The following is a 144,179-nucleotide window of genomic DNA, read 5'->3' as shown; positions in this document are numbered from 1 at the left end:
ATCATTCTTTCACAGAAGATAATTTATTCAGAGGAATTTTCCAAGTCAGAGGAGCTTCTCAGTCTCAGCTGAGCTTCTTGGTAAATTTGTCCTATGCAGAATAGCAAATACAAAGAGGACAAAGCTGAGAAGTGTGCAGCTGCCACAGTAAAGCACGCTCCAGGGCTACACAAACTCCTCGGCCTCACTTGAACAAAGAGTTTAAATTTAAGGGAGGGTGACTTTTCTAAATCTGGGAATGAATGGATCCTATGCGTACTGTAGTTTCATCTATGATTTTCCCAAGGCCACAAAGAAGCCCAGACAGATGCTGATTTGGAGAAGTCCATACCAGTTCTGCCATTCATTAACGTGAACAGTACTGAACAGGGCAGCAACCACAGCCGTGCTGTTTTCACCTCTGTACACAGGGAATGCACACATAACACAGCGAATGCGGACACTTTTATACCATCTACAGAAATAATAAGGTCATTCTCAGGAATCACTAGGAATCACACTGCCAGCTTTACACATCTTCACAGTGAAAACTGCTTTGAGCAACACCATGGATCATGACCAAGGTCAGCAATGGTACGATACCTGCCTGTTTCCTACTCCAGCACGCAACAGTAACTGAAGTTTCTATAAAACCTGTCCTTTCCAGACATTCCTAAGACATACCCAGAAACTGAAAAATTCCAGTTGCTGTTTAAGTCCTCAAGGTTAAATTCTGCTACTGTATACCTACATACTTCACTGAAAAGCTCAGTATATTTATGTCAGGTGAGCATATGACAGTTTCTTTCTTCCCCTTATGCATCCTTACCACAGACACACCAAGCACCTTTTTGAGAAACTTGTGTTTTGTGTAACAGTTATAAAGGATGTTGCTAAAAAAAAGCAATCTTCATTATTCACAGGAGCCTATATAAGTTACTAGGTTAGTCCTTCAGTTATCCAGTGTTATTTTCTGCAAAGAATATACCAGTTAATATGACCTTTTATAGCATCTATCCTTAACATGCCTCCAAACTACGATGTAATTACAGAATTTGAAATCTGCTGAAGCAGATGAAACGTCAGAATGACCTGAAAAATACAGGGTATGCCCATGTATTCCCTAGAAATTATCGTTCAGTGGGTTTTAGATTTTTTTTCTCTCTGCTGATTTGCAGACCCTTAAGCATTTCCCCTCGGGTCTCCCAGTGTCAGCATACTAGTAATATCCTTGCCTTTCTTAATCACCTTTCTCAGATCTCTTAGAAGCAGCTAATAGACCTCCAGGGATCCACAGAACATAATCTGAAAATGATGAGTTAATAACCTTGTAAGGACAGACCCTTAAGTGACTGCCCTTCAAAGAAGGACATACTTTAATAACATTGGATGTTATATACTAGTTGCCTGTTCTTCTATCTTGCATAACAGAAATAACAACTGCAATCTCTGTAATCCTTTGAAACTAAATTAGTTTAAAACTGTCACAAAATCTGCCCAAAGCACACTGGGGAAGTCAGGGTCAGCAGAACGGTGAATCCCAGGCTCAGTAATTACACACAGCTACAGTATGCAAAATATACCTGATGGTAACATTTATTTTTATATGGCTTCCTCCACGAGGAAGGTTACAAAGTGCTTCATGCAGAGCCAATCATTCATAGTTCAAGCAACCAGGGAAGGCACTGAATGAAACCTCATTTCAAAAGGAAAGTAATATAGATTTTAGTACTGGAAGTTTTAACGGTAATGCACACTAGAGAGAAACAGCACTTAGAAAAATGTACTAATGATACTGTCTTCTCAATAGAGACATCGGAGCAATGATTTCTATGGCACTTTTGATTCTGGACTCTGAAGGTGAAATTTTCTATTCAGGAGCTGATGCATAAGTTTTTATAAGGCTCTCAAGCCTTAGCTTGAAACTTTCAGTGGCGCACAGGCATTTTGCTAGACACTATGCAGAGGTAAATTTGAGGGTTGATGAAGTTTATTAAAAAACAACAACAACAAACTACAAAATCAACTCATCCACTCAGGAATTTTATATTTGAACTCTCATTTGACGACTCGCAACTTTTCTTAAACCCAAAGGTACACTCACGTGGAACATCATGCGAAGTACGTTGCAGACACACACAACTCTGGTTTGTGAAATCAAGTCTGGGCAACAGGCTTGGCCAACATGCAAAACCCAGGGTAGCTTTCTACAGTGTTGGGACATTGACCTGTGAGAAAGGGAAAAAAAAAAATAAAAAAAAAGGAGAATTCAAGACTACTTCTTAAGAGGGTACATAGAAACAGATTTTCAGGTGTTAATCCTCAACACCTGGTGCCCAGTTCACAACAGCCTGGTTGTGACTTTAGCACCTCAGCAAGCAGGAAAAACAGTACTTGTGTTCTTTTAAGTCTTAGTCCTGCTTGTGGGGGCTGAAATCTTTGAAAAACCTGGTCCTTACTGACTAAACAAATAAACTGTGTAGTGTCAGCTATAATCTGCAGCTGAAATGTGTGTTTAAATTATACACAGAACAAACTCAAATGCCATCCATACTTCAAAGGGTTTTCAGGAAGGTATTTAAAAATTTCTGTGAACAATTTGCAAAGTGAAAAATTCCAAACCTGTTTCAAAAGTTCTTTGACTCAGGCACCAGCTCTATCTCTACATTAAGTTTCCATACCTCCATACAGAGAGACAGAGAGCAGATGGCCACCGCAGGCAGGCAGTTTTCGGTAGGGGTGTCTCAGTCTCTCTGTAATCTGAGCAGCCAATGCTATTCCCTGTTTGACAGAAACATCCTAAGCCCAAAGATCAGGATGGCTTAACTATTTCACACAAAAGATGAGGAAAAACCACAGACAATAGAGGAGTGAATTGAATGATGCTGTTACTTGGCAAGAGTCATCTGTTGACCTGCCACTGGCATGCCTGCTGAAGAGTAATGCAAAAACTGCATGTCAGCTGGTGGATCTAAATGACAGCAGGAGGAGGTTTAGGCTGACTTCTCCATGGAATAAACCTGAAGTATTTAAACTTTCAGCACAGACTTTCAAACTGCTCACTGGCCTCTTGCCCTCACAGTAGAGACTGTGTGGCAGCAATCATGTAGTCTGTGACATGTTTCATCACCAAAAGGCTACTACCACCAAGGGCTCTCCCTCTTTAAACCAGCACAGTGGTTTCCCTCTTCATCTAGAGTTATGCAGTTGCTCTACCTAAAGCCACATTAGGACAGACGGTGAGAGTAAGAGATGAAGTGGAAGCACGTCCATAGTAACTTTCAGCATTCACATCTGTGCTATTGCACCAGTGGTAGCTGGACAGGGAAATAATTTCAGAAAGCTGTCAGTGTAGGAAAGGCTATAATGAAGGGACACTCACTGTAGGTGTTTCATTATGCAAGAGATAGTTTATCATGAGTTGGCTGCCATCACTGTCACGGTGATAGGCAGGAACACAGGGGACCTCCGCTGTAATTTGTTTTCCCTTGCACTGAAGAATACCAGGCAGAGTAAATAAATATGAACTGTCCTCTGCCCAGGGGTATCTGCCATCTACCACGGGTTCATAGCAATAATGTTTTTCAAAGACATTAATAATTGTCATACTTGCCTTTTCTTCCTGTCCATCAACTTGCATTTCTATTAAGCTTAAACAATAAGGAAGGTGGAAAAGGGATAATAAAAGAAGGGAAGAGGAAATTTTCAGCTTGAAGGCTGAGCCATTTTCCTCCCAAATGACAGTCTCCATTCAGAATACTGAATGTCTGTGAACACGACACACAAGCAGCACATACATGCCATTTTGTGAGTAGCACAGAAAAATATGCCAAAAGTTGCAATTCTGTAAACAGAAATTGATACTTAAGAAAAAAATAAATAAGATGGTTCACCTGAGGAGTACTTCCCAGCAGGAAGGGAAGTACTTCCAATGGCTTCTCTGGCTATTCAGACACCTGCAAAAGACCTGTTTTCACAGTCCTTCCGTGAAAACCTGAACACCATTTGCTCTGTGCTGCACATCATGTTGGAGATCTTCTACAGCTAAAACTAACACTTTTGCCTTTCCAGTTTTTCAGTTGGCTGAATTCTGACTTCCCAAGCATCACTTCTCTTTGCAACTTTAACTTGGTATAATGCAGATGGAAATAGTGCAGAATACTTCAAGCTGCCTGGGTCTGAAAGAACAGAAAGAAGTTAATCTTGCAGGTGGGAAAGGAGGAAAAAAAGAAATGCTTTGTCATAACACACTCCTCCTTGTTCAAAAGACTGTGCGACAGCTCAAAGTTTTGACAACACAGCTGCATTTATATCTACTTGTGATGAGAGTTCCCATCAGCTCAAACATTGTGTTATGCCTGACTGGTAATTCATTACTTATTATAATGTAGAAGCACTTTTTAAATCATAGCAGTTCCTCTTTAATGTTATCTTTCCCCTCCACCCTGAACATGCCAACTAGCTGACCTGCCTAACTGGAGATGCGCACACTACTGAGCTCCAGGGCTGCCTCCCCTAGCTCACAAAAAGAGACAGCATGTTTATCCCAAATAGGGACCTGAGGTGGCTGCTCTAAATGGTACTCTGAAGCAGCCTCTCTCCCCATCCACTACAGAGATGGCCAAGATCGGTAAAATGAATAATGAAGGAACAAAAGCATAAAGCAGGGCTCCACTCACGAGTTAATGTGCTTATTTTAACTCAACAAGCTCCATCTTCCCTATTTACAGTCCAAATTATCTCCTTTAACACTGAAACAATAGAGGGAGAACACTGTCACTGCTTTCTTCATGGAAAGCAGACAGGTGCATGCTGCTTGTTGGAGGAAAAAATGAGTCTCCTGATAGGATAATACAGTGGGTTATATTAGTTATGGAAAAATTGAGACAAGAAAGCCTCAAGGGCATAATTATCAGGAGACACATGGTTGATTACTACAAAGCGCTGAGCATCTGCAGTTCCAGATGAAGTCATTGGATGTTACATGTGCTTTATAATATGACCCCTACGTCCTTTCAAAAATAATGGACAAAAGGTAGATTTTCCTACAGCTACACATCAAAGTTTCCCTCACTAAGTATTTTTTTAAAATACACATTTTAAAAATATGCAAGTGATAATTCTAGCCATTTCAGCCTCTATGAGTGCACAGAACAACTGTACAATTATTTATAATCCATATACAGAGTGCAGAAATTGTATAGCACTCCATGAACATGCATTACTGCATATTCATACAAAGCAACAGTATTATGGAGACATTTCTTGAATGAAGATCAATTCTCTTGACCAACATAATGGAAAGAAAATTAGGGCTAACGAAAAGATCAATCCAACAGAATTCAAAGACTTCCACGTATTTCTCAAATTAGAGATCAGAGGAAAAGTGCTTTTATGTTGCTGGGATTTTCCAGTGTGTCTAAGGGACAAGAACACTTCACTCTGTACAATTTAGGAGGACCAGGGCTATATTCTGATGGTGGCACATGCTCACACCTTTGGGGTAAACAATGTATCATACAGTGCTAGCTGCACCTACCAGTGAGCTTGGAAGCCTGTACTATTATCCTATAGTGTAAATAAAATTACTGCAGTGTAAAGGAACAAGATAAAAACTTGGAGATCGAGAACATTCTTGAAAAACCTTTGTACCTGTGCCGAGGGACCATCTCTGCTGGTATCATCCCAGATAGGAGTCCAGAGCACACAGAAGGAAGGGCAAAAGGCAGAAGTTCTACTAGAAATTCCAGCAATGACACTAAAGTGACTCAAACTGTGAGCCAAGAAATGCATAAATTATAACATCATCAAAGACTGAACTCATATAGGTGACAGGTTGCTAAATTAATACTTATTTTATGTTGGGGGAGCTCATTACCCACAGAAAAGTTTACATGCTCTCTAGCAAAAAAACTGCACTTTCTTTTTTAAATTACTGTTATTGCCCCATCTACTGATGGGGAAAAATACAGAACCATGCAAAACTGCCAAAATCACAACATAACACTTCAATGTGTCCATCAGCTAATGCTCATCTATAATTGACCACTATGTAGGTACTCATGAAATCCATTAATCTATACAGATTGTTCCTTCAGGATCAGTGCTTCAGGTTACTTTACATAAGGAAAGGCATTCAAGGTCTACAACACTGTTAAAAAGCCCATGGATCAAAAAAATTTTCAGAAATACTCACTAGGTATTTCAGGAAAGACACCTGACAAGTAGGATGCTTGATAACTTCAGAAGGAATACACTTACTGAAGATGTCCACCACAGAAAATGTCTACAAAGACCTAAAAGGATTTGATTGGTTTTCAAAATCAGTCAAAATTTATTCAAAACTGTGATCCCAAGGTTTAACTCTAGCCCTTTCTTTTCTTTATACAGATGGCCCTTCTGTTTGACTGTTAAACAAATTTGGGAGGAAGGCAAATATATTAAAACTCAATATATGTTTAAACAGTTTTTAATGTTATTTGCTAACTATCTCTACTTACCAAAATGAAGTTGTAGGGTAATAAAATTGAGACAAAACCAAGCAAATCACAATTGAAAACAAAAAAGGAAATCTTATATCTCCAGTAGAGAGGTACTACTTCTGCTTCCTCTGAGTCAAAATGCTTTGCTGTGAAGACCTACAACTCCCATCTGCTTTTGAAACAAAACTCCCAGCGTTCCCTGATGATAAGCAAAACATCAGAATGGGTTCAGTGGTACGCCCAAATGACAAGCACAGGGGAACAGGGCACCATTGGTACAAGATGGAACAGATGGGAATGCTCTGCAACACAGAAGTAGTCCTCATATTTATTGAAAAACACATTTCTTTGCAACACTACACTGTAAGCCAATTGTTATCTTTCCCAAAGACTCCTAATTTCACAAGTACTAGTTTTCTCCACGGGCCCCAATTGTTCGCATGCATTGTCATACATACAGTACTCTGACTTGCACTTCTCTATTTTGTAAGAAGTTGGAGATGAAGTCTTTTGAAATCTTCTCACTGTCAGAAGAGACTGACCAATGAAAGCATGACCTTGGTAACATACCAGAGGAGAAAAACCTTGTTTGAGGACACAGAGAATCATGTGCATGTGTGACAGCAATCCAACAGAGATTTTATTAATTTAATGGCAACATACAGATTTATTGCTGTGCAGCTGAGAACAGAAAGTTCTCCAGTTTGTGTACACACACAGTAGTTTAGAAGAGTCTTTCCTAGTACATCAGTCAGCACTCGCTGCGAATTGTGGGTTGCTTGTTTTGATGGATGGTTCAGGCTCGCTAAGATAAGCACTCAGTGACCAACTCTACCTGGAGATTATCTAAACAACTATGCCAAGTAGTATGTCTACTGTCATTGAAAAGAACTAGAGCAACTGAACTTCTGCTGCTTCTCTTGGATTAAGACTTCAAGAAAACTTCACAAAAACAGTTCTCCAATGTAAGCAAAAAGATGACACCAAATCACTCCATGCCTCACAGATGTGCTGAGAACTTGGGGATGAGGATTGATAAGCAGACAGTTTATTTTTCTTATTAGCAGAAATGAGAAATAACGCAAGTTGGAAAGGGTATATGCCTTAAAAGTGAACCGTGTTTAGAAGGCCTTGAGTACAGGCTCCATGAGAGCACTCAGAATTGGCATTCTAAAGGAGCTACAGGAAACTCAAATTATTAGTCTGCTCTGAAAAACAAAACTGATGTGCTTTAGCCTAAAAAATGAAAATACCATGCAGTTGGCAGGACAAAGCTGAAGTGTATCAGCAAATCTCTTACCTCCTCTACAACCCTTAACTCTTAAGCATCTTAAAATTTTAAAAACTAACTGCTTATCCCATGCTTTATCTGAAGCAGACATACCATTTCACGAGACCTATGCATACTCCTATATATAACTAGCAGGAGATCTCTAGAAAATACTATTTGTAATAGCAATGCTAGTGTGCATCTGTTCTTTGTTCCTCTTCTGCTTTGCAGCGTTTCCAATAATAGACTATATCTGAATTTTATTTCCTACTTCCACTGGTCTCCTTGGTACTCAGAGAGCCAAAGTCACCACTGAAATCTTGGCAGAGGCCAAGCTTTAAGGTGGAGTAATTCATCAGTAATGCAATCCATTAGAATTGCAGATAAACAGCTTAAGTGCTGGATACATTTATGCAAGTTGTATATGAGAACTTCTTGTCATTGATTTATCCTTTGCCAACCAGTTAAGCCCTCTGGAACAAAACATGGACTTTCAAAAAGCTACTATTATTCTATTCAGCAACACAACATCTGTGAGTGAGAGTAAATGCTACTTTTACAGGCATTGTTCCTTGCCCTGAAAGGGAAAGGAATACGAATTATTGGTATGGAAAATTTTTACTGTTTACTTTTATTTCATTTCTTGACTTAACAAAAGCATAAATTCACTGAATTTTTAAAGTAAAAACCTCTGATGAAAGGGTATCACCCTTTACTGTACTATAAAGTGCTGCCTGCTGCCCTCCAAAGGCACTGCTCCAAATTAAAAGATGATTAGACTTTCTAAGGCGACCTTGTGAAATAGCAGTAATGTGTTTACTTTCTCTGCCTTTCAAATCAACCTTGCTCAATTTAGAAGTAAAGAAAAGATGGTTTTCCTAATTGCCAGCCCTGAAAACTCAAACAGTTTTCTGAGACTCCAACGGAGTATGTCAGGTTCGTGCATCACCAACAACAATAAATACAGGCAAATAGTTAATGCTTCTCAATGAAGATAGCAAATAGTTAATGATTCAGGGAGCTACCTGCAAGCAGAATAGACTCCAGCTCACTCATCCACAGCTGTGCTGAATCTGCAAAGCTGACAAATAAAAAGCAGTAAAAGTTTATTTTTGTCACCAAAACGATCAGGCATAATTCACAACACACAGATATTTCAGAGCTGCTCTGCAAGGTGACTTATCTGCAGTTTAATTTCATACAGCAATAAACCAAAGGCTTTCTCTGCCTTTTTCCTGAAACAGCACCCATTATAGGAGATACCTGTTAGCATGGGCAGCAACTCAAGAAGTCCTGGGATGTGAGGCCAATTGGTTTTATTTTACTGGAGTTCAACATGATGCCTAACAGTTGGCTTCAGTTATGGCCCATGCAATTGGCTATCTATACTTGGGAAAATCTTAAATTCCCCTCCACAGTGAAAGACTAACATACATTCCCAGCAGGCTCGCAAAAGATAACCAAGAATCAGCATTCTTCTAACTGAGAAAATGGAGCGAGAGGAACACGGCACCGAGTCACTAGTTAATCTCCTACCGAGACAGGAAGAGAAGTAGCAGTTGTCAAACCTGCTTTTCTACCATTGAGGTTCAACACTTTGGCCATCACAAAACTGTCCCTGAGAGAACTTGGGTGAAACTGCAAAGAAGAAAGTGCAGCATTTGACTGGATTGCACTCCCAGACACTGCTAGCAGTCCCTGAGGACTCAGCACTCACTGGACAATGGTAGCTGCCTTCGTCCAGAATAAAACGTCTCTAGATTACAGCCATTTTTTATCTACACATCAAAAGTCATAGGAGTATCTTTTCCATGACATCACTTATCTACCTTTGTCCCATGCTGCTCCCAGCAGCAGGAGACAGGCTTCCCTTCACAGCTGAAAGACAGCCACTGGAAAAGTGTGCCACTGAGTGGCAATTACAACTGTAGTAGCCATTAAGCTGGGAAAAACATATTAATTTTAAGAGACAAATGTGAAAAGCCTTATTCCGCATTTTTCTACACAACACTCATTTATGTACTCCTAACAAGATGCGTGTTTCTTGCTCACACACATACCCTTCCACATTCAAATACACCCCCAGCTTGATTCCAAACTGGTGCTTGCATCAGCAGGCTGTGGTGTATTTTGAGACTGGTCTTCTTTAACCCAGCCTACTCGAGAGGGAATACACTCTACATTTCCATGTGCTGCATAGGTGGAAAAAAGCATTTCCAACAAAAGAAATCTATCTTTTTGCCTTTGTTGCCAACATCTGAAACAAAAGGTCACATGGAATGTGCAATGTGGAGCAAAATAAGGTATGTCAGCTTTATTTTTTCATTTTGGTAACTAGCACAAAATTCACACACACACGCACAGTTTTTGTTGTTTGTTTGTTTTTTTTAATTTAACTAACAGTCTGCTCAATTTTAGAGAAGGCTACCAAAAGGAACTCTGACACCACTGATTACTTTCACATGGCATCCTCTTAAGCCCAGGTGCAAGTCAGAAGCAGACCTGGACATTCATTTTCTCTTTATTTTCAGGCAAGCAGGCCTATCTGTCTAACTTTATTCACCACCCTTGGGATGTAATCCTGCTGCCTCAATTTCAGGATGCCAAAAGGTAGCCTCTGTGAAGAGATTAATTTCCATGCAGATAAAGGAAAGAAAGTTCTCCTGGAGGGTAGTTCAGAGCAGGACCTGTAACTAGGCCCTCAGAGTACCGCTTCTGATAAAGCTCTTTGCTCCCACTGAGTAATCAGGGACAGTAGAAAGGCTAACTTAAATTATGTCCCTTAAATTAGGCAGTTTCAGTATCTTCTTACGGCTGAAATAGAACATTTTGGGGTTTGAAGCTTTTCCTGATTTTTTATCCTTGAATTCAATCAAAACCAATCTATTTGCATAAAAAGCCAATTTGAAAATAACTAGCTAGAAGTGCCAAATTGTCAGCCCTGGAGGTGAAGCATTTTTATGAGCAGTACAGAATTCTCATGAGCAGAGGCAATGGAAAACTGTCAGCATAGTTACACTTTCAGTACACTTCTTATATGCCTGGCATGTAAAGACCACCTAAAGTGATGGGAGGGAAGGATTAATTTCAATATTCTTTGAAATTGTAGCATCTCTGCTAAAATAGGTGTAAAATAAGTATCAGCATGGGGCTGTCCTTTATTAGGAACTAGGAAAAAAAAAAGATTCATTTCCCACAGAATTCTAACTGGCAATTACCTTCACAGAGACCACAAGGTATGTAATGTAACTTCTGACTATTACCACCTTGAAATGTATCGGAAAAACAGGGAACATGTGGTAGAAACTTTTTGTAACTCATGGTTGGTTTTTGGATTGTCAGAGTGAAGAATAAATGCAGTAGCTTAATGGGAAAATATAACAGCCATTATGTACTTAACAATAGCTCACGTGCAGCTTCAGATTTGAGAATATCCTCATCCAGTAAAAGCAATCAAATACACGCTTAATTTAAGTAATCCCACTGGAATCTACTACATCTAAAAAGTAAGCAGTAATCATGAAGAAAAATGTTACTCGTCGTTCTGAAAGAATATTTCTATAACTGAATGTCCTAAATGAGGCAAAGGAAGAAGACAGGTTAGATAGATGGGCCGAGACCAATGGCATGAAGTTCAACAAGGTCAAATGCTGGGTCCTACACTTTGGCCACAATAACCCCATACAGCGCTACAGGCTGGGGGAAGAGTGGATGGAAAGCGGCCCGGTGGAAAAGGACCTGGGGGTCTTGGTGGACGGCTGGCTGAACATGAGCCAGCAGTGTGCCCAGGTGGCCAAGAAGGCCAACAGCATCCTGGACTGTATCAGGAATAGTGTGGCCAGCAGGACTAAGGAAGTAATTGTCCCCCTGTACTCGGCACTGTTGAGGCCACACCTCGAGTACTCTGTCCAGTTCTGGGCTCCTCACTTCAAGAAATACTCTGAGGTGCTGGAGCGAGTCCAGAGGAGGGCAACAAAGCTGGTGAAGGGTCTGGAGGGTCTGACCTATGAGGAGCAGCTGGGGGAACTGGGATTGGTTAGCCTGGAGAAAAGAAGGCTGAGGGGAGACCTTATCGCTCTCTACAACTACCTGAAAGGAGGTTGTAGTGGGGTGGGGGTCGGCCTCTTCTCCCGGGCAACTAGCAACAGGGCTAGAGGGCATAGCCTCAAGCTGTGCCAGAGGAGGTTCAGGTTGGATATTAGGAAAAATTTCTTCACAGAAAGGGTCATTAGACATTGTAATTGACTACACAGGGAGGTGGTGGAGTCACCATCCCTGGAGGTGTTTAAGAGAAGACTAGATGTGGCACTTAGTGCCATGGTCTAGTTGACACAGTGGTGTTAGGTCAAAGGTTGGACTCAATGATCCCAGAGGTCTCTTCCAACCTAGTTGATTCTGTGATTCATTGTGAAATTCTCACTGTCAAAATTATTTGCCTAATCCTTGAACTATTAGTTTAAGTGAAGTATATGTGTATGCGTCTATGTGAAAGAGGAAGAAAAATGCCTTGCTTTCATCCTGGAACCCATGTGCTTACATGGTGAAAACCCCAGAGTTTCTGGAAAGTGAAGCATGGATTACAAGAGACCTCTGAATGTCAACAAAATTAGTGGCAAGAAAAGTATTTTGCAATTACCTTTCTCAAGTACATTCCTAATTCTGATTCTAGGTTATCTTAAAGCCCACCCACTGACAGCCTTGGCTTTTCCTCATATATCAACTCTTCTGCGAAACAGTTGTTTTGTTGCACATTATCCTGTTCAGCTGTGGTTTGGTACAACCATTGCCTTTTCTCATAGCACAGCCAAGATAAACAGCAAGAATTTCTTTTGCTTTTCTGTGATAGAATTACTGGATGAAGAACTGGGGACACAGTGTGTGGCCATCTTATTTAAATAATGGATGAGGGAAGATCCCCATGATGGATGAGGTGCTCAGTGGACTAGCTTCCCTAATAACTCACTAAACCCAAACAGCTCTTGACTTCTTTTCCGTGAGTTGCTCAGAAAACCATGCATGATTCTGTCGTTCAGTTGCTTGGAGAATGAACCACTGGGGGGTTGATAGAGTGTGGTAAGTTGACGTTTCTCTCATAGGAGTTTTCTGATAATAGCAAGTGTAGAGAATACCCAGGATTACAGAAAGGTTTCTATTCTGGGTTATATGAGATGATTACAGTCAGCATTTTTTATGCACTGAACAGATCATTCACCCATGCAGTAAGGTTTGGTGAGAAATGAGAGAATCAAAGATTGTTCTTTTGGTTGCTACTTGGACACATCTGAGGTCAGGCCTATATCATGATGTCCACTTTGACAGCACAGTAACATCATCTATGTCCTTGCAAAACACGTACCTTCTACTCTGCATCACAACGCTCCTCCCCTGGTGCATCTGGGCAGCAACCATTTCTGTCTGTAAGCCAGTGACAGTAGTGAACAGGGTCAGCACCACCAGCAGTCTGAAACGAAGGACAACTTTGTCCTTATTCAGAAACCATATTTATAATAGCAAACTTAGAATCAGACTCATGTAGATTCTAATGAGTCATAAATCAGGTCCAGAGTGTCACAGTAAGATGCCACCATGGTGGCTTGATCTTGCAGGTGGGCATAGAAAGTTCATGACTCTTGTTGTCCCGGCAACTGAAAACTCCTCTTTGAAAAAAAAGTGACAACTGTCTGATAACCCGCTTAGGATTTTCAGTTACTACAAATCACACATACTGCTAACAAAGACAACACAGGGCAACCACCTTAAAGATAAGGGTACTTAGAGTTAAAGCTCCTCACATGTGCCAGATCTGTTGTTCTGCTCCTGCTATAGCAACACACACCTTGGGGTATCCCCCCCCCACCCCTAGCCCCTTTTGTCATATTTTAAAAGATACTGAGTCTATTAATTAGTGTCGAAGAAACCACGAAAACTAGCTGAAAGCAGCTCTTCTGCCACTGATCACTGCCAAGCTATTAGGCCTGACATTTCCTTCAGCACAGTATTCCTTTGATTAATGCAACTGCACAATTATTTTTTTCAAAATTTGTATAATACTCTCCCATGACAGGAACTGGTTTATAAATATAAGACAAAGATTAAGAAGAGGTGGACTTTCAGTACAGGGAAAAAAAGTATAATTAGGTTCACAGTCACAGTCAGGGAGGCTGTTATACTGGCTGTGAATCTTAGACAGTTTATTACTGGCTAAGGTAATAGCAAGGATCTCTTAAAAGGCAGAGAGGGGTCAGCAGCACTTTCCTGTGATGGGGGCCTGTTAAAAATGCTCAGAGGACAGGAGAAGCATTTCACTTGTGGCAGACCACATGCAGCAATTCTTCTTATCAACTGGACTATGAGAAAATGGCAACTGGTATGGGAGATCCCCTGTGGGAACTAAGACAGTCAGAAACCAGCAAGCAGCGCTGCAAGGACACAGAACACATTAGACAACCTAATATTTACCTAATGCATCCTTACTCCTTCTCCCTTCCTGTCTACTGCCACGTTTCTTTCCTCCCATCTTTTTCTCTCCTACCCCTAACAAATGCTAGGGTCCTTTCCGATAGTCAAACTAGATCTTCAAAAATAACCCCAGCTCGCTCTCTCTAAACCAAATTTCACATCAACCCTTAGGACACTGCCATACAAACCATGACTTTATGAGCCATACAGTCACATCCCATTTTGTCCTACTGCTGCCCTTCCAATGGCAAAGTGGGAGGAAAACAACTGCCTTACGCACTGCAGTCATGCTACAACTCACAAGGCAATCAGGATTCCGGCTCCTTTCCCTCCCTGATGAAGTTCTTTTCTTTCTTTTTCTTTTGCCTGTCTGATTTGGGCTCAGCATAAAAAGGTTCACAAAGGCTCCCTCCTTGACTGATCCCTTGAACACCCTCCCAGCTCTCTCTTATGTGAGACTGCCAACACTTCTTCAAAGGACTTGCACAAATAAAGCCCTTCTTCAGAGTTTCAATCTGAATTATTGAAAATAAGTTGCTATGTTTTATTTATCTTGTTGTTCTCTGCTGAGTCAAGCTGCCTCCAGCTGTCTATCCCAAAGCTGAACGTATGCTCCAGCCTCCTTTGAGCAAAACAGATTTTCTTGTCTTCATGCTTATATACATGAAATGTAACAGAAACTTCACAGTTACTCTGCACTTTGTATTTTCAAGTCTGAATGAATTTGCCATATGAAAAAATCAACCAGAGGGGTTTGATCTGGATTTTTATCTTCACCTTTTCTTTGGCAAAAAGCCACCACCCTCTCTCCATGTAAACATGATACCTTGCCCAAAATCATCAACTGGAGATGTTGGACTGAAAAGTGGAACACTTGGTTGGTTGTTGTTTCTGAAGTTTCCTACATTGGTCATGGTAAAACCAAAACCCTCTGATGACACTGCCTGGGGTTCTTGAGGAAATATATCATACATGACCTTACAGTATGCTTGTGTCCATCTCTCCTGCTCTCGTTCCTTCCTTTCCTCAAAGTGTATTTTTAATCCATTAACAAGTTTGTAATATAAGCAGTTCCAAAAAGTTGTATGAAAAAGGCAGCGACATAGAAGACAGTCGTCTTAGCTGTAAAGCCTTAGACCCCAATGAATTTTTTTTCCCTACATACTAAAGGTATGCAAGCTATGAAATCCACTCACTCCTGAACACACAGAAAATACAATCCACACCAAGGATCACCCATGGGACCCAATTTTAGAAGACTAAAACACTTCACTAGACTCACTGGTCACTGAGATACCTGTCTGAGAAAGGCCTTACTATGTCTGACAGGTGGGTATGTCTAGAGACAGGGATATACCCTTGAGAGACCCAGCTTCAAATTCCTTTTCACTTCAGGCCTAAAAGTGAAACCTAGGTCCACCCTGTCCACACCGGGTACGCTTGCCATCAGGCTTCTAGCTACTCTTTTGCTACAGTGTCTGTCATTTTAATTTGCTTCTGGATCTCTATAATTTCCTGGACACTAATGAATTTCCATGAAAGGTTTCAGTGAATCAGCTTTTTCTAACAAAAAAATGACACTGACAGAAATTTCTCTGCCAGCTCTCACATTGGCTAACCTTCAGCAACTCAGTTCACCTCTTTGTTTCTCCATCTTGAAACAGGGTAATAATAGTGACCTCTTTCTTATAACACTCTGAGATCTATGGACAAAAGCATCATGTAAAAGCAAAGTATGATCATTATTTACTATTCTAAGCATCACAGAGATGATAAAGGCAAAGCAAAACACTAACTATGATAGGCACTGAGGTAACAAAATAAAGCTATTCCTCCGGCAGCACTTTTTAATGTTACAGCTCGTGCTTTTTTTTCCTTTGCATAGCTATATAAAGTGGTGGTATAATTCCCCAATATAAAAACTGAAAAAAATACTTCATCCCTTAAAGTTATGCAGGCAAAACAAATAGAAAAACAAGCATCTTTGTAAGCATTCAAACAGCCACTGATGCCTTCGTCTCACAGCAAGATTTCTTTTGTTTCTAGCATTTTCTTGAGCACACAAATAACCAGTCATGAAAAATATCTCCATATTGCAAACACCATATCCAGAATTTTACACTTTATAGGTAAAATTCCTTGGTATCTCAGAATAAAACTCAAATTCTAGTAACAAAAGCAAATTAAGCACTCAGTATCCTGTCACCCATATAATCAGCAAAAAATCCACACGGAACAATGTTTTATGGAATAAATTTCCACATCAATAAAGTATCCATGTATTTAAATATCATTCAGCAGAGATTACCACCCAAAGTTATTTCTCACCACATTTCAGCTAGACTGTAAAATTTTACAAGGCACAGAAACATTCAAGACAAAAAAATCCTGTTCCCTTCTGCAGATAGCTCTGGAGGTACAAAAATGCCACCTAGGCTAGTAGTAGTGACACTTTTTAAACACTGGTCCCATCAGGCTGAAAGGCCTGTAGTCACAGAGAGATTGAGAGCTTCTCTATAGCACCACTCTGCTAGAAAGGGTTAGATTTCTCCATCACTTAAAAGGAACTATTTTTCCAGTAATCACTCATCTACTGTGTCAATGTGTCTGGAAGATGAGCTCTGGCAAATGTTGTTGCAGTGGTTTAAACCAGTCCCTTTTATCGCTAACTGTACCTGTCCTCACACCCTGCGCTGGGATTGTAGTGTGACTCTAGAGGTGCTTCTGCATGGGAAACATCAGCACCAGCCCTGGCTGCTCCACTTGAAATCCAAACTGTTACCTGAAATCACCAAGAAGGGCAGCTTTCCATTGAATGCCCAGACTGTGAAGTGGGTCAGAGAAGGTACAAGGAGAAGTCCCATCCTAGCCAACCTGGCTATAGGAACTGGGACCTCTGTAAGAAAAGCAAAGTCACAGGAGTGTGGTGACACCTGAAGCCCCCACTGTTTGGTGACATCAAGATAGATAAACTAGTTAAGATTGAGGCCGAGTGCCGACAAGCCCACTAGTTTGAGATACCAAAGCACACACCACCAAATCTCAAGAGATAAGGGCTACTTTACTTGATACAGTTCTGACTTCCTCTGGAACAGGACAGAGACTACAGCTGACATTAGTACTTTATGTCATATTTCCTTGGTGTTTCATAATGATCAGGACTTAAATGTATAAAGTCTTCCTTGTAAAACCTCTGCACAGAGATGGTGCCAAAAAAGCCCCCAAGGCCCTGCAAAAAGAATAGGATGCTACACCTATCAAAATACTTTTGCAAGCATGAAGTTCCAGCTTACATGTCAGCACAGAGAAAGCAAGAACACCTAGCAAGGAAAGAACAGTATTATATTCACTGACATTCAGGCTGCTGCAGTGGGTTTTGTTTTTATCTTCCTCTTCCCCACAGTTCCACAGTCTTTCAATTAGCCAATTGTATAAAAAGTATAAAAACCCTTCTAGAATCATGGAAAATAGAACAAATTATGTCTCCTTTGCTACCTACATCTTCCTTTGCTACTTCTTCCATTTCCAGAGACTTTTTCAATTAAGAGGCAATATAGCATGACCACAAAAATTACAAGAGACTCCTAAAAGATCCACTTGGCCTTGGAAAGAACCTTTAAAATGTTCAATAATTTCTGTCAGTGTTCAAAAGTAATTCAAAACCTTTGGAAAAGATTCAGACTCTATATCTGAAAGACAGAATTATTTCTGTAACTGAAAGAAGAACAGCAAAACACAAGTTCTGTAATAGCATATGGACTCTTGGGAGATTAAACAATTAGCTACGTTGTCAACTCAAAACATAAATTTGGGCTGCTTTTTCCTGCATTTGTTGGTTTCAAGGTGATAACTTATTATTTAATTAAATACAATTAGAGCACTTTGCATAGGAAGTTCCATATCCCTAAAGAGCTGCATGTAGAAGCTAGTGAATCTTCACACAGAGATTAATTCATAGAGAGGGGAAATGAAAGTTAGCCTTCCTGCCAGCCTGTAAGTAGTTTCATACTACCTACAAGCTGAGTGCATGTGCTTGTGCTGCCCTGTGAGTTACTTTGCATACCTCAGGCACAGAATAGTTCATTTAAAGAGACTGATTTCTAGCTACCTATCCTTTCTCCCTAAGGTGGTTAAGTGGTTTCTTTGTGGAGTAAAAAGCCACGCATGGAAAGAAAGATCCCTAAATGCAATGACCCTCCTAGCAAAAGACATTGATCACAGCAACAAAATAGGTCTCTGAGGAGCAGCCGCATTAAGATGACATTACTGGGCCATATATCTGGTCTTTCGACACCTTCAGATACTTTACTGAATTTAATTTGTCAGACAAGTCCTTTGCTTTCCAGCTCTCAAACACAAGTACAACTATTTCCTTTCTCATGTGTGTTAGTCAGTTTCATCACTTCCACTCTATTCTGGGCAGACAGCTAAACATATGATGAAGTAGAAACTGAACATTTGCAAAGTTCAGAAGTAATTCAGGTTCAATTTCTATCCATTTTAGGCATAAATGGACTTGTTTGTTTCCTTGTTTTGTTGGGGGTTTTTGTGTGGTGGTTGTTGTTGGGCTTTTATTTGTGTTTTTTTTTGTTGTTGTTGTTGTTGCTGTTGCTTTGTTTGGGTGGGTGTTGTTTTTTTTCTTTGTTTGTTTTAAAATCTTGGTTTATCCAGCCCTAAACAAATCAAGGTCTAGTCTGTCTTTTCTGGGTGTCTTTCTAGCTAATGTTCTAACTTTCTTTGGTAACTTACTGCAGCTTTCAGTCTCTAAATAGGCATGCAATCCATTTTTTACAAATATAAACAGGTTCCACTGACATTAACTGGAGCCATATTTGCAGAATGAAAGATGAAATGCACCCATTAGTGGTTTGTCAGGTTTTGCTGGTTATGCTCATTCACTGTTCATTGTCTGCAAGGCCGCTCCTGCATGATAGTACTAATTGACAGGGGATCAAAGCACTGCATTTTTTTTTTAAATTCAAAGCTTGTCTAGTGCTATTGTTCTATGCAGCTTTTATCCTGCAATATATCCTTGCAAGACAGAGACACAAATATTAGAAAGGTCTATAGGGATGCATATGATTGCTCTCGTATAACAAATTCATTGGCCTGTGCAGTTTGATGCCTTTTCTTCATTAACCAGCAAAATGAGGAGAGATTAGTAAGTACAGAGACCAGCGCAGCACAAGTAATCAAAAAAAAAGTGCTGAATCAAAGGTTATAGAAGGAAAGAGGGCAAAATGATAGAACAGTAAGCATAAACTACCACAAAGCTGTGAAAACCAGATACAGGAAAAAAAATCATGATCCAGAAGACTTGCTTCCACGACAGGGATATGTATTTGAGGTAGCTCCTTAAAAGAGTGCTGCTGTCAACTACAGAGACTGCGACTTGGTTACATGTCCTTTATCATCACTTTTTGCATAGTGTTCTGTTTTTTCTCTCTTTCAAAGTGGGAAGAAAAACTATTCCAAGCTAACACTATTTTTGGGGGGATGGAAGGGAGTTCCTCCATGATTAGGCTTTTGAGCATGTACCCATAGCATCTTCTCAACAGTTCTGAAGAGTGCAGTGACAGGGTATTCTCAGCCCTCACTCACCTCACTTTAAATCAGAGTCAGAGAGTACTAAAAGGACTACTCCATGGCCACAATGTCACTACAAAAATGCAGCTGTATTTCTGTTATAACCAGAAGGCCCTGAAAGTCATTGCTTCTTCTGAACCCTGCACTAATTTGATAGCACTAAAATGCAAACACAGGTAATTTCAGATGCTTTATTTTTGTAGCCACCCAAGTACTCTCTGGCTGGTTTACTGTCCTCCCACAGGCTTCCCAACATAACTTCACTTACATAAAAGCTCTGTACAATCAGCATCCACCATTGCCCACCATAGCTACTCTTACAGAAAATGTCATCTAAATTTGTTGTTTAGAGATTGTGTAACATAAAGATAAAAAAAAAAGGCCAAACTGAAAAGCAGCCTCTACTCCACATGCATGAAACACCATAGTCTCCAGGACACTTAGCATTTGTAACCCTTTGACTATCTCACAAAGCTTCAAGGACACTATGCAGTGTTACAGGAGAATTTCAGAAAAGCTGAGAATCCCTGTCCTTAATCTTCTTACACAACTCAAATAAAATACCATCACAACCATATCCAAACACTATGCAACATACTCTAAACTCCTACTAAAATAACCAAACAACAGCCTTAGACACAGCTAACACAACCACCACCACTCTGTCACTTTGGTTAATAAAGGACACTCTCTCTGTGCTGCTTCTCCTTTATATCTTCAGATTATCAAGGCTACCACAACCATCAGCTAGATTCTGCAAAGCCTAATGACATAGATTATTCAGATTCTCACACTGGCAAGTGTCAGTCCCGGACAGAATGAATCAGTAGCTTAATCCTTTGCCTCGCCCTAGGGCTTTACAACATACATGACCCACAACACCGTGCTCACAGAGCTGGTTCAGAACATTCAAGTCTCATGAGCTTGTTTCAGTTTTTATGTTACTGCTCTATGACAGTAGGTCGCAGGATATTAACTTATCTGGAAATGGCAATGTTCAACTGCACCGCAAAAAAAAAAAAAAAAAAAAAAGTGGAGGGGGTAGAAATACCCACCAACATTTACAGGTGCTGCCTGGAGTAGTCTTTTGCCTCTGAGAAAAGAACAACCACACCCTTGAGAGCACTGAGTGAATAGTGCTGTATTTTGAAATGCTTCCTATTACACAGGACTGGTTTTAAGGCTGCTTTCAAAAGAAAAGGGGTCTGAAGTGAAAAGGTAATATGAGAAGAGTAAAAGCCATAACACAGAAAACTAGAGAGAATCTAATAGGAGAACTAGAAATAGAAATTAGAAGATAAATTAGAAACCTAATAGCTAAACTAGAAAAGAATCTAAAGAGGAAGGGAGGAATATAACAAAGGAAAGTAGGCAAAGAGACAGGCAATTTAGAGTTAGCAAAATGTTCAGAAAGGGTTCATTTTTATCATCAGTAAATTATGAAAAAATGCAAACAAGCCAAAATGTAGAGATGAAGGTAAATACATACACAATGTGCTGACTGTCTGGTAAAACACATACTGTGTTACATAGCAAAAGCTAAGAGAGATACAGCTCTTGCTCATCAGGCACACAAACTACCCTATGTGTATGTTACAGCAATACATTATATTTTGATCTGCTGCATCCCAGGTAGAAACCTGCTACAGACAAAGAAATGACCCTATTTGAATATTTTATCAGTGAAACATGAGCCTTTGGGGGGCTTTCCATAACATTCACATTCAAACCTTAATTTCAAATTTATTCTGGCTTTGAGTCAAGTGCAGTGCCAGAGCACTTGAAAAACTATCCCACATTAGCAACAACAAGGCTTCTGCCTACCAAAGTCTCTGAGGGGGGAAGAATATTTATTTAGTGTAACAAACCGCAGCCTCCCCACAACCTTCTCTCATACTTTCTCCTTTATGTGCAAGTGAAAAAGGGTGAGGCAGAGGATTATAAAGCCTGCTTTACCACGACGATTTCTTTTGATCTCCTGGTTCACGTTCAACTTGGTCAACCAGGACCCCCAAGGCCTTTTCTGCCAAGCTGCTTTCCAGCTGCTCAGCCCCCAGCACATACTGAAACTGAAAATAACACTTCTCAGGATTTGCCTGGAGGTTATTATTACCATTTAAAATCAAGTCAATTTTCAGAGGGCCGAGTATTAGATCTGACAGGAAAGGTTTAGTATTTTCTGTGCAAACTGAATTTTCCATGTAAAACCAAGACCTTTTGTAGAGTTTTCATAATTAGAGAAGCATATGCGCTCTAGAAGAGTTAATAAGAATACGCAGCATTATTTAGGATCCAGGTTCAAGTCTCTCCAGTCCTTACCACAGACTTTCAACCGTTTTGATTTCTTACTGTCGAGGTGAAAGCCCTGACCATAGGAGTCCTGATTGTTCTGCCTGATCTTTTCCCCAACACAAGCACACACTTTCTCACAAATTTTCCACAAGGCTGTGTTGCCTTTCAGGCAATTGCTTATTTACCAGTACCAGAAGCAGAGAAAATATTACATACATCTCCATGAAACCACTCACGGAAGTCTCTCCATTGACTTCAGTTAACTTGGGCTTAAACTTAAACGATGTTGGACGCATTTCTGTGTAGAGCACAGGATTCTCCGCCTGTCTTGAAGCCCTGAAGATGAGCATTTCAGCATCAGTTTTGCATGCTTTCCAATTCAGGACTGCTGAAGCAAGCTAATACACTCACTTGGAAAGTATCAAAACCATTTTCAGCTTTGTATCGAAATATCTTGGGCTAATTTTTTTCAGCTAAAAAATGATAATTGAAGGGTATTTGCACAAGCGGCTACCTTTGCTCAGGGGAACATAAACAGGAAACTATCTGTGCAGCAAACGAAGAGGGGGCGATGTTAGCGCAGCTATATGGAGGCCTGTGATTTGGACAGGTTTCAGGGAAGGCTGTAAGTCAGGAAAGTCTACACAGCACCTGCCCCTTATAACAGAGTTGTCTCCAGCAGCAGATGTGGTATCTCACTTTTCCAAGTTATAACCTCACCCACACATTTTTCAAAGCGAGTAAAACCAAGTATTTTATTGACATAATACATAAGATAATGGTCTGAGAAATCCAATATGCTATTGAAAGATGACTATTATTGAATATCCCAGCAGTTCAACTAGACACTTTTCAGAAATGAATCTTGAAACTGCTCATCCCCTGCCCCTTTATTCTTGAAGTGCCCATTGATTGAGACTATGACGTGCATCCTCAAGCACAAAGGGTTAATTACTGTGTACCACTATTACTTAAAATAATTCCAGTAGAAAAGGCAGCTGTAATAGCCTATTGTGTACTTACTTTGAAGAAGTCTGAGCACATTTTCTTTAGAAACCATAGCAATTTCAATGTTCCTGGCAAACAAAGAAATAATTACCCTTGCAGTCATTGGAATCAACGATGTGCACATGATGAAAAGCACAACTAGAAAGAAAAGCATCCATTTCGGCCTACTTAGACTGCAACAAATTGCCCAAACTTAAGGTATAGCCAACTTTAGCAAAAAAACTTGACAATCCTTTCTCTCCCTCCCTGTCTGTCTTTCATTTTATTCATTTTTTAGTAAAATACAGCTAAAATTTCTGCGAAAAAGCAAGGTCCTATAAATACATACAGGCATTTTAAAAGCTACCTTTCCATATATTCTATAAGTCAGAGACAGGTAAAGGAAAACACAAAAGGAAGCTAGAAAAACAGAAAATGGAGGAAAACATAAAGAGTGAAATCTTCTGAAATAAGCCTCTCCACAGCACTTTCTATAAAACTCTTGGTTGCTTGGTAGCTTGAAAGCTTTCCTGCTTGTTCACAGAAACAAGAAACCCTCTTAAATGTGAGAGTAATTCCAAGGAAATTCACAAATCCCACTGAGCAGTTCAGAGAAGACAGGGACAGGCTGTCCCTGCGGTAGGACAAATATTTGCACAGTCTGGAAAGCAATGGCAATAATAACAGTAATAAACAGTAATCATTCCCAGGTTTTCTTGGTTTTATTCTTTTGCTCTGCAAACTTAGAAATGCTGGAGAAAACAAATGTTTAGCTCTTCATTAATTCTTTTGCAGTAATTCCTCCAGCCAAATCACAAAATATAAACTGAGATAGAGAATATAGTTGTCTCCCATAGAAACGCCAACAGCACAGAGCTATGAGCTCAGCAGAGAGAACTGGATATGTACTACTGAAATTTAATGGAAAACCAGGCTTCTACCACTGCAGCTCCTCTGTTCAGCCAATGCCTCTCTCTAACAAGTATTTTCCCCAGTTTTACCTCAGATGACCTTCTTTGCTGAGGATGAAGAGCAACCGTTCTGCCATGTTAGCAAAAAGTGCCCTGCTTAATAATGATATGCAATAAGAAACTGCTCCTTGGTCCCAACAGCATCAGGTGTCAGTGAGGGTCAAATATGCTTTGCTCATACACAAAGTCAATGGCCAAGCAGACTATTACCTCTGAAGTCATTGGTAAGTTCAAATCCAACACATACACAAGGCTTTTTACAGAAAGGAGAAACAGGTTTGAAAAAGTGAACATCAGTAAGAATAGGAATAATTTATTTTCTTAGGGGAAGCAATTGTGTGTAAATGATCTCCCTTGTACAATTAAACTTTTTTTTTCTTAGCATGCTAATGTAAAAGGATGGACAAGTCAACAAAATGCTTAGCAGAGAGAATGGGAAATAATACAGCTTACTGTATTTCAGATTAGCTATGCTTTCACAAAAAGACTGCTCCAGCATGCTCAACAAAACACCACTCCCTTGTGAGTTAGATAGGAGAAATTACTTTTTCAGGTTTTAATTTTAAACTTAAATTTATGAAACACTAATCCATGCTCCATTAAAGACAGCATTTGGCAGTATCGCCAACAAAGCAGGAATGCTTATGAGCTTTCGGAAGTGTATTTTTAAAGGAGAAAAATCATTAGTCAGCCTTTTCCATTGTTCACATAGTTCTCCATTTGGCAACACTCCAAAAAGGAACTGGCATACGCAACTGTACAATCTGTTCTCCTTAAATCAGCCAGAGATCTGGCTTTTTTCTTATTCTTCAGTATATAGGGACTTTTTGCAAGGGGAAGGGGCAAAGTAGAAGTCAGAGCATTTTTGCTTCTTTTCATTTTTTTTTTTTATATACATCCAGATATAACTACAGATCAGATCAAAGACCTGCCATGTCCAGTGGCCCAACCCAGCCTGTCTGATAGTGGAGTACATTACAGAAGAACAACTACATCACCAGACAAATGTAGTGTTATTTCCCCAAAATACCCAGTCAGTCTCCAGCAAATCACAGTTCAGAGATTTCTTGAACCAAAGCTTTGTCTTGATACTTACAAGTCCTCAGTGGATTTGTCCCACTGCTTTTCTGAACTCATGTAAACTTTCAGCATTCTGAACATTCTACATGTTGTGTGATCAACTTCTGCTTTCTATCAGTGCTGAACTGACCACCTTCTGATTTCATTTGATATCCCTTAATTCTTGTATTGGAGGAGAAAAAGGTGAACAAACTGTTCCCTGTTTCTGCCTCTCCATTATATTCCGTCTCAGCTACCTCTTTTCTAAACTGAAGAATCTTTCTCTTTATCATTGATTGTGCAAAAGTTTCAGGATGTCTTTAACACCTTCCTATGCATCTTTTCCAGTTACACCCAGAAGCCTATTTCAATGTTGAGGAACGAGAACCAGGAACAGGCACAGTATTCTGGGTGGTTTTGATTTGCTCTATTTCTTCCATAATATACCTAGCACATTATTTGCTTTTTAGGATAGTACTGAGAATTGACCTAATATTTTCACCACACAATCCACACCAGATTCCTAACTGGAAACAGACAGCTCAGAAGCCATCATTTATATGTATAGACAGGATTCTTTTTTTCTCTTATGTGCATCACTTTACATTTACCTGCAGAGTTTCATCTGCCATTTCTTTCACTCAATGACTTCAGCTCATAAGATTTCTCCGCGATTCTTTGCAGTTGGCCTTTGTCATTAATATCCTGACATTCTTAGGACTGTCAATAAACTGTCACCTGTCTATTCACTCCTTTTTAAAGATTATTTTGACCATGATCATTTTCAAGATTATATGTTGGTCAGCACTGACTCAAATACAAACTTCTCTCTAACGACACCAATACTTCACACTTCGAAAACTGATCATCCATTTCTATGTTCTTTCCACTTTTTAACCAATTATTTATCCATGCAAGGATAAGGATATGCAACTTACGGCAACCGAGTGGGCATCTTCATTCCTTGAAGCCCCTTTACTGAAGGATAACCACGAAGCACCTTTTCAATATTAAGGTAATCATTGGGATTATCCTTATCCACTTGCTTTTTGGCTACTCAAAAAAAAATTGACAAATTTGTGGGGCATAACTTCCCTTCACAAAAACTACACTAATTCTTCCTCCTTTTCAACCCATTTCTGCAGAGTGAACTCTTTTAGAGCCTTTTCAGTGCCTCTCCTGGTCACAGGGTCAACAGCTGATGTGGACTGATACAGGTTCAGTTTGCTCATGAGACCCCAACTAAAGAGCTACAAAAAACTAGGAAAGAGAAAAAACTGCAAGCACTTAAAGGGCGGGGGGGGGGGGGGGGGGGGGGGGAAGTAAACAGCAATTATAGTCTTCCAGATGAGATAAAAGGAAGGAAAAAAAGGTAATTCAATAATCTTTTTCTACTATAGCCTAAACCCAGCTCCACTTTTGTGTACTACACATTCATCAGTCATGACAAGGGTTTGATCTTCACTAATAGACAAAGGCACAGAATAGCAGAGTATTTAAAGGATCCAGCTGGCTTTCCTGTAGTAGTGGTGATGACATCTGTCCTTCTGTTACCACCAAAACTGAGTCAACAATAATAGTACTTGCAAATAATATCTCACCCAAATACACTGTATGCTATCAACAATCAATATTTGCAAAATATCTGACAATAACCATCATGCTGGACAATTTCACAGGAACAAGAGATTGGAGAAATTTACTTTTCGAAGATTGATACTTTAATGAGCACAGTCAAAATTACCTATTTATCTGAAAATGCATGTTTCTCAAACACATCTAGAAATTATCTCTATATTTTTATGACATAATTAAGTAGCCTCAGTTTGCTAGTACTTGCTCACAAGTCTTTGATGAACAGCTGCTCAAAGAATGTTTAGAGATGTTATTATTCTTTTAACTACTGTAGTGGCATGGAAGCAGAACTGCGCAAGCAGTTAATTTTATTTTGCCATTAGTTTTTAATTATTTAATTGGTTAAGGATAATGCACCTTATCATCTCCCCCAAGCAATACAACCCCAGTTAAAGATTACATAAAAGAGGAAGTATCTACTTCAAGATGCAACAGAGAATGCATAAAACTGGTTGCTTGTGTCTCCATTTAATTACTGCTTAGATTTTTAACTCAATACACAACTCAAAATATTCGTGCCTGAATATCAAAATTCAGAGAATTAGACAGTCCCAGACAAGTTACATGGTTTTCTGTTTTTTTCTGGGGTACAACAGCAGCCAGAGAAGGAACTCTTTGAAAAACTGATTGTTCTGCTTTCCCCCAAATACCAAAGAGAACATCTGAAGTCCCAGTAAAGTTTTCCAATTTCCTCTAAATATTGTCTCTCTCACTTTTTTCCCCACTTCTGAAAAATTCCCTCAATGTTTCAAATGCACCACTCAACTTTTTAATAGCACCAACTGAAAGATTCATATAAACTGTTGCAGAAGAGTCTTGGCAAAATACATGCTGAAGAGCAAGCGAGCCACTGATAATGATCTCATCTCGATGGCTTGGAGCTTAGTCTGAGGTTTCAGCATACCTTACCAGGTTAGTCAAATGACCCCATCTTACAGTTTGGGCTGCTGGACTGATACAGCTGCAAGGCAGTTCTCTTCTCTGTACCAGGACAGGAACAGTAGCCTTTGGCAACAGCACAACACAGGCATTTGCTAAACAAACATATGTCTGAGTTACAGTCACTAGTAAAAGTATGTCTCTAGCTTAGCTTAACTGGCTTTAGAAGTGAATCAAGACTAACTGAATTACAGTTCAGTTAATTATGTGTGAGAGCCTCCACAAAGGGATTAATGTGAAGCAACTATTCCACTCCAGAAAGTAATTCAGATTACTCCCTTTTGATTGTGTCCTCCCCGCATGAAGAAGCGGTTTAGAAATCAACCACCCTATCCCCCACTCAGCTGGACTTTTAAGAATATATGGTTTAGAAACACAAATAATTCCATCAACTCCAATAACCCCACCTATGTGCTTAAAGGTGTTCACCTCTAAATGAACTAAATTAGACCTTATACTTATTTTGCATACCTTTCTCCTCCCCTTGGCAACAGGAACTTCTACATTAGTATTCAAAGAAACTAGAGAAAGGTAGCAGTGCTGTGCATTTCCACTCTAGAGAACACTCTTCACATCTTGTATTATTACCAGCATACTCAAAAGCCTGTCCTTTTAAGAGAAATGCTCTAGTCAAAACAGAAATTATTGTTTCACACAGAGATTACTAGGAGATATGCTCTGGTCCGTATTGTGAGGCAGTCTGATCAGACCCTTGCAGCCTTCCCTTCCAGCCTCAAATCTCCAGGGAATCACTGGAAAGCTGTTATTATTTTAATCACAAATTTCAATTTAAATAACCAGCCAAACTTATCGCAGCTGCTGTCGAGTAAGGATATAGCCTTCCTTAAACTCTTCCATTAATGAAATCTGTCAGAAACCACAGGAAGCAAGCATGGGCACTATGTGCAACTTTAAATTGCACAAAAGTACGTAATGTGCTATCTCAAAGAAAGATAAAGTACCAAAATGTCTTCAGCTCCTTTTGTTTTTCTTTTGCAAAGCTGGAAAGCAAAGTTTGTCAAATATTCATACCTTTAAAATGTACCTACTCAATGAGGAGTGCAAGCCCAGAAAAAATTCTAAATGCCAGAAGATCAGTTTTTTAATGAAAGAGAAATCAATCTGTCCAAACCCTACTGGAAGACACTGTTTTTAACAGTCCTGTGGCACATGGTAGTACTCTAATGGATCTTCCAGTTGCCCATGTGTCTAATTAGTCCAACTTCCTAAGCTTTTAATCATCAGTCCCTCTGACTGGATTGGTGCTCATCCTACATTGACAGCACTCAGGCTCCCCCAGAGCCTGAGTGTCTAAAGGCACCGGCTGAAGTTGCAGCTGTAACACCAGTACACTGTGAAACCATCTGTGCAGTCTCACAGCAACTGTTCATCTAAACGTCTTCAAAATGCAACACTGATGAGTCTTTTCACTTCTGCTCAGTGGGTGATAAGAGAGCATTTTACCCCAAGCCGTGGCCCAGATGTATTGTGCATTAAACACATTACTTTTATTTTTATTTCATTTTAGAGTGAGAATTAATAAAAACTACCCTTTGCAATGGATCAGCTCCATCATCTATTAGCTGCCATGGCGTTTGCTGTGACTCCTAGTCACACACTGACACTAAGCTACTACAGGGTCATTCATAAACTTCCAAGGAATCTTCAGGCCACAGGTCACTTTGCTTATTTTAAGAGTGAGTTTTCTGTCTGTATTGGAAAATGCCTGTACTGTTCCCTGCCACCTCCTCTTCCCTCCTTCCCGCTGTCTCTCCCAGCTTCCAAAGCTGACGTTGTTAATGTGCTCTCTGGAAGAAAGAAAGCTTTCAGAGGAAGTCACTGTTTCACTAACTGGCATCTCTGTTCTCTCCTGATATTGCCTGAACAATTTTATTCTCATGTACATACTTATCTTCCTATTGCATGTAATTGTGTGCCTGAGTGGTTAATGCAAGTGTAATGATGCCAATTTCCAGCCTGTCAAAGTTATTCCAGTGATACAGGTCAGTGGCTCTCCTATTCCTCCTCCTCACTGAGTTGATTGTTACAAATTCACCCTAGAGACTGTTAAGCTGGAGGAGAGCAAAGGTAAACCAGGCAGCAACTAAACCAAAAACTATGGAGAGCAAAAAGAGCTGGGAAGGCTGGCAAAGCAGTTCACAACATCACAAGCAGGTGACTGGTTGCACAGTGAGACTCCATTTTATGAAATATTTCATTCATTCATTTTCACTCCCCTTACTGTTCCTACTTACTCTAAACCTCAGTTTGCTCTGCTTCCTTGGTTTTCCTTTTAATTCTGGAGTAGAAGGTGAGAAAGCAGCACATGTTTTTTGCAACTAAAGATAAATGGGTTATCTACCTGAACACTAGACATTTGCAGTTTAAGGACCAGCAAAACGACGCTATGTCTAGTTTCAGACTTCCTTCTTTATCTAGAACGGCAGTAGAGCCTCCACAGGAGTGTTTTGCAGGAGCTGGGCAGTAAAAATCAAGAAAATTGGGCTACATGGGCATGAGAAATAGCAAGTTTGTAGCATTCAGTGGCATGTGGAAAACCTCCAGGAAGTATTTACCTCATTTACATGACATTTACCAACACCTCATGGAGCTTAGAAACAGACAGCATCATGACTCCAACAACAGAGGTAGTTTTCAGTGCAGAGAGGAACAACTATATGCCAATGCATAGACTGAAAGATGGACACATAAGGTAAGAGCTCAGATTAAGCACTGGCAGCTATGGAGGATTCCAACTACAGCCTACTACTCATCTGTCAACAGCTTAATGGCAACTATCTGTTCCAGATACGAACAACCCACCCAGATAGCTGAAGAAACATCTCTTTTTGCAATCAAACTGTTCAGACAGGCCTTCTTGCACTCCCCTGCCAGAGGGGGATGAAGAGAGCTGAGGCAGAGCATTAGAGGTTGTTTTTTTTCCCCCCTTCTTGACCATCTCAGGAGTCTGTCTTTCAAAGGATTCCAAGGAACTCCCTCTGTAGATGAAACCCAGTGCTTTCTGACAAAAATCAAGCAATTCCTCGACTTACACTGAAGATAGACACAGGACTGTCCTGCACTCAAAAGCTCAACAAGAAGGACAGGAGATAAAATAGAACAGCATTACAAGAACAAATTTGTAATGAAAATCTCCAAACATTAGAGTCTTACACCTCTCTGTGCTCCTATGGATACGAAAAGTCATACTATGAGGAGAAATAAATAGCATTCTTCCTCAGCAAGGCAGTTCCAAACACTTTCCCAGACCCTCACTATTCACTTTTCCTTCCGGAGAGTAATAACCTGTAACAGTGAAAGGCTAAAAATCCATACATGGATCCATTTCTGGTAACCACATCATCAGAATTGCAAAAGGAGCACTGGAACTTACAGTATGCTCCACTGATCCTCACCTTCTATTCAGATTGCCTGTTTAAATAGTACTCAGAGCTTATTTCTTATCAGGCTCAAAGGCCCCACCTAAAAGCAGAGCCTATTTGTGCTCAATAATGTGAAAATACCTAGAAAGATGTGCCAGTCAACCATGATACCCCTCAGCAGGAATGGTTCACTTGATCAGAGAGGTTAAAGTGTGCCAGCTACTCAAGCCAGGTGGTATGCAAGGGAGCAAAGTGGCTGTCATTCATATCTGGTCACCTTTAACTGCTCAGGCCATATAACTAGTAGCCATTCACAGGCATGAAATTGCTTAATGTTGGGGCAACTTACTCCAACGCTTCTTTCATATTCCAAACTTTTTGATAAATTAAGTAGTCAAGACAAAAAAAAAGTTATCCTCACTATAGCAATGAGGGTCAGGCGAAGTGATGTAATATATTGCCATCACATCACACATAGCCCACCAGAGATATAGAAACTGATTCCAGATTTCTGGGGGCCCCAATCCAGTGCCCCACAACATGGGACTCCTTTTCCCTCACAAGCAGCTTTGGCTTGTGAATTACAGCAAGTCACTGCAGTTCCACACAAGGGGCAGAGTATGCGCAACTGATATATCAGGAAGAGTCATTAGGTTTTTGGAAGTCACTGGGAACAGAACTCAAGACTATACAAACAATGCAGACTCTGATAATTTCCCTTAACCTAGTAAATCTTCTCCACAAGAGAGAGCACAAACATGTACAGTGAATCAGAACGTGCCAAGTAAATTGCATTTGTTTTCCTCAGACCAAGATAGCAGAGGAATATTTAGAGCTGATTGTAGACCCTGGGTTAATCTGATGCCTGGGTGCAGATTTATTGGCTAAACCACTTTGGTTCTCCTGGATACTGGAAGACCTTTGAGTCCACTCCCTTTCCAGTCAAGAACATCTAGAAAGGCATCATGATGTCATTTCACAATTCATAGAAAAAAATTTATTATCCTCCTCTTGTAATCTTGTAAGGTCCAAAAAACCAATTATACCTCATGTCAGAATTTAACCACAGGTGTGACAAAACCAGCTACTCTCAAAGGCAAGAACACCTGAAGATGACAATCTGTTTCCAGTTCCTGTTCAGATTTAATATATAGATTTTTGATTTCCCTATGTGGAATAAGATGCCACAGGAAAAAAAAAAAGTCTCTCTCACTCCCTATTTGAATTTAGGAATTGGAAGCTTGCCACATTTTCATTTGCACTAAAAGAAGTAACAGCAAGATAACTTCTAGCATGTTTCTGCAACTTTGGATGATGTAGTAGGTAAGGAGATCTTCGGACTTTGGTCAGAGAGTCTGGAAGCATAAGCAATGATCATGTTTTGACTTTTATTCCCCACTGTTGGTAAGATACTGCTTTATGACAGACAATGCATTAGAAAAGGCAACTCTTGGATACCTGTAGGGACTACAGGGACACAGAGAGTAGCATAATCAGGTCAAGTGTGATAAGTTCTCTCCCTTTCCGGAGTGATGAATGGGATCGCAGCCCCCTTGTTTTGGCAGAGGCTCAAGGTTCTAAAGTCCATGTCCCAAAAGTTACCACAATTCAGCCTGAGAAAAAGTTAAGACATCACTCAGATGCTCCTACCCAGGCCCAAAAGACAAAGGTGACAAATGCAGTTCCTTTGTCTGCTGCTACCATTTCGATCACTTTGCAAGGAAAGAACATACCCCATCTGCATTCACTTACAGAAATAATAGAAATCATGACAGATAACAATGATAAGATGTACCAAACTACCAAGGAACATAGATACGTAGATAAGTAAAACCTAATGCTCTCTACCTAGTACCTGACTTTTGTCAGAACGCACATTGCCATATTTTTTTCTGAGCTTGCAGCCTCACCCAAGACACTGACTGGGAGAATACAGAAAAACACCTAAACAAATAACTTCCTTCAAAACCAAAACTCCTATTAACACTCATGTAAAATGGCCAATAGACAATGAAAATCAGAGCAGAGTAGCTATATCATAAGCCAGTAAGAACGAGGGCAACATTACAGACAAGACTATTAAAAGCAGAGTGCTAGGCAGTTCCAGAAGCCCCTGGCCAACACTGCAAGTAAGTGACAGGCTATGGTCTACTGCGAAACAACTAGGTTAAGTTTTATGGAGGACTCCCCCAGAGCGAAGCCTTTCCCACCCCAAGAAGAGAGATGGAGAATATACAAAAACTACACTAACTCTGGGGAAAGTGACACTGTGCTAATGGGTTTTGCTGAATTCAAATGAAATGGCAGGATAAATCTGCTGTAAGAAAAGTTATTCCACTCTGCGCTGATAAGGACTTAGTGATTTAAACGCTCATCAGAAGAACAACCACTGAGGTCTCAAATTGCCTGTTTGGAAATAAGTTGAGGAAACTGTGATTTACAGAGATCACAAAACTTGCCTGTTTGGGGTTTGTTTTTTTTTGTTTTGGTGGCTTGTTGGGTTGGGGGGGGTGTTGTAATTTTTTTTGTTGTTGTTGGGGTTTGTTTGAGTTTGGTTTTAGTCAGAATTTAGTTTTATTGGTTACTATAAAATAATGGTTTGGGGTTTTTTTGAATCTGATACTATGTAGCTTTTTTTTGTTTGTTGATTTCTTTGATTGTGTTTATCTCTTGCCTCCAAAACAATGACAGCCACACCTTATACTTTACATAGTCTTGTCTTGCAACCTAATATTTATAGTATTGATATCCAAATCTTTCATACCAGCAACTGTTGAGCTATCTCTCTACCCTTGACTGTATTACATGCAGTGAGAACAGGGTGGATCCCAGAGGTACTATATGCTCAGTAAAAAAAATTAAAATCACACCCTTTTTGTCACAGGCCTCACATCTCACGTCTTATGTCACATGCAATGATTTGTGCATTGCTTATTTTTTGATTAAAAACTGCATAAAGTCAAGCCTCTGATGTTCCTCCCCACCACCAGATAACTATAGTCTAATGGGTCTGATACACAGACCACATCTGCTGAGCACACTTATGCTCTTCACAGGGAAAAATGGTTTCTGTGAGGTTAGTTTTCTGCCAGTTTAGCTCTTGGAGCCAAGCACCACTGCACATGTAGGACGGAACACTACCTGGGGGAAGGGAGGAAGCAGCAGGTAGCTATTCATTAGACCAGGTGTGTCATCAATCTGCATCTCTCACAACAGCTTTACTAGAGACACGAGGTATCAGGAAGATGCCACTGCATCTCCTGAAGGGACCTGGTCACTGAAACTTTAGCTTTGCACTGCTGTGGCTCAGAACGCCACCTTCCTTCTGTTCTATGTGTCACAGTCATCACACGGAAGACAGCAAAGCAGCCAAAGAGTCGCTCTGAAAAGTATGAATACTTTGGTGGTATGACCTTGCTTATCAGTAGGACTCAACAGACAGACTGTAATTGCCCGATTCAAAATGCCACTAGTACTAGCAGGAATGGGAACTAATGGAATTGAGCAGTCTCTTAAGATCATATTTGCACATGAGGCTTGGTATTAGAGACAACTCAGTGGGGTTTTCTTTCTAAACTACATATGAACGTTGATTAAGCAAATGAAAATCTTAAATCTAAGCTTCTCTAAGAGCAAACTGAGAAATGGTTGGCACAAGGAGTCACCCATAGAATCACTGTTGCTCACGCATTAGCAGACAAAGCACCAGTGACTAAGGGTGTTGTCGTAAAACATTTCTTAAAGCCATTTGCATAATGAAAGCACTAGGTAGTGTTTTATAGAGTTTGGTTTTCCCTCTGCTTTTATGAATTGCTGAATGGCTGCTACTTCAGGAAACCATTCCAAAATGGTTTACTCTTCTAAGTAAAGCCAGGCTACCACCACGACAATTTTCTTCCTTCTGTATTGGTCTTTTCTCCTCTTCCTCCTTCTCACTCATTGCTTTACCTGTTATATGAAAATCACACTTTATGTTTTATTATTATAGAAGTTACCTCGGAAAACTGCTAGATGGTGCTAGAATATATACATATGCAATACTACGCTAATACAGTGGTTTAGGCTACAATCCTCATCCCTAGATTTGGTCTTCTGATGCAATCACCTTGTGATTGCTTGTTGTATATAAACCAGAAAGCTGTGTCCAGGATAGCAGAGTCTTCTTTCCTCATCCTCTGGGGGGCGAAAACAAGTGCACACAAAGGCTCAGCTGTAATCACATCAGGGCCCAGGTCAAGGAGATGAACTGACCCATACGCTACATAGCTCACAATTCTGCACGCACGTAAAGCAAGCATGCAAGTGCATGAATTCTATATTCCCAACTGCAAGCCATCCTATATAAAAAGAGCATCTTCCAGACATCAGTGTGTTCTTTCTCAATGCAAATATTCTCGGAAGAAGAAAAAAACAGGAGAAGAAGAGGAAGAAGCAGGAGAAGGGAAAAAACCCAAACAAATAACAAAACAAAACAGAAAAAAAACTGCTCTAAAGCAAGTCTAGAGCAAAAGAGGATTTTGTCAACAGACACCTAACCTGTCTGCGACTCGTGTTACCACTCTAACTGATGTTAGTGACTTTGGAGTGGTTGTGTGGGGAAGTTTAAACATGATATATCATAAATATACGCGATTATAAATGAGATGCAGTTAAAAAGAAATACCATAACATACAGAGGAACATACAGTCATTCTGGAGCAATTGCGATTACACAGTACAGACTTTGTCCATAATCTCCTAGAGCTTTTATATGGAAAAAAAAAACAACAAAAAACCACATTTAAAAATGGTAGTAATATACTTGATTCTTAACACTAATGGGTAAGCATGTGGACACTGAGGGAAAAGAAAGCCCCAAGCAGACTAAGCCCAGCTTAATTACTGTTAATCCGCAGAGACGTTCACATCAGAAATGTCACCCTGGCATTTTCCTGTTTACCACCTGCAGATCAAGCTCTGTAACATTTAATCTTTATAAGCACTTGCCCTTTGAAAACCTTGCTTTCCCTCATCTTTCTCTCAACAAATCACCTCCTCTGCTCACAGTGCACAGCAGCTTCTGCCAGTCTCTCCCTGACTAGTCCCCTCACCCCAGAGAAAGCTGGGCAGAGCTCTCTTTCCTAAACTCTCTCCCCACTTTGCAGCTCTTTCTTTCTGGGGTCCTACAGCAGTGTCGGGGATATCAGCTTTACCCTGACAAGCAAGAACCCTGGGAGGCCAGGGCAGCCATGGACACAGTCCTAGTGGTGGGCACTGAGTCCGGAAAAATGAAAATTTGCCCAGCACAATTGTATAACTGTCATTAAAAACAAAGTAAAGTGCCCAAAGAGCTGCTGAGGTCAAAACAACACGTGGACCAGCCTAGAAGCACACAGGAGATCTAGAGCTACTTCGTTCCTAGATAAAGGCAAGGTTAGCACCACCTCAGTTTAATAAACCTACACTTAATCGGACGGCAAGCACCAATGACCACACTGGAACAATGTTTATCCTTTAGGCTAGCAACATCTGAGAAGGCTAATACCTCTTCATATTCAATTTTGCCAAGCTACTGTATCCAGTAAGTTTTGATTTGTTTTCAGCTTCATATGTATGGGAGAATCACACAAATAAAAGAGAGTTGTTCAACAGAAAATTTCAGAGCATCAGGTGCCCTGAAATCTTTCAGAATAAAAAGTAAAATAAGAACAGAAATGGTAAAGCTAATTCACTTCTCAGAAGTAACAGTCCTAGTTAATTGTAGAAGATTAATCCCTTTTCTCTAGGAAAGTAAGCCTGTCATCACATAATTCCTATCTCTTATGCTTTTTCAGACCCATAGGTATCTGGACCTATGCCCAGAAGAGTGCTAGAAGTTTCAGCTATGCTTCATGCTTTCCAAGACCAAAATTACATGGAACCATTTTCCCTTGACCTCTCCTTTTCCTACATGCTATTTCTACATTTTTGAAGGAGCCATGTATAATGATGATAAAAACATCTATTAATACCTATTTCTATAAGTATTTCAACTCGAGATTTTTAGTAAAGGCTGTGTGACATTTTCCAAGGAAGAAAATCACTGGCATTGGATTTATCAACTTCTTTTTGTAGTTTCAACATGAAGTATAAGAGAAGATTTTAATTTCCTGGGAAAAAGTAATAAAAATCACTGTTGCCCTGTTGCTACTTCGACTGAGGTGAGCATTTGTTCTTTGCTCTAAACACACAAAAAAACCCCACCTGAATGGGGAGAAAAAGCCCATAAGATTAGCACATTTTATCAAAAAACACAATTGCCAGCAGAACTTCTGATCAAAAAGCATCTCAGGAGTATAACAACCTTATTAGCCTTATTGACACTGTGACATTATTATCTGCAAAACACCAATTAAGAAAGATCGGAATTATTTTTCCTCTGGAAAATAAAAAAAAAAATCCATTTGTTCAAACAAGTCAAAATTGAGGACACATGTCTTTATTTAGCAAAGCATTCAAGCACATTTCCAGCTACTGCTCTTTACTTATAATTGTTTTTTTGCAGTAATGCTGTATCAGCCCACATCAGGCAATGTCTATTTCCCATAGCTACTTTTGAGATAAATGGCTGTACCCTGAGACAGAAGCTCCTTTTAAATACAGCAGAGAGCACTTAAGTACAATAAAACATCTGAATTCGGAGAACTACAGCCTCTGGATGGTCAACAGAACTTTACAGAGACTATGAATCCCCAAGTTACACAGCTAATGAAATCAGCACTTCATTATCTGCTTTTCCAAATCAACAACCAAACCAGCAAAGGAAGTTCAGCTGGCAGCTAGTAGAAGAAAATCAAGCTCATCTGGCACTCTTCAAATTAAGACTCTGTTATTCCCCAAACAGTCTTTATATAAGGTTAATTCAGCATTAATGTCAACACATTGATATTTCACTCATTTTTGTCAATTCTGCCTGATATGTATCATTACCTCAACATCAGCTAAGCACAACTTCTCTTCTTCCACACATCTGCACATCCTGTGGCTATGCTTTTTTCCCAAGTGATTAAAAAGAAAGTAAAAAACATTTTGCCACAAGTGAGTCTCTCTGTCCTGCTCCAGTCTATCCCTCTTTGCAGTTTCTCTTAGTAAAAGTGTAACATGGATCAAACAGCAGTACTAGGCTGTAAACACTACGCTCTGCTAGGCCCTACCTTTGTGCTCAGGCTCTGCTGGCTCAGCAGCTTACTGCCTTAAAGAAGACAGGGTACTTGTTTCATTACACAAAGCAGCTCTCTCCACAAAGCTCTCTAGAACCCCATCAAGAGCTGGGAGATGCTGACTTGCAGGGAGCAGAGAACTGGCTATATCATGTGGCACCATGAGTCAGTGCTTAAATGGAGCTGCCTTATCATGGATGCTTCTCCCAGGAGCCCTGGAGCTCATCAGAGGCTGGCATGGCCCTGTGCAAAGCTCCTGGTCTGCAGAAACATACCAAGACTCCTGCTGAGTTTGGAACCCTCCTCTTCTCCCATCCCATTTTTAACAGCAACTTCCCACTGTTTTTTCCAGACCATGCAAAGAAACTTGTTTTCTCAGGTCACCATCCTCCAAATCATATCTCTTCACCCTCCCTGGCAAACCCACCAGTAAGAATTACTTATCACTGGGCAATATGTAACCACAGGTCTTTTAAGTATCTAACAAAAGCTGAAATATCCAAGCATGAAGTTTGGCTCTCTTTTGTTTTCCTGTGTGGAAACAGCATGTATTTTCCCCCACTGACAGTAGTAAAAAGACTAGGCAAGAAAGAACTTCACATATTTTAACTAAAATTGTCTTAACTCCAGTGCTCTAGCCACAAATGTGCTTACTGCCTTATTGCTAAACCTTATCTTGCTGACAGAAGTTTCCATAACAGCCACAGGATACACAATGGGAAGTATATGCTCTGAACAGTAGCAGTTCCTAAAGGGTTACTGGAAGGCCAAATCATCTCTTTCAAGGAGTGACTTGGAAATAAAAGCCTGAATGACTGAAAAGGTGGAGAAGCTCTGGGAGTATCCAAGACTGGGAGGACATGCGGAGAGGTAGCAGGGACATGGGTACCAAGAAGAAGGGAAGGCTGAAAGCTGCTCACAGTGACAAGGAATAGTCTCCCTTGCACAGGAGAGAGATACCACAGGGGTTCTGGCCTACCCCAAGAGAACAGGCCTGAATTACTCTAGTACTCCTTACCCACAAGAGGAGGAAAAAGTGTCTGGAGGCACACAGGCACTAACCAGGATAGCTGCAGACAGGCCCAAATCCAGACACATGGAGTTCTCTGTGCCACATCAGGGCTGCCAATGACAAGCACTAACTTAGCATAATGACCCCCTGCCACATATACTCCTATTCCCTCTCGCTTGGGAACAGTAAGAGAACTCATCAATACAGAAATTAATTTGACAGTAACCTTGAGAGACTTGGGGAAATTCTTTTGCTTGCCTAATGACTACAGAGGGACTTTTTACACTGGGATTTCACATAATCTAACTGTTTGCTATTTAAACAAAAAATAATCTTATAGAGCCTGCAACTACCTCAGACTTTGAGTCCCCTTGCAATTACAAAAGTGATCGTGTTTGAATAGCTGGCTTTCTCCTTCACTGCTCTGCTTCCCTCCACTCTGGTGGCTTCTACAGGGAAATCATCTTTTGGACATTACGGTTAGCTGCTCCAGGAGTTACTGGATTGTCAAAAACTCAGCATCTCAGCGTTACTGCTAGTACTAGTAAGGGGAGAAGAGAAATGGACTGTTGCAAAGAAGGGCAATTCTTTAGATACCTTTGAGAGCCCTTATGCACACTGGAGTAGTCTCCTTCTATCAGCACTCATAACTAGGTGTCACTTAGCCTTTAACTGTTTTAAGGAATCACATTCCGTGATTTATTGGGTTGCCACTGTAGAAATAATTAATGAAGACAGCATAGGAAATAATAATTTACACTTGCATGTCTGCAAACCCAAGTTCTCAATGTGTTCTACAGCTGTTAATGAAAAATACACAAAAGACAATGGGTTATGTGCTTAAATATGATTAATGTTAAAGTCCTTCCCAGTACAGAAATGTCATGGAGGGAGGATGACACCATCAAAACTGAACAGAGAAGGGGGAATGCCTGGTGTAACAGAATGCACTTCTCTTGTTTTACAGATGTTACGTACTTAGTTTCACTTTAAACAGGAGCAAAAGGTATGAGGCTGTTATTTCATGCAAGCTTGCAAAGTTGAGTGTCCTTATAAAAAGAGCAATGATACACACACTTTAAGCACGAAGCAGCAAAATAATTAAATGAATAATTACCTTCCCACTTTTAAGCTGCCATGCAATTAAACTTAATTAAACATTCTCTATACTTCACTGATCTTACACAAACAGAAAAAGGTAAGAAGAGTGTGGTGAAGAAAGGGCATTTGGCATAAGGTTGAGCCTATTACTCTGCCTGTAATAAAAAAAACCACTGAATGGTCAGCACTAGATTCTCATGTAATTTCCTTGTTCGTAGTCAGAATATAACCTGGCCTGAGCTGCAAGACAAACAATAGACTGAGACAATACAATACCATTAAATTTATGTAGCATTCTTATATGTAACATTGCAAAATGCTCTTCAGAAGAGACAATTTCAAGGAAAAGAAAAATGCTGGCATTTTAGAGCAGAGGGAGTGAAGAACTCCATACAGAAAGGCCATTGCAAATGTAAAACAAAACCTTTAATATAAACACAAGTCCAAGGTTTCTCTTTTCACCAGCAGAGGAACATTTGCAGAGACACAAGAGAGGAAGGGCCAAAATAAGACAGGCATTTTGTTGACAGGGATACAGACAGCTATGGTGCAAGAACAATCATGAACTTGCTCCTATCCTGGTCTGAAATTCAAATGAGCCTTGTAAGGGCACAGCCTACATACTTCTGCTAATTATTCATTCATTCACAGACAGGCTATATCACATATACTGTCTCTAGCTGCATGTTATTCTTACGTTAAGTGATAAAACTTAAGACAAAAATAAATCCTCTCAAGAAACAAGAATCCTCTCTTCCATCACTCCCTGAGGCAAAGGTCAAAAAAGGTACCAAAATAGGTACATCTAGAAGCAAACCTGACCACACTCACTCTGCAAATATAATGTTTGTTAACTCCAGGTATCCTCAGATTCTGGCCTACCCTTGTACCTACATGTGTGCATGTGCCTTTTTCCTCTTTTTCTTTTTCTCTTCTTCACTCTTTCTCTCTTCTACTGAGTCCTGGTTGCAAGTGCTACAAAAGCAATTTGAGCACATCTCGGGAAAAGATAGCTGGGAACATCAGTTTTGCCATTTTCCACCCTCATTTCTTCCAGCACCCAGAGCAGTTCCACAGAACCTAAACCTGTCATTAATATTAGCAGAGGGGACTTAAACATGGGTTGAGCCTATCAGCTCAATGATGGGACAAAAGCAGGATGCTTGAAGATAAATGCTGTTGTCAAAGTTAGGTGTCATTATGAAAACAATGAAAAAAAAATAACAATACTGAACAGCATTCCAAAACACTGAGTGTGACTGAGTGCTGAGAAGCCTGAAAAACAGACGAAAAATACTGTGCTACACACCCATCCCTGCTGCCCCATACAAAGAAACTTTTTTAGTTTATTTGCCATTGCCTGACGATAAACGGTAAGTGTGGTTAAAACATATCAAGTAAAGTTTAAAATTATGTTTGGTTCTCATTCCACTTCCCACAGCAAATAAAAAAATTTAGTTTGATAAAGTCTAAAATACAAATTGTCATCCACATATTTGGACAAGAAAAACTTAGGGAGAACATGAAGCAAATGCTATACAGTTTGTTCCCCCCACCATGAAAATCTAAATAAACATGCAAAAGTGAAAGATTTTCATCCATTCCTCTTAGTATCAACTTTAGTTCAAATCACAAGTAAGGGCATTTTCAGGATATCTAACAGCAGGAGTCTACTTGCAGCATCACAACACCGATACACAATGCCACTAGTATTGCCTGTGGGTTTCAAAGGTACGTCACGTGGAAAAAGAGCACTACTAAACAAGGGAAGTTACATATGCGCAGCAGAGCCCAGAAAGTCTTTAAAACAACTCCTGACCACACAGGACTTATCCCACTTTCAAAGCCCAAATTATTTCCAAATAACACTTCCTAACACTATCAGTAAAAAAAAAAAAAAAAAAAAAAAAAAAAAAAAAATCACAAATTTAAAGCAACTGGTAGAGAAAGGTTTCTGATCTACTAACCAATAGAGCCTTCTGTGATGCATTTCTCCCTGGAAGACAACACTGTTTCTTATGCACTGTAGGCCAAAAGAAGTAAACAAACATCCTGAAAAACATTGGAAGGGCATCATTTAGGAAAACACTGTTAACGGCTAGTCTGTGCTTGCTTGCAAACAGGAATGACAGCCCAGGGAACACTGTTTTTGCCTGCTTTGACCCTGCTGTCAGTCCTCTGTGCAATCAGAGGTAGGCAGTGCCATGCAGCCCCTGCCAGGCACGCAGCTGACAGGGCCATTCCTCCAGCTCCCTTGCTGCTGATTTAGAAGCTGAGGACACTGGGTCAAGTCCCAGCTGCTGCACAACTGCAGGGAGCCTTCAGGAGCCTCCAGCCTCAGCTGTTTAACCCAACCTGACAAGTTCCAAGGGATATTTTATTTACAGTCTGGGACATTGTATCATTTTGTTAATGGACTGGAAGTCAACAGTTCTCTATAGCTGACAATGGTTAAGTGCTGTGTGATTTAAATTCAGAATCAGCAATATAGAAACAGTATTAATAAAGTTACAGTTTCTGCCTTATGATCCATTGCCGCTCCCACAACAGCATGTCCAAAAAGAAATCCCAGCAGACCAGAACTCATCCCCAACTAATACGCCCTTTGTTTTCCATGATTTAGGCTCTGGTTTGGAATTACTGGTTTTAACTTTTTTCCCCTGCTTGTTTTGATTCCACATTTTTCTGTTCGATTTGGTAATATTACCTTAACTCTTCCTTCTGTTTTCTGACACACATCCAGCACAGCTCCTTCCAGCCTCATGAGTGTAACTATCATCTTCCATGTTCCCTTATCTGCAGGAGCAAAGGCAACAGTCCCATGAACCTAACTTGTGAATAAGAACCCAAAGACAGCGCACCTCTCTCTGCCTCAAGGCAGTGCTATGGAAAAGCGTGGTGAAGTAACCCACGCCATTCTGCATTGCTTGTCGTACCCAGCCCAACTCTTTCAAACTTAGTCTTAGCATACTCAGAAAGGATGTGAGAGAGATTGTTTCCATGCCACAATTTCCTTTTTGCATGGTTTCCATGATGGTCCTGACATATTTTACTGCACATCTGCAAACGTCAGAAAAACCACCCTCCTTCTGGACTACAGTATGAGATGACACTGAGGCACAGGCAGCACAGGGTTGTGTTTAATGCTGTGGGGGCTGCCACGGGGATGTGTTTAACTCTGTCAGGGGTGGTTGCCTCTTGCTGGTAGGGGCTAAAAGTATGGTGGGACTTGTTATTTGCTGGCTTTCAAGGAGTACTTTGATTTATATCAGCAAACTTTGCACCACCACTAAAACACTTACACAATGAACAGTTGGAGCCTGTTCACACTAGACTCAGCAGCATGCCTCCCTCTCTGCAATAGCTGTTTCCTCCAGATTGCTCAGAAGGCATAAGCAGGCTTCATTAAACATATCAGTGGGCTTTTTCTTTTTTTTTTTAAATCAACTGGGCTTTTCATACTGGTTCTCCAAAAGGCACAGGAGCTACCAATGCGCCATTACGTTGTACAGCACAATCATGGGAAAGCTAGAAGCAAAAAATACAGAGAAAATTAGTCCGGGAGGAACCCAGAGCTCATCTAGTGCAACCTCCCACTCAGTGTAAGGTCCTCTAAGGGCAGGTAGGTAGCTGAGTTTGCTCTCAGGGTAACCTATTCTAATATTTCACCATCCTTATGATCAAATTTTCTTTCCCAATATGTAATGAGAATTTCCCTTGTTGCAATTTGTCTCTGATGCCTTTCATCCTGTCATTAAACACCTCCAGGAAGACGTTGGCTCTGTCCTTTGTACACTCTCCCTGCCATTAGATTGCAGTCTGAGCTCCTCATGGTCTTCTCTTCTCCAGGCTGGAAAAACCAAGCTCTCAGACTCTCCTGCTCCAGCCACCAACCAGCTTGATGGAAACTGTGGGCAGACACTACAATTTACCTCTGAGGAATACAGAATCCATGAACAGAGCAGGACTTCTGTGAGGCTTTGCTCACTCTTTGCTGAGTATTTCTCATTGCCTTTTCATCTGAAAACTTTTCTTAAGACTCTCCAGCTTTCCGATAACAGAGCCTTAGCTTCTTATAGAAAAACATTGTGCTTCTGAGTTGAGGTCATAGCAAGACAGACCATGTGGGAAACAACCCACACTGCCACTTCCATCTTTACGGTGTAACTGCCATTCCACCACAGACTTGCCTCTAATGTGTCTCTTTTTCCAGTGCACATGTAGGCAAGCCCTTGGACTGTGCTCTCCTTGTGACAGCTCGACAACCTCAGCTCTAATCACTAGCTAAAGAGCTACAATGATACATTATCTGCATTACGCTGGGAAACCACTGCGACTTCACAATTAAAACTGCACTGAACATTAAGTGAGAAAATACACAGACATGGATATGCCCTGCTTGAAACAATCTCCTTGCCACATTAACACGTAGAAGAACAGAGTAATAAAGATCCCTTCTGGCTTCACTCTGATGGAGTGATCTGTGTATAAGCTGTTCTCACAATCTTTGTTACTGCAATAATAAATACAAACCTGAAAATAAGAAAGGAAAAAAATCCACTCAGCTCAGAGACTACTTCTTGGCAATCGATACACTCTGAATGACCTACAAAATTGTGGTATAAGAGGCGGTCAGTCAAGTCCCACTGTCCATCTTCCTTTGAACACTGACCTTCATAACTCCTCTTCATTTAGAAGTGTTCACTTCCACCACTGCTGCTCAGCTCCATTCTCCTTCCCCAAAAGGGAAGGAAGAGTGAACAGACTGAGGCAGCCTTTGACTACATACTTTCACTTACAAGGCAGTTCTTAACATTGCCTCTCCAAAGTCTCTCTCAGCTGATTTGAAGAGATCCAGAGGCATTGAAGATGAGGCAAAAACTGCAGAATTACTCAGATAATTGCTAATACAGCTCAGTAAGAACAAGAAAAGCTTCACAGCTCTTATTTTTTTTAAGCCTGGTAAGTTGGTCCAGGGAAGAGTTCTTTCTTTGGAAGTCAGTGGGACTGGATCATGAAGGCTCATTCTTCAAAGCCCAGCCCAGGATGTTAGGATAGAAAAGCACACAAGCTGAAATCTCTCAAAATAAAACCCAGAGAGATTGACCTTTTCTTAACAGTCATCCAGAACTCTAAAGCATTCTTTAATGTTGCTGGAAAAAAGTGTTGTTTCTGTAGAGGGAAATGACCCCTTACTCCAGGAAGTGGTCACTGCTAAAACAAGGAGAGGCAAGTGTTTAAAACAGTTAGTACTGTTAGTCCTAGCACCACAGCCTAAGACATGTGTACTAACCCTTCTTGCAAAGCATGAGACAAGGATTATGAATGATGTTTCATACTACCCAGCAATAGAGTGTTCTCTGTTTTTATATACTGCATTTTTAACTTCTCCAAGGTGCCTTCCTATATAACCCATTAGGCTGCAAAAGGTTGTTTCAAACACGCTAAGGATCTCTCCCTGCCACGCTGTCTCATACTGCACCTAAACCTTCAGTCCCACAAGCCCATGTCTTGCTGGGGCACTCCCTCCAATCCTTTAGACGTAGCTCTAGGTACAGATTTCTCATCTTTCTTGGCAGTATCTCCTACACAGTCCCATTTCCAAAGCTATTAATGTAGTGTTAAGCTCTCACACGCACTCCAGCAAACCCAGAATTCCCTTGCAGCAGTTCCCCACCAAGATTGTAAGAGACCAAATGCTAGCCTCAGGCGCAGAGCAGTTTCACAGGCAAAAGAAACTCACAATGCAAACAGGAGCCATTGATGAATGCGTGTTAGATGCCCACGTGCTTTAACAGCACGCGTGAGCTGAAAGCTGTTTAAAGAAAGACACAACAAAGAAGTGCCGAAGAGTCAACTCAAGGCAAGGAAAAAGAATATTTTGGGAACCTTCCAACAAAAAGCTGCAGACAAGCAAAACTCCCTTGTGCCTCCTGTGGCCACCGGGATGTTAAGTGACCGTTCTCTCCACCTGCCGTAGGAGTGTGGGCGTCTGTGGACAATGACTACTCATTAACATCGATTCATTAACTTGGAATTAAGGACATTGTTCATCACAGCAGCATAAACGCTAAAGAGTGAGAGAAGCTGTGCATCAGGCAGCATTTGCACTGATCAGAAAGGCAGGTCTAAGCTGCAGACAACTGTCCATGAAAGGACTGGCACAGGTCATAGGTCAAAGCAGCAGATGGACCCAGGTCTCACACAGCAAAGCAGATTCATTATTGACCCAGGCTCAGTTCTTAATCACTTAAGACAGTAATTTAAAGGTGGTAAATTTGATGTATCACAGTCCTAATTCTCTAAGGCAGCCAATCCACAGTTAAGATTTAAATTCAAGGGAATGGTCCAAAATGGTGTTAAGACTTTTATTCAGTTGGCAGCTCTTCACAATCTAAAACTAATCAGCAAGCCTGGATCCTTGAGCATAATTTGGTCAGTTTAGTTTACAGAAACAAAACTCAGGGAAAACAGACAGCCCTGGTTGAGGACTACTAAAATAACCCCTGGATGAGGGAAAATAGAGCCATGCATCTGAAGCCATTTCAGAAATGTGTCTGACAACGCCCCTATGTGCTGCCAGCCCCGACACATGGCTCAGCTGTGAAAACGGTGGCAGCAGCCAAGAGCATGGTAACAGGGACTTCCTCGACTGGAGAACAGCCCGTTTATGCCATAGCCTGTATCTTGCACCATATCCAGGACTAAATAGCAGAGGCAAATGAGAAACATATGTATGCAGCTCACACAGAAAGTAAGTTATACCTAGTTGTTCCATGGGGTGATGCGGTGACAATGGCCGAGTTGTAAAGCACTGCCCTCTTGTTTGGCTGGATGCTCAGCTCTAAGTCCCTCAGCTCCTTCCCATGGAGACTGAATAAAAATTTCTTCTTGTGAGAAGAGTACATCATCAGTAGCTTGCTGTCAAGGGGTGATTAGTTGAATACTAAAAATGACCGTTTCCTGTTTGAACACTTTAACCTTGCTCAGGCATATTACTTTGACACATTATTAAATCTCTGTCTTGTATGTACCCACAATCAAGCTATGTGGAACCTAAGAACAGCAACAACACATTTTTTTCTTTTAAGAAATGTGTATGATTGACTAAAAGAGGCTACTATCTCCCATCTTATTATTCTTTATAAAAGTCCTCCTCATGTTTTCAGGATGGCAACAAATATACAATACATGCCACTAGTTACCAGTAGGTACCTCCTCCTCTAATTGTCCCCATCTTTGAGATGATATAACATCTTACTTCCCTTAAGTTCTGTGAAGTCCATGAACAGAACGACCTGTATACACACAAAAATATACCATCGAGTAAGACGGAATAAGCTTCTAGCACTTGTTCTCACTCCAGGACTGAGAACAATAATGAAATCAAACACAGACCTGAGTATTCAAAATTCAAAAGGAAATCAGTGAGTAGCTTCTGGAGACAAGAAGGTCATACAGTGTCAATCGCAAGATTTGACCCGTTAAAATGGAACTGACCACTGATGAATCACACACAAACATGAAAAGATTCATAGCATCAAGCACAGGGAAAATCCTATAAACATTAACTAGCGCTTTGCAGACTGGTTTGATTACCTTGCTGATAAGTACACCTCACACAGGTTAAACTCAGTTATATTGCAATTAAGATGTCAAAAGTAGCCTCTGAAACGGACATCTATTATCTCTTTCAATAGCCTAATTAGGATTGCAAAACAAGGCAGACATCACAATGTAATATAAGTCTCAGTCAGCTAAAAGCAGTAGCTGGCTGAAACTGAGATGACATTACTTTTTTTTTAACAACTTCGAGAGGAATCTCATAGGAAGCATTTCAATCTGGAATTTTAAGTTACTTCTTTCAAAAACACTTAGCAAATTAAAATATTTAGAGATAAAAATTCTTCAGTGAAGTCATCTGTCTTACTTGACCCTTTAATATAAAATCCTAGTGGTTCTATTCAAGTGCTACTGCAATCCAGTTACTCCATTCTAATCAGGTACGGATTTAGCCTGTAAACATTCTTCCCCTAGAAAACTTCTCTTCCAGCTTATACCAAGAAAGTCTCTCTGCCATTCATCCAGTGGCTGAGGTCTCTCCAGTTCACTTCGTATTTGGCTAAGACACTTTTCAGTTAGAAAACCAAGCCGAAAGCAAATCCATACTCAGTTGTTGTCAAAAGTGGAGATCAAAGATCGCCCAACAAGTAGTTGCTAGGACTACATCTACCTGGATAACTTGTGTCACACTCTTCCCACAGTGATTGCACCAATGCTGGCCCTGCAAATTTGCTGTTTTCAGTAGCATGACGAACGACGGCCACGCCGATACATTAGTACCGGAGAGGCACTACGGAAAGGCTCAGAGGACGAGCAGTTTGTGTACTAAGCACACTGTCACAGTTGCTCCTACTGTGCACAGGGACAATCCGCCAGCACCACATACCTGGAATTTAACTTCCCTTGACCTTTTTAGGTTTTCAAGTTCAGGATTTAGCTGTGCGGCTCCGTTAGGAACAGCAGGAAGCGAGCAGTTAAAATCCCTAAAAAGGCTTTGAAAGCTACTTGCGAAATGTTCCAGTGCCTCCCTGCAATTCAGCAACTGGCAAGAGGGAGGGAAGGCTGAGGAATGGGGGAGCAGTTAGGGCAGGAAAGGGGACAGGAGGAATACAAGAGCGACATTTGGCTGTTACAAAACCAACAGCTCAAAAGAGACCTTGAGGAACAAGTCCGGCAGCTCCCCTTCATGCTTCGTTACACAGGGCCCTATTCTTCTGCTAAGCTTCCCAGATGTGGCAAAAGGTACTCAAACTTCAAAGCTGCAGTTTATTCTGTTCTTCAAACACAGATGGATTTGGGTTTTTTGCCAGCTTTCTGCCCACTGCATCATGCATTTTTACACTTGGCTGTGTTTGGAAGTCCTGCAATGCATGTCTCGGCTAGAGACTCTTCTGGGTTCTTGCTTCACAGAGTCAGTTAAGAACAGGGAGGAATGTATTCCAATACAACACTTTTTAAATCCCAGAGAGGTGACGTGCCATTTTAACAAGGTCGTTATCTCAGATACAGACATGTCTATACCCTCCTGGGCAATGCCAACATTCTTCTTCTCACTGCCTTGGAGCCTCATTTGTCTCTGTTCAGTACACCTCAATTACTTTCTTAACCTATTTGTAGATTAATTCTCCTGATTGACGTAGACTTCTGGATGCTGGGAACAAACTTTAAAAATCTGCATTGAAGGACAAATTCACATTCATTGTTACAGAAGCAGGTTCCCAGAAAGATCATAACAGAGACCCCACCATGCCCACTCCTGCAAAGGTGGTCAGTTATTCTCTCAGATATTCAAGGACCTGCTGAGAAGTCCAGTAATGATTCCCAACAACACAGCAGGCAATTTGAAGCCACAGGTTCTACAGACATCGGAAATTTGTTTGCCTCTGTTGTAAGAAGGGAAGAAAAACACCAATATATGTAAAATGAGACACAAGTTTTTTTTATAGCAAAAAATTTCTTAAGAGTTTTTTATAGTGATTTCTGAAGTTTAGTTCAACCATGAGTGGAAGGAGACAGACATCTCTTTGATGAGAGAGAAGTTCTGAGATAAAAGACTCCACACAGTTTTTCTGCCAACCTTGTAAGCAGGATTGTAACAGATGTTTGAAAGCAAATGATCAATCTGAGGTATGACAGACACTATGGACCTGTAGAGGCAATTTAATCAGGGCAGCAACAGTTTAAAATACATCTGCATTTCTGAATCAAATGACAAGTTTTCTGTCCAAACCAAGGTCAGTGGAACAGTAATCAACACAAACTGCTAATGGCGACAAGTCTGTCCTCCTCTGAAAAACTAATTCAAACTACTCCATTCTGGCTGAAGAGGACTGGACAGAAGGAGACTGCCCAAACCACCAACAGAAAGAGGCCTGATGGAACACATTCTTCCAGCCATGCAACAGAGAATGCGTGTCTGTAAAAGACATACATACATCATGTTTAGTAACCTCAAAAAGCATTTTCACGTCAATGCTTTTATCACAAAAAAACCCATTTGTGTGCTTTATAAAAAGAGGGAGGATCTCCAGTGAATGCAATTACTGTCCCTGTGAAAGAGCAGATTTATCTGAAGTACAGGAAGCACGCTCATACCTGTAGACATAACAGCTATGCAAGCCAAAGGAAGTACAGTCCTACAGCTTTGCTTACAGTACAGATAAAGGAAATCCAGGCAAAGAGGGAAGAATTAGAGATCTAAGACCTCAGCACCATTGCCCCAATAAATATACAAACCATTCACTTTGCCCTAATACTGCTGGTGGAGGTGTCACTGATCAGAACCATTCATACATGTTTTTGTTAAACACAAACTATGCAACTAAAAGCAGATCCATGTCTGAGCAGTAATAAACATAAATCACATCCCGCTCCCAAACAACTACCTGCCAGACCAAGCCAGTTTATGAGGCATCCTGAGGATTTGCTGGTGTATCTCATCAAGTGAGCCTGGCTCAGCACAGGCTGATGGGCTGTAGGTAAGGGATGATTCCCCCCACCATTTCCCCAGGTATCAGATCACAGTAATTTTCCTTCACAGTGCAGTGGGCTACTCAAAAGAAATGGAAGGCATAGCGCACTGGTAAGCTACCTTTGATCTCTCTCCAGGTTGACTATTGCACAGCCTTTTCTGCAAAGTCAGCAAGCAGCAGGATCTGGAATTTCTGTCCCCAGTGATGACTAACCATAGTAGCTGCTCCTCCAAGTTTGTAGCTCCTGCAGATATTGCAAGACAAAGGACAACGCCATGTTCTGCACAATCTTCAGCTTCTGCTCAATGCACACACACCAATGCTAACCAGGGGACTTGGCCAGGGGACTAAAAGAGAGTAGGTGTATGTGCTTGTTAGCATATTATCAGTTTTCAGCATAAAACTTGTAATGACAACTAGTAGAGGCCAACAAAAACTACCTGGTCACCTGGCAGTTAAGCTGGTACTAAAGATACAAGTAGAGCAGGTACTCCTAAAAGAATTTCACTTTGCATATTTTTCCAATTGACAGTCAAATCAGTACCTTGCTTGATGTTCCTGCTAGTTTTTCTTAATTTCAACATCCTCATGTGACTTCAAAAATCCTTTTTTCTTTGTCTGATGAGAACACCTTCCACACATTTGTACAGGTTTGCCCCTGGCTCCTTTCAGTGTCGCATACATATATATCCCTTTGAGAATGCACACGTGCATACACTTGCACACACTTCAGACTCCTGTCCCCTTAAATCTATTTAATCTGTATGTTCTCACAGATAATCAATAGCTTCCCAGAAGTGCTTGCAGGATCCTGGCCCGCAGTCTCTGCTACGGCTCTCTCCTTGAAGGCCTACTCAACTTTGTTTCCATGCTCTGAACTCCTTCCAATTTACTCACTCACTACAATCCAACAGTGAAAAAAGGGGACTGCAGCTCTGCTTCAGATGGAGTTCTCTCAGAGCAAGTACACTTGACACTCTCAGTAGAAGAGGAAGGATAACATAACACCGCTATTGGCATTGGCCAGACTGTACAGAAAAATAACTGTAGCACTGATTCTGCAACCCTTCTTATACTTGATTCTGAGGCTCCCCAAATATATTCCAAGAGGAGACCCTTGCAACGAGCTCCATGCAAAGCCCAGGAGGCAGCCAGTAATTTCATATTCTGCACAGGGGTTGAAAAGCACAAGGTGAGAGAGACCTGAATTCTCAGTATTAAAGTACTGAATTTTGTTCAGTGGGACTAGCTTTGCAGTATCGCCACACCAGAGGGAAAAAAGTGTGTGAGATCACGTAACAGACTACACAGGCAACCAGCTACAGCAGTTTCCTAATTCTGAGTGCTCTGCATTGCAGTCTTAGCAACAAGGGGAGGAAGTTACTGGGTTTCTTTTAATTATTATTAAAATTAGGCTTTTCTCATTGCCAAGGAAATATATACATGTATTTAAATCAAGGATTCCCTCCCCTCCACAAATGCATAAGTTCTTATATCACTAAGAGTGGCAATCTCAGATACTTACAGGTAAAATGAAAGATCTAGGATGGTTCAACATACTTAATAAGTTCAAGTTTTTTCCCCCTGGTTAGACACAGAGAGTATGTCTAACACAGCTGCAAAGCCTCACTGGCTGCTCATAGGGTCATGTAAAGCTCTGATCTACAGAAGCTGTAAAAGGAAACTAACTGCTTCGCTGTGTAAATCTTCACCATCAAAACAGAGCTCAAATTGACAGGTTCCAGTTCATTTCCCTCCCCGGTCTCCATTAATTACAAGGTCTTCTAATTACTACAAGCACACAAGAGGTGGAAACAACTTAGCCGCTCCTCCAAGATTTAATTACCAAGCGCACACGGACAGTGACCCAGCTTGGCCTAGTGCAGCAGGAGCTGCTTCCTCTCACAAAATTCTGTTACTAACACAGCCGGTCTCCAACACAGCAGCATCTTCCTGCTGCACTCAGCCCAGGCAAGCAATTACTGGTGAAAGTGGGGAGAATATCTCCTGTCTGCCTTTTCCTCTTCCCTTTCAAGCAAGGGCTAGGCACAGCTGGTCACCCACACAACTAGATCGCTGTTGATGGTAAGGAAAATCTTTGCAACCTTCTGGATGGGCAATGTCCATATTGATTCTCTCTCCCCCACTTCTCAGATTCTCTCCTTATAACTCCCACAAAAGGTGGGGTACGATGCTCAAAAGACTCTCAAAAGACTCATGTACAAGCCTGACTTCCAACAGCATGCTTTTTCCCTCCTGAAATACACCCATGGCTGGTGTCTGAAGTGGACTTGGGCAAGAACAGAGACACTGATGACGGCTCATCACCCTGAAACTGGTTACACTTGGGAGGGTGGCACACAGAAACCCATGCCACCTCCAGGCCAGCAGCCATCTTGCTATAGGTTATCAGGCCCAGAGCCCAGAGGTAGAACCAGTAACCCTGGTGGGTCCAGCTACCCTGTCTGACTCAGCACACAGTCTGTAAAACTGCTGAACAGTGGAGGAGGGGGACCAACGCAGCCCACACCAAACATAGTAAGGTATCTGGAAACCAGAAACAAGGCAAATAATTTCATTCTCATCTTTACAGCATGCTCTTGCACACCCTGCACTCTGCAAGACCAGCCAGCAATAACAACCCCCAAACAAAAGGCAGGGAATAGTATGGATTGAAAAAGCAAGCCAATGCTGCCCAGGCCCTCCGAACAGTGCATCCAGTCCAACTGCAGTTCTGTTGAGAAAATATTGCTCTGCAAACGTTCAAAATGAGCTTCAGGTAGCAGCTTTATGGGTCTCAAATTGCAACACGATAAACAGCATGTACAGAAGCCACGACAGTGTACAGAAGGATATTAAGACAGCTGTTTTAGTAGAGAAACTTCAGCAAATGCTTAGTCAGCCTGAATTTATGATCCGATCCTTCAGTTCTCTGCTCCAGAAGTGACTAGCCCTTGGCTTCTTTGTACAAGCTGTGCTCATTCTTGAGTATGGCTTTTGGAAAAGACAGAAGGGAACTCAGCTGAGCACCAGCTCAAAACTCTCGGTTGCTGTTTTACTCACTGTTTTCTATTAATTCTTTTTTTTAAAAAAAAAATAAAGTTAGCCTCGTGCATAAGGCAGGAGAAGAACCAGCAATAAGGGTTGCTAAAAGAATAATTCAGAGCTGTGAACAGAGATCAATAAATGAATTGGAGATGTGTTCAGTTACCACCTCCCTGAGCTGAGCAGAATGAAAAACCAATTAAAAACCACACACCTGTCTCCCTATCATTCAAATGGAAAGTGAAGGACAATCATAGGGCAAAAGTTGTCAGGAGAAAGCAGACCTTCCTGGACCGCCTTTTATAGCTGATCATATAGCAATTAACTTACAAATAAAATAACCCAAAAGTCACAATGAACCATTGGTTATAGTTTTACAAAGCAACATACCCCCTTCCTCATTGATCATCTCAGCATAGTTAGCATTTGATTCATGAAGCTGTGCGCCTCAGGTTGCCAGGAACAGAGCTGCTCCTTAATTAATAATAATGAGCACTAGCTCAGGAGCCTCACACTTATCAGACCCCAAAGGAGCACCAGCTGAAGCAGGAATCTCAGTGGGCAACTTTTATTCAGCCAGAAGCAGAAGCACAAGGGGATTAGTAAGAGATAGTGTTTACAAAAGATGCATTAATCATCTTTGATGTTCATCCATATTATTCACCAGCATCGTCAAAAATAACACCTTTTTGGGTGATAGCAAAGCATTTGGCACCACAGCCCATGAAACTACCTGAAAGTGAACACATTCGTAAGTTTCATGGCTACAACTTGGTAATAAGCTACCAGACAGTAGAGAGCAAGTTTACTGTAGCTGGGAAATAAAATGTATTTGTTTTCCTGTGCCAATATCTTGTGGAAAGAAGGAAAAAATGAGGCTATCGCATGAGCAAATAACATAATGCAAAAACATTTACTCACAAACACAGAGTGATAGTCCACTGAACGCTCACATCAGACAGGAATCATTCCACCTTCTGGTTCAGGACACGCAACATCAGCTATATCGTGTACACCAGATCACTTGTTTGTAGTGTTAAATCCACTAAAGCAGCGGTGGCTGATATCAGGTCAGAAGTCTGTCTCCAGCTCCAACCCCAGAGATACACCAACTCCAAGTCTGCCATTGAGTCTGACAGTCAGCTTGGCTCAAAGTGCTGGTGCCCAAACAGGGAACAGCAGCATGTTTTGATCAGGGCACTCATGTCGGTAAGCTCCTCAAGTGTTTGTAAGTTCCTGTTTAGCTGGTGGTGAAATAAATACAAACATCTCCTGAACAACTGATGCTGTTCAAAGTAAAAGGAAACTGGCCTGGCTTCCATGGAGCATCTGAGGCACCAGGACAAGAAAATGAATATCACTTTCTTTTTTGGAACCTAGCAACTTTTTTTTCATTTCCATTATTTAGAGGGGGGAAGTAACAGCCATTTAAAAGTGCCAAGAAACCCTCTGTACCTTTCAAACCCGGCATGAGTCACACCCACGTACGGTGACACACCGCTAAGCCCTTCCAGGCACCTGGTTGTCCCAGCCTGGCTCAACACCAGGCGCTTCAGCCGTACGTTTTATCTCAATAACCTCTGCACAAGGCACCGCGCACCTCGAGAGCACGGACCTGCTCTTCCAGGAGCCCCCAGGACCCGCCGCAGCCGTTCGTTCACGGCCGTTTCCACAGCACAGGCCGGTTCCCCCCCCCTCCTCTGCAGAGCCCCGACACGTGCCGCCCTCAGCGCCCGGGGGTGCGCGCTCAAAATGGCCGCGGGGCGGCGGACGTTCCCGCTGCTGCGTGGGGGGCGCGCTCCCGGCCCGGCCAGCAGAACATCGGCCATCCCGCCTGCCCCCCCGCAGGCAGCCCGGGGGTAAAAGCCCCGGCCGCCGAGGAGGAGATGGCGGTGTAACGCCTACCGATGGCAATTGCCCTTCCACAAGTCTCCAGAGATGTGGAAACGTGCACCAGAGTGTGCTGCCTTCACCTCGCTATGATGCCAAGTCCCCTCATGCTCTAACAAGGCCTAACGTGGGCCTGGGAATCACAGAAGTCTCAGGGTTGCCTTAGGCAAAGGCAGCCTCTGCAAAGCATCAGCCCACAGGCCACAAAAAAATACCACAGAAATACAAAACTAATAGATCTTTGGGTTGTGGGAGCAAGTTTCCTGCAATCCTTGGCACTGGTGCTGCTGGTCACATTCAGCACCACAAAACTGATCAGGTTGATTGTGGCAGGTGGTCATTGCAACCAACAGAAAGCCAAAGCACTAGTGTGCATCCAACCTAAACAACTGCTGAACAGACAAAGTCTGCAGGATGCAACACCTAGATAAATTGCCAGAGACTTCCACGTGCCTTCCATCAGAGCAGGAAGGCACCTTAGCTTTGAGATACAGAGAATGAACTTCTAAACGTGCAGGAAAAAACCAAACAAACAAACAACAGAAGAAGCCAAGAAACCAACCAACGAAAACATGCCTGAATAAATGGTCCACTCTGGGAAATGGTCTACTTTGGCCCACAGCTCTTACCTTCCGAAAAAAGGAAAGAAAAAAAGCAGCTGGAGCTCTGCGCATAGCTGTCAGCAGCTGAGCCAGCTGCTACTGGATTCAGGGCTGAGCCTTTTCAGCAGAGCTCACTCAGGTTCCTCGCCATGGCAGCGGGCTCAGCTGCAACTAGTCAGAACAGGCAAGTGCCAAAGGTATGATGAGAGATTTATGCATGTTCTAATGGCCCAAATTAAAGGAAGAAACCAGAGGTGGAATCCTTATCAAAGCTGCAGCGTTAAAGACACATATAAATAGCTGACTTAAAATTAATTCAGACAGTGGTTGTTTTGTTTCTCCCCAAAAAACCCCAAACCCCAATGCTGAGAATGAATTATTCCCATACCTTTGATAGCACAGAGGCTGACAACATGGATTTAGATAGCAAGGAAACATCTCTGAGGAGCAGACTTGGGACTGAAAAGTTATTTCCTTGGTTCCACATTGTCAGTCAGCACTCTGCTGTTGAAAGGCTTGAGTCCTCTGTAGTTACGTGATGAAAAGACAAACTCAGTAATGGCCATGGGTCACTATGGAAGAAAGGAACAAGGAAGTGGTTACCAATAATCAAATAAATAAGTGCCAAGATCAAATGTATTTAGGACTGACAGGAAAAGCAGGTGAAATGATGTGGAGATCAAAGATTGGCTTAAGTTAAATTGTCTGCAGATAGCTTTAAAAAAAAAAGAGAGGAAGGGAAAAGATTCAGAATGCTTTAAGTTATGGGCAGATACACATGTATATAATTACAAATAAAAGGAACCCACATACGTAAACAGCTAGGGGGACTGTGGAGATGCATGGCAGGTGAGTGTCTGTGTACATGTACAAAAACATCCTAGGGGAAGAAAAGAGAGGGTAAAACTGGTATAGTCATGTCTGCAGAGCTGCAGAATCCTGGCCTTTTCACTCCTCTGTTCTCCCAACTTGTACAGGGCAGATCCAGTCCATAGTGGAACTGGAGTTGTCAAAGGAGAAGCAACAACCTTCTGGAGATGCGATCAAAATACTTCAGTAGATAGAACTGAATCTTTTCTTCCACACCCTGCACCTGTATTACTTCGAGTACGATACAGCTGGCAAGACAGAAAATATTAAAACGAATCTTCCCCTGCCCCATTTTATTTTTTGTTAGAAAATACATACACATATATACAGTGGTGTTCCAGCTTGGCTAGGTACATTCTGCGTCTGTATGCTTCCTTCAGAAGTTCAGAAAGAATTGCTCTTGCGAGCTCTGCCCTGTTGTCTGTGATTCATTTTGCAAGGGCAGAAAAGGGAAAGAGAGAGAAACAAGAGGCACATATGTTCCAGAACATGATGTGGTTAACAGGTGCCTAAACTAGCACTGACCGGAGCTGATTTAATTTTTAGCTACCATGCCTTGTCATTGAGATGGGACAGGCATAGTTATTAACATAGTTGTTCTGCTTCTGGTCGTGAAGTTACTGCAGTCTCAGGCAAGCCTGCGCTGTATTCTGCTGCACGGCAAACATGCTGATTGCACGGCCAGTCCTTCCTCCGAGATATGTTACAGGATTTGATGTTACAGCTTTCTCGTACAGCTTCAGTAATGCAGCTTCCTTCTGGCCTGCAACAGCTACTGGCAAACCTTTTATAAGGGCACAAGTCAGCACTACCTTTCTGTTCTTCATGCTTAAGTGGTATGTACCAACAGTAGCTCTCATTATAGAATCCGTGGAATGTAGGAGGAAAAGCCATCATTACTTCTACAAAAAAGGCCCCAAAACTCCCTCTGCTGGATTCAGTCTCAAAAATTGAATTATTCTTCAGTAACAGTGCAAAGCAGTACTAACCTGAGAAGATCACACAAATCTAGCGTTAGAAACCATGTTTGCTGACTACCATGTTGTATTTCTACAGAGCTTACACCTAAGGTATAAAGCCCTGATGGCTTACTGCTAAAATTAATGTGAATTGTCATTTAAGAGTGATTTGTTTGCTATTGGTCAAAATAAGAATACCAGTTTTTCAGAGAGGAAAGGCCAGGAAAAATTCTCTGAATAAGCACTAAAAAGCAAAGTTGTGTGAGAATGTGGTGACAGGATAACATGGATTCAATTTACTTGAAGGTCGAAAGAGAAATTTTCGAACAGTTGCATTTTAGGGGTCATTAAGAATCTTTTCCTTGTGTACTGGAACAGAACTGCTAGAAAACACAGTTGAGTCCAAGGTTTCCCTGAGCTACAAATCAAACAAACAAACGAGTCACGATGTAAAGCCCCAGGTCTAATATATCACTAATTTAATTCCCTGAAAAATTGCTTCTTGTATCTATCCTAATTCAGGGCAGTAACATGTAATTCACAAATTCTTCTAACCTTAATTCACACTCGTTCTAATGTATAAATGTTATCTTTAAATCAATATGATCACAACAGGCCACCAGCACAGCAAATTGTTGCAATACAGTGAAGAGAATGCTTCTTCCCTGGCAGGCAGGATTTTCTCCGCAGGGTATGTTTGTGCACTGAAAGAGCCTTTAAAGATTTCTACATGGGCTTGGAGGTGCAAACACATTTGCACGTTTAGTCTTTATCTCCCATATCCCTTGCGGATTTCCAACCTGAGCAGTCAGTGAGCTGAATGATCAGTACAGCCCAGCTGAAACAAGACAAGCCTGTCAGAGACTGAGCAGGGAAAACAACTAAATTATTCCAGTTGAAGTTATACAGACGCTTCAGTCGAGGTTATCAATGTCTGTTGTACTTCCTCCACCTCCAAACAGATGATTGCTTCTTACAACTGAGCAACGTTACTCCTGCTCACTGAAATAATAAATCAGTATTGCTTAGTTTGGGGCTGGCTCATCAAAGCAAAGGAGACGGGGTGAGGAGAGGAATAGTCTCTGTGTGCTAGCCAAAAAGACACAGCCCCTCCTATGCCCGGGAAGGTGTTTTGACATGCACAGAAATCCCGTACACAGAAATCACACAGTTATAGCTGCGCCGGCTGTGGCTGCTTGCATTGCACTGCCCTCTCCTGTGCACAGGAGCGGCAGTCCGGCCTCGCCTGCATTAAAACGGGGTGCAGGAAGGGCAAGAAGAGTTTTCGCTACTGAAACAGATGAAAATGTGAGCTCTCTTTTAAGCTGATCTGAAGGGGAAAAAGGAGTAGATGGAAGTATTTTTCCATGGGATTTTTCCCCGACAAGACATGTTATCCTTCTTGCTCTTATCCACCTGCTTTCCATGCATTTACTATTAAAATAGTAACACTTAATTCTTGTCCATTTCTGTCAGTAGAGCTCCAAGTGCTTTACCAAGAAAGTGCATACTATTAGACCTTGTTATTTACCCTGCAGACACTGACTAAAACACATTTGCTAAGGCCTGTGCAACTGGTACTCAGTTTAGAGCAGTTAGCACAACGTAGACCCATGCTCTTATTTACAGTAACAGCTGAAAAGCCCTTCTATAATGTTTATCCTGTGACCATTAGTATATTTCTAATGCCCCTCCTCAAATTTATTAGTTTGTACCTACACTAGTCACATTCCAGGATAAGACTCTACTAAACGTTCAAAACGCAGGTGATGCAGCATTCTGTGTGAGCAGTGACAGAGATGTAATACTGCAGCGTGAAAATAACCTCCATGTTCCTTCTCCTTTAAAAGAAATACATTTGTATAAAATCATACAGTATTACATAACAATAACAACTGTCAAAGATAATCCCTTGAGAAAATTAACACCCTTAAAGCAGCTCAAATATAAGTGTCATTTAGAAGCATATTTTAAAGGAAATACATACTTTGCATATATAAATACAAAATACAAATACACAGTATTTTTTCAGCACCCCGCGTGTCCCAGAAATGCCACACACAGAGCTGTCAACAGCCATTAATATAATGCACATACATAGACCTTAACTAACTCTTTTGAAGTAAGAAATTGAATACCAGCATAAAATGCACAGGAGTATTATTAGCAGAGAGCTTGTGTATCATTAAGCTTCCCTGCATGGTAATACCAAATCTGCAACAGCTTATAAGCATATGGTTTGAACATCATAGACTTTCCAGAAACATAAGTTCAGATCCTGGCAGGATCAACTCAGCTTGACAGCCTTCTGCTGTGTATCTTGCAGCAATAACTGCTCTGCTACTACTGTTTGATACAACGTCTCGCACAAAGGGCTCTCATCTGCAGTTGTGGGCTTCTAGGTTGCTACCGTAGTACAAAAATACAACACAGCAACAACCCACAGAAATTACAGATCAGAACTGGAGAGGGGTTATAAACCAGGACTGAACTCAGAGTTGCCTGTAGTAGTCCGAAAAACACAGAAGCTGGTTGCTCAAATCACTTTCCCAAAGGTGAGTTGAATAAAAAAGTATCCCGCAAGCTCCCAACTTTTTGTATAAACACAACGTATACCTTTGGGATCCTCCAGGAAGACGTGGACACAGGTTCCTACTATGCCATGATACTGTCAGTGTACTGTTTGGGATACATGTTCCCATGAGAACTCCTTTACAGAACTTGTCCACTGTGCTGCACGTAACTCAGAGAGAAACCATTTCCTCTCATTTACACTTAATGAATTCCTGCAAATAACTGCTGTTTAACCCTAATAAGATGGAAATTTGCTGGATCTGGTAGTGATAAAATGGTTCCAATAAAAATCTATGAAACTTGCCCTGCAAAGAATTACTTCAAGAATTTTTTTTTTTATTAAACTGAGCTTTGTGAATAGCTCAGGCTTTTGAGGACTCCTAAGCAGGCAAATACAAGGAGATTAATATAATGTTCAAGAAGATAAGGGAGGATTCATTTCCTCATGGAATTGTTATCATGCTGTCAGCATAAAATCTTGGAAGTCTTGACTTTGCTAACACCGGTATTATTCTCATTTTATGTATGAGGAAACGAAGGCACAGAGATTAAAGGTAGCATGGGATAATTAGTATGGTGTGTCAAACTGAGTAGCAATTAAAATGAAGTAAAGAATTGTAGGAATCATTGGATTTCTATATTACTATGCACTGAAATCTATCAGACTAAGTGATCCGAGTCTTTAAAGGCTCATAGGTTTTATATGAATACACTTCTGGTACAGCTGAATCAGTGGTATTTTCCATCCCTGGGCTTACCACAGCTATTCTATACTGATGATCATAAGGAAATTAGGGCAATTTACAGAGGCTGCTTTTCAAGGGTGCCTCTCTTTCTAACTGTAGCACCCAAGACATTGATGTATCAGGTCTCTTCAGAATAAAATCTAAACAATTGTTTTGATTGGAGAGGTATTAAGAGAGCTTCATTCTATCAGAATGTGAAGCTCCATTGAAATCTAAAGGTTTCTCCCAAATTGCTGCATTTCTATGGAATTTTCTCTCACCCAGTGTCCCTTCCCCAACCAAGGAAGGGAATTGGGAAAAGGAGGGAGACTCATGGGTTAAAGTTGAACAGATTTAATAAAATAAAGAAACCAGTACCAGTGATAACACAAAACACATAAAATTATACTTAGCTACAGAGTTGCAGCAAGTTGCTCCAGGAATAGCAATCCTTGGGAATGAGATAGAGGGAGGAGAGCAGAGCAAAAAAGAACCCCACTCTTCCCCAGCAAGCTTTCCCTTTTGTAGTGAACTTAATGATACAGAATACACCTGTGGGCCAGCTTGGGTCAGCTGCCCCGGGTTTAGCTGCTAAGGGCCCTGATCACCTGGCCACAAACTAAAACAAAAATCTAACAGAAATTTGATTCTGTAAATTTTATCCCATGAAACCAGGACAGATAATAATTGTAACTAGTTAATTACATAAGAAAATTCTATTAAACACTCTTCTCTCCTCAACTGTGCATTAGATGTGAAATAACATACCTTTAAAAACTAGCCACATGAGTACTTGTTCATCTGGAAACAATACATTAAAACATTTAGCTTTTCTAGGTCTCTTTTTTTCTTTTTCTGTGTTCTTTATTAAAGAAGTCTCACACTAAAACCTGTAAGTCTGTTGGCAAAAGACAATTCGAAGAGAAGACACTGTAATCTCCCCCTCCCCCAGAACTTCCTGTCTACAGTCCTGTAATTCTGCACAGCCAAAGACTTAAAAACATACATGAAGTGAACAGTCAGGAGAAACAGATACTTATTAGAATTATGACTTTTATTTTTATTCACTAGAGCAACATTGAGGAAAGAATTTTTACATACAGGTTTTTAAATCAACTTTACAAGCAAATTCTAATATACAATATTTACTCTGGCCTGGGTTAAAAAACAAAACCAACAAAGCAGATAGTAAGGGTACCTCTTGTTTTAGCTAGTATTGAATTTAATATTTCACTGACACTGGAATTATATTGTTTTTATTGTGGTGCTTTTATAGTTAAGTAGGCAGTGAGCAGCTTTACCACAACAGTGACTCAATGTCCTTGATAGCATAGTTGTAAGATTACTATACTGAGACCTACCATCAGGATCATGTATTACATCCACTCTGCTCAGAAAAAGCCACTATAACAAGATAAGGAATAGCTATGCAATCCCAGTTTAAGAACGGATTTCCATTAGTATGGCAAGAAAATGTCCATATTAAGAGGATTATGTGCTGTGCAAAACCAGAAATACTTCCCCCCCCCAACATGCAACCTACCCGAGTATGACACTTCAGAATGCGCATATGGTTGTGACATGCGAACAACGTAAATCACGCAAATGGTATTCAGTTTTCTAGCATCATTACAACAAATCAGCATTTAGATCAAGAACAAAATGAATTTTACTGACCTATGATGCAGTCTAGTTGCTATGTCTAGTCTCACTGCTATGAGATGTAAAGTTGAGGAACTCACTTTTTTTTGAACCGTATGAAAAATTCAGGGCCGTTTTGGATTTTCAGGGCCTTTGTGATTATTTCCAGAAAGTCTAAGAGATAATATTGCACTTCTTTTCTCAAACAAAAACATATGCTGGGAACATCATTCTTTAAGGGCTATGCTAGTCCTAGGGAAGTTTTGCCATTGGCCTTGATTGGCAGTAGGAAGTGCTAACTTCAGGGAAGGGGAAGGTAATAATCTGGCTGCATCATGACTGTTAAAACTCCACAGTTAAATTAAAGTCATTGCACAACGAAAACTCAGTACGCTATATGAATATTTTTAAACATGCTAGAGCACGTATCGATTCTGTGAAAGTGATGTGAAGATGCCTTGGAAACAGCAACACTAGCAGGGAAATTAGTTTCAAACAAAAGCCACACACAGCAGGAGGCATCTAGATTATTTTAGGCACAACTCCAAGCAATAAAGCTCATTTAAAGTGCAATTCTGTCTTTTTCTTTTGTGTTTATTCACTTGTTAAAATGCGTAATTGCCTCTGTACACACAAACTGAGCAGTAGTTTAATACTTTTGTGAATATTGCACAAAAGAATGAGAAATCAAAAACAAAAAAATGGCAATAAAGCAGTTTTAGAAACCTAAAAAACCCCTGAAGATATCAAATCCTTTAATTTACACATTTAGAATAATCTGCACCAGTACTGATGATATATCTGCACCTTCCATAAGGTAGATACGTTACCTGAAGATACTTACTTAATCCCATTTGGCAAACTCTACACAGTGCCCTCTTATCAATCCACTCCCAACCCCCATCCTTCACTGAAGTGAAGCTTTAAACTTCACTACTTCTCTTCCAGTTGCCCATCTTCTACTGACAGGCTTTGCTCATACTCTGGACTTACTAGACATGCACAGAGCCTTCCCTGGTAAAGTCTGAAGAGCCAAAAGATGTAGTTGTCTTTAGAGGGATGCAAGGTTAGCAGCTGAATACAAATACAATGCAGGCTAGCATCTGTCTCATCCGTGATCAATCCTGCTGTCTCCAGCTCAATGTCTCACTAATCTGTCAGAACAAAATGGGGAAATGCTGTAACAAGGAATACAATCTACTTATGCTCCTTTAACACTGAAAAAATCCCCCACAGCATAAACATACTTTTGTTCTTCTGGGAAAAAAATATTAAGAACTATCTTCCTTTTTATGAAAACCCCGATCATCTCCTTGCTTCGTGCCTTAATTTTCAGTAAAGGTGCAGATAGACAGATATCAATACTTTTAAATGTAAACATAAACATTTTAACATCACTAAATCAGGCTGGTGATACCTCCAGAATAAGAAGCAAAAGAACGCATGGTGAAATATCTCTGTCAATAGCATTAAGTGAAAATCACCTTTTTACACAAAATCATATACAACTAAAAATAAAATCAGCTTCTCTTCAAGGAAAGTAAACTTAAAAAAATCCACCTTCCATAGAAATCTATACGGACCGGAAAACGAACTAGGAATCTGATCCTTCCCTCAGCAGTTTTCAAACTCCTGAGAAACACAGTTAGCTGCCAGGAGCTAGTTTTGGGGAATATAAAAAGTCAGCTTTATTTTCTTATCAAAAGTAAATGCTTACACCAAAGACCATCTAATTCAATGCCTGTCAAGGAAAAAGAATTTTTCCTGGAGAATAACTGTTACAGCAATCTTGAATTGTAGTTATTTTGATCCTGTATCAACTGTAACGATTAACGTCACCCTTGTTACTTCTTGCTTACTTTGTCTTCGCCCCAGTTACCAGCAAGTCCTGCAGGTCTCTTATTTCATATTGATAGAAGCAGTTCTTAAGTAGAACCTCCCCCCTACCCATTTTCCCCCAAGCTTTTCATTTTTCCACTTCATTGTCAGTTAAAAGAATGTACAGTGTGACAAATCCAAAAACTTTCTTGGACATTAATTATGTACTGCAAAATTTAGGTGAGATGATTATATTTTTTCTTTCTCCCACCCAACCAAGGTATCCATCAGGATACGCCTAATTAAAGGGCTTATATTACAAAAGCCGATTATTGAACTTATTTATGAAATGTCTATACCGATTCACTGTAATTCTCTCAAAGAAAATACTGTAATATGTCAACGTCCTATAGCGAAAGCCTAGAACAAACTATTACTATGTTTCATTTTACTGACATTACATGCTGTTCAGGAACAGATTTTGAACAAAGTAGTTGTAACAGCCTTCTGCTGCTGATTTTAAAACCAGTTCAATAACAGAACCGCCCCCCCCCCGCCCCCAAAACAGTAACATACAAGAGACAGCAATGGGAAAGAAGGGAAGAATTGGAGATGGGACATAACATTAAGTTTCTGGAAAGCTTCACTGGATATGCATATATTTAACTCACAGCACATGTGTCACGGTCCCATAGTTGCACCATGATGGGCATATATTTCCAGCCCACTTTCAGAAAAAAATACTTCTCCTAGAGAGCAGAAAAATGTTTGTTTGGTTTTTTTTTTGTTTTGGTTTTTTTTGCTTTATTTCCCCAAAAAGCTCCTTCCCAATTATCATGCACTTCTTCAGAAATTACACAAAAAAAAATTTACAAAAAACCCAAAACCAAAATACACATCTCTGAAAAACTCTTAAGAGTACCAGCTCTGGATTAGGTCATAATAGGATTGCTCAAAGCAAATAAGTGGGGTTAATTAATTTTTTTTTTAAAAAATAGTTGCTTTTTTAATACAAGTTTATTCTGTAAAATAGTTTCAAATCCCTACACATATGGCAAAGTTTGTGCAAAATTTCAAGTCAGGTACTTCAGAGTCTTTCAATATTAAACAGAAATCAATAAATAGAAGTAGTACAATAAAAGTTAAAAACAATTAATTAAAATGCATGTTGTGCAACGTTGACATAGGTGTTATGGACCCCTTATTCCCAGAGGCTCCCTACTTACCAATTCCTAAGAGCCTGTATTGGAAGGTTTTGCACAAGTATCCTTAGCACTGCGTTTCAAGAACCTACCTGGTAATGTGTCTATTCAACACAATAAAAACATACCACAATCTTTTAACAAATGATGATGCTTAAGAGAAGATTCGTTTCACCCTGTGAAATCTGCTTATTGTCTGTGAACAGTGAAAATGGGATAAATAAAGAACAGAGCAATTTCAGATTACAGCAAAACAAAACAACACAACCCCCCCAACCCATCAGATTAAATAACATTAAATATGTCAGTCTTGAGATAAGGATAAATACAAGGATTTTTGCATAGGCCTCTGGAATACAGAGTCAGAATTATGGCCAATAAAACATCTGCTAGTAAGTCTAGTTTTCCACCAACTCTAACCTAACGAGTACTCAGAACCAGGAAGTTAAACTGAATAAGTAATTTCATTGTCTAATAACTCAAACAGAGGTAAGAAATGATTTCTGCCATCCTGAAATATACGGTGCAGCATTCTGGTATTTGTGGTCGCCACAGACTTCCGTATTTGCTTAATTACTAAGATCACTGGGCAATACAATCTTTAATACAGACCTACAATTTAATAAAAACACTCTCAAGAGAAGCTGCACAGCTCATAACATGAGCCTCAGAACATAACAGGATGGAGTATGCAAACACTAAAGAAAGATGCTGTTTTTAATATTCACTCAGGATTTGCAGGCTGTAGATAAAGCAGCCTCAAAGGCAGTCAATACATAGGAAGTAGTTTAACATATGGCATCATTCAATGAGATGTAGGTACGTTCTCAATGCGTCTTTGGTTTAGGGAGGCGGGAATGCCGATTAGAGGGCAAACTATCCCCAGAATGCAAACCAGCATTCTGTGTTTGCACGTTTTCCTTTCTCTGTACCGGTGGCTTTGGGATGTTAGTCTTCAAACAGGTGTTTTGAGGCTCCACAGACACTGGTGTGGATTTCTGACTGCTCATTTGCTTAGATTTAACAAAGGACATAGTTGGTGGGCGAAGTTTAGACACTTTCTGACTCTGTTTACCCTTTAGGTTATCCTGACCAGATGTTAGCTGTAGCTGAGTCGAACTACTTGATGGTAGAAGCTCACGTTCCTTGGAAGCAGCAGAATGATTTGCGGATCGTGCGAGAATGGCCATTGTAGGAGGCACTAAAGCATTTGGGGGCTTTGCGATTCTTAAAGTCTTTGGCCGAGAAGCCTGGTTTGTGAATGAGGGTTGACCTTTCACAGCTAATTCAGTCTGCACCTCTCTAGCATCAGCTCGTGTAGAGGTCTGAAAACAGGAAGGAGATGGTAATGTACCTTCTTTATTACTAGCCACCTCTCCAGGGTCTTCAGTATTTTTATTTTTCAAATTTTCCAAATATGATGCATTCTCATCTTTTATGTTTAACCGTATGCTCATTAAAGAGTTTACATCATTCAGGCTATTTATGAGAGACACATTTGCAGCATTTTGATTCTGATGATTGCTATTTTCATGCAGACCATATTTAGGATATTCACTGGGGGCCTCGATACGTGGTGGTTTTATTAGTTTTCCCTGGGCGAGGTCTGTGGAACTGGGAAGGCTGCTGGAAGGCTGTAGTACTTGAGGCTGTTAAAGAGAAAAGAATACAATAATATATTAGGCAAAAAAAACACCAGATAACATCCTGAATCCAACGTGCGCTGACTCAACACTTGATAAGGGCTGTGTATCTGTTTTTTTAAAATCAAAACTTTGACTTTGGTAAAGCAGGATGGTTCATAGGACATGTATAAATGTAACTTGTAACTTAAATGGAAAAAATTATACCAGCACTGAAATACACAACATAAAGACAAAAAAGAAACCAATTAGCTTAAAAAAGAAACATGGAAAAGGCATGGTTGATGGTTGCACCTGAATCTGCAGGACAGCGTAAGAATGGCACACGAGTACTGATCAGTTCTGATTCAAGTCCTTAATAAACAAGTGCAACAGCTATCAGACTGTATCCATCTTTTAATTTCTATTCACTGCATACTCAAGTTAACTATCCCAAACCTTTTATTAATGTTATATCCTGTACAGGCAGAAAAGGAGTTTAATGGACCACATGAATTTACAGTGCATTCTCCTTGCCTTACTGAGGTCAGAAAATTTGATACAGGTATGTTATAATTAGGTTAGTGACTAGACTTAGGTAACTATTTATCTTCAATGGAATTCAAATGGGCTGATAAAGACACCATCTTCAACAAAGCAGTACAACAGAGTACACGTGAAGCTGGAGATCATATACTACTACACTGATAACCAAGGGATAAAGATAACTTAATGAGGACTTTACATTTTATCAGAAGGTATCATCTGATCAGACATGTTATCAGACAAGAGAATTGCCAGTACCTCTTCTGGGTCATTTCTATTTTCTCTTTGCTCTTCCCTGTAAAAAGACTTTCAAGATTAATGTGTGCACTAGCTTCACAAGCACATCCTAGACCTGCAACTTGTATACAGATCTTGGAAGAATTATTAACATTTCTGCAATTCACAGCAAAACCCAAAACCTATTAAAACTTAAACTATAGTTTTAGCAAGTTTCAGGGTTGGATGATTTTCTCATTTTCTTTATAAAGGAGAGGAACTGAACTACTACAAGCTAGTCTTATCCCTAAACTACCTGAATTCTTACCAACTGATAGATTGTATGTACATAGAAAACAGGCTTAAATATTTGTTTACTAGTGAAATACAGTCAATAAAAAAGAAGCAATGTTTGTCTTTAACGGATTTGACTAAAAATGTCACTTCAGTCACTGTCTTGAATTATTCACAACTTCTAAAAGAGAAAGCCAATTATTTGTCTGGTCTTTTTAGCTCTTCTTAGAATCAGCAGGAAGAACATAATGATAGCTGGGCATGCCAAAGTCCTGTTACATTTCTAGGACGATAGCACATCTCAGGATTCTTTAAGCTTTTCATCTTTTCCCTGGCAGGATTACTACTGAAAACCGAAACCTCAAAATTCCTCAAGAAAAAAATGTAATGGTAATGAGAGAAACACCAAGGTTTCTCAATCTAATTTCAATTTACTAGCAGCTTTTCCCTTTAGAATATACCAGTTCTACCAGTAAGCAAAGGCAACATCTAAGCTGGACCAGTGACACCAGCAAGTGATAGACAGGTAAGTGCAAACGTGTTGAGCAGTCTGAATACAATTGTTTTGGGAAGAGGGAGGAGAGGAGAAGAAGAAAAGAAAAACAAAAAAAACAACAAAAAAGAAAAACCCCTTCAAAATGGTGTCAAGTGAGTATCAAAACATTCTTCCTTACATGACCAAAACTAGCTTAAGTTTGTGAATCCTTCTTAACCAAGCAATCCTACAGAAAGGAAATACTAAACAGAATAATTTAAGAGAGTTACAGCTTAAAAAAAAAGAATCCTCTAGATATTTTTGCCATTTTTCAGTGTTTATATAATGGGTTACAGAAGTCATTACCCTTCCAGCTTAGGAGCTGTGAGACAGATGTTAGCCAAAATGATTTATTGATTTGAGACCTCACCTGCAAAAACAAAACTGCTAAAAATGAGTGTGGAAACCAAAGCACCTGATTACCATACAAATACTTCAACAAATAATTCAGATTTTCTAATCCTACCTGAAGTCAAAAATTAGTACATTTATAGCAAACAGTATTGGGTCAAATCCTAATATGTAAAAATAACAGTCAGAAAAATTTTTCCCCTTACCTAGAAAGGGTTTCTAAATGCCAGTCTTCAAAAAATGCAGATAAATATCTAATCTAAGCATTACAAATCCTAACTTTATATCAAATAATCCTAGTCACACTAATCAGTAAGATGAGAAATTTGTAAGTTACAGAAGAAACTAAATTTGTAAAGTTGAGTTAAACACAAACATCTGAAATACAGCAAAGCAGCAAGTTTTCGATAATGCTGTTTCAAGTTCTTTTGACAAAAACTAGGTAATATTTGAGCTTTTCCATTTGGACAATTTTGCATTTTCACATATAAAAATGCCTATTTTCCTCATTATCCTTCATAACCTAAAGAGGTCTAAGCAGTTTAATATCCAGAAAGTTAGCATTCAAAGGTACAAAACAGCTACATACTCAGAATGATGAGGACATGAAAGCTATGATATCATCTTTGTTAAGTTGTTTTAAATACTGTAGTGTTTTCTAATTTTGTATTTCTACTCAGTCTGTCCAATTATCATGACTAGAGATTTTAATCTCTTCAAATTGCTATGCGCATTAACATTCCAGAAGGCACTGAAAGCAGAAAAACACCACTTCCAAAATATGCAAGTAGCATTTCACAAGGTGTCCAACACTGAAAACTGCATTAACTTCCTCCACAGCTTACATCTTTGCCTTACACACCAGTTTTCCGTTTACTAGGGAAGTCTTAATAAATTATGACCATTTTATTAGTCAAAAAATGAGCCAGCAGAAGGACTAGTACCTGGTGAATTCCATCATAAGAAGGAGAGGGAATAGAAAGATGAAGAAGCATTCCACCTTCTAGGAATAGTAATTTATTTCATGGAAATCTTAAAAAAAAAAGTTTGTCATCTGCATTGCTTTGAGTGCACTTTTGATAATATTTCAGGGTGGGACAGACCATGACTTGGCGTAAACTGTCACGCTAACCAGGCTTCTATTTTTGTCTTATAAACAAAATATTCAGGTGCACAAACACCCGCATTCCTTTGGGATGCTCCTAAAATGTAAAGTTGGACTCTAAAACTTCTCTAGGACAATGCAACTGTAGAGAATTCGTCCTCCTCAAAATGAAAGTACATTAGACAAAATGCTTTGTGCACATGCTCCTTTTTGCACAAAGAAACAGACTTTTCTGTACCAGCAAGAGCTTCAAAGACTTGCATGTACTGGTGCACCAATCAAAATTACTAAATTACAGTCCCTACCACATTAGCTTAAGAGATTTTCTTTTGTTTCTCTCAACGTAAATCTGGCTGTTACACCATCCAGAGAAAAATGACAACATATCCATGAAGAGGATTATCAGTACTACACAGTTATTGAACCACTGAGATTGCACTAGCTTTGTGTTGGAAAACTGAGACAAGTATGTTATACTGATAAAGAAGTTAAATCAATGTGGTCATGACAGTAATACTCATTGCAATATCACTACTTTAAAATTCCTTTCGGTTTTGCTTTGGTTATTCTGTATCTCTAATCTCAATCCCCACCTCGATTCCCTATAAAATACCTCTGTAGAATGAAATAAGGACATTTCATCCCTGCAGTACTTTGAGGAACAAAGGAAGTGAAGCAATGAGAAATCAGAGAACTGCATGCACATCTCCGATAGACATGCATCATGCACAGGGGAAAAAAAAAACAACTGTGAAAATGCGTGAGGAGGAGATGGGAAGAAAACTGAAGTTGTACTGTACCACGCTTTATCACAGAAGTAATGGACTAACTTCTCAACTCCTTGCCAATGGCATAATGGGAAAGCAGAGACAAGAAAAAGACAAGGACAATGATGTCAGAGGACCAAGACAAAACAATGAGCAATTGCCATGACAGAACTGCAACTTTTCACCATTTAAATTGCAATTACCATGTCCCCCATTCATTTTTAATCCACCTTCCAGAAACAAAGGCAGCAACAGTGTTTAAGTAATGCAGTACAAATAATATTTATAGCAAGACCTGCACAGAATACCTTTGCTCTTATAACTTGAAGTTTTTTAACACGGTTGATCTCTTACACTTCAAATATGTTTAGAGTAACTAGAATTTGTGTGTATGATTACGACTGTATACATCAAAAATATTTGCAACCATGCACATACACCTTAGATATCTAACAATGAACAACAATGTCATCAGATACACTGTATTACATATTCTGACCATACTGTTTAATAACCCATCTTCTAGCAACTCACTCACAAACTTGAAGAGACTCCAAACTACCATGGTTTCTTTTTGGAGGGGGGGCAGAGGGAAGGGACACAAACCCTGCTATATAAGTTTTTCATTTTCTGATCAGTTCTGACATCTCTTATTTCACTGCCTTGGCAGAGGATAAGCTGTCATTTCACAGGCCTTCAGTTGAAAAGACAGCCTTGCTGAAAGGCTACACAGGGAAGCTCTCATTTTCTACCTCTGGAAAATATCAAAATTTCACACTTTAAATCTCTAGCATTTGTCAATAGCTTCATTTTGGATTTTTTTTTCTTCTCCCTTTTAGCTAGCTATATTATACCCATATTTCAACATTGTAAAACAGCATTGCATAGTATGGAGTATGACTTCAAACAACGATACTAAACAACCCTAATTTATTTTTTTTAAACCACCATTCACCACAGCATGGGAGTAGTAAAATAACTGGTAATATAGCATAGCATTTTTTTTTCTGCATAGTCTGTATAAAAACCCCAACTTTCTTCAAGAAAAATACTTCCTCAAAGAAAAAATTACTGAAAGTAATATATAACTACATCAAGGCAGGCATTTCATCCATAAATACAGATTGTGCAACAAACAGACAAATATGATCACATATAAAGTTAAGTTTTGTTTGCAAATATATACTTAGTTAGGTACAAAAGATATTTCTCCTGTAGTGCAATCTGCAACCACCCAACTTGGGAGAAGGGAGTTTTTCTTAAAAGACATTTCTTCATGAAGCTGAACACTAGTCTCTTACAGCAAAAATAAATACATATAAAGGAAAGTAATGTAATAATTCCAGGATATTTTTAATAAATTGTCACTCTGTTAACATGAATCGTAGAACTTCCAAGATAATATTCTGAGGCATCTTTTTTTCTGCTAACACCAACACTTTGTACACCCTACAAAGAACCAGAATCAGTCAATAAAGGTTTGGAAACATTTCATAGTGTTAAGCAATGCACCCTTGCTTAAAAAAAAAAAAAAAAAAAAAAAAAAAAGGCATGAAAAAGCAGAGCCTGGACCTGACTTATATTCAATGTGCATACAGCAGCTTTCTGGCTGGTGATAATGCTACGTGTCACCTGCTAGAATTGCTTACATTATCTTTATTCGTAATGCTCACATATAAAAAGTCTGAACGCTTTCGCCATGAAGTGCGCAGTACGCAGAGACGTGAACAACTGCAATGCTTGAGTAACAAAATAGTTTTCATCTGCAATTCTGTGTGGAGAAGCACTTGCGGCTAGGGGCCTAGGGAAAGAGGTACGATATTCTTGTATTACAACAAGAGTTCATAATTGGATCATTGGCAATGTGTATTCTAAATGTTGTGTTTCTAGAGCTGCATCATTAAAGCTCCAGAACACAAATTCAAACGTTTTATATTGCATTGAAGAAAGTTTGCTATGTCATCAAATTATATCCTATTACTAAGAGGAAAAAAAAAAATAAAGGAGCATTACATAAGGATTGAGTTCAAGACACATATTTGAGTTATAGGAATAAGAAACATACAATTTTGTTCATCAAAATTACAAAAATCAATAACAAAAATTAGGAAAGTGTTCATGAAACATAAAATGCTGAATCGTTTCCAAGGCTGTTTAAACAATACAAAGTTAATAAACGTGAAAATATTAAAAATTAATTCTCATTGAAAGTGCAAAACATACATCCAATTCTAAAGCATGTCAACCAAGTGCAGTGTTATGGTAAGTTCTTAGGGCAAGTTAAGCAGTAGGTACACTAACCTTGTGACTGGTGATAATAGAGAACAACTGTAAGCATAGGATAGTGTTATAATATTACGTAGCAGGGATGTATTACCTGTCCTGTACAGCAGCAGTAAAATTACATTACAGTACATAAACCACTAAATACGAACAGTTTACAGATTTATGCCCTCATAATCTACAGTGCTTGTAAGTGATCCATGTATCCATCAGCTAGCAACAACACAGGGAAGAAATATGCAGTATTCACAAGCACAGATGGTATTTTAGGTTCGGGATCCAGAAGTTGGAGAAGAAATGCTTCCTAGGAAGAATTCCAAGATCTCCAGGCAGAAAACGCAGCCAAACAATACTGAGACTACTTCATGTTCCCATCACCTTCTCTATATTATTGCAAAAGCACACTAACATTGACTTTAAGGCTGTTTTCCTATTCTTGGTGGTGATACCCAGCTCACCACTTGCCTCGAAACCCCACATCTGGCATTTCATACTAGCTCAAAAACCAGCAGACCTAAAACCACTGAACCAAGTGAAGAGGTAATGTGGGGAAAGGATGCTAGCCATAATTCCAGTAATGTTCTACTTTATGGGACTCTTCACACAGCAATAAATCATTGATTTGGCAAGAGTCTCTGTGAAAATGTCCAAGAAACTTCCTAATTTATACTGTATTTTTATTCTCAGTACTTATCTTTTGATCAAACCCAAGGCTTAAAAAAAAAAAAAGGCTAGGAATACTCAGTTATAGGAAACATTTATTTTCCTGAGCAATAGGTTAATTATACTTTAGGTTAATTAGTCAATGGACAGTTTTCATCCACTTTATTTCCTTTACTAGTAATTCATAGAATTTTATGTATAAGAGGTATACTGAAAAATACAACCTGCTTCGGTAATGGAAGTTTGCTATGGAATCCCTGAGTAAGAAGCTGCTGCCCTTACTGGAAGAATGAGGTGGGCGGGTCAGAGAAATGGAAAGAGATTAGCAAAGTTTTCTTCTTCAGTTAAGCAGTCGACGTGAATGACGCACCACCAGAGGCACACATCTGGCAGCTCAGACACCAGCCTCCCATTCTGACTCTGATCAGTAAGCCCCAAAAATGTGACATTTGTATGTTCCTCAGGTCTAAACCTGATCTTTTTAAACTCTGATTCTCTGCTGACAGGACAGCAAAACAGCCAGGCTGTGCTACTGCTGGCCCTCTACCCAGAAACAGAAGACATGATGATCGGCTTTAGGGGTTCTACATTCATTACACACACAGAGCCCCACATCAAACACCACAGGAAAATGAAGCACATCCCTCCATTGCATAGAGAAAAGCCTATGACACAGGCTGTGCATTCCTGATGAGTTGTTTAAATGAACATTGTCACAGAAACATCAAGAGAGTATTTGAAACACGGTTTACAAAATATTTTACAATATTTTTTTTCTTGTAATTGAAATAAATTAGGAATATTGCAGTCTGAAATAAATGTAAGCTTAGTTTTCCAAGGTGCAGCTTACTCTTCAGATCTCAATTGGCCCTGGAAATCTTTACTTTGTTTCCATAATTTTACTTTTTCCTTTATTTCTTGTCCAAATACACTCTTGGGCTTTGCTAGGCAAACACACTGTAATTCTCAAATTACAGTACATTTTAAAAATATAACTTTAGCTTTATGAACTAGTTATATTTCTTTGAACAATTATCTGTTTATAATGCAATCCCAAAGCACAAAATAAGACTTACCATTTTTCTATGTCTACGTAAGCATACAGTTTTAAAATCAGCAATTGTCTTTTGTTTTGCAGATCCAAGCCAAGAGAACAAATGCATCTTATATCAGCCCACATTGTAGCTAGCACATAAGGAATATGAATAAATCATGCAAGTTTTGCAACAGCCACTTCAATGTATTAGAAGCCTTTTTACAACAAATACTGAGAGGGGGGGAAAAAAAAAGTTAGTTTCAGGCAAGCCATTCTGAAAAGTTAAGAAAACTTCTCGTGAGAGGCAATGAAAACAACACTTTCTCACCAACATTTTTACGAATATCCACAATATATTTATGTAAATACATCCCCATATGCACACATGCAGACTTACGAGCAAACAGAACGCATACACAAACAGGATAGTATATTACAGCCATGAAAAAGAAAGGGAAATGCAGCAAGCAAGGTTTATGTTAAGACAAGACTGGAAACAAGGGCCTACTCAGGTTTGCCTGAAGAACTGCTGAAGTAAATCAGCGTTTAATAACTGTTATAAAGCTCTAAGTTGTAGCTGCTCATACGCTGGCTGAAGGAAGCACTTTGGTTAGCCACAGACTATTGTGTATGCCTGCAAATGTGCCTGAGAAAGGAGGGGGCTACGAGATGAACAGTGCGTGCAAAGGGGAAGCTTCTACTGGAACACGGTGAGGGAGATGAGTGAGAGGTACAGACTCACTCTGTCTGCGGTGCGGTGGAACAGTCCGAGGGATGCCCTGGAATGAGCCCTGCCAGGGAGAGAAGGAGGGAGCAGAATACCCACCCTGTGCAGAAAGAGAGAGGGGGAGAAGTATAATAAAAAAAGAGAACAGGGAAAAACAAGACACCAAAAAGCCACACCATTTTTTTCTTTTTCCCCCAGAAGGGCATCATTATATTTCCCAGTTGTTCTACTTTGTAAAAGCAAATGCTACATGCTACTAAAGACCAGACCAAAAACGACATTATGATGCCCTAAACTAGTCAGAAATCTTTCAAAACACTCCATTTTTATTCAATATATACACACACATTTCTGTTAAAGATGTTTTTATGGGAAAAGTATAGGAGCTGAGATTTTCATGTTAAAAATAAATGCTAAAAATTGTAGTTTTACAGCTTTCAAAAATGTTTTCAAAATGCCTTACCAAGCAGTAAGTTGCTGAATACTGATCTACTGGAAAACCAGTCAGCTTTAGTTTACAACAAAAAATTTCTAATGCAGAAAAACAGACTTTCTAGCAAATCCTGGTGCTTTAGAGTCCACTTCACTCATATTTTGATAGTATTATTAAATGTGCAAGAGGAGAGGTGACATTTAACTGCTTTCCTTGCACTTTGCCCTTGGAGCTTGAGCCTTCGGTTACAGGATCAGAGAACTGTGCACGTCAATGCCATATAGGGTTTGCCTGTCAGATGTTTCAGATCACCACAGAAGTGACACATTGTGGTTGCAGCTTTCTCAAAACAAGAAAGTAATTTTATGCAGTCTATCATTTTCTCCATACCCTTACCTTTAAAAGAAATCTATCCAAGCTGGAACTGCCCTCTTAAATCACATAGTTTTGATTTCCTATTTCAGCAAGACAGGTGTAAGTCTTTACAATCCCTTCACCATTTAGCAGATAAAAACTTCTGCTTTTATGAGTCCTGGAATATTGGTGTTAACAGTAATGACTGCCATTGCCTCCTGGCTACCAGTAACCAGCAGGTATCAACAGCAACCAGTTGCAGCTACTCTTTCAGACAGCAGGTATAAGGTATCTGAATGAACATCTATATCAAAGAAAACAGGAACACAGTTTGCCCCTCTTCTCTAGTTTCTCTGTTGGCATATCTGCTGCAGATCATATAGCCACGGCTGGACAAACAGTAAAGTAGTACTTAATGTGATGCTTAACATTCTTTTAAAAGAAGAAATATTTTGCTTTTATTTATCCATCCTAGCAGAATTTTAAACACTTCCCTGACCTTCTAGTTATCCTAATCTAGTTAGATTTTATTCACCACTATTCCAAGTTTCAGTACTGCTAAAATGTAGCTTAACACACGCATTTAGTCAAGTCTTAGAATTTGCTAGCCATAACATTTTTAAACTAGAACAGGAAATAAAGAAAAAATCTGACAAGACTTCTTTATTCTTCTTCAGAAGTTGAGAAAACAATTATTGGAGCAAAATCCAAAGAAAAACTGAAAGAAGTTCTTTAATCTGATTCTCTCTAGATGGCGATATTGATTACCCAACATGTTGTTACAGTCCTCCATCAGTAGCCGTCAACACAATTTTTAGACTGCTGTATGAAAGAACATTACTAGCTTCAGTCAAGCAATACAACAAAATAATATAATATGTTGCATCAGCTGAGTAGGTGTTAAATACAGAAACATTCCTGGGAACAAGATTAATGAATCAATGATTGCTGAGACATTAACAAAAGCTTTGGATTTTCACAGTGCTGTACAAACAAACACTTCATTTTTCAGGCTTGTTCACATTTCATCCTAAATTGTGTCAGGGTGGTGAAATAACAAGAGCAACAAATTCCTTCCATTCTCTAAATGTAACTGAATCTCCAGATAGTAAAAAGCACAATGTCATCAGGCATAGGTCTCATCTTGTAGAGATTTGTTTGATTTGGCAATGGGCTTTTCCAGACTACTTTGAAATTTTTAACTCATTAAGAAGGGAGGTGAAAATTTTTAGAGAGAGGAAGGGAGAGGATATAAGAGAGATTAAGACAAGTATAAGCCAGCTAAGATACATAACAGTTATGATACTACTGTAAAAGCAAAGAAATTATTAGGTGTCTTGAAGCATTCCAGTCAGTTTTAAACATCCATACTAGCACTTCAAAGCACAACACTAAGTACAGTCTTCTCAATAATTCTTCATGGTATTTAATCATTACTCTGACTGGGGAAGTGAATGAAGAAAGTGCAAGGAGCTTCCTTCAGTGTTTTGCCTGCTCAACTGAACTGCTCTCCAGGCACAGTTCAGCCCCCCTCTTCCAAATGCTGCAGAATATTCTATGATCTGAGAAGCAGAAGAACTAGCTCTTCCTCTGGCAGCAGTCTTGAGAGTTTACACTGCTCCACACAGGCAAATGCCAAATCAATGTCAGATTTCTTATTTATTAAAAAAAAAAAAAAATCATAATCATTGTTTAATTGTACATCAAATAAGGTAATTAAAATTAACATCAATCAAACCAAGCAAGGACCAGGAAATACAGCACTGGGAATTTATCAAGATGGGTATTATGAATTACACTAATTTTACAAATTATAAAGGTTGTACCAATCCCATAGATATAGCTCAATAAGGGATAAGTATCTGCAAATAAGCCTGGCTTTATTTTACAAAACTTCAGCAAATTTACAAAGCTTTCTCCTTTAAACAACAACTCACATCCACTCCCTTCTACGAGTCAAACGTGTGCCAACGTTCCCAAGAAATCCAAAGAACAAGAAAAAAACAAACACACTAATAAGCACATCTCCTCAGATTATGGTCCATATTCAAAATACACAGAAAACGTAGCAGTTTCCCACTAAATACGGGGAATAAGAAAAACCTGAATCACAATTTATTTCATGCTTGATTATTAAAAAGTCTATAAAGCTCATAAGCAATGATAGAATTGAAAGATGAGAACATGACTTACCTCAGCTTCTATTTAAAAAAACCCAAACATTTGATGGGATTCCTGCGGATCCTGCAGCCTAGTCTGATGCAAGTCTTTACACTTGCACTTTAATGTTAGACAACAGTCAGAACAGTTCCTCCTCACAGCTGTTACATGCATCCAGTCACTAAACCTAAATCCTGTTCCTCTCATTTGCCAGATACTGGAACTGTGAAATACCAAAAGCATCCCAAAAGAGGAGTGATTCAGGATTTTAAACACCAGGCAAAACAGGAGACTCAGGAGTGGAAAAATAAGGGCAGCTGAAATAAAGCAGCCTACAAACCAGAACAAAAGGATGCATGTTCTTCAGAGATCCTGATGAATTGTACAACTGCTGCTAAACACTTCACAAAGTTCTGACCCTAAACGCACTGGAAAATCTGTTTGTTTTTTTTTTTTAAAAAGGCTACTATGAAGATATTAAGGCCAGAGTTTTCCATTGCTATGAAGAGACCTCAACCTTAGAATAAGCAATCATATGAACAAAAGCAATTGCTTCTGCCAGAAAACGACAAGAAAAATATTTCTAAGCTATTGCTGCATAGCAATTTTAGGCCAACAGCCAAATATTCTGCCTCTTTTCCCAAGGATACACCAATATTCAAAACTGCTACTGCTTTAAAAAGTCTTTTCTGCTGCAGAAACACAAATACAGGAAAGAATCAGTTTTATCCATACATCTGGAGCCTTTGAGAACTTCCAAGAAGAGATGATTTTTGCTGCATCTCACCTAGCCTTGCCAGTTGTCTCATACAAGCTCAGAGCTCCACATCATGAACAAACCTAGAATGACATACTTCAAGTGTCAATGCAAACAAAATGTTTTTGCAGTAGTCTCCTCTTACTAGCCTAGCACCCACAAAGAGATTAGGAATGAGCAGTTCTGACATGCAGTAGTCTTTTTGAAAGTATTCAGGTCAAAAAAAGAAACCAGTCTTATGTGCCAGTTTACACTAAACCAAGAATTGCCCATGAAAGGTTTAAAGGACCTTTCTTATGTGCATGTGCCTACATATTATGCACTGTTACTGTAACAGAGCAAGAAACATGCATAACACTACTATCTAGTCTAGCCATGGTCCTTTCTCACCAAGAATGTACATTATAATGGCTCAGCAAGAGAACAGCAGAGTACTGGACAACAAGAGAAACCTGGGCTGAATGTGAAGATAAACACTAATATAGCAACTAGGCTTCAAAACTTGGAAGTTTAAATTCATAGTTACAGAATCAAAGCATATAGAACCTTTAAGACTAAGGTAGAAGGAGATACTCAGAGACAATGGTACATAAAGACAGCCCAAGTACTATGAAGGTTCATCAAAACAATTGACGTGAAAGGCTTTGGAATTACAAACTGGAACAATACTCAAATGGAAGGCAAAGAATACATCTCAGTGCAGACGCAGAGAAGAGGTGCAGCAAAGAACAAGAATATGCACACTCCCAGGCAAACTGAGTTTTTTTGTTGTCATTTTACCAGAGACGAGAATTAATTTGCACACGCATTTAGGAAGCGAAACTTATTCTCACCACTGCGTACTATTCTGAGACCAAGGACAAAAATCAGCTTTTACTCTACGCTACCTACTCTTGCAGGGCACGGAAGAGCACCTATGATCTAGGAGGAGTTATGCTGAGGAACTGGACCTCAGGGGCCAGATTCCTTTACAGACATCTTCATCCATATTCAGATTTTGTAGTTTGCTTGCTTGTCATTTACCTCTCAGCATCTGCAAACAACCTTTCCAGTTTGAGAATAATGTCAACGTAAACTTGAGATCTAATGCCTTTACCCTCAAAATCTTTAAAAAAATGTCAGTATTTACTATTACAGAAACAATGCTGCAAAGCCTGCGAGACAACTGTGGCAATGGATGCTCGCATTTTTCGTCTTGGTAAGCTTTATCCATCAACATTCATTTCTTCAGGTAATTTTATGTTCAGTACTTTCTTCCAGGTTTGGTTTTGATAGTTAAACGATAGGCATAAATTAACTGGAAGTGAATTCAGTATAACAGATCTAAGAGAAATCCTTCTAGAAACACTTTGGTCTACCCTGTCAGTGAATACTTGTACAAGCCTTTACCCTGAGGATGGCTAACCAAAAATAAAGCTTCCCTCTAAGTTACCACTGTCTGTACAAACAGTCAGAAATTACATCGTGTAGTTTTGAAGCATACCATCAGGACACTGCTTACAAAGAACACCATGTAGCAGACACAGAGGCTAGGAAATAAGTTAATTCTTAATATGCCCAAATTTCAAAACATTTATTTTCAGCCACTAGGTTTTATTACACGGAGTACTAAGTTCCAAGGATCAACCTAAAGTTACATAGATCCTATTTATGTACATATTTACCTTTAAATAGGAAAAAAACTTAAAAGTACTTCAAAAACTATATGGTCCCTAAAGAGAATAACCCCAGACAAGTTTATAATCACATCAGGATGGGCCATTTTCTAGAAATATCTGGTAATAAAGAAAGAACACATAAGAACATGACTTTCTTAAAAGAATATGTCTAATGATATTCACTTGCCTGTTTTACTGGGAGAACCATGAAGTGATCAGAAATAGAACTGCAATAAATTACTGCAATTTATATGGTCTTAAAATTCCTAACTGAAATCTTTTAATTTCCACTCTCGCTATTTCCTAGTTTATTCTAGCATCTGTTCTTTATGAAACCCTACATTAACAATGTTTGTGTCTGGAAGCATTTAAAGTATTTCTTGAAACAGTATATTACTGTAAGCATGTTCCTAGACTGTTACTTATGCTTCAGGAATCAACACATAGTATCAGTTCTGCTAGAATTTGTCAACTGTCAGAATAATCTTGAAAGTTATGATAATCTAACTAAAGTAACTTCCTGATATTCATCACCATTTAAAATGACTGACAGGTCAACACTTAAAGGAAAAAAATGAAATAGTTAAATATTCATCAACTTTTATAACTATTAACAAGTTTAAAGAAGCAAAAAAACTTACATGCCTGAAAGGAGTTGTACTCTCATTGCCAAGATTTCAATTGTAATTTGTTTTTTAAAAAATGTAGTCTGTATAAAAATTTCATAATTTCGTAAACATTAACTACGTTTCATGATTCATACCACATTTAGGACCAATAAATCTGATTTCTCCCAGCCTACGCTCTCAGTTCAAGACCATTATATTAAACTGAACAGGAATGTTAATAAAGCAAAACAATTATTTTCTTTAAGACTTTTTTTTAGTGAGAATACATTTTACTCGAGTATCTCCTGCTACTTCCATTTATTGTACTCCTGCCTCAAGAAAACTGAGCCAATTGTCTCCCCGTTCTATTGCAAATGACAGTTTGCGTCGTTGGGTTCCAGATCAACTACGATTTCATGCCAAGGCTTTTTCTTCATTTATACTTCTATGAAGCCATACAAGGAAGCATACAAATGCATGTTAGCAGAGGAACTATTAAACCAGGAAGTCGCGGTCTGATCATTAGAACTGGAACTTGGCTACCACAGCAAGACTATCGTCCCCCTTTAAGAAATCCCACATAAAGGAGCTCATACCAATTTCTGTTTGCTTACAGAAAGCCTCCATATAACTTACAAATATGCAAAGGAGAAGACGTTCAAAAAACCATTCTGCACAAAACTTTTCAGCTACCATTTACAAATAAAGGTGCCTGAAAAGCAGTGTATTTTTAAAATTTGTCAATACTTCATGAATTTTCCTAATTCCTTTATCAGTTTTCATGAGAAACTTTACATGTAAAGATAAAAATACTGAGGTGTTTATAATGCACATCTAATGAGCATATGCCTACACACATATGTATGTGTATCATATAGATATGTTTATGCATACATATATCCACACACATACACACATCCAACCATTAATACCGGACATCCTTTTCCTTTTTTTTTTTTTTAAATTATATTTTCTCTTAACTCAAATTTCCTCATGACAAAAAGTGTCTCTTTGAGCAAAACTACTGAATAACTTAGAAGAAATACTTCAACCAGACCAAAACAGACAATTGGGCTAAATTAGTGCTTTTATCTGAGATATCAACTCACATTCCCCATCTTCTCCAATATCTTTTTCTTATCAATTAATACCACAGGTTGCTCAAACTAAAGCTTCTATCTTTAGCAACTAACTTTCAATAGTTACTAATCTGTTTCTGAATTTCTGTGGAAAATGATAGGAAAAGAAGAACATGGAAACGACAGTAGCCACTAACCCAGTAATATTATCAACACAGAAAAACAACAAATGAACATCACAGATGATAGGAAATTAAAACTTGGGAAACAGAAACAATACAAAAGCTCAAAAGCTACAAAGTAACAGGAGAAGAGAAACAAATGGGATACACATCAAAGACATCACACATACTTTCTGGAACAGAGGTGTCAGAGCAAACTAAAAGCTACTTAAGGTCACGATCTCTTTACATTGGGTTCTCATCGGACAGAAGACGGTTGGAAAGCATGGGCTCAACAGCATAAAGCTGTTTGCTAGCAAATGGTGAACATACAGTATGGTGGTATTTCTATCCTAGCACTATACATTTGAAAGACTAACTTTAGAAGGATGGCAGGAGTGATTTATCTTTACTACAGCCTTACATCAAATAACTCAAGGCAGGGTAAAAACAAATACAAAAAATCCAACCCATTTTTAATCTTTTAAAGAAATCTCAGGATTCTCTAGCTAGAGCAGGAGCTTCAAGATCCAAAGACTATTTGCTGCTGACTGACAAAAGCCTCGTTCATGATTCAAAGATAATTCCTTATTATTATACAGTGTCAAAGGTGTTATCCCCCTCCCATCTTAAGTATTCTATTAGCGTTCCATAAAGAACGTAAGTTTTATATAATGGAAGCAAATGTGATCCATGCAACAACATATGGGAATGAAGATGTCCTCTGTCAAAGTGATTTTCACCCAATAATTTTCTGAATGAGTCAAGTTCTTCAAATAAATTATTAATTAAAAAAATCATGAACTTTTGTTGTTACACTTATGGACTGAAACTTAGAATTGCTTTTCCTCAACAAATGTGAGCACAGCAACAATGAAACTTTAACCAGGAAAAAAAACAAATACAGATACCTATGACTTTCAAGTCAGGATATAGGAAAATATCTTATGTGTGATTAGGTATACAGCTTGGGCTGACTGTAACTTATATAGTGGAGAAGACGATTATTTTAAGAAGAGACTTCTAAAGTTATCTCTTATTTTAAAAGAAATGTTTGTAATAAATGTTTAAACAAAAGGATTGCAAAAGAATGCAAAGGAAGCACAGCAGGAAGGATACCACTCTCACATACAGCACAGAATCTCTTAAAACCAACTTATATGACAGCAGATGTCATAGGACTGGGAAATGAAATGCAGAAAGTCATACCCGAGAAGGAATGGCACATTTTACTCACAGAACTCCTCCTCCAGGAGGTTTGCGTAAATTTATCAGCATACATGCACGTTGCCCCTGTAGGTTTTTGACTGTCTTTCTGGCAGTTACATCTAGTGGCCTTAATCACGCCCCAAAAGAGAAAGAGAAAGGAGAACTTGTTAGAAAATAACTAAGACGCTTGAAAAGCACAGTCAAGGCCCGATGTTCAAACATCATGAATTACTTGGCAGTATAGCACAATACAATCAAACCATAGAAGCTAGTATTTACAGTGCTTCACAACTGCTTCTTTTCCCAAAGCATATTTAGAAATAATTTAGAATAAATGATGACTTTTGGAAATAGTTTTCGATTCACTTAAATTTCTGAAGCACCACATTCTTTAAGTCACCTTTCAGTGATCACAAACATAAAAGTTTTACCCATCTTTACAGCAGAGTTCCTTAGCTGCAACAGTTTTCAGTTCCTACAGTAATTAGGTATACGGCCTACTAGGAAGGAGAGATTCATTGAAGAAATCTTTGAAGGCTGATGGTAAGAGTTAGACTAAGCGTACTGAAAAATCAACACCTAACGGAAAATACTAATAGACAAGACAATTGGTTTTGGTATCCTGTGGTCAGGAATTCTGTTGTTTAAGCAGAGCAGAAAGCCAAATCTTAACCTTTCATTTTTGTTTTACAGGGAATGTTCACATGATAGACGGGGAGAAGATGAAGACCACAGGTCAGTTTCAGTGCACATATGTATAAAAGCACATGCTAAACGTTTCCTTAGAGATTAGTCACACAAGACTCTCTCCAGCCATGATAAATAACTATGGTGTACATCTCTTGGCATCTCATCTACCCTACTTTTAAGATCTTGCTCTGGCTTGAAATGGCTTGAAAACATGGGGCTATTTTACAAGCACTATCACAGCAGGTGAGTTTACCAGAACCAAATGCAGAGATACACATGGCAAAATCTAAAGTTAACTTAGAACAAGAACAAAAAGTGAAAAGGCATATGTTACTTTTGCTCGAGGACTTGTGTCTGCCTGAACCTGATTTATGATAAAGGTGCCCTCAGAACTTTTTTTTTTTTGCAAATTTAATCTTACTATTTAACACGCTTTGTTTTGTTTTGTTTTAAAAAAGAATCAACTTTGAATAATACTTTCCTCAGCTTTAAATTGTATTGTGGAATTCTTTATTAAACTAATGGACAGTAGTGGAAAGGACAGGGAGAAAAAAAAACACCAAAAAACCTTCAAGCAGAATGATAGGCCTGATCCTTGTAAACTTTTAAAGCCTTATCTTTGCCCATTGTTATTTCTGAACAGCTTCTAGAATTTTATGTTCAAAGTGGTTTTTTTGGAAATGAAATATATTTAACAATCATATAAACATCCTTGCTTAGTGCCACGCATACAAATCATGACTCACCTACAGAATTAAAGATCGCAGGTGTAGAGCTGCAAACTTACTAGAACACGTAGAATCAGTCTGCTAACTGAACCGTTACACACCCATGAGTCAGGTCTAACCAGAACCCAAATCTACCTTTGTTATAATGAAAGTGTTGGAAAAAATTAGACGTCTAGCCCTCTTAAAGCCTTCATAAGAATTACCTATTGAAGTTACACTCTGCAGTGCATACTTGAGATATTGTTAAACATTTAGCATTATACTTACAAGTTGATGCTCTAATTGGTTGATTGTTTCATCCTTTTTCTTCAGTTCATCTTTAAGCTGCCTGATCTCATTCAGCAGATCGTCCATCTGCAAGAGAACAGTGGGCAATACGTTTTCTATAAGGGCTACACAATCTAAATCAACGCCTCCACAGGACACATTATATCAGATGTTCATGGAGGACTGGCAGTAACATTAGCACATGCTTCCCTCCTCTTACTTGCATGGTGAGATGGGCTGTAGGCACACAAACCAAGGAGTGAAGAAAGTTGACCAGAAGTCTCTCTAAAAGAGAGTTGAGCCGACCCACTAAATTTTCAGGCTAGTTAAGTAGATCAGCTGCATTTTTCATGCAGTAATTCATCTGTTGTACAAGTGACTGGCATCATGGAGATGAGCATCCCTAGCCATCCAATACTACCTATGCTCCTCTTGATACAACAACAAAAAATACTGAAGCTTAAAGGTTAAGTGAACTTATCATTAACATAAAATGATAGAAACAAGAAAAAAATAATTTAGAAACGTACACATAACTATGTTTACTGAATGCAAACAGCACAACTGATTTGAATACAACCTACTAAAATGTGAAGACAAAATAATTATGCAAAGTTCAGAGACTAAAAAAAACTTTAAATATGCAAGAATGATTTTTTTAAAAATTATTTTTCATCACAAGGTAATTCTAACGTATTTTATAACTGTGCCATTATATCTAGGCCATAAATTAAGGGGCAAGCTTCCATTTAGTAGCATACCTTTACTATTACCGTTTCACTGAAGATGTTATTAGTTACTGCTTTAGGACAACACCCAGAATGATTTGTTTGCAGTTTTTCAAAACACATGACAGTATCATGTAAAGAAGTGACAATTCAAAATGTCAGTTAAACCTACCATTATTTTTTGTTATGAAGTTAAAAAGCAATACTTTTTCCTCTAGAAACTGGATTTTGCGGGAGGTGATTGTACAAGGACAAGCACAACAAATACATCAGACAGCAATTAAAGAAAAAAGAAGGCCTAAATGTTAACAATGTAGAAACCAGGGTTGCTAAAGAATGATGCATCTGGATCTACAGCCTTGGCAAACCTCTTAAACCCTGAAACCAGGATCTGGACAGATGACCTTCAAACAGGAACAAGATTGTAAGTGTTCTTCCCTTTCAAGACGTATTTCTAATTTCATTATATCTTCAGCAAGTATTGCTCCCTTACCATAAGTGGAGGAATTACTGATCTTTCTATATTGATTTTACAATAAGAGCCTCAAGCAACCTTAGCACTGTAAAAAGCACAACATTACAAGTCTGTGACCATAAAAGATGATGCTTTTTGGAATATCCATTGTGATTGCTTCTTCCTTTAATACCCATTCTAAAACAATAAACACATCTTTGACTTTGTGGGGTACAAGGTTTTTTTAAGTTACATCTGCAATACCTGCATTATCTCAGGGAAAACTTACTTTAGATGAAAGAATTTCAAACTGAAATCAACAATAAATTTAATGAAAGAGGAAATAATTGAGTAAATATGGTATGATTACACTTCAAAGCAAAAACTGTCTTTTCAAATTCTAACACTTATCAAGCAGGCAGCAAATTTTTGAAAGAGGTTACTCTACAGCTGTTAATTCCCACATGACTGCTACAAATACCAAAAGGCAACGTTATTTTAATTATTTGAACTATGCTAAGATTTGTACGTACGTATTTTAAAAGGTCAAATAAACCCTTCTATTTTAACGAAACTGAAAAGATGAAATATATAAACATTTGTTAGGTTTGCATTTAAATAAAGGAAAGCAGCACTACTTCACCGTGAATCAGAAGTCTTTGCCTGTGTTTAAAAAAAATACACACCGGCTTGTATCTCATATCAGTGTCATTTACCTTAAAAGTCAACTCAGGTTCTTGTGGTTCTGGACTTGATGGAACTGAGAGTGGGATGTCCTGGAGTGACACATTTTCATCATTCTATCAGAGAACAAAAACAAGAACAAAAGCTCAAACTATTTGCTGAAACAACTCCCTTGCAAACTTGCTTTCAAGGACAGAGACACGTCATCTCTGCAGAACCTGTTACAACATCTGACCTCTCACTGTGAATTTTCCTTCCCCGCCCCCTCCATAGGAAAGCCTCCCTTGCTACAGCATGTGTACAGTGCATAAATAAGGGCCACGAACAGCCTCCTTTTCACAAAGCTGAAGAAACAGCTGCAGCTAGGTCTAGGATTTTGTGCAAAAATCTGGTAAAAACTGGCCATTGTCTTCATATGTGTTATATCAGGAAGGAATGGTGATGCGATGTGATTTTAAAAGCTTAATTTCCTTCACTATCCATTCAAATAATATGGCTGAGCAATATCAAAATATACAGTCAAAATATTGCAGCTAGGAATTCTTAACTGAAAAAGCAACATTTGCTACTGGGCAGGCTAATACAAAATTAATTCACAGCCATCAGAACTAAATATCAATTATAAAAACTGGAATCACACTGAAGGATTCTTTCCCCTGCCACAACAGCTATGAATTCTGGAATTAAGCACAGCAAGTAGAAACAGAATAACCAAAGAAGCCAAAAGATGATTGCCTGGACTTGTCCTGAAGCACTTACACTCTCGTGACAAAAACACCCACAGCCATTATGTGCAGCACTCTAAACCTGAGGTGCTCAACAAGGTTCAGTTTGGTTACAGAGCCAAGCCCCAGACTGAACAACTGATGGTGTATTCTCGTGACACGTTCTCAGGTCTGTACCGCAAGGTTGTGTCCATCTTAGTGTGACACAAAAGCACAGTACAATTACAGTACAGTTATTTTATGGTCATATGGAAGAGCGTAACCCCCATTTCCCTGGTGTAAAAAGATTTATCCGCCCGCCTCACCCCCACTTTCTGTCCATCTCCTCCATCTGCTACCTTCTTAAAGAAAATATAAACTAATCTTTTGCCTTACAGTATTCCCCTTGATTTTTTGGGGTTCTCAGAGGGGAGTTTCTTTACCTTATGACCTCACTGCCTAAGATTGCATTTGTAGAACAGAAGAGCAGCACATCTCAAAACCTGTCTAAAACTACTCTGAGGCTGAGCCAGCAACTGCCTCAAACCACAAGAGTAAAACTGCAGCTCAAATGCTAAAGGATCAGTTAAGGAAAAAACCCACAATAGACCTATTTATGTTCTTTATGTCCATGAAGTATCTTTTTTGCTTTTTAATCCATAAGAAATATTTCTTATAAATTTTTAGCTAAACTGCAGAGAAACATTAAGGAGATTGTCCAGATGCAAAAAAGCAAAAAATTAAAATTAATGAACTTTTAACAATTAAATTTTTACTTCTTCCTATAGTCGCCAATTACTTGCAGCCAAAATATGTACAACCATCAACATACTTAAAAGATAAAAATACTAAGAACTATCATACAATTCCAAATTGCTTTTACCATATTACAGACAGTTAAATTTAATTTCCATCACTTAGATGTAATTTTGTATCTTGCAGTTTTTTAGTGCTGTTTTGTTGGGGTTTTATTTAAACTTCTAGGCCTTTTTTTTAAAAGAAAAGACTATTAATTGTGAGAGCAGGCAAACTTCAAGGCTTCTGATTCCTTAACATAGCAAATATTTCAGCTTACACTGTCCAACACACAGTTGTATTCAATTCACAAGTAGCCGCTTGTCCCTTTTGGGCAGATTGCCAGAAAGCAACAGGCTGATGAAGCAGCAGTTTACAGTCTATGTTATGGACAAGTTCTAATAGAGTGTTTTGAAATAATTTGCACAATAGTATCACAAAGAAACAATCATTATTTAATCCAAAACATTTCTAACATGCTAGAGGAAATGAGTAGCGATTAGAATCACAGAATCATTTACAGATTAACAGATTATTTTATGTATTTTATATTTCTCTTATATTCTACAATTAAGAGATTTCATCAACATTTGTTATTTTAAACAATTATTCAAACAAATACATGCACTCAGAAGAAAAGGTACATCAGACAGTCACAGTTATAATTGTGAAGGAGTAATCATGAGATGGGAAAACACACAAAACAAGACAAACTATTTCAAGCAAAAGAATCTTACATGGTTTTTCAAAGCTCTATCAGTGACAGACCTGGTATACCTTTTATTCCCATTAAAATGCATCTAAGTCGAGCAATAAAACATTCTACAACAGCAGATTAAGACCTAATTGCAAAGAAAGTTAGTATGACACATATTCTCTAGTGATTTAAATCAAGAACTCCAGCCCTATGCTATACCTCACTAATATTCACCAGCAAAGCAAGAACTGAGTTCATTTGCATCAATTCCCTTACCACTATCTTAATTATCTTAATACACATAATGAACACAGGGCAACTGAAAAAAATTCAGTTCTAACACTACCAGTAGGAACTTCAGCATCCCACTGTAAACATATGCTAGGATTTATCTGTGAAACTTTTTTTGTTTTGCTTTTTCTTTCGTGCTCATCTTATTGCTAAAATGAGATTGGGGAAGGGGAAATGAGCAGAGTAAGGCTATCCACGTACAAAAAATAGATTAGATTTAGCAAACAAATGCAACTGGTTATATGCACATGCTATTTTTCGTAGCCTATAAATTATATGCTAAGATATCATCAGATTTCAGAAACTTGAAGAGAACATATACTTTTAACTTTTAGGTAAAATTACAATAAGCTTTATAAAGGTATCATCACATTGCAGTAGGCAATACAAAAAGCTGTTAGCTCTTGGTTTTTACCTAACATTTTTGCAATAGTAGATTAAATTAATTATTATACTGAAGCATGTCTTCAGAGCAGTTGCGCTAGCCTCATTTGTGCCAAATGTAAAAGATGCTTGTAGAAACAAGAACTCAGGGTAGTTTGTTAGCCATATCAAAAACAAACGCTTATCAAATGCATTGAAAAATAAGTTCTCCTTATAAACTGCAACAAAACATTTTAATCTGATTACCTTAGCAGAAGACTGCTGTTGAAAAACAGCAGCATTAGTAGGAAAAAAATAGTTGTTAATACTTGTCACTATTTCCTAAATTTAAAACATTGCAACAAACAACTCAAACCACATAGATTCTAGCAATCCTGGCACAGCTATTTTTAAACATTACTGGCAGTTTAGGCATGAAAATAACCTGCAGTGTGTAAACTGACAGAGAACTAATGATGTAGACATTCACATTTAATTAGTTATGCAGGGATAGTCTTCAGCTATAGATTGATTATTTTAACCTGATACATATGAATTTATATCTATATATTTGCATGCAATGTCTAATCAAGAATATACTCATTTAAGAAACAATCAAGTAATATGGCAGTGACTGATCATTTCACAGTCCTTTTCTTGTTGCTAAAAGAGTTATCAGCAACCCATTTGAATTGCTACCTGTCTACATTGATTTTCAATTCAGTCGCACTTACTGCAAAGTTTTTGCTGGACTTTAGTCAACAGCACACACTTCATCTTTTGGCCAGTTTTGGGTGTCCCTATGTAATAAACTGAGGTAGTCACATGCCTCGATAGGTTTTAAAGCACCTTATTAAATTACAGCAAACCTGGAGTCAGAAAACATTACAAGATATCCCAGCAAGACTCAGTCATCCTAAATTTACTAATAGCTACATAAAGGGAACACGTGGTTGTGGTAGAAAAAAAAAATCCCCACGCAAATTCCCTTCAAACACTTTTAGAGTACTCAAAGACTAAAAGGTTGCTCTGAAAAAAAAACCCCAAACTTTATGCCAACTTTTTGAAGACAAGTGTGAAGAGATAATTCACCACCTCTCTAACAACATTTTAGTATTTATCAGCATAGTGCCTATACACCAAACCAGAGGAATGTCTAAAGCTTTAGAACCATGACTATCAAAGTAGCCTCATTTCATGCTGAATATTATTTCAGCTTCACATTCTTTTTCAAAGGGTATCTCTGCTGGGAAAGTTAATACCATCTTCATTTTCTACAAACCAGTCGATTTTATTGTTTTAGGACAAACTCAGTGAGAGTTACAGATACAATTTTTAAGTGTATATGTAGGTAAAATATGTAACAATCCCTTCTTCCCCAAGTGTTAACACTGTCACGCACCTTATTTCTCTGGACAATTAATTTGCTACACGTCAAACATTTTTACATACCCACTCCCAAATGTTACAGTCTAAACTGAAACACTTAATTATACTCTCAAGTCTGCAACTGCAATTTTTAATTTGCCTCCAGAACATGAGCTAAAGGTTATGGGAATAACCCTCCATCATGGCTGTCACAGGTACACCACAATTCACCCAAATACAAATAGCCACAAACTGAAACCTGTATTTTTGCATGGCTGTACTTAATATGCTCTCATGCCAATATTTTACAAGTGTGAATTCTTTAGCATGAATGACAAAATCCCTGTGCTTGCTTCACCTTACAAATTCCCAAAGAACTGACTTAATGTTTTTGGTAAATGGAACACTACACATGAATTTTTATTTAGTGACACTTCCTCATAAATAATAATCTGTATCAAATACAAGTATTTAGTCAAGAACGGCCTAAAAAAACCTCACTACCTTTCTAACCTTCTGTGCTGATTATTCACAGCAGTGGTTTACCTACTGCAGTGCTCAAAGCCCAACAATCTATAGTATTTCTGCTGATAAACAGTTCAGCAGCTAAGAAATGCCACATTTGCTTGTATTTGCTCCTATCCTCTCAGCAGTTACATGTTCTCATTTTCTCTGCCTCTATTTTAAAAATAAAAAGATACAGCCAAAAGAAAAGTCAAGCTCCGTGACTAAATACATCATAATAGTCCCTGGAACATATTTCAACATTATAAACATGCGCCTTCTATACAGCATTCAGACGGTGCAGTTGTTCTCACTGCCTATCCCTTCCACCTTCCTTTTTCCCTCTGCTTTCTTTGGGGGATATTACCTGCAAGCTTTAGTTAAAAGCACACATAAAATAAAGAAAAATTGTAGCACTTCTAGAAGAACAGAAGAGACAAGGTAAAGGGTATTCTCTCTCAGAAGAAATCCCCCATATTGCCTCAGAGGAAGATAAAAAAGCTCAAAGGCAATAGCTGTTTTCATTATACTGACATATTTTAAATTCTTCTATGACAAAAATCAACCCAATAGAAGCAAATGCATTTTCAGCAATTATCTTCTGGTTCCCTAAGAGCATAAGCTGCCTTTTAACATGCAGGATTTTAAAAGAATAAACTACTAACAGTACATAATAATTTCATCTTGAGAATTCTTTCAACATTCCAGTGTCTACAGTTCATGAAGAAGTTGAAAAATGGTAAACAAACATTTCTAAAGTTTATCAAGGTTTCTTAAAGCAGGTGCTATTCACCTGCTGAGTACTTGCCATTTTGAGTGTAGTTTCATTCAAGTATCGCTACAAATGCCTGTCATACAGTTTCCATTGCCCACTGTCAAACGCAGTTATAATGATAGTCCAACAGCTAACCAACTTTTTAAACTTAAAATTTTATTTCCTATTGTTTGTTGATTTCTTTGGTTCTGTTTCTTTCAAGCACAGCTAAGTCACTGAGGTGAACTGTTTTGTGGCTAAGAAAAAAAAGTAACAATTGTAGGTGCAATTTATACAACTTAATACATGACACAAAGAAACCTTTGTATTTCATTAATTAGATCTGTTTCTTCATTATCTTCAGGCTTCTTACAACAAAGATAAATATCTCTGACAGATCTCACCAGATGCAAAAGAACAGAACACAATGAATACGTACTTCAAAGATAGGCAAGTGACTTACCAATCTAAAGCCTCACCAAAAATATATTGGTGCATTTAACAATTTTGCACTACAGACTTTGTTTTTTCATTCATACCTCTTCATACAAATGGGCTACTCATATCTGATAAGTTACAATTAAGACTTGCACTTGAAAAATAGAATTTCTTTTCCATTCATGAAAGGTAAGTTGAAAAGAAATTTTTTATAAAACTTGCCTCCCACAGAAAAAAGGATTTCACAGATCTTACAGTTCTGTGAACCGCTTCATGTTTCAGTGCACCTTAAAATATCAGGAAGCACTTATCTGAGATAAGACAGGGTGGCTGTGAATCATTGATGCCAGTCTTGAGAGGAAGTTACTACAGAGGATGGTCAATCCTTGCCTAGATCAAAGGCTTCAGGGCATCAGAAATAGTACAATTCTTATTTAAATAAGGATGTTCTAACACATTAGCTCTGTAGCCTCAACCTAGAGCAGCAAGTTTAAGAAATTAATTGAGGAGGAGGAGTAGGAAGAAGGAAGAAATTAAGATCAGAAGAAAATGTATTTATTAAGCATGCAAATGAAGTGCCTTAGTCAGTGTTTAAGAGACAATAACATTTAGATATCATTTATTACTCGAGTTAAACTTCCAAAGCATTTTCTTCTTACAATACAACGTTAGTGCTCCAGTTAAACATTAAATGAGAACGTTCACCAGCAGTTCAGCAGCTCCCTGTAAATAATGATAACTGCATTTAGTGCGAGAAGAATGTATGTTTTTCACTCCATATAAGCTACTATAACGTTACTGCAGAGTCAGAGGAGGTTATACTTACTACAGTGAAAATTTTAAAAAACTCTGCATGAGATAGACTCCTATTCCCAATTTCACTGTTTGAAAATACAGAAAGACAGCAGTACGTGAGGAGTACGCAGACAGCATGTGTACTGATGGCATTGTTATCCTGGTCACACAGAGTTCAGAAAAGGCTAGACTACTCAAATAGCTACTTATTTTTCCAAGCAGAACTGGGAACACAACATCAAACCCATGCTGTTGCAGCTAGGTTGCTAGTAATATTCAAGATAATTTACATATCGTTATGTGAGCTACAGTCACAGCAATGAATCCAGTAGAGCACATTAAGTCTCCCTAGGAATCTGCTAGGTATACATTCCTTACATACTATGCTCTACAGTAAGTCACACTACAGTTGATTAGATAATTGCATAAAATTGAATTTAATTACTATATCTTACTATCTTACTATAACTGTTCCTGTGAGACCTCATGCCTAAGACCTGACTGCAGCTCTATTTCTACATATCCAAATTAAATAATATTGCTAAAAGTGGTAACTGAAAAAAGGTAACACTTATAAATTTAAAGGTATAATATAGGTGAAGCAAATATAAGAATAACTGCGTCCTTTACTGAAGCTAGTGTTTGAAAGGAGCTCACTTTGTACCTCGCTTTTTAACATTTTGTAAGAAGCAGCCTGTCATATGACCTGGACTGAGATCAAGACCTAGTTCAGTGTTCAGACTGCTGAGGTTCATGTAATTGTTTTCAAAATTATATTTGTTCTTTACAGTAAGAAAAAAAGGACTGCCATATTTTTACTCATTTCTGTTAGTATAAAGTCCAATATTTTCAGGAGAGGTTTAACATTTTAAAATGATGAAAAAATATTTCATACAAGTTTTACTCCAATTGTTTAGTAAATAAAGGTAGTAAAGGTCTGAAGTTTTCCCCTCTGTAGCAGGTTAATTTATTTTTACATTACTATTCATATTGTTTGATTAAAAAGCTGGATAACACACAGGAGAGTAGAAGAAACATTCAGAAGTCCAGTGATGAGTTTTGGAAGCAGCAAGTCAAAACAGCGGGTGGTTAGGTCAGGAAAACATAGAGAAGCATGCTTGACAAAGTTTGAAGGGAGAATAATACTTGTTATTACAAAATCTGCTATTATAGGAAGGGAGGGGGACAAGATCAAGCTTTTGGCAAGAGAAGCAGCAAATTTTGAAGAACGTACATATTAGGAGCAGCTGTTTCTTCTGTGAGTTTAAATTTTTTTAAAAACTTAATCGGAGCTGCTTGGGGCAAGGTTTGTGTTCTGTATTCTGTAACCTTTTAGAACAGTCTGGCAATTATAAACTAGATCAAGATTTAAAATACAACATTCTGCACGGCCACATGCTATTTGGCTATAACATGCACACCTTTACACAATGAACTACACATACACAGATCATCTATCTAGTTGTTTAATTGTCCTTCTGTTAAAGGCAATAAAAGCTCTGGATGAAGAGTTCCCTGCTCTCTCATGTACTAATTGCATGCTTGAGGCTGTTGGAAGGCACAGTTTATGTAGTCCACTACTCAGACATTAGGCTCTAAGAACACACCTTCCCTCTCTGACCCTACATTATTTTTGTTGCAATTGTATTTCTGATTTTGTCAGTGGAAAAACATCTCCAGTATTCTCAGTTACCACAGGAAGCAAATGCTCACATTTCTAAAAGGCACAGTCATACCCCTGAATTAGCCTCAAGGCTGATTTGCTTTTTGTTTTGCTGTGTTTTGTTTCAGTGTCTTACTTTTAGTGCAAAAACTTATTTCCATTTCATCATCCTGTTAGAAAAGAACAGCAGTAAATCTAGTATTACATAGACCACCATACAGATAACTTTCCAATGCTAATCTGTATATGCCTCCAAAGAAAGTCTCATGGACTTGTTTTTTAAGGTAACAAAGGAATTTTTGTAGCTGAAATGCCATACTTTTGCTGAGTCATCCAGCAGTTTACCAACTCTCACAATTTGCCAAGTTTTGAGGTGAAGTGAAAAAGCTCCTTGAAAGCTTATGACAATTCAGTGATTTCATACATTAGAAAGGTTAATTTTGAGCACTTCCAATAGAGATGACCCAGTAGGATTTGCTAAGCTTCTTGTCAAAACACCAAGATGAAAAGAATAAGGAAAACAAAGCCTTAAGAAAAAGCTATTACCATTGACTTGCTGAATGCAACTTTGATCAATGGAATAGATTTTTGTATTTTTTAATTTTTTTTTTTTTCACTCCCAGCTTTTGAGGATCTTATTTAGTAAAAGGTTGTATTCAGATCTACTGTTTTTTTTTTTTAATTTAGCATTATTTCCTCAGAGAAGCAGAATAACAATATTTAATATTTTTTGCAGTCAGTAAAGTGCTGAAAAAGCAGAAAAAGTACTATTTTATATAGCAATAAAAAGTGCACACTTTCTTGAACACTTTAATTCAATGTATAAAGGAAATGACAATAGCCTAATAAGGCCAAACAGAACATTAGCCCATCTAGGCTCACTTTCCAATATACGTTACTGCTTTTGTTCCATTTAAAGAGCTCACCTGGTGCAGTAATCTCTTCAGTTTCAGTAACTGAGTTTTTACAGCTGTGCAGTCTTGGACCATGTGTCGAAGTGTCATTTCATCAACCATCACAGTATTCTCTGGTAAGCCCACCATCTGTCTAGGAGCCTGGTAAAAATTTGGTGCTCCATAGCTTTCAAAATGACCAACAGCAGATTCTAGGTAGTTTGATCCCCTAAAAAAAAAAATAAAATAAAAAAAACCCACAATGATGACAAACTAGAGCTAGGGAGCATTTACTAAAACAAAGCGTTATGTAACATGGGCTATATTCACATACCGTGGCATAGAGCAGAAAATAAATAAATCAGAAAATGTCAATCCTCTTTCACTTAAATGCTGGGCTTTCCTTCCCACTTGCATAAATCTCTCGTAGACTAACAACTACAGTACCCTAAAACCAGTTTGCTCATCAGGATTTCTATAAACTCTGTCAATGAAGCTAGCCTATAAGAACTATAGGATTACATTTAATTTAAAAACAAACTTATAAGTAAAGAGCTGTCCAAGAGTACAAAAGCAAGTAATAAGACAACGTAATTTTTTCCACGGAACACATACGGTAACTTAATGAAGTATTTATAGTATCATATAAACACAAGTAACAAATTTTTGGATTAAAAACCATGACAGAAACAAAAGTTTTGAAAAGAAATCATAAGTCTCAGGGATGTTCCCACTCAGACATGCTCTTTAGAGACATATAACTATTCTGAAAATGTCCTGTACTCAGTATCACGAGAGACCCTTTAGCTCCAAAAGAGAATTCTCATCACAGATTTTAATTGTTTGGGAGAAAAGGGACCAGTCCTTTACCTGTTCAAATCATTTTTACCATGGATGTAGTGATCAGTATGGCCAAGATGATAGTGATCCTGTGTACTCCATCGCTGTTGTGGTGTTCTTTTCCAGAATCCTTCCTGATGTTGCCTAGCATTTCTGTCTTGTCTATCATAACGGCTCATATTTTCACATTCCTCTACATAGAGCATAAAGTTAAAAAAAATTATAAAATTTGTTCCTAAGACCTTGTAAATAAAGTATTTACTATGTGTTGGTAACAGATGCAGTGCAGAATCTGTGGGTTTTTATTTTTTTAAACTAATCCAAAAAAAAGTATGCATTTTAGGACTGTCAAGTGACTTGATGATGTCACATTTTTACTAGCATATAAAACTTGTTACAAGAACAAGAGTAACCTGTAGCAGAAACTACAGAATTCAGTCTTAACAGTACTTCCGGGTTTAAGCAGAAAAACATTTGTAGGAGGTAGGGCTATGGGTAAGGAAAAAAAAAAAATCTAAAAGTAACATTTTCCTGTCTTTCTTACTAACAGGATCTTAAGGCCTTCAAAAAGTTCAAATAACACACAAACACAGAAAGAAGACATTTTAGAAAAAGACCAGTACTTCATTCCAAAAAAGAACAGTTTCATTACTTAAAATACATACATATATATATCTCATCCTATTCATCTTATTTGTTTTTCACCTTGAGAGACATTTAGTGTTTATTTACCTGGACAACAGGCATGATTTATAACAAGCAAACAAAATAATCTCTTTAAAACACTAACTTCTGCAAAGCAAAGCAGATTCCACAAACTTCTTAAGGGAACAAAAGCTATATTTGGCAACAGCTTGTAAACCACTAGAAACAAAGCCAAAACAACTGCTATCCGTGCAGTCAGACACAGCAAAAAGAGTCATAAATTACTATTCTGCCATCGCACTTTCTCCTTCACTTACCTAAGGAGCTTTTCCTCACATTGCCAGTCCTCTGCTAGGAGAATAACTCTACACAAGAGAACATTGTTTTATTCAGCTGCCTACTCAGACATAGTTGCGCATAAGACACTCATAAACAGGCCTTCCTTCCTGCTTAGCTCCCAGCCTGCGTGTTGTTGGGAAGTGAGCCCAGTTTTACCCTGTGATTTAAAACTGCCATCCTCACTCACTGCATACTTGTTGAGCTAGAGCTGTTTCTATAAATAGTGTCCGAGCGGCATCCCAGACTCCAGAATGAAAAAAGGAGAGTTTCTGTAGACCTGGAAAGTCTTACAAGGTTCACATCAGTGAAGTCACACATAATTATGAAAAAAGCATTGGCAAAAAGTGCTGTTAAATATTATTACAACAAATACGCGTACCTACAGTTTTTATCACCTAGTTCAAGAACCAAAAAAATTAGGTAAGAAAATAAACTTGTTTACCTAAAGTAACAGAAGATTTATGTTCCTTTACAAGCATCCTTTTACAGCCCGTAACACATAAAAATTCAAGTGGGTCTATTCAAAATAAGCCCCCAATAAGTTTGTAAGTAATTTTATTATGATTTTCAGCCTTGGAAAATGAAACTGAGACACTGAGTAAATACATGAATATTAACAAAGAACAAATTTCTCTTTTCAGGTCATCGTGTTTACTTAAGGGAAAACCTGGAGGTAACTTCAGAATTCTTCTTTTCAGATCCTCTCTGCTAAAAATTCAGTGATTTCAAGGTAAGCGATAATAGCAGAGATACCCAGGTTATGCCATGTTAATTTTATATGGAAACCCAGCTTTTAAAAAAATGCCAAAAATAATAGTAATTAGCTAATATTGATCTCAAACAGCAAGTCTCTCCTCCTGAAACAGCATCTGACACAGCAGATTGTCATAGCCACAAAACATATTCCAGCTACAGAAACATTATTGATACTTAGCTACAGACGTGTGAGTAGATTTAAGCTCATTGTGTTGATGCAATTAATAAAGCAGTGAAGTAAAAATCATATTTTATTTGTGTCTAGATTAAATGGCAAATATTAACTTATTTTTTTGTGGCAAACACCTTTAAAATGCATGTATTTTTAACAGTTTTTAAATTAATAATCTGAAATTTAATTACTGATGCAGGGGCAGTGCATGTTTTATAAACAAGGAAACTTACGAGAAATTGATCTACCCTTTAAAAAAGTTTCTTCATTTTTCCCAACAGGATTAGAATTCCATTACTGAAAAAATACTTAGGTGCACAGCCACTAGTACTGTGAGAAATCACCTATGCTTGGATTGTTATGCATTCTGGAAAATTAAAAGAAATAAAACCCAAGAATTGTACACCTATCTGGGCTGAAGAGTTGAATACTAGCACTATTGTTAATAAGCGCCTTTCACACAAGTACTTTGCAAAACTCATTCTGAGATTTAAAAGATTAAGTACTGCACTTCAAATGTGTACTGTTAAAACATGATGTGCCACCATTGCAGTACACAGAAGACTACGTATTTATTTACTGCTAATTTGGCTTCATATCTAACATACATGCAGGAGTCTTCACCCAAAGAACTCACAGGAACTCAAAGAAACTGAATTTCCCCTATCTTCAGCAGGCAGCTAAACAGTACACCAAACAAGCAAAGCCTTTTTTCTTTCAGTGCCTGTTTGTACAGGCTAGGGCATGACAGTGCTCCACATCCGATGTTTCTGTTCATTTGAAGATATATTAGCCTCCACTGAACTTAGAGGTAAAACTAATACCCGTATTCACATGACGGTGACAATTCTTATGAACAGGTCAAGAATAACCAAAAGTAAATGCCTTAAACTTCTTCAGGACAGATGAGAAACTGCAGCAATAATTTGCCTTCTCTAGTTCATTCTAGTCTGGACTTGTATTATTTTACTGGCAGCCAGGTACCACTATCCTCCCTATGAAACGTTTGCCAGCATTCTCACTGACAACAACAGTGCATAAAAAAAGAGTTCTTGAAAAAACACATCTTAAATCTCAAGGCTTCTGCTACCCTGAATTGTATAAAATGTATTAGGAGATATTGCCTTTTTGTAGAAGAAAAAAAAATAATCATCTCAAAAAGAATTATATTGTCATTCACCAAAGCTGAAAAAATGCTGTTCCAACATTTTCAAATATAGCAGAAGCATAAGACTAAAGGACTAACTTAAGTTTGAACTTTATTGTACTGAAATAATTTAAAGAAACAGTGTGCAACAAGGTTGCATTTTTATAAAAGGCAGTAAATGTCTAACTTTAGAATTCTTCAAATGCAAGAGTTGTATTTGGGGGAAACAAATATCACACTTCCTACATTTCAGAAAAGAAAGAGTTGTTTAAGAAAAAAACAACTTGAGGAGTGAACCAGCTTATTAAAGTGTAAGTCAGAAGAAGGCAATGCAAAAACCTCTTAAACCCATAATGCAGTTTCACAATAAGATCGCTTGGCTAATTTACTAACCTTTGTCATGAGGTGGGTCCTCAGGTAGGTCCACATCAAGCATGAGATCATCATCTTCAAGATCACATGAATCAAGATTATTCAAGATATCCTGCAAGAAAGAAAACGTGAGATACAGCTGCTTTCATGATACTTCATTTACCCTACTGCCACAAAAGGTTTATTTCAAAGCTTTGTTCCATTTGTATTGTATACATACCCAACGTTGTCAGCAGCCTCCTCTCTTTAGAGGCCAAGATAACCTTACTCACGATCATCTATACAGACAGTAATCTTCATACCTCTACTAATATGATACAACAACAGTGCTAGATGAAACAAAGATGGAGTAAAACATTTTTCTGCCTGATACCTATGGAACAGTCCAAATATTTTTCTATTCATTAATATTCTGCCTGCTCCTCAATTAGAAACATTTTAAAACTAAATTATTTTGCTAACTTAGAATTCAAAACCAACTTTATGAAGAGAAGATGTTAAATCACTGAATATTTGCATACAGACTATCAATACACTGCAAAACAATATTGGCTTGGAAAGCTATCTGGTAGCTTGCTGGCTACCATTTGTTAGTTTCGCTTTGTCAGAGATGTACACCTGAAAAGGAAGAACACTAATAGGCATCTGTCTAAACCGTTCCTCCCACTGTTCTTCAGCAGTCTTCCAATAGTGCTCACAAAGGACTGCTGTACTTGATTACAAATGGTGGAAAGAGCTAAGTATATTTTAAGATTTTTTTTTTTTCTTGACACACAACATTAAACATTCTACATTTCTGCAGGGGAAGTTATTTATTGACTTCGGAGGGAAGGTATGAGATGAACATAGTTAACATGCACTTTGTAAAACATAAGCAATATAAAGGGAAGACTGAATACTTGAGACAGAACCACCTGTTTTTGTTATATTTCAACATCCTACCTGAATAATTTTGCTTACGTATAGTATTCTAAGTATTTACAGGAAGAAACAGAAATGAGGGCATTGTGAATAATAATAAAAACAACTATGGAAAAACTTTCACAGAGAAATGGAAACCATTTAAAGGAAATGTGGATTTAACATTTGGGAGAACAAACTGCCTGCATTTATTTACTCCTTTTTGTTTCCACTAATTTACATTTTTCCAGGAACTAGAAGATTTTTTAACTAACATGTATTTTTTTAAACAATTCTGCAAGACATAGGTGTGTTTGAGAGGCAGCTTGATTTGTTAGTTGTTAAATTGTTTCCGTGCCATGCTTGGATCTTCCAAATTAGCATGAACAAGCACTATTTTCTTCTACTGGGGGAACCTTAATGAGCATGACAAATAAATTACAAACAGTGGCCACAAACACTTAAGAAAGTTGAAAATGTTTGTCACTGCTGTGCAAAAGCATTAAAAAGTACAATATAGAAAACTTAACATGTCAAAGCATTAACAGATAAACCCAGATAAGCCACTTTACTATATTTGTATCAGAACTTCAGAAGTCTAATGATGTCAGAGAAGGTCAGCATTTGAGATGCCAAACGTACTTTTCTGTCAACAGCACATTTCATTATGCTTCCTTAATTATACATTCCTGCACCACACTGAGTCAACTCCACACTAGAAAACACAACTGTCAATACGAAGCCTTTGCAATAGCTGGGCCGTGTGTGAATTCACCGAGTATTTCCCAATGGTATCTACTTGGGAAACATAATATGAAAGTAGAGGTCAGCAATGTCATCTTGAAATAGGTATAAAATAAAGTGCAGGTTTCATCAACACAGTGCTTATACAACCTATATTTACAGACCTCCTTTGTTATTGTTACTACTGTGTAATGAACTGAAGTTCATTATACAGTACATGGCAGTAACATTGTTAATGATGTGTGCTTAACAGCAATTATCATCATGAAGTTATTCTGGGCAATGAACTTAAGAACAGGGAATAAAAAATTCTTCAAAGATGCATCAACTACAACCCTACAGAATATTACGTTTCAGCAATTATGAAAAGTTACAGTAAGAAAATAATCCTATTTTATTTGTTTAGTTGAAAAGAATAATGCATATTAGAGAGGCATGTAACTTCACAAGGCTGATTTAGTAGTAGATTTTCAAGATGGTACAACCTAGAAAGAGATTAAGTTTGTGAAATCTCAAGTCAAACTACAATGCTGTCCCCAAGCTCTCCCTCCAGAAAGGTTTATCAACTCAACACAGGCAGTAGTGCTTTGTTCTCTTACTGCAGTAGAACAGGAAAAGCATTAGGTGAGAAACAGATCATCTAGGACTACTGGTGTAAGAACTGAATAACTTGAGAACCCCAACAGCAAGGAACACTCATATTGCATAAGGAGATGGGGAAAGACTAAACAGAGACACAAGGCTAAGGCTGGCAAATGATTACACCACATTTAGCAACTTTACTTCAATGTTCCACAAATTCTTTCTGTAGTGATTGCCCTCAGGTGCTATGTCTTACCAAAGGTTAATCAAGCACACACCAACAGATCACCTATGACAGCTTGGGTTTTTTTGCCTAATTTGTTGGATGCGTAGAGTTCAGAATCTCTTTCTCAAGAGGCATAACAATATTAAGTTTGGGGTGGTTTTTTTGGTGGTTTTGTTTTTTTGTGGGTTTTTTTTTTTGTTTTGTTTTGTTTTTTTTAAAGATCAATGCCTTGAAGATTGGGGTACTGCAGAGCAGCTACTTTTGCTGAAGCTGAACAAGTTTAAAGTTCAATATAAATTCATGTCTGTTATAATGAACTGGAGTAGCAAAATATTCTTTTTAAAATGATCAGTTTCTAAAAATTCCTCATGCTACACACATCATAAGCTCTCTCTCCCACTGAAAAGCAGTTATTTTTCAGTCCACCAACTTAAGTTCAATTTAGCTTAACAGTTCGACCTAGGCAAGAGGCCCGATTCTCAGCTTTCCCATTTCTTGAGCTAAGTCTGTAATGCAAATCAAAATAAATACAATGTGCCCAAATCAGAAGAAGGATAGATGTCTACATTTCCTTCCTATGAAACGCAAGAGATGTGGACCAATGTGTATTACACTGGAATTAAAAAAAAAAAAAAAAAAAAAAAAAAAAGGAAGAAGTCAGGCATTGAGGTTAGTGCAGAAATACAAAGCAATTCCAGACAAGCAACCCTCAACCAAATCATTTTGGAGAGTGTTTCACAGAACTGAGAAGAGCCTGAGCTCAAACCACCGATTCAGTACCCCCTTTTCACCCAAGGCATGCTATCTTGCTTGGAAAGCAAGTGCATTGAGGTAGGCATGAACTGCTGGTGAATATCAGAAACAATGTTTTACCTTTTTCCACAGTTGAAGATCTCAGACCTCATTCTTTTGTTCTACCTTTAGAAAGTAGGCTGTTAAAGGAAAATAACTACTTTTGTTACTGACTTAGTGAGTTAGGTCTTGCTTCTAATAGTAATCATGCACTTCTGAAGTCAGTGGAAAATGAAGTAAAAGCTCACATGCAATTTAAGTATTCCATAGTGATTACTTAAATTGAATATTCATACAGGTTTCTTTGGTTTGATTTGCATTACATCCTGACTTGTTTGTGCCTATATGCACAATTTCTTTGATCTCAAAGATGACCATAGAAGAGCACTTGCATGTAGATCATTTAATACAAAAGATTACAACTCCTTAAAAGCTTCAAACAATAAAAATTTTAAAGGATGGATATCACCACTTTGGGGAGAAAAATGAAACTATACAAAGTATGCCTACAAGCTCAAAATTGACAGCATTGATATGAGTATCCTTCTAATTTCATAGCGAAAGACCACGTGTCATCTACAACTCAGTATATAAATACCTTTCTGGCATGCCTAGTTTTGATATTACTATTCATATAAGACTTTCCCAGGTTACTGACAGTGCATTTATAGAAGTTTTACCTGACATTAAGGTCATCTAACTTAGTAAAAAACTTTACTGTTAAATCTGGTTGGATATTATGAAAGCTAAACATGCTAGGCTATTTCCAGTATATATTTTCAAAGTTGTTTACATAAAGAACACAACAGTAATTACAGGTCACTTTGTTGAATGACAGCACATTATGGCACGTTCCACTTATTTTGTTACACTTCAATCTCTTTGTACAAACAAATCATCAGTAGGTTAGCATCAGACTTCAGACTTTTATTTAGTTATTCTTACAGTACCACGCTGTATTCCTTTTGATGAAAATTTATTATAGCAAGTACCAGTAATGACTGATATGAAATCAAGATTATTTTACGACTTCCATTAGGTTAAAGATTCTTTACTCATTTTGAATGTTGCTAGTCCTTATGGCCAAATTTTAGGCTCAGTTTTTCCTAAGTCTGCCTCGAGCTGATTTCAGGTTTTCAGTAAGACAGTAAACAGTTCCTCAGAAACTGCTGAAAGATGAAGCAAAGTTATTTGTCCACATAAAACTTTTTCTTCAGTTTTTATGCTAAAAAGATCTCAGACATGTAGTAGAAGAAAGCATGACACTTAAATTTCTCTGACAGTTCTCTGAAACGGATATCCCAGCTTGGGCCAAATTTGGGCATGGATAACAAACTGAAAAACTAATTAACATATCAGAACAATTTAAGAAGTGGCTTAAAGAATGACATTTAAATCATCCTAAAAATAAAAAAAAAATGCATAAATAAAAAGCCCTCTGAATACAATTCTATCAGAATCTCCAAAATACCTTACTTTTATAGGTCTTTTGGATAATTACTGAGAAAAACATTTTAAAAATACAATTGTACACAAAAGAAAACCCAAGTCTTAGAAAAACTAGCATCTCGGTGTTACAACATACTTGTCTATAAACTTAGAAAAGCAGTTGTCAGAGTCACTAAGTCATTTAAAGCAGAGATATGTCCTTGTAACCTTCCACAAAAAGAAAAAAACCTAGATAAACATCCTAGTCAGATGTCACCTTCATCCTTTTTGTACTACTGAAGAGACCCTGTCTAAATAAAACGTTCAGTGGCTTATGTTAGCACGACAATGAAGTCACTATACTGTGTTTAACTTGACTCTGATGCTATGGCAATGAATATATTACTACAAACTCAGCAATACTGATTTTGCCTAATACCACAGAGGAGAAAAGAGTAATCAAAGCAAGTCCTCTTGTGGGGAGGAAGGAAAAAAAAAAAAAAAAAAGAAGCAGACCCTTGAAACAACAGAGGATGTAGGGGTTGACACTGTGATGGAAAGCTCAGTTTCCAGTCCAATGGGTAAGGCTCTAAGAAGTACCTGAGAGTTTCAAGCCCGTTATTCAGTTGATTCAGCCAGCAGTGGGAGTCTTCATGCTTGCAGCATGAAAAGGACAAAACAACCCTTATACCAAGGGATGATCCAACACACCCTTCTAATGCACAAGAGGACCCTTTAGAACAGGACTATGGTAGTGTATTGTACCACTAGTTGTATTTTTTATTGCAACAAACTCTTTCAGAATTTCCCCATCCTATCACTTAGCAACAAAAAGGCTAAGTTCTTTTTGAGATCATGTTATTCACAAAAATGTTGATAAGATAGCTGAAGAGACATTGTACCTTTTGTCAAAAGTTTCCTCAAGTCCAACAGGCTTAAGAATTACAGAGTAAACAAAGCTGCTTCTACACAATACAGCCTTCATACACACCTCAGCAACCCAACTGCACAGTGAAGTCCTATTGCTGTAAGGAACAGCAAAGATGGGGCTGAATAGGAGGCCAGCTACAAGATACCTACCTTCCAGGGTTTACTAGGAAAAAGTATTAGAAAGAGCATGAAGATTACAAAAACATCAAATAGAAGTTAATTGATAGGATGCTAGTTCTGGGCAACAGAAAAACATCACAAAACAGACAGCTTTAAAACTAGTTTTGTGAAGAGAAATCTGGGTATGTCTCTCCTCAGAACATCAAAAAATACCTACTCTCAAACTGAGCCTGGCCTATACGTGTTTGTTTTGTCTAAACTGGAAGTTGTAGCCATGATACATCAGAAGGGCAAATACTCCAAAAAACTAACGCAGAAGGAAAACTAAAGCCTTTGCAATCATTCTTCCACGAATTGAATTCTTGTTGACAAAAAACATCACTGGAAAATGTGAAAAGTTCTCTTGTCCTCATACATAAAAATATACACTAGATTTCTTTTCGTTACAATACAACAGCTTTTCTTATATTAGACTTTCATTACATACAAGTGTATCCAAATATTTTTATTTAAAAAAAAAATCCATCAATAATCCTGCCAGTACAGCAGAAATACCCACAAAGAAATCTTACATTAATGTACAGAACACTATTTTAAACCCTTATATTAGTTCTTCATATTGATTCTCTTTGTATTATCTGCAGCTAACATGAAAAAAAGTATTAAGGCATTAGAGTATCCCAGATGAAACGTACTACTACTTTCTCATTAGTAGTCGTGTCTCTGCAGTTGTTAAGATCTCCCAGCTGGATGCTTCTGGCTTGACATTTGAACACTACAATCAACATGTGGTTGTTCTTTCAAAACAGAATGCATTTTATTGTCTACATGTGTTCATTCACCTGACTGCAAGTAGGCATCACTGCAGTGAGCTGGCTTAAGTTTGGAAGAACAACAAAAACCACACTGTGTTTATAAGATTCTCTAATGCTTTAATATTTTAAATGAGAAGAAATTGTACTATTTTGCATCTGAAAGTGATTAATGTCTCTGTAGTGTCAAAGCGTGTTAAAAGTCTTATGCTATACTAAAAGAGCAGCACTGTTTCTTATTTTAACCATTCTTTCGCAAATAAAATCTAGATGTGCTTTATGATCAGAAAAACTAGCAGTTTTAGATGCATGAAATTCCACAGACATTTTCACACTCATTTTCTATGCAGTTGCATATGCTGCATCTCTTCTGGCAAGATGATTAGAATTAAAGATTTTGCATTTTCCATGAAAAATGGTATTAAGTGGAAAAAAAGGATGAAAAAAAGACCACAAAAAAAGAGTTCAACAAGCAGAAGATACTCATGAGTAAAGGGAGAGAACTAAGGAAGAATCTCTTCAAAAAGCTCAAGTGAAAGTGAAGAGTTAGAGGGTAATACAGAAATTAACAAAGTATCATTTCAGGTACTTGAAGAATGAAAAGAAGGAAGTAGCTTTTAAAAACAAACACTGAATAGACTGGGTAAATCAGTCATCTGAAGTGCAGCTACAGGATAACTGTGAAAGTCAGTCAAACACAATTCAAGGCTGACAGTAGAAAAGAGAAAAAGACTTCCAGGGTCTTTTTCAGTGCTATTTCCAGCATTTGACAACACCCCAGATAGAGATAGAGATAAAGAAAGAAACAGGAATTCAATACAAGTCTCCAAAAAGGCAACGTTAAATAAGAACTGAACAGAACTGTTAAGTGAAGGTAGAAAACAGAGACAGAATATAAAGACTTCTTTCATTTTGAGAAGACAGTGGGCATCCAGGAAGGCACACACTGTACTGTAGGGCTGAAGAGAAAACCCCCACTGTAAACAACATTGTAGGAGCAGAGGAAACCACCCAGGGAAGAGAAAGGATAGAACTCTGCAGGATACCTAAATAGGATAGGAAGGGAGCTATTTTAAGCTCTGTACGCTGCAAGTCACATTAAAGATAAGTAAGCCCAACATCTAAGCAAGTATTTCGTCATTTTGTTCATGCTCTGTAAAGGAAGGTTGCTGTGACAACAAATGCAACAAGACCTTTGTTCTGAAAATCCAAGACATTTTATGATTAGCTATTAGCTATAACAGTCTTAAATAAAGATTTATTATTCTTGAAAACATTTTTAGAGAGGCATTGTATGTCCTACCTAGGTTTATTTCAAGTAGATAGGAAATAATTATTAGGTTAAGTTATTACCCACTATAACTCAAGAAGCAGCTATGCTTACTGCTTAATAATTTATTTTTTTTTAATAAAATCAGCTGTCAGGCTGTGTAAGAAATATGAAATTCAATAGCATGATGAAGGGAGAGAAAAAAAAACCCCTGAAATATTAACCATTCTGTTGAGACCTCACCAATTCCTGAGCAACAGCACTTTCCAAACAGGCAGCACAAGTTAATCCCGCAGCCACAAAAAGCATGCCTAGACTGCCATCTAGCCTCAGGTAATGCCTACAAAAAAGAAACTGAACGTGGGGGGAGCATTCTGCCCACCTTCCTGCAGAGTTCCCGCAAAAATTTAAGAATATTTTATAATTTAAAAAAATTTTTCTTAAATAGGCAGATGCTTGTAAGTAGAAAGTTTCTGACTTACTATAGAGCACAGTAACAGAAAGCCATCAGCAGTAAGCATGAATAGTAACACAGAAGTAGCAGAAGCCGAGGAAAAGCAGTCCTTCCTACTCATTGCTTCCAGCCTGTTTTCAGAAAAGTCTATCACTACCACAAGTTCAGCATTACTTTCACAGGTTACCTACAAATAATGGAGCGTTTTACACTATAAAGGAGTATGTAATTGCTACGGATACTCTTAACTGGCAAAAATAATTGTGAATGATTCTCGCTCCACTGACTCACACTTGTATTAGTATAGTGTGAGGTTCAGCTCACAGGAAAACAGGGAGAGAAAGACCTTGACAATCAGGAGAACCTACAATTTAAGCAGTTTGTTTCCTCATGCATTCTAGGTTACCAAACATCTCTGATGACAGATCTGCTCATTTCTAGGCACCTGTAAAGACAAACCAAAGACAACCTCCTTCACCTTCCCAAATGCATTTCAGTTTGGTTTTATAACCTCCTCTTAGGCACAGGCATCACCAGTGCATTTGAAAAAACAGTTAACACATGAAATATTGAAACCAAGCTATTTTAAATTCAAAATCCCATTATAATAGAAAACCTGTGTCAGTCACCTCAGGCTTCAAATAACTTCCAGCTGAGAATGGAACCAAAACATAACCTCAAAATTCAGAGGAACACCATGGGCAGGGCTGCTACCAGGAGATCAATTAAGTTCCTCTGTATAGCAAGTTTTAATTATACCCTAGCTAGATTTTTGGCATAATCTGAATACAACTTGTTACACAGCATTAATGTGTTCTATTCTTATACAGTCAGCTTAATATACTTGTTTCCAATCAAAAACAAAACAATCCTCAAACACCTCAGAGCTATTTTCAAGTAATTCTATTTTGACCAGTTTCTAAATGAACTGCTACCACCACAGGAAGCATCCTGTCACTTACTTGCCCTGTCTCAAAAGTATATTCTCACTATATTATCCTCATGTGTTTAGCATGAGCCAAGAACACAAAAACACTGTTTACTCATAGCCACCTCATATGTGGAAAAACAGCACTTTGTTAAATTTCCAGTCTCAAGGAGGATGACAGTTATAACACAATATCAGATTACAGTTGACATCCATATGGCCTGAATGCTATGTTAAGTGTTCTAGAAAAGAAAAAAGTTAAAGTGCATCCCATATTTAGAACTGTGGGGACAGTAAGACTGAAATTGGGTGTACACATTTCATCCAGAGGGACCAAAGGTATGTGTACTACAAAAACAATTGACCCCAACATGTACAAGACACTGCCTTTCCCCTAAATTTCTGATGCTTTGCAACAGAAAATAATTTGGAAAAAGATTGAACACCAATGTTCCTATAACTTATTGGGAACAATTTTAGGTAAAAAGGAAAAGTAAAAGGAAACTATGTGGCAATCTACGTGTTTTTAATCAAGTCATCTGTAAAATGTTCAGGAAACCAGTTAGATGTATGTCTCATTGTTTTACATATTTTTTTAAAAAATGTTTTTTCTTGTTTATACTGATAATTTTGAAAAATACTCCAAGACTACTGTTCTTTCTAGGCACATGTTTTACCTGCTCACTATGGTTTGAAGATTTCCTAGGGGTAAGGAAAACAATGTGTGAGACTTAACAATTCAGCAATACAGTTAGATGAAGTACACTAGAGTAATTCTGAAGTCCTCCTGTTATTAAAAAGTGATGCTACTTGGTAGAATAAAGAAAAAAATTCAAAAGGGATAGCTACAAACTCACGTTAAAATAGAACACTGGATATGCAGTTACCAGCTCACCCATGAAATGTCACTTACAAGCTTATGAAATGAAAAGAAGTGCTAATTTCTACCAGTATTTATTCTCATATTTCACACACCACATCAGCTGCTGCTCTCTCTCCCTCATACAAATCCAAAGCTGTCATTAATGGCTACCACAAAGGAAACACAGGAGAACAAGCGAAGTTGCCTTACTTGATTTTACCAGCCAAAACAGCATGAGAAGATTTACTGTGTCAGTTCTGAATCTAGCAGCTCTCAGAGGCGTATATGCTTTCCCATACCAAAGGAAAAAAGGTAATTTGCCATAAAAGCTTGTTCACAAAATGTCATGACTCTCAAAGCAACACCACAAGAGGTTTGTGCACTGTAATATAGTCATATAACCTCTTAATAATATTTGACAGCAGGGACACGTACGTCACACAAGACACAGACAGAGATGCCATCTCATTAAGTAATTCAGTTTCTCACTACCTCACATTGCTGTAACAATGAAGTTGAAAACTATAGCGGCAGTGGGAGGGTAGGTGGTGGCTACTTTCACTTTGAAGGCAGTGCCTCTGAAATCAGTCTCTGCTTTCATGACATTTTCTTTCTCTGCCATGAGCAGAAAACCGTCTGTCAGCAAACTGCTGAAAGAATGGTTGAGGAACCCTGCTAACAGAACATACTGAAACAAGTTCTGTATTAAGACAAGCAATAACACAGACTGAGTTTTACATAGCAGTTGCACAGCTTTCTGCTAAAAGCTTAACTGTGGACATGTTAATCAAGGATGCTCTCCCACTAATTTAATATGTCCACAAATATTATGTTTATAATGGAAACTAAATGCAAAAAGGTGACACTGACTTTTAAGGCTTTGAAATCAGAAACAAGCAGTCTAATGGTTTTCCATATATGAATTTATAGGCTTAACTGAAAGTTTTTTAGAAACTGAGGATATGAAAAACAAATGCCAAAGATTTCTATACTTGTAATACTGGAAAAACGAAAGCGATTTTATCAACCTAATGAAAACTATGAAGTTAGAAGAGCACAAGTGAGTCAGCATCGTTTTTGTCAGATTTTGGAACGTGGCGTGAAGGTGTCAGGACAAAAGAGCGTGGAACTTCGACATGACCTTATCAGCTTAAGCAGAGGATACCAGCAACACCAGTTTCAGATAAGTAGCACACAGAAGCATGCCAATGCAAAACATCTTTCAAGGCTGACATCTGTATTAGATTCCAATTCCAAAATCACTGTATTTCTGAGCAGGAAGTTTGAACCACTTTATAAATTTTAGAAAACAGAGTAAAACAAAGCTCTTTCACACAAACATCCTAAGCAGAAATGGCAGCTTACCAAGATAATGTATTTCCAAGAAATACTTTTGTATCACAAGTAAAATTCAGACACAGTGTTTGCCATTTTCTAGAATGCATCAGTAAAAGCTAAAATCTCACAGAAGACTTCCTAGGCTACTCCAGTGTGGCTTGCCAAGAAAAATATTGGCCCACAAACCCAAAAGTCAGGCTTTCAGGTAAAGGACTGTGAAGGACTGAGGAATTATTCACTCTGTCCTGAAAGACAGGATTTCTTTGGTGATGAACACAACAAATGGAAATTCTCTCAGCAGAAGTATAAGATATAGAACTCCACACTGCCACTCCACATTAGTGATGCTATGTGCTGTACAGCTCTGTACAGAAAAATGGTGTCCAGTATGCTGGGCACGAAGGGAAATGTAGAAGGAGGTAATACAAACTGCAAAGTATCAGATACCCTCTGGGTTTGCTCTTAGTCACTTCCCAGGAAGTTCACAGATACTTTGTTTTCTACAGCGTCTCCATGCTCAATTAGACAGATACACCACTCAGAATTTCAATTATTGCCCATAGAGATCTACATGTCTGCATCAGATGATTTCTGAAGTGCCTCTATCATTGGTTTGTTTGAATACTTTCTAGGTAGTAGGTAGATAAAGCTACCTACCCCTACGTTGGTACTACATTCTCACAGACAATCTCATTACTCTGACATACTAAAGAATTCTAACATTTATTCACATACCTATAGGGAGAGATTGCCCAGCTTCCTCCTCTCTGGTCCACTTCTGTCACAACAATGGCCAGATAAACTTGGCAGCAGCCAGAAAGACTAAAATGTCTAGGGTCTCACAGCACACACTCTGTACTAGTTTAACCTTTTGTTAGCCAAAAGACATGTATTCTAACAAAGGAGGAAATGCAATTAGTCAACACTGGTCATCTGAGTACAGACCATCAAAAAAACCCACAAGTGTCTTTTTTTTAATGCTGTCCTCTGCTTTGAGAAAGATCTTTTTTGTTCTTTGCTGAACTATACAAAGATTTTTGAGACAAAGACTTTAATCTGTTTCACAAAATCTCAGATACAGTCTGGATAAAGAACAGAACTGCCAATGAAGTAAGGTTTATGAAATATGTCCACAAAAGCAGTGCTGTTTCAGAAACATTAATAGGCAGCTCCTGCACACTCACATATATAAATATTTACTCATTTAACCTTTGAAGAATTGTGGTATATGCTTTCTTAGGGAGAAGATCACGAAATACTGTTCTGAAATGAACTCTGGATTGGCTATAAATTACAAGTTTCAATCAACACCACTGCTAATATCTAACGAAGTAGCATGACATTTGCTTGTCACATTTTTGATGTTCTAACTTTACCCATTGTTTCCTTCCATTAAAACAGAAAGCCAGTTCAACTACACTTCCACTATCACACATCAGCCAAACAAAAGCATATAGAGTATACAATGTGTGAAAAAAATAAAGGAAGATGTGTTTTGAAGGAACACTCCATATTTGTGGGAAAGAGACAGGACAGGGTCTGGGAAGAAGCCATGTCAGCACATTTCTGCACTGCTTGAATCTAAGCTGTGATACACTGGGAATAAATCACAAGACATCCTTTCTCTTGAAGAATCTAACTTTGAGCACAAGATATAAATATATCAATAACATAATACAAACTGATGGTAACACAAAGTATTACCATTCATTTTTAATTCATCCACCATTCTATAGACAGACAAACAAGACAAACTCTGTAAGACTCATTCAAGATCACAAAGTGTGGCAGTTGGGATCTCTTTACTCATAGATCATTGAACTATTTTCTATACTAATAGCAAGTACACTCAATCTATCAGTGAACAAAAATATTCAGTAGATTCTGTCTCTTATTGGGGAAAAAAAAAGAAAGAGCTGAATGGTGTGCAAGTCTTTCCTGACTGGAACATCTCTGCTAAAGAAGGATTTTAATATCAACTTGCAGACAGAAAAGCAAACACAAGATTGGGGAGAAAAAAAAGCCTTCGATGTTGGAAAACCAGGGGTTTCAGTAATGGCTTATGTAAAGATACCATGAAAACCTAAATAAATTTAAAAGGCTTTGTTTCAATAATAAAATTATATGTATATATATTATTTCATATGACAATGCAGATTTTACATCAAAGCTTTTTTTTTTAAAAGTGTTTTTTTTTTTTACATTTACCTTCAGTCTCTTAAAATCTGAAGACACTTCACTTGCAACATGAAAAGCAGAAAAAAGAATCAAATTTCAACTAGCTCATTAGATGAAAACTGCTTTTTATGTATGGTTCTTGTATCTAGCTTGCACCTCAAGGGCTCTTTTCAAGGCTGCTCTTTTTAAAACGTTATAGCAAAAAAAATAAATGTCTCTGTGAGAAAAGATAGATACTTAGGTTTCATACACCCTGTTAAATGGACAAAAGTGAAGCAGAAGACCTTTTGAATAATCTGTACTGAATGCCTCCATAAATCACCACTGCTTCTTACGAAATTTTTCATAAGAATGCAACTCATTTTCAGAATACTACTGAAATTTTGTTTAAGTCTGTAAACACTGCTTTTAATTCAGAAAGATTTTGTGCTGAAAATGCTTCCAAAGGCTGTTATATAGTGCTGCTAGTACAGTATGGAGACTCAATATTTACCTGTTTAGAATTAGCATTGTAGTGTTTCCAAAACAATTTCAGCACTTCTATCACAGTATTATATTTCCATCAAAAAAACACACTGGGCAAGAGACATCTTATCTCAAATAGTAACCAATAAGGGATTCACATTTCATAAAAGTCTCTGAAATACTACTTTAAAAGTAATCCTTATATATCTGAATAGCTGGCTTTTTCCATACTTTTACATTATCTTAAGCTTACCTGCACTTGTATTTTTATTACAGCTGTAAGAAAACTGTCCAAAATTTCAAAAGCCCAGCTTCCCATAGAACAAGGACTATGGCTTTGGCATTAACCTGCTGAAGACAATGTACAACTAAAGAAAGGAAGATGGGTAGAAGACAACAACTAGAACACTCCACTCTACAGAAGTAAACGTATTAGAAGTACACACATTGCAAGTCTGAATTCACATAATAAATTACTTATTTGAGAAATCAAATGGGCAATTTACAGCTTATGATAAAGTCATTTTGAAAAGGGAATTATTAAAAAAATAAGGTAATTAACACTAAATTAATTGTAAATAACTGAATTACTCTAAGAAATTAGTGATTGAACTAAACAATGCTATTTCAGCAAGCTTATTTTCTCTAAGAAACAGAGTATATTTCAGCATATTTCACTGTACCCATGCCTCTAGAACCAGAAAGCATTCTGTCCAGTCTCAAAAACTAATTCAGAATTGCCCTTTCCCAAGTTTCAACCACAAAGGGGAGAAAAAAAAATAACAAAACAAAAAAGAAATCTCGTAAGATTTCAAATATTATCTAGGAAGAAGAGAAAAATGTCACTGTTTCACACTTTGGCTAAAATTCTGGCCACATGTCAATATATGACAAAACAGACTCATTCCAATGAGATCCAGATTTCATTCCAAGAGCAATTAAATTCTCAGCAAAGCAGCTAAAACCCATCTGTCTCTTTAAGCCAGACTTCAATTATTATGCTGTAATCCTATATCCTTATAATTACATTGATGCTCACTCTGTATATACCCAAAATACTGGATTTACTACAGTAAAAATTAACACAGCACAAACATTCATGTTGCTACTAGAGTCCACAGTAAAAAGGGCTCAGAGGACTCAATTTCTTTTGTCTTTTTCTAAGACAGGGTCTTGATATGACCTGATAATACAGACAACACTCAAAAGTTTCCTGTCTAAACCTATTTGCTCAAATGAAATTGCTTTAAAAAGAAAAAAATGCACCACAACAACTTGTTCTCTAGAGAGTATTAAAGAAAGAAGTCAAAGCTAGTGGAGTATTGTCAGTTTGAATTTTCACTTCTTGCAGACTATTATGCACTAGAATATCACAGTGTCTTCAAACAAGCACATACCTCAGAACAATCCACACAATAACAACTGTATTATCTATCCTATTCTTAATGTAAATAAGAACTTCAAAGCTTCACTCTGAACACACACACATATTAAAGCTTGTGTTTCTCATGTGTCTACTTAATACAATGGAAAGGAGAAAACAAAACAGCTCAAACCTTGCTACAGCAAAAATGCTTCATTATCAGTTAAGCAAAGGGGCAATGAGACTCCAGTTAGGATGCACGTTTTAGGCTACATTGCTTCTATGTATATTGAACAGTATTTCCAGATAAAAATTAATGAAAGCAAAAGTGTAGCAAGGTTGATATATTAGACTGTAGTCCAAGCTCTCATTCCAAGAAATGGGAAAAAAAATTTCATGTTTCCTGCACTCGAAGTGAAATGACTTCAGTCCTAAGCAGCTATTTCAGAGATCATTGTGGAAATCAGACATTCAGTCCTTCAGATGTGCAACTGCCAGATTTCTACTGAGGGAATGCTAACCCCCTCAGCTGCTAAATGAACAGGCACATGCAAGCAAAATACTAATACATTATCCCCCTCCAATGAAACAGAATTCATCTATAGGAACTAAGAACTCAAAAAATCTTGGTTTCACTTGGCTCTGTAAATTGTAAAGTATTTTGTTTAATGCAGACAGTTACATTACAATCATGAGCACAATTCAAACCTAGAGACACAGCAAATGTGTAGATTCCCATTAAGGTTTGTTGTTTGGTTTTTTGGTGGGTTTTTTCCCTTTCTTTTTGTAATCTAACTCTTAATTTTGTTTGCAAGGCTTTTTTGTTTTTAAATAATTGTTATCTAAGATTAATTTATAACCACTCAGTGGCTGTGAAGTGAAGAGACACTAATTATAACCCTTAACTTGGTCTCTGGCCTAAAGCTAGCTAGCAACAGAATTAATGAAAGCCCATATGTTAAAAAAAAAAAAAACAAAAAACAAAAAACCCACAAAAAACCCCAAACAAACAAAACACCAAACACAACAACAAAAAATAAAGAAAAAACACAAACAAAACACAGCACAAGTTTTACCTCACATTGTTGAGAAGCTTTCTGCCATGAAACTGTAAAGCAGCTAGGTGTTGAGGTAGGTAGCTGAAACACATGACATGAGCAAACAGTACAGCTAAACGTTAAATGAGAATACAGATGGACAAATATTGTCTATGTTGCTAATTTACAGAGCCTTCACAACTGCTCTGCTAAGCATCAGTCTTCTCACACAAAACTGCGCAAAACAGCATCAGTGATTTGGTGCTTAGCAGCAAAGGCCAATTGTTGAAAGGAATATAAGGAATACCTATGAAATGAATGCTTAAAAACTTTAAGGGAGTTCAATTCTTAGAATGTTAACCAATTGATTTGTTGCCTTCAAAACTGGAAATGAAAAAAAAGCAGGGATAGTGGAATAAATTGTTTTCTGTTACGCAACTGGAATGAAAACACTCTCATCCTGACAAAGCCTCAAAAAAAATGCATGTCCTACTTAGCTGTAAGTCCCCGTGTCATCATCTTATGAGAGGTCACTTAGATTTGTGTAATTTTTAAACCTCCAACACTGGATTGCAAGTTTTCTCCATAGCTGCTGGCTCAGTTAGTGAAGAACAGAGGTGCTGTCCTAAAAGATGCCAAATTTATTTTTTTCCTTTCCCTATGTCCTTAAAACCAAGCTCTACTGAGACTAGCAGAGATATCTGCTTTTCTTCTCCCAAAAAAAGAAGAAAAAGATTGAGCAGCCAGCAAGCTACTTCCATTGTCTTCCTATTCTGGCTGCCGTTCCAGAAGCCTAGTTAAAATCCCCTCTGCAGAAGTTGCCTTTTCAAAGATGGTCAAAACACTTCTGATCTAAGATTACCCAGGGAGAGCTGCACTGCCATCTATAGAAGAGTTCAGGAAGAGCATGTAATATTTGTCAATAACTAAGGACGTTACAGCTTAAAAGACTAACAATACAACAGTAGAATGGAAATAAAAAAAGGTGAATTTTGCACTAAAAACTACCAATTACTCACCATCTAATTACCTGAATTGTTATTCAGCTACATCACTTCTACTCATCCCAGCCTGATGCCACAGAAACTCTAGAACCAACTATCTGCTTTGGAGATTTCCCTGGAAATATTAATTCCAAGGGGCAGTCAGGCTGGCATTAGCTCAAGCACTCAAAATTCTTCAGTCTGACTCTTATCAATAGGACTTTGACACACAGATATTAACTGCTTTTGCTCTCACCACACTAGAGGGTAGAAACCGCATACTTTGATCACGTATCTCCCAGCAATCAAAACATCTGATGTGCAGACTAATCACAATAATTATTCTCAACACCTTCAGTTCTATTTTTTTTAATCTGTCTTTACACTCACTGCCTGCAGAGAAAAGGAAAATCATGGAACAAAAGCTTACAGTAACCTACCCAAGAACATAATTCTTCAGAAATAATGAAAAATTGTATCAGAAATTCTTCTGCATCTTCAGAGTAAAAATGATCAGTGTTTAATCTTTAGGCTAAAGAAATCAAACATATGCTGCTTTCTACCAAAAACAACAAGCAGAGGGGAAAACACAAACAAAACCACACCACTAAAACACAACTCAAACATTTCGCAGCTACAATTTCCCCTCAAAAACCAAGCTGAGCGAAAATACATTAAAAGATGTATTATTGATGTTTCTCTCATTTAAGATAAAAGTTCACAGTACAGTAAGCACTGTAATTCTGCAACAGCACTAACAGGATAAAAATCAAAATGGGTAGAAAACACACACGACTTTATAGATTCAACAGTAAGTCTTACTTACAAGCTCCTCCTTTCTCCACTTCCTCAAAACCTAGTAAGCTCGTTCTTCCATTTTTAAGTCCTCTCTAAAAGCTATTTACTTTCAATAAACGAAGAAATAAACCAAAGCAGCGAACAAAGATATCAAAAGCTTCTAATGTACCTCTGCTCCACAAGGCTTACAACAGCTTCTGTCAATCAGAACACTGACTGACTATCAATTCATACACATGCACAAATTAATGCATTGAGGTCACACTTATCAAAAGCCTAAACACGTAGTCCAAAAGCATGGGAAAGGAGCGTCTTTCATTTTTTGATAAATCAAACTGAATGTATCAAAAATATCTGCATTTAACATTTATTAAAGACAAAGTTCAAAAACTTTTTTTCCTGGCATGTGCGTGCATGTGGCTGGGGAAAAGGGTGTTTGTTTTTGCAGTGGCCTACATTAAACCTTTTTGTCCCCTAAAACATCAACAAAGCTACAAAGCTCATACTGGAAAAGTCTCAAACTGCTTTTCCAAGCTGGCCACAATTACCACAAAGAGCTAATAACCATTTCTAAACTCTTTTAAGCACTACATCCCAACATCATAATTTAAGACAGAAAGCAAACAATACTATGAGGAGCTGAAAATATACCAGGAATTTGTGTGTAGTTACACGTAAAAATATAATTACACAGCTATGCCCAATTTTCAGGAGAAACCTCTGCTGCTCTGCTCTTGGGCTACAGCAGACAACCCTAATAAAATGACAACTCAAAGTCTGAGCAAGTGCCACAAACTCTGTCCAAGTCCAAAACTGGTATCTACATTACTAAATTGGCAGTGGTGACACAGTATCTAACAATGCCTGAAACACATGAAGCATGATACATTGATTATACCAAATTCTTTTTGCTAGAAGCAGTGATTGTTCGCATCATGTTAATAAAATCTGAGTCGCTTAATTCAAAAGACTTTGTATAAATGACTATGAACAGTGAAAAGGATGAAGGACAGAGACAATATTTTCCTCAAGCCGCCCGAAATCCCAAGGTTGGCTCCCTGGCCTCAGCTGGAGGGTCACAGCACTGCAACAACTCTCCACTCCTCCTTTAGACTGAATGATGTTTCTCACAGATCAGTTACAAGTTTAGCAATAAGAAAAAGGTTATTATGTATCTTGTGTATCACATTTGAGACATTACAAAGAGTCCTGCTACAGTGACCTACAGTCAGGCATCTACCTTAAAAGATTCTACACTTGAACAAAGCAACAAGTCAAAATAAACATGGGTTCAAAAGGGTCCTATACATATACAGTATAGAAACAAGAGGATGGAAGAACTCAGAGAGGCGATAGCTATTTTCCTGCTTTTTCACTCTGAGGTTTAGAGATTGGTAGGAGATATTTAACCTACCATTTGCAGAAATTAATTCCTTTATTCTTTGTAAGCACTACCATGAGATTGCATAAGGAAGGACCTGTTCTGTCCTAACTTGAGAATAAGAAAAAAAAATGTATGTAAACAGCCTAATCAAGGTCACCTGTCCAGAAACAGGAGTTCCTAAACAAGAAGTTTCAAAAAGCTATCAACTACAGAGGAAAGAGGAAACAATTATCACATGAAAAATACATTAATTCTGGTTTTGAAATATACTTAATAAGCAATAAACTCAAACCACTACAATTATGCAAGTTATGCATATAAATACATACTATGCTGTTCATTTCTGAAGATTCATAACTTCCACATGGATGGACACTTCCAATAGGTTCCAACCCTTCTTCATCCCACATATATGTGCCATCAGAGCTGTCAGATGGAGAAAGCTCAAAAGAGGACCCAGCTCTGTAGTTCATCTCTGGAGAAACCACATTCTCAGTAGTATGCTTTGTGCTTTCACTGTTGTCATCCACTGCTTAAAGAAAACAGGAATAGTCAAGATTTCAAAAACAATCCAATATGCCAAAAATAAAAATTAAGATGTCTATTATTGGTGTGTTAACTTTTCTGAAACCGTACTGTAACAGAAATATCTGAAAGCATTCTACAGTATTGTTCACTTATACTAGAGGGAAAAAACTCAAGCTGGTTTGGTAGCTACAACTAAGTATCCTTCCAACCTACATCTTTGCCAGCCTTTTACACCGCACTAATTCACTCATCATGAAAGCTACTTTCTAGAATTATAGATTTTTTTAACATATTAGAAGGTAGGTCCAAAATTAGATCCTTTGGATCCAATCTTTCAACTGTAACTTCTCTCAAAACAAGCATGTACTATGAGAAGCCCCTCAGAGACTTGAAAAGGTGGCTTTTAAAAACATCTTCTGTCTCTTCTACTAATTTTTAAAGAATTAATATAGCATGCCTCTGGAAAAACAAAAATCCAAAAACCAGTGACATTCATATTTATAATTTAACTCATTTAATTAGACACCCTATACACTTATTCCCACTACTTAGGAGTGCTTACAGCTGTTCTTTGCCTACAAAGGCCAGGGGCAGGGCGCAGGGAAAGAAATTTTCTGAAAAGATCATCAGTCCAGAGAAATGAATGGCAAAGCAAGGATATGAGGAATCCCACAACCCTACCACAAGTGTGGTTAAAGGAGGTGTCATTCATTCTTATCCCGAAGAAAAAGAGCTCTTCAAAGTCATGTCTGTGAAAGATAACTATCAGGCAGAAAAAGCACTGCAAGAAAATAAATGAGCCAGTACAGAGCCAAGTTCCATTCTGAAACAGTTCACAAGCAACAGGCAATTATATAAACCAACTTAATTAGTGTTACAGAATCTTGATTTAGTACCTAAAATTTCAAACCGAACATAACAAAGTATTTACCAGACATGTTTATATCAAGCCAGTCATCAGCATTACAGGAAGATCCTCCACTTTCCTTGAGAGAAGTGAACGGCTCAATGGACATTATGCTCCCATGCTCTAACTCTTGAAGGCAGCTCTCCTTTTGCTGTATTTGTATAGTTCTGTTTGAATCTTCTATATCTATGAAATCATCACTGAAGTCTTCACTCAAATCATTTTTTTCAGAGGATGACAAAGAAGATATAGATATTTCATCTCCATCATCGCTCATACACGTGACTTTTGACCCATGTTTTCCCATACTTTCATGCAGGCCCTCATCAGATTCTGTTCTTTGAGCATTGCTCTCTATAACACTGTTTTTCTCAATTGCTCTACTAATATTTGTTGAAATTTCAGAGTTCTCCATGATGCATGTGTCAGGAGTTGTACTTTTGCTGCCATCCACAATGATATTTCCAGCAAATCGCTGCCTGGTAGGCTTCAGCAGAGAAGGCCGACTTAATCTATATCCAAAAGAAGGTGCTGACCCAGATCCATTTGACAGTGGGGGCTTCTTTGAACAAGGAGCCGACATACCAGAGTAGGGCCTGGTGAATCCATACTTCACAGGTTCATTTCCATTGGGTACATCCAACTGACATGCATTTCTTGACAACAAAGTCGACCTCTGAGATGTCCTGGCAGCTACATTTTGACTATGATAAGGCCTTGTAAGATCCACAGCTTTATTAAAGGAATGTGACCTGGTTAAAGATGCAGTGGGAAGGAAAGAATTCTGAACAGAATGTGAAAAACTTTGTGATCTTACCATTTTTTCACAAGAAAAAGCATTGCTGCTGTCTGTAGACTGTGCCAGGCTTTCTCCTGAGCTTGTCCTTGTGGCACTGGAATTAGCTCTAGGTCTCTGCAAACCTACCACCGGCCTATTTCCATAAAATCCATTCAAATGGGATTTTGGAGCACTGAGTCCAGAATATGAGGTCCTCCCTGACAGGGTACCTTTGGCAAATTTTGCTGAACTAGAGAGTCCAGGCAAAGACTTTGGGTTTAATTCCTCAGTAGAAGACACAAACATATTGGTTTGCTTTGCTGCTTTTGATGCAACCGAAGCAGTACTGTTCAAACCCACCCTGAGCACATCATTACCCAATGCTCCTTGAGATTGTGAATACTTCTCAGAATCGATTAATTTTTCGTTATAGTTTTGTTTAGAGTTGGTCTCTCTCCCATTTTGACCATTAAGTTGATATTTATTTGTTTTTTTCCAGTTGAAAGAAAAGGAAGACATGCGAACAGTGCCATTGTGCTTGCCGAAATTTTTGCCACCATTATTCCCTGCTAAACTAACAGCCGTCCCATTTGGCACAGGTTGCAAGACACTTCCTAACGTTTTCGTTCCATATTTCGGTAGCCTGGAAACCAACGATGGCCTGATCTGATTTTTTTCTTCCATGAGCTATTGAGTACATTGGTCCTTATAGGGTGCTTGAATCTAAGGAAAAGAAAGAATATATTAGATCTGAATCAACCACACATTAATCAACACAATTTTATATATATTTGCATCTATGCTTACTACATTCCTGTGCCTAACTATACCATGATGATACAAAGTAACTCACACAAATTTTATGAACTCCAGAGAAATACTTGTCACCAGCAGTTATTTGGCAATAATATATTATTCAGGTCGCACCTCCCTCCTCCAACTTTCGTTCTCTAGATAAACTGCCTTTTTTTTTCTTCCTTTTGAAATCCATAAAATAAGCTTAAAAAAGGGCTGGTTTTTTTTCCATTTACCTATTTTGAGCAGCAAACTGAATTTTTCAACTGTATTACAATTATTAAATTAGATACTTAAGATTTCATATTTTAGAAATTCCACAAATTGAACATAGCACAAACCTGTGGTCAGCAATGTAAAACTGCAAAAACTATAATGTAAAATCTGACTAAATGCTAATTTTTTGAAATTTTATTTTCGGTTTCCCCAATGTCTATGTTATGAGATACAACATAATCACTCATCATCCACCTTCACCACAGCATTTTTTTTTCCTGGTCTTATTGACATCCCCAATTCAAGATGAAAATTCCTAGCCATTTTTTAACTTTTTGTATGGAAACTGCAGTCTATTTTGGTCATCTTATCCATGTACAAGACTTGAGGTACAGGGCAACAGTTGCATAAGGTCAGTGTTAGTAAGTGAATTCAAAAGTTTTACTTCTGTGCAGTGATACACAAACACACAACCCTGGCTACAAAGGTATGAGATAAGAAAATAATTATAGCATTCATGCATTCCCTTTATCTTGAATTTCAGTCCCATCCACCTGATCTGCAATACAGGGGACTCCACTACAGTCTTTAATAAAGATTTGTTGTATCTCAACTTATAGTCATGTCATTTTGGTCTATCTTACATCGCACTTATTTTATAAAGCCATATCTGCTTTACAGGGGTAAATTTTTTGCCTCAAAAATTTTTGCCTTGAGAATTCCGATCTCCTTCCTTTGATATACTGCTTTTTGTTTCTTCCACACTCATCCACATGTCCATCCTACTATTTGGACAACTAACTATGGCTGTATCACCCTTTTGTACAGCATTTAGTATGAACAACTTGTCTAAATGTAATTATTAAAGACTTGCAGTTCAGACAATAAGGCCTTGAGAAGTCTCCAAGTTTCAATGTCGCATCTTAAGACAAGGTTTACTCTAGTGTTAAATTCTATATTTAGAATTTGATAGGTTTGATTTGATAGGTTTGATTTGACCAGGTTTCTGTTTTTCCAAGGCAGTCGTAAAAGGGTATCTTGCTTTTGCTAGCCTGGATTTTACATCTTCACAATGGTGTCAAGACAGAATTTCAATCATCCACCTGTTATTCCCTGAAACTATTATCCATGTTTCTCTTGTCACAGACCTACACACAGCAGGCAGGACTGAAAAAACCCATGAAAATTTTTAAACCATGTCAATCATGATGAGAATCAACACACAGCATGTAACATTATAATAAGGCTCTTCTCAGTGACATCCATTGACAGGACAAGGGGCAACGGGTGCAAGCTGGAACACAGTAAGTTCCACATAAATATGAGGAAAAACTTCTTTATGGTGAGGGTAACTGAACACTGGAACAGGCTGCCCAGAGAGGTTGTGGAGTTTCCTTCTCTGGAGACATTCAAAACCCACCTGGACGTGTTCCTGTGTGATATGATCTAGGCAATCCTGCTCCGGCAGGGGGATTGGACTAGATGATCTTTCGAGGTCCCTTCCAATCCCTAACATTCTGTGAATCTGTGATTCTATTCAAGGTACAGGAAGCACCTTGTGTAACCACAGCAAGCATTACCTTAAAGTGAATCACTCCCCAAGTTGCAAGACCTCATTAAGAAACGCTTAAGATAAAATCAAAGTGGCATTAAATTCATGCAAACTGAAGTACCCTTAGGATTTTGTAAATGAACAGGATGCCCCAGAGCTGTCCTTCTGGAAGTAGATCTACATTTAAAAGATTCAAAGAGAAACATTCTCAGATACATGGCTTTTTAGGGGCTCCTAACCTAGTGAAAATATCAGGATCCACATCCTACAACTGGTAGAGCAGATTTCTATTTAGAAACACATAAATCCAGAGTTTTCAAACACTAAGGGAATTCTTGCACCCAGGAGATGTAGCCCTCACCTAGGCATACAAAGCACACAAGTATTTCCCCCTGGCAACAGCAAAACATTTAACTCATTATGCCTAATACGTGCCTCTATGTGGATTTAGGTGTCTAATATTAGACTTATCTCAAAAACACTATGACCAACATCACTTACTAAGAAAAGCATTGACAGCATCTCATCCATGTATCTGTACCCATAAAAAAGAAACTTGCCTACAGTGTACCTGTACACCTTGCAAATGAAAAAAATCCTTATGCTTTAATATCAAATGTCAACCTCAAAGATACTTACTTTATGTCAAATATATACAGTAAAGGCAATAAAGTACACCTTTTTTTAAAAAACTCCATGCATAAAAAATGGCCTTTAACATCATGATGCATTCATTGACAGCAAGCATCATACTGCAGATCCATCAAAAGATATCCCAACTCTAACAAAAAGGCTCAAATCTCAAAGAAATCTTCTAAATTAAAAAAGCTAAATTAGAAAGCTGCTAATTTAACTTTCATGCTTTACAGATAATTCCCTTTTCACATCTGTCTACCATCTCTTAGGTGACTGCAAAATTTAAATGAGGCCATTTAATGAGATTACTTTAATCCTCCACCAAGTGCTGCAAATTAAACTTGAAAAGAAGACTTTCAGTTCTCTAGGAAGGGTGCTTGCTCATTTATCCTTAATTAGGGAAAGACAAAAAATATTATCTTTAAGAAAACTGTACTGATTGCTTAAAACACTTCAGATAATTAAATTAAAAGACTGCCTACAAGCAATACTTGCCTGTGTTTTGTTAGCTACATAACTGTAACTACTGTGTTACCTTTTCAATTTTAGGTTGCATTTGTTCGGTTGAAATATAATGCCATAAAAAAACCCAACTTAACAGTATCGTGTTTGGCCAATGTTACTTTTTTCCAGAAAGCGGAAAATTTTCTCATTAAGTTCTCTTAAACATTCTCAATCTTGACATATACTTACTACTAGAAATTACACTACCCTAAAAATTAAATTCCCTTATCAAGAAGCATAGTACCTGCAAGTTATAGCATGATTTCTGCATCCCACGAAACTCAGCTCAAATACAATTTAAGTCGTATTCTGTATGCGTTATAAAGGAATTAAAAGTACTTTTAGACTTCTGCAGTCTATGGATTTTTTAAAACGGACATTTGGGCAAACCAGCTTTATATGCTTTGCCTTGGGAAATACATTATCTAGTGCACACAAGCCTAATCAGGAACTAAACTAATTATAAAGAGCCTAGTCTTACATAATGATCCAGGGAAAAGAAATTAAAACTTACAAACCCTCTCTGAAGTATAATCTGAATTAACTGAAAAGCTGCTACATCCTTACCTTCAAGGATATTAATGATCCTGGTGATAAGCAAAAGATATTCATTCACACTCCCCTTTGTGCTTTCTGTACAAGATTATTTACACCTCAGCAAGTTCCTCCTATGTTACTTTCAGCTAGCAAACACAACATTCACTTTTACTTCATTCACAGTCTGTTTCAGTAACACCAGGAAGACACTTGCCTGTATATAAGCTTCTCAGCAAAGTTTGGGTTTGCATCCGAGACTATGCCCTACATGTTGTGGAATGATTATTACAGCAGAAGACAGCTTAAGGTTCATACATTTCAATGTTTGAGCACCTTTAAAACATTGCAATCCCTGTGATCCATGCCATCAGAGAGCTAATAGCATTTTCAAGTTCCAAACAGATAACTATGAATGTGACCAAATTCCCCTCCTATTGTCATAGCAATGTGGAATAAACAGATGCTGGATGAAACATATCTGACAGAGTGGTGACAGACAAGATCAATTCTGCAGAACTATTGCTATGCCAGCAGTTTCAGATGTATGTTTCATTCTTCTTCTCAATTTTAAGACCACTTAAATAAGAAACAAATACTGAGTAGCTAACTGAAGATGCTTTCCTTAGAGCAACTTCCTTCCCAGTGTGAAGAATTTTTTTCTTGAGGCAGAGAAACATAAGTTTGTGTAACAGGATTGTGCTGGACCACCAAGACAGTCAACACCTGCTTGCAGCTTCTGGATAACAAAAATGGTACTTTCCTGTAGGTCTGTAAGAAGCTGGCAGCTACAGCAGTACACAAGCTTCCTTACCTGCCCAGAAACATTATGTCCATCAGTGTTCGTATATCAGCAAACACCAATTATTAATCAGTGAAGTTTTTTGTGTATTTGGTGTAGGCAGACTGACAGAACAACTGCTATGAAGCTCTGTGAATAATTCATATTTCTGCCATCATGTGCTGGATGTTACTGAAGTCAATGACATTTACCAAGCCAGACCTTATACTCCTATTATTTGCCTTCCGCAGAAGGCCTAAGAATTAAGATACTATCTAATACTGATACTATCTACTGAGGGCTGACCTCATTAATGTTTATAAATATGTAAAGGGCAAGTGTCATGAGGATGGAGCCAGGCTCTTCTCAGTGACATCCCTTGACAGGACAAGGGGCAACGGGTGCAAGCTGGAACACAGGAGGTTCCACATAAATATGAGGAAAAACTTCTTTATGGTGAGGGTAACTGAACACTGGAACAGGCTGCCCAGAGAGGTTGTGGAGTCTCCTTCTCTGGAGACATTCAAAACTCGCCTGGACGCGTTCCTGTGTGATATGGTCTAGGCAATCCTGCTCCGGCAGGGGGATTGGACTACATGATCTTTCGAGGTCCCTTCCAATCCCTAACATTCTGTGATTCTGTGTAATTCTACTCATTTGGCTCAGTGACAGGTGATCTGAAGCAGCAGTTTACCAATACTCACGCATATTTATCTTGCCAGCTCTATGGTGCTAGAATTTCCAGGGACCTTCATTCTTTCTCCTAGAAAACAAAAGCCCGTTTCTAATATACAAACAGCATGGACAGTGAGAACACTCCTCCTATGGTAACCTAAACCATCTCCTCCTGTGCAAAGCTTACTTGGCCACAGCATTACATTAGGGCAGTGAAAAAACTGTTAACTACTGCCCAAGCAGTGCAGAAAGTGAGTAAAGCACACCCTTGGGAACGGAAGAGCAAAGGGCGGGCAATGAAGGGATGGCTTGAGGCAGGCACAACCTACTACCTTAAGCAACAATTATATCCTGTTTTTTGCACCACACTTCTAACAGGAGAGCCCTGCTGAAATCTGAGACACAAGACCAGGTCTTCAAGGTGCAATGGACATGTTTAAGGTAGAGGCTCCTGACTTCCCACTGATTTTCACGATAACCAAGATGCCCTCCACACAAAAAAAAGATACAAACTTCACAATTAGAAAAATATTGTAGTTTACTTCTAATTATCATCTGCTGAATCTAGATATACCACATGGCCTTTGTGAATTTAAGTGCACGTGTATCTCAACTCTGTCCTCTGTGCGTGGCTTATAAAAACAACCTCTGTACACCTCTGGGTTTTAACGCCACAGCTTCTGTTTATTTTTCTATTCAAGACATAGAGAATGCAGATCTTTTCGCCACTGATACGTGATGAAACTTAACAACTATTTTTCTTAAAAATTAATTAAAAATGCATTAGTGCATTAATGTGAAAACATCATCTTTCCACCAGCATACGGAGGTACTGAATGACATAAGTGAAAAATCAGGGAGGCCCCTGCAACAGATGCAGCAAAAGGCTTCTTTAGCAAGTACTCAGGAACACTGCAGGACGGGTAGCACGGCTGCAAGTCACTTTTCAGCTTTAAGAGGACTATGGGAGCTTAACAGAATAAAAGAAAGTGGCAGGAGATCTAGCTAGCAAACACCTGCTCTGAGCAGGACAAGCCCTGAGGAATTAAAGATGATAAATGCTGAGCAAATTATGTGTGTTGTAGGAATTAAATTGCATCAGAATACAAATAGAAATTCTGATGGCTCCAAGACTGAACTTCTGAGTATTTACAACTGTCTCATATTCTTTTGTGTAATTTACCCTGCACAGACAGGCTCCAGCTCAATCAGAAAAGCCTTCTCTCAACACCAAGATCCAATAAGACTTATCAGCTCTGCAGTAAAATCCTCCAAGCCTTCCTTCCTTCTCCTGTCTTCAGAGTCTTCGAAACACATCTGTTCTTGAATCAATACCCCATGCTTCATGAAGGCATACATGAATTTTAGTGTCTCTCCCTTTACTATGTCCAAACTGCACAGTGAGTGATTAATCCTAGCATCCCTGACAGTCTGCCTTTTGAGGGTACCATAGTCATAAAGCATGGTAAGAAATTCCAAGACACTTAATGCTTATTGTTCTGTTTCTCTGAAATAGGTTTGTTATTCTGTGTTCAAAGTTGTGAGATTCTGTTCCCAGATCTCAGAGAGCTTAGAGGTCAGTCCTTTTCTATTCTTCCTCCCTCACACTTAGGTATGTCGATGTTCTACCCACTTGTAAAGTTTGATCTAACACCAAGCAAACCAGTTATCCACGCTTCTCTTGTGCTGAATTTTATTTACTGTCCATTAGAATGCACTAGAACAAGGAATAGAAGCAGAGCATGACAATGGATAAAGGGATGAGAGAACAAGACAGACATCCTGAAGAGATTGAGGCTTCTGTATTTCTAACACTGAAGAGTATCTTCAGTCAATGCAGTAAAAAGATATTACATTCCTTGCAATCTTTAAAAGCATCATAGTTATTCATCAGAATACAGTTTCTTAATGCTTTGTAAGGCTAGAGGACACAAGCACTTACTGGAGAAAAAGAAATGGGGAAATGCAGCTCTATTTTGTAGAAGAAAGCTACCAGAGTACCTTCAGAACCAAAAACTCCATTCACAACCCTTAGGGCCACACTCTCAATTCAGCCATTAATGCTATTTACATTGAACATCGGGCACCTCAAGGAAATAAAAAAGGGCTAAGTGCTATCTGCCCAGAAACGTATGCTTTGTAATAGTTTGCCCACTTGTGCTTTGCATATTAGTAAAATGGAGACTATGCATTTTAAACCTCAAATTTTTACATCAAACCTTACAAAAAGGTTGAAATACAACAGGATTTGAGTTATCATAAAACCCTTAAGAGTTTATTGAAAAAACATCACGTAAATTTTACTAAATTTACTTACTAAAAGTAAGACCTTTGCTAAGGTTTCTCAAGTAAGTATATTTGCCCTGATTTTTGGCATTCTTACAACACGACTAATAAGGCAGAGGACAGTCAAAGTCCAGATGCTTAGCCAGCTGCTGCAAGGGAGCAGCTTCAGGACAAAGAAAAGAAGATGGAAGATTGGGGGTAGGGATATATTACTCCCAATTAAAAAAAAAAAAAAAAAAGATTATCAGGGCCTGCAAAAAGGGAGAAATAGACTTGAAATAGTGCACTTTCACATTCCTCTTAAATGTTAACACAGGTTATCATTGTTCATTCATAAATGAGACATGAGGTGCAAAGACACTCTTTTCTGCATTACTGGTGACAGTCTAACTGTCCTCAGGGACAGACATCAGCTAGCAAGTGGAATAAAGCACCGCAGAAGCACAACTCCTCCCTGAAGCTGCCCATCATCTGATGCATCCTCCTGGAGGAAGTCATCAATTCCCTTCTGCAAAAGACCTACTCTTCTTGCCACAGCAGAGACAAAACATAGGTCTATTGTGACTTTATTAAAATTCTGGAAAATGCTTTTAGTAAGAACTAAGAGTGGCTCAGATACTGATGGACATTGGGTTTTCCTTAAGTTTATTTTTGTGCATTCATCCAATCACTCATTCAAATGTAGCATCGTACCTTGTTAAATCTGAGCTAGCGATGTCAGCTCTGTACCTGCAGATACAAACCCCATGCACTTCCTGCATAACCAACTCTTCAAAACACAAGATCCAGAACATAGTAAGGCTTTCACGGGAAATCCAGAGAACAGAAGGCGCAGCTGATAGAAACACTGCATTAAGTGTGCCGACCCCAAGAACAGCCTTCAAAGCAACGTAAGAGGCAGCTGGGATATATTGTAATAAATGAGAAGCAGAAACAATTGACATAATCATGACTGATAGACCTAGCTCCGATGCAGAAACACTCCCACTAGAAGGAATTAAATTATGTGGATTACTTCATTGGTTATGTTACACAAGAAACAGCCTTCTGTGAATAGAACAAATTCAACAGACTCAACCTTAGTGAGAGAGAGAGTCGTGTAGACCAAGCTTCTTGAGCAGGGTAGCTTAACAGCTCATAAACTGCAAAAGAAGTATTGTTCTCAAAAATCTTTGTTGGTGAAGAGATACAAAGAGTCTTTATTTGCTTCAATTCTTTGATGACATTATTCAGTTTAAATTGTTACCAAATTTGCAAAGATAATAAACAGAAATGGAAAAACCAATCTAGGAAGAGACATACTCTGTCTGCCTTACAGATCTAATACTCTGCAACCTAAAGAAAATGTTGTTTGGCTACAGAGAAGAAAAGAACTAAACTATCGTATTACTCAATTATTATTTCCCCCAAACACACACAAGAGTACTGTGACTGTACAGCACATCTGTATCTAGGTTACTCTCTTGTGCTGTCTTAACACATCCTTGTACTTGGCAAGATTTCTATCCTGGAAGATAATCCATAATTGTGTGCATGTACATATATATTCAGAAAAGTCTGATCTTTCCCATTTGATGTATATAGCTGCCTTTCAGAAAAGTTTTAAAGCTGACATCACTGTTTATATCATAAAGGCAAATTAAAGTTTATGCTGTAGTTAAAATTGACTGAATAATCCCAAAGATCAATCACAGTGTAGAATCCAAGCTTTCTAGAAGTGAAACAGTAGATCTCCATCTCTCCTTTCAAGAATTTTGTGATTATGTCAGCACCAAAGCAACTGAGAGCAGAAACAGGCCACTGCTTTTGCTGATGGTATCACTCCTTCAGCAACAGCATTTCATGCTGGTAATTTCAATTTTTCTGAATTTATTCTTATAAAACATTAATCTGTCTCTGAGTTCAGACACAAAAGCAATGTCATTCTGCAAACAAGCAGGAATTACCTGCTATCGTCTGGCAAATACTTCACTTAAAAATAGAGGAGCCTCCCTTTTCCCTCAGAACTATCCACTGTCACCAAAAGATTCAAACAGACCACTCCTGCCTCTGACTCTACTGGAGAGAATTACTTCACCATTGCTTCGGTAACAAACTAAAGAGTCAGCTTCCAGTTACCGTTTTCTGCTACCTTAGTAATGCATGCTACCTGGAGCAGGATTTTCTTGCTGATAAGAACAGGCAGGCTGGAAGCCAAGTGAAACTTTGAATACAACTGATTATAAATGGAAATATCTCTTTTTAGACTGACACCTTGTCCATCCTTCTCCTCTAGTTTGTTTATTCATCTGATGCGTCTTCTCCATATAAGAACACTGAGCTGTCTGTAGCTAAAACCCTCTTATGGTGGTACAATCAGATATTGTTCAGTATATTTTTGTACTGATTATATAATGACTAATGACAGAAACAATCCTACCCATCTGAACCACTGCTGAACAGTTTATCTATGTTGGTATTTTAAGATTAACAATTTCCATTAGTTTAAATCTGCAACGAGGCTGAATTTACCACCAGTAAGATTGGTTTTTTTCCCCCCTTCAGTCACACATGCTCATTCTTTCTACTGCTGTCTGAATAAGAATTCTAGTTACAGGTTAAGCTGAATGACAAGCAGAGATGATTGAAGGAGACTCAGTGTAATTCGTGTATTCAGTGTAATAGTTCGCTGATGACACAAAACTGGGAGGAGTGGCTGAGATGCCGGAAGGCTGCGCAGCCATTCAGAGAGACCTGGACAGGCTGGAGAGTTGGGCAGGGAGAAATTTAATGAAATATAACAAGGGCAAGTGTAGAGTCCTGCATCTGGGCAAGAACAACCCCATGTACCAGTACAAGTTGGGGACAGACCTGTTGGAGAGCAGCGTAGGGGAAAGGGACCTGGGGGTCCTAGTGGACAGCAGGATGACCATGAGCCAGCAGTGTGCCCTTGTGGCCAAGAAGGCCAATGGCATCCTGGGGTGTATTAGAAGGGGTGTGGTCAGCAGGTCAAGAGAGGTTCTCCTCCCCCTCTACTCTGCCCTGGTGAGGCCGCATCTGGAATATTGTGTCCAGTTCTGGACCCCTCAGTTCAAGAAGGACAGGGAACTGCTAGAGAGAGTCCAGCGCAGAGCCACGAAGATGATTAAGGGAGTGGAACATCTCCCTTATGAGGAGAGGCTGAGGGAGCTGTGTCTCTTTAGCTTGGAGAAGAGGAGACTGAGGGGTGACCTCATTAATGTTTATAAATATGTAAAGGGCAAGTGTCATGAGGATGGAGCCAGGCTCTTCTCAGTGACATCCCTTGACAGGACAAGGGGCAATGGGTGCAAGCTGGAACACAGGAGGTTCCACTTAAATATGAGGAAAAACTTCTTTACGGTGAGGGTGACCGAACATTGGAACAGGCTGCCCAGAGAGGTTGTGGAGTCTCCTTCTCTGGAGACATTCAAAACCCGCCTGGACGCGTTCCTGTGTGATATGGTCTAGGTAATCCTGCCCCGGCAGGGGGATTGGACTAGATGATCTTTCGAGGTCCCTTCCAATCCCTAACATTCTGTGATTCTGTGATTCTGTAATTCATAGATTCACTGGTACTGACATACCTTCAGTAAGTCTGAAGAGGTTCACAGGTGACAATTGAGCAAGACTAGACAAGATGAAGCAGTAGGAAGACAGAAGAAAATAGTTCTGGGGATTTCTTTTCTACATAATGCCACTGCTGTTTTAACATAGTTTAGTTTTTGTCAGAAGATCACGACCTTGAGGCAAGAACATGTCGAACCATTGCTACAGATTTTTTTAAAAATCATATTGTTAAGTCAGCCACTGCTGGATTAAAAAAAAAAAATTACAAAAAGGACCTACAAAGAAAATCTGTAAAACGTCTCTCATGAAAGAGAGCAAGTGAACCCTGGATAAGCTTGAAATATTACACAAATCATAATTTTTCTCTAGGTTTGGATCATGGTGATTCAACTGTCCGGATTCAATTCCCCAGCTCAGCCATACAGTTCCAGCAGTCAATCTTATTTTAAAGGCGATGAATAAAAAGTCACATTGTCTCCTGTGGCAACCTTAAAAAAACACACCGGGAAGAGGATGAACAGGGAAAGCCTAGAATGCAACTTTCTCAACCTTCAACTATTTTCAGTTTATAGGACTCCTTGAATTTGATGTAGTTCGTTTAGGAACCCTCCACTATTTTGTCCAACCTTAAGCCCCCAAACTTTTCCTATCCACAAGTGCCTTAAGCAAGGAGTTCCAGAGCCCTCCTAATAATTATTTTAAAGATTATTTCATTGCCTTGAATAGATTCCTGAGGAAAACTACTTGTAAACTCCCTACACGGCAAGAACTGGTCGCTGATTTCTGCTCTCCTTGCTACCAAACATACCAGTTATAGAAATCAGTTTGTTTCGTATCTACGTGCTTTCAAGCAGATACTGGAATACTTGTATTCTTTGAAGTTTGACTTCTCTTCAACACCCGCCCTTAACCAAAAATACTGCAGCCGTATACTGGCATATTATAGCTTTCAGTTGCAACTTGCTTATTTTTGAACTGCATCTTCAAAGAACCATTTTCTTGCTATTGAATTTCATTTCACTAGTGCTGGACGCTTACAGCTCCTGTCTACGATTCGATGGCTATAAAGCAGTTCCCGATCTCAAAACCAAACTCTCTAAAAAAAATTCCAGTACCAAACAACTTCGCAAGTTTGCCACAGCATAACAATATCAACATGTTTTTAAACACAGACTGGCAGCCTTCTCTAAGTATTTTAAAGTGTGTTTTATATTTTCTTATTGATTTTCTGATACCTTAACATAAACAGTTATATCTGAATGTACCTATCAAGGTCAGTTTTCTACACTGTAGGAGATACAGACAGTTGTTCTATCCTCATACACTTGCAAATAAAAAAAAAGGATTCTCACAGAAACTGACATGTGTAACTTCAGTTACTAGTAACAGTTTGTCCACAGGATCAGTTTCTCCCACATTAGCTTACAGAATTACAGTCATCTATGCTCACATTTTACTTGAATTTAAAGGAAGCTGATATGCATAATTTTTTTTGTTTCATCAAGATCTCAAATTTAGTCATGTGCCATTTTGATAAACTACCATTTCAGAGAGCTTTCATGACTAAAAGATTTACACAGAGAGAGATTAGGATTTTTTTTTCTTAACTCTGTTTACTGACGGACAAGGCTATACAGGATGTAAGATTCTGCTTCTTTCCCCAAGTCTCCTGCTACTAATAGCAGTAGGTTTGGCCCTGCCAAGTTTCCACCTATGCAAATTTGCCTTACTGAGATGGTTAGTTAAAACCTAGAGCTTCCCCCAAAACATTAAAAATACTGATCAACAAGTCGATGTAATAATTTCATCAAATAAGAACAGAAAAAACGCATTTAAGTAAAACCTATCTGTAATATGATTCACAAAAAGAACATAAGTTGAAGTATCATACAAATTCACATTGTAGTGAGAATCTCTATCTAGAAGAGACTCTTGAATCTCCAGCTCAAAGTACACGATACCACTGACTCAACAGAACCCAGAATATTCGGTTCTCCCAGGACACGCCGCTTAACTTGTGCTGTGTGTGTCACAAGCCATCTGGGCTAATTAGGCTAAAAGCATAGGAGTCCTGTTGCTTCAGGGAATAAACTCAGAAATTGCTTGCAATTTAAGGGTTATTTGAGATCTATAACTTGTTCAACCACCACATAAAAGTAAAACCTTATCAGCCATTTTCCTCTGGCTAAAAAGCCAAGACTCCTCGCAGTGAGAACCTTGCCAACATTAACCATACTTCTGCTTCAGTCAAAGCCATTAAAATGCACTCTGCAGAAGACTACCTCAACTCATCATGGGCTAAGTGCTCATGAAAATCCCAACAATCTGTAGGCATTTTTACTGAGAACTTGTGACACCAGTTCCCCACGTGACCAGGGAGAAGCATCCCCCACCCTGAGATGACTTTCTTGCTTCACTTACTATAGGATGTGATCAGCAGAACTGCTCCAGCTGAATCCTCCCTTTAGATTAGATAGAGAATAGCTAGTGAGCGAAGTCCAGATCTCTGCAAATCGAGCTACTTTTGACCAAGCAGGAAACAATATTTTCAGAATGTCTTCCAAAATGCACCTATCTGATAGAAGTTTAAGAGTGAGCTGGAGTATGTGTCCCAGAGGTATGAAGAAATTGAAAGACCTACATTGACTAACTAAACTTCATCTTTGGAATAATTATTTTAATGCTGTTGGGATTTTCTTGTAACATACATGTGTTCAGGTATCCAGATATCTACATAAGCTTTTTTCTTGCTCCAACAGAAACACAATACAGGATTTTAAACCTAATTATCAAAAGCACCATCAGTATTTTGATCATCTTAGTATCCCTGTTGGCAAGGAATTTAACTCTGCCTGAAAGCTTCTAATTAAGAAGATGGTGCTGCTGTTTACACTTCCAAATAGTGGCTAAAAGAGAACACCACAACCACTGCTGCAACTGGCTACCTTCTATTCCTTCATCTCTCTTCCATTTTCACAGATCTGCACTTTCTAACAATTTTAGGCAAGCAATGTTCATCTGAAGACTGATGGCATGCTGGCTTTTTATCTAGAGAGCTGGTGCCAACACTTCTTTGTAACTGGTTAATTCCAAATAACCAATCCCTCTTAAAGGATGATCCAGGTCCAAAAGTAATAGGTTTTACTCCAGCGAGCTTTTACATGAACAGTTCCATTAAACAGGATTACTCATTAGTATAACAATACATTAAATGAGATCATTATATTAATTGAGATCATTACTATTCATTTTTTCTATATTCATATAGAATTAGATTTATATATATTCATATAGAATATTACTTCGGTTCAAAACCACAAGGTGTTATAGTGGTCAAAAATATCAAACACAGAAATCTTCTAAGCCTGAAACCTTTCTACTGTACAAATAGTTTTACAATTAGAAGTCAATGCTCAGAAGTTTTTGGAGCCCAAACATTGAGATTTCTACAATGAAAAGTACTAACTGGGAGCAAAGATTAAACTCCTACTTTAAAAACATCTTTTCTACTGCAAGTTGTATATTCCTGTAGATCTTTGGTTAACATTTAGGTAGCTGGTTATTGCTAATGTTCCATTTGTTAGGCATTCACCTCTTCAGCTTGGATGCACTAAATTCAAAATAGGCCCACAGAATTGAGTTGTGTGATCATTATATACATGGGAAAGTATCTAACAAATTTCATTCAGTTTCACCATAAATATTTACTGCCTCACACTAATATGATGAAGAGTTTTGTGTTTGCAACTACTCCAGAAGAGAGATTTTTTTAAAGTTTCAGAGAATACGTAAAGTGGTTCTCAGCTATAAGAACGTAACAAAACAAGACCTTAGATCCAACTTCCTTTTGCTTTTAATACCTTCATAACAAAAAAATCTATTCTGCATCAAATCAAGGCTCAAAGTCCACAAACACCAGGAACAAACCTGCCACAAATCTGAAGCACTAACCTTACAAGTTGAACCAATTCCCCTGCAAACTTGCAAATATCTTTAGATGACATACCAGATGGAGCACCAAATCTACAACCCTTACCTTAATTTGTTGTCTGGCCTGGACACTAGTGCTCTGCTACAGCATAAAGTTCCCCTTCACTTTTGCTTTCTTTAATTGAAGATAAACAGCTCGACTTCTTCCAACTCAAAGCAAAAGGCTGAAGTTGCCTACGCTTCATTGTGTGTCAAAGTACATTTGACAGAACACGGTGTTACAGCGGGCTCTGGATGATAAAAGCAAAGTCTTAGTGTCATTAAAGCGAAATCATCATAACGTACATAACATTCCCTCGCTGTTATAAGATCATAGCCAAAGTAGGTAAGCCACCAGGTTTTTTTTTAAACCGTTGTCTTTGAACCACCACACACTGTGTGCAATTTCTTCTTCCCCTTTTTGGGGCTACAAAGAGATCCTTGTGGCCAGGGCCTTCGGCAGCCGTTCCCTAACACACCTGCAGGTACACCTCAATAAACAGAGAATAGAGACGCACAAAGCACTGCGAAGCAGGAACGGACGGAGGCACCCAGCGAGGGGCCGGCCCTCCACACTGCCCTTCACCTCCCGGGGCAGCGCAGCTGACGAAGCCGAGCGCAAGCCCCGGGCACGGCACCGCCGCCAGCGCCCCGCCAGCCGCGGGAGGCCGCCCCTGTGGCACAGCCCGCGGCCACCGGCACCGCGGGGGCCCCGGTTGACATTCAGGCCGCCCCAAAGGTGAAGGCTGCCCCCAGCAGGGACACGCAGAGGGCCGCCCCACCCGCCCGGCCCTCCGCCGCCCTTCCCCGCCTCCCGCGGGCAGCGCCACACATCCCGCGGCCTGTGATGCCGCAGCATCCCTCAGCCGAGACGGCGACCGCAGCCCCGGCGGGCGGCGCAGGGAGGGGGCAGCCGCCGCTCCCCCCCTTCACCGCCAGCAAGGAGACCCCCCGCAGCGCGGCCCACCGCGAGGGGAAGGGGCAGAGCGAGGGGCTGGCGGGGCGCGCCCCCCCGCCACCGCACTCACCGCCGGGCCGGGCGCGGGCCGGCGCTGTCCCCTCCTCGGGCAGGGCCGCGCCGCTCTGCGCCCTCAGGTACCGGCCGCGAGCCGCCCCGCCCCGGCCGGCCCCGCCCCGCCCGCGGTGGGAGGGGCGGCGCGCGCAGCCCCGCCGCGCATGCCCCGGGAACGCGCCGGCCGCCTCCCCGTGCCTCTCGGCTCACCCTGACGTCAGCGCGGCCTGCACGCGCCCGGCCGTGGGGCCCCGCCCCGCCCGCCAGGCGCGTGTGCGCGCGGTCTCCTTCCCGGGGCCGTCCCCGCGCGGCGGCGGGGTGCGGGCGGGCCGCGCTCAGGGCGGCTGCCCCGGCAGTTCAGCCCCGCTCCTCGCCTGTGAGGCGGCACAGGCCGGCGCCGTGCTCGGCTGACGACGTGGCGCCTCACCCGTGCCCGCCGGCCCGGCTGACTGCGGGCTGCCTTGGCACTGTGTCCCGCCGGCTCGTAAGGCCACGAGGCCTGGGGCTTGCTGGCCGCATCTTCCAGTGCGCCCTAACAATTAGTGACCCCGTGGACGGATGCAAATAAGAATTTAGTTATTAAAAGTGTCAGGGAAATGGGCCCGCGAGTGTCCTGGCGCTGGGACTTAGAGAGTGCTCACAGGGACAAGAGGCCTCGCAGCTGTCCCAGCTGCTTCAAAAGCCTCGAAGGACACGTGCCGTCAGCAGTGAGATACAAATCCAACGGACACCAGGCTTTCTCTGTGCTGGTGCTCAGGGAAGGACTTGCAAGTTCCCTTGAATTTTCTGGCTGTGCCAGGAATCAGAAGACACTGACAATACCAAAAACTTAGGCAAGGTGCAGGAAGTTATTTGCCAGTGGTTACGTGAGGTGGTTCAGGATCGTTTCACTGACTCAGTATTTATACGCCCGTGCTTTTCCTTGCCGACCGTGTGCTCGTTTGGGGCCTGTGTTTCTGCATCTCCCGTGGTTTGGGATTTTCAGATATGTGTAGTCTTACCATCTCAGCATCTGTATTGCTGTGCTTCGACTACAGATTTTCAAAGTTTCATTTTTCTAAGTTTTGACCACCAATATTTCTAAAACTTTTGCCTGCCTGTCTCACTGGGCCTCCCGGAGGAAGAAAGCCGTGCAGTAGCTTCAAGCTATGTTCCCGTAGAAAAAGACCCGCCCTGTCATTGATAAGCATCTTTGCCGCAGCCTCTTGACTAGAGTTGGGCACGCTGCCAGGGTGTACGACCTGCTCACAGATGTCAGCCGAGATGCTGCAAATGCCTCCTCACCTTTGTAGGCACAGGGCGTGAAGACTCCAATACATCTGCCCCATAAGTAGCAGAAAGGCCTTTTTTTAAAAATAAGGAACAACAACTGAAGCTTTTGTGTGTTGTTTCGCCTGAACTTAAATGTACTGGCTACATTAATGCGTTTATTCTTAGAACAATCTGAAGCGTAATTACTCCCCTGTGGTACAGGAAGGAAAAAAAAGGCAAGCAGAGGGAGATTGAATCTCTTGCGCAAAGCTGAAGAGACAGCAAAGCCAGGAAATGAACTCAGATTTCCTGAGTCAGGCATCATTGCTTTAACCACACAGTCATCCTTTCCTTCAGTCATTCTCAGCTTCTGAGCATCAATGTAAACATCAACTGCATTAGCATAGAATTGATTTTTCTCTATTTGTTCGTCAGAACAACTTCACTGTTCCCGCTGAAATTTCTTCCTGCTAACTTTCTTCTCCATTTCCTTCCCAAAAGTAAAAGAAATTATATTACAGACTCACTGGGAGGGTGAAATGATATTACAGACTCACTGGGAGGAGAGTCTTTAATTTCCCACTGCCTTTCTGCAGGCACTGGCAGGTATTTATTCACAGAATCACAGAATCACAGAATCACAGAATGTTAGGGATTGGAAGGGACCTCAAAAGATCATCTAGTCCAATCCCCCTGCCGGAGCAGGCTTACCTAGATCATATCACACAGGAACGCATCCAGGCGAGTTTTGAATGTCTCCAGAGAAGGAGACTCCACAACCTCTCTGGGCAGCCTGTTCCAGTGTTCAGTTACCCTCACTGAACAACCCCAATACTTTAAGCATCAGCTCACAAAGGAATTGTGGAGCTTCCATGGTGCGTCTCTTAGGCAGGTACCCAAATGGACAGTGAACGAGATCAAGGAACAAATGGTTCCCCGTCGTCGTACTGTTCAGCTGGATCAGAGGGCTAGGAACACTTGCAGCCAATGCAAAGGAGGCACATAAGCTATGTGCACTGACCTGGAAGTGGTGAAATAACCACCTTTTTTAACTCCAGCTCATACTTTTATTATCTGAAAATGATTATGAAACAAAAGTCGAAAAGAAAACTACACATATAAAAGATGAAAACAACCTAGAGATATTTTAGGACCGATTTGAGAGCCTCCACTACCTGTTTAGACATTTAAGAGATTTCCACAATGCTTATATAGCCTCAAGATTAAGATCCTGTCTTTAAGCAGAATTCATAGTTTTTGAAAAATAACTTCCAAAAAAGGGAAGCATTACATACACAACTTCAGCATCTGACTACTTAACTCAAAAGACAGTTTTAACAATCCTACTGACAGACTGCAGACTAAGATCTAGCTAGGATCAAGTGCAGTATCTTATCAGTTTAACATTTGATATGTCTTCAGCTTGATGACTTTACATTCCATTGATTTTATACTAAATTGATTTAAATGGACTTTATATTACATTGGGAGATGGACTAGAAGCTTGTTTTGTCCACTTCACTCACTGACCTGGCATCGTGCTGCCTCCAAAACCAAGAGACACATCAATGGATAACACTGACCACCCAGAGAAGAGTGTAAGATCCGGATGAGCAGACAGCGTTATTCACACAAATATTCTCCCAGCCTCCGGCAGGTTGCAGGCCAGGGACTTTATGAGCCAAGGACACACTTTCCCACAAATTTGCTGAAGTATGAGCAGCTTCAGTGGAGGGAGCGTTAGGGAGGCCTAGTTTTCCTAGCAATAGTTGAACAGGTATTTTGAGAGTATCCAGCCATAACCTTGCTGGCTTCCTTAGTTTCAGCTGACTGGCTGATAGTTAATGAGACAGGTGTAAACAACCAGCCATACAGTATGAACCTTGTTGGTTATCGTAAATAAGAGTATTTTCCAGTCAGTATCTGTAGCATAGACCGGCTTGAAGGGAAACCCTGTTCATTCTTTTAACTTTGGGTTGGTTTCCATTTAATGTATTTCTGCAAACTGGAAGTGCATGTGTTTCCCTAACTCTAGTGGAAAATGAAAGAAGGATTGTCCATGTAACAGAGTTTTTACAAAATCTGAACTTGATATTTCCCATCCCCTGCACGACAATGAAGCTGAGGTAGTCTGCTTGCATTAAAGCCATCCTCAAAGCAAGGACAATCCCCTTCCTCCCATCGCTTCATAAAAATCATCTTTGCCTTGATGTCCACAAAAAAATCCTTGCTAGGTAGCTCATATGCTGTGACTGCTGCTAACTAGTCTGTTCACAATAATTTCATTTTTACCTCATGCATCCACGTTCTCTTACCATATTCAAATACTTTCTACTTATACTCTGATGTTATATTATCTCATACATGAACCGTATGTTGTCTGTTTGCATTGTTTCTAGTTCAAAAGGGCTAAGCAGCTAGGTGCCACCATTTTTTCCCACATATAAGTAATAATATATTAATTGTGAGCATTTTATTTTTACAAAATGTGGGGTTCCCACGGGACAATGGTGGGAACGAGGTACTGAACGAGCTATGTCCAGGCATGTCCAGGGGGTGGTAATGGGGTGGTAATGAACTAGCCAATCATAATAAAGAACAAGGACTTTGGCTATGAGAAAAATAAGATATGGGGAAGTTGAAAAATAAGAAAGAATGCTGCACCTGCAAGATATAGCTTTTTAGCATAAACCAATCAGAACTAATATAGAGGTGTGTGAACAAAGCATACTAACCAATCATAATAGAA

At 38.9% G+C, this 144,179-nt stretch overlaps 1 protein-coding gene across 10 annotated transcripts; it reads right to left on the bottom strand.

Moving 5' to 3' along the window:
* Positions 1–62,566: 62,566 nt before the first annotated feature.
* On the bottom strand, positions 62,567–140,284 carry CCSER2 (coiled-coil serine rich protein 2). Of its 10 annotated transcripts, XM_068398769.1 has the most exons (14): positions 140,196–140,282; positions 139,235–139,418; positions 129,375–129,433; positions 122,899–124,375; positions 121,769–121,971; positions 118,314–118,376; positions 101,867–101,957; positions 98,445–98,607; positions 97,608–97,803; positions 88,342–88,425; positions 86,444–86,530; positions 84,787–84,885; positions 76,355–76,439; positions 67,665–67,843 (listed from the first exon to the last, which is right to left on the bottom strand). In XM_068398769.1, the coding sequence occupies exons 4-14, from the start codon at positions 124,334–124,336 to the stop codon at positions 67,749–67,751; spliced, it is 2,604 nt and encodes an 867-aa protein (XP_068254870.1). In that variant the 5' UTR covers positions 124,337–124,375; positions 129,375–129,433; positions 139,235–139,418; positions 140,196–140,282; the 3' UTR covers positions 67,665–67,748. The 10 variants fall into 10 exon arrangements, with proteins under 10 accessions (XP_068254879.1, XP_068254870.1, XP_068254869.1 ...); XM_068398768.1 differs by lacking the exon at positions 129,375–129,433; XM_068398772.1 differs by lacking the exon at positions 129,375–129,433 and having other exon boundaries at positions 121,769–121,968.
* Between the last annotated feature and the right edge of the window lie 3,895 nt (positions 140,285–144,179).

This window comes from Nyctibius grandis, chromosome 4 (assembly GCF_013368605.1).
Source record: "Nyctibius grandis isolate bNycGra1 chromosome 4, bNycGra1.pri, whole genome shotgun sequence".
Lineage (NCBI taxonomy): Eukaryota > Metazoa > Chordata > Aves > Nyctibiiformes > Nyctibiidae > Nyctibius > Nyctibius grandis.
This window is presented reverse-complemented; position numbering and strand designations above follow the sequence as displayed.

Bases quoted from the DNA above. Each gene is read 5' to 3' on its own strand.
- CCSER2 (XM_068398778.1), bottom strand. From the start codon at position 124,336: ATGGAAGAAAAAAATCAGATCAGGCCATCGTTGGTTTCCAGGCTACCG. The intron at 88,426-97,607 runs GTGAGCTCTTTA...GTTCTCTGATAG, and splicing joins TGAAGAGATTACTGCACCAG to AATGATGAAAATGTGTCACT. The intron at 84,886-86,443 runs GTAAGTATAATG...GGCGTGATTAAG, and splicing joins ACCAATTAGAGCATCAACTT to GCCACTAGATGTAACTGCCA.